The sequence below is a fragment of the Cetorhinus maximus genome, unplaced genomic scaffold (genome assembly GCF_964194155.1).
Source record: "Cetorhinus maximus unplaced genomic scaffold, sCetMax3.hap1.1 HAP1_SCAFFOLD_216, whole genome shotgun sequence".
Lineage (NCBI taxonomy): Eukaryota > Metazoa > Chordata > Chondrichthyes > Lamniformes > Cetorhinidae > Cetorhinus > Cetorhinus maximus.
The window spans coordinates 351-144,529 of NW_027596188.1; the positions used below are offsets into that span (position 1 = coordinate 351).

Consider the following 144,179-nt stretch of genomic DNA (forward strand, 5'->3'; position numbering starts at 1 on the left):
GTAAATACTCCAGAAAGAAGAGAGAAGCAGAGGGTGTGTCTTGTAAATATGCTTTAAAAGTACTTTGACAGGGAAGAGGACCAAAAGGAGGTGTTAGTGGTGGTTGATAACGAGAAAGAGGTAAAAGTGCAAGATTCTGAAATTGATTTTCCTCTAATCAAATTGGATAATGAGAGGGTACGTGAAAATTTAAATGTAATATTGAATTACCTTCCAGAAAAATGTCAAAGTGATTTGGAAAAGCTATTGCAGTCACACAAAGCTATTTGTGGAAATAAGTTGGAGAGGACAGATTTAGTTATACATTATGTGTCTGTAGAAGTTGCATCTTCGGTAAGGCAACATCCTTATAGATTAAATCCAGCAAAATTTATCACAAGTACAGAAAGAAATTTATTGTGTGCTTCAAAATGACATCATTGAGTCTAGCTGCAGTAACTGGAGTTCGCCTACTGTAATGGTACCAAAACTGGATGGAATACCAAGACTGTGTGTGGACTATCGAAAGGTGAATGTAGTGGCAAAAGCAAATTCATATCCTATACCATGTTTGGAAGATTGCATTGAGAAAGTGGGACAATCAAAGTTTTTCACAAAATTGACTTGCTATAAGGATATTGGCAAGTACCGTTATCGGAGAGCAAAGGAGATATTGGCTTTTGTGATGCCAAATGGACTATATCAGTTTAAAGTCCTGCCATGTGGTAAGAAGAGTGCACCTCTGATATTTCAAGGACTGACAAACAAAATAATTGCAGGTCTGAGCAATTGTGCTGTATGTATTGACAACTTGATAGTTTTCAGTCCTACATGGGAGGAGCATTTACAACACCTGGAAGAATTATTTACCCAATTACACAAAACTAATTTGGTGTTGAACTTGGCTAAAAGTGAATTTGCAAAAGCGTAAGTTACATATCTAGGCCATACCATTGGACATGGTCAGGTGGCTCCAAGAGATGTGAAAGTCAAGATTTCCCAGTGCCTACAACAAAATGAGAAATTTTGAGATTTCTGGGCATGAGTGGTTTTATCGGAAATTTGTACCAAATTTTAGTAGTGTGACTGCTCTACTGACTGAACTATTAAAAAAGAGCAAGAAGTTTCAAAGGACACAGGAGTGTCAGAAGGCATTTGACAGTTTGAAAACTGTATTAACTACAACACCAGTTTTGGCAGTACCCAATTATGCCAAGCAATTTAAGATGGCCATTGACACAAATGATATAAGCATTGAGGCAGTATTATTACAAGATGATGACACTGCAATTGAAAAAAAAATGATAGGGTATTTTTCACAGAAGTTGAATGTACAACAGAAAAGATATATGTAATAGTGTAAGTATATAGGTAAGTGTAGGAGATGGTATAAAATGGGTTAATAAAAACAAAGCCATCCTTTTAAATTATGATGGTTCATTTTTCAATATGGAGGGGGATGTCAGGAAGATATAATAATTTCCATAATGTTATTGGAATATATTGTATAATAGAGCAAGAGTGGGATGTGTGTGTGTGTGTGTGTGACTGAATTGAATTAGAGGCAGCAGCTAGCCTGGGTGCTTTGATGTAAGAAGAGGAGTTAGGTTTGAAATCTTATTTAGGTAAACATGGGGAAATTTTAGAATGTGAAGTGTAAAGGTAACATTTGCATTTTTAGATAAACCATAGTGGTTTGAATTCAAAGGAGGGGGGTGTAATATATACCTAGCCAGCAGAAGTAGTAAGAAATAATGCGTTTATTTATTTTTCCCAAAGATTACTGGTAGACTTGGTACTATGATATATTTTTTATTAGCAGGGAGGTAAAGTTCAAAAGACAAAGTGAAACAATGGGAATTTGCATTCAAAGAGGAAAACATGTATAAAGGAGAGAAAGCTGTTTGTAAGGGAGGCAGTTTAAGTGTGAAAAGCCTGTAGCCTGTATGTACCAAACCACTGCCTCCAGGGACTGAAGTTAAGAGAACTCACTTTGAATCCAACTGTTCAGGGTATCATTTACTTTGCCTGGGTCTTTTAAAAATCCATGCGTCTTACTGTTGCCTTAATGAAAGTGTAACTGGGAGTTAAATTAATTCTGTAATTTAGAAGTTATTATAGTAGTAATTTGTAGGCACACGTATGTGCTTACAATCTTTTCTTTTATTAATAAATATTTAATCTAGTTTTATAAAAACCTCTTAAGACTCAGTGGTCTTATTACTGAATTCAAAGCCCGCATCTCGAAACATACAAATTGAAAATTAGTTGTGACAGTTATTTCAAGTTTCTCTCTGGGATTTGAACAGCTCAGCATTTACCATCTGCTGTGTCATAACAAAAATTGGGGGTTCTTTGTGGGGTATATTTGAAACTCCTTGATTGGTTTGAAGTTGGTGAATCTTAAGGTTATGAGTACGAGAAGCATTTTGAATTCAGAAGTTGGTGTGAGATTTTTTTTTGCAGTAGTGAGACTGCAACATGGCTTTGGCAATTGTTAAGTCTTGTCTGGGAGTTGAAGTTATAACTTTGATTGGTTTACAAAAGGTAAATAAAGCTAAATTAATGGAATTGGCAGATAAGCTATAATTAGGATTGCCTGCAGGGGTGAGGAAATCAGACTTAAATGAAGGTATAGCATAGCATTTGAAACTGGAAGGAATGCCTGAGAGGCCGGGTTCTCCAAGGGGTGGTTCATTGGAATGGTCTCGACTTCAGTTGCAAATGAAAAAAATGCAGCTAGAGGCAGCAGAAAAAGGAAAAGAAAGAGTATTTCAAAGGGGACAGGCAGAAAGGCAGAAGAGAGAAAGAAAGAAAGGGAATTAGAGAGAATGAGGTTAGAAAAGGAGGAAAGAGAAAAAGAGAGAGCAGAAGAGAGAATTCCAGTTTAAAATGCAGGCAGTTAAAAAAGAGATGCCAGTAGGTGAGGAAAGACTTATTTCCAGATCAGAGCCCGATGGGGAGATGTTTAAATTTGTACAAGCTGTTCCAAAGTTTGAGAAAAGAGGTGTTAAAGCACCCTTTATTTCATATGAGAAGATAGCTAAGGAGGTGAAATGGCCACAGGAAAACTGGACATTGTTGTTACAATCCAGGTTGGCTGGTGGATAAAGGACATGAGGTTTATGCTTCACTGTCAGAAAAGGTATTGGTGAACTATGATGTGGTAAACAAGGACTATTTTGAGTGCATATGAGTTGGTTCCTTAGGCATACAGGCAGAAATTTAGGAATATGAAAAAACAGCCTGGGCAAACTTATATTGAGTTTGAGAGAGTAAAGCAAAGTAATTTTGACCAGTGGATACGGGCATTAAAGATAGAGGTGACATGTACAGCTCTTAGAGAAGTAATTATTTTGGAATAATTTAAAGATTCAATTCCTTCGGTAGTGAGAACTCATGTGGAGGAACAGTAATGTGATTAAGACCGGGTAGTCTCCTTTTGTGATCTTGATTGAGGGACAAATATGTGGAAGCAAGGAAACTGGCTGGAAAAGCATTACAAACCAAAAATAAAAAGGCATATTTTACAATTTCAGCAGCAATAAGGAAGGCTGGGATTGGGGTCTAGACGATGTTTCCAAGGTGGAAGGAGGTGGTTCTTGGTGGTGAAGTGGACATAGAGAATGAAACCAATCCCTGGATCAAGCAAGGTGCAAAAGTTTCAAATAATGTTACCAATGAGCCACTGAAGGATAAGGATGGGGTGAAGATGCCAAGCTTGAAGCCTTTGGCATAGTCATGGCAAGTGTTGGGCAAAGAAGGTTGGAATTTTTGAAACAATTAATTCCTGATCATTCAATGGCATCTGTCTTGCGAAAACCATTTGAAATATTGAAAAATCCAAATGAAGGAAAGGAAGTATGCAAGGCTTTTTAGCACAATTCACATTATTCAATCACTTAAAATAGTGACTTTGAAATATCAGAATTCAAATGTATAATTATATAACTGCAAATGAATAAATGGAATCAGCAAAACCAGTGCCTTGTTGAAGAGGGTTAAAATGATCTAACATTGTCAAAGCAATGGGGAGACCAAAATGAATAGAGAAGGACAGAGAGTTATAGCCAGAGCAGATATAATTAGTTATTTAGACCAAAGCAGTCTTGAGGCAATTTTCACTTTGACTATTTATGCAGTGAATTGGTGAAGTAAGTTGTTTACGTGTGAGAGAACCCGCCTGGTTCTCAACTCCTTACAAGGTTATTTGATAGGGAATAGGGTCAGGCTGACTAACAGTCTACATGGCTCCCAACCTAGAGATCCAAACAGGAATCTTGGCCTGGGCTCTCAAATACAAATTGAAATTTAAAAAAAATACATCTTTAAGATGTCAGCCAGATGGCCCAGTTGGTGGCACTCTCACCTCAGAGACACAAGGTTCCAGGTTTAAGTCCCACTCCAGGCTTTGGGCACAAAGATCAATGCTGACACTCCAGTGCAGTACTGAGGGAGTGCTGTAGTGTCAGAGGTGGCCTCTTTCAGATGAGAGATTAAACCAAGACTCCATTTGCCTGCTTAGGTGGATACAAAAGCTCCCATGGCACCAATCTGAAGAAGATCAGGGGAATTATCCCTGGTGTCTTGGCCGATATTTACTCCTCAATCAACACCACAAAGACAGATTATCTGGCCATTATCACATTGTTGTTTGTGGGGGTTTGCTGTGCGCAAATTAGCTGCCACCTTTCCTACATCGCAACAGAGACTACACTTCAAAATACCTCATTGGCTGTAAAGCGCTTTGAGCCTTCTGGTGGTCATGAAAAGAGCTATATAGATGCAAGTCTTTCTTTGTTTACCCACTCACACTCTTTGCTCCTCTGACGCTCACATGTTCACTCTTTCTGGTAAAAGAAATGGAGAGTAATGGTTCTATGGCTCTATCTTTCAGGTGTATGTTTCCTGTGGAGAGGCATGGATAGATCCTAACCTAGTCTCAGTGGAGCAGAAGAAACGTCTCCGCCTTAACAACTTGACATGTGATGTTGCTTTGATTCGCAGTTATTGTGCCATGCGTGACCCCAAAGGTACAATGAATGACCTAGAAATTTGAGTGCGGCACCCATTGTTCGAGCATTAAGTGACTAAGCCTCAAATGTGATGGGCAGGAGTGCTTCTCTCAACCATACATTCAAGGAAAACGGGTTGTTGCTGGGCAACTCTCCCCCGCAACCCCACCTCAATGATAGACACTGGCCCTACCCCTGAAAGTCACCAGTCACCTCCCCTGATCACTGATGCTCATTCCCCGACCACTACCATTCACAGCCCTGATGGACAGCAATTCCCCCCTTCCCCCATTTGGGCCAACGTTCTTCACTTAGTGAGCTGGTCCAGATGCTTGCACATCTAACTAGCCCTTTCTGATCAGACAGGTCAGGAGAAGTACCGCCACTTTTCTGTCAAAATTCCAGGAGGTAAGGCAGCGGGGGCAGGTGAGGGAGTGAATTTTTATGGTAGTGTGGGGCTGCCCCCTTTGTCTGCCATAACTTTAGCAGAAGAGACACGGAAACCTCCAGGGAAACAGTATTTACCCCATTTCCCCGGTATTTCAGAGGACAAGCATGAGAACCTATATGGAAATCTACTCCCCAACATGTTGTCATTCAAACGCACAGTATGAAGAAAGCAAACCCCACACTCCCAATAGTGATCAAGGCTTCTACTGGGTCTCAACTGTTAACATCAGAGGCAATATAAAATAAATACCTCTGACCTGTTGATCCTCCAAGGGACTCGGTATCAACTGGAGGTTTGTTGAAAATGAGGGTTTGGAGGCCACAATCCTTCAGCTACTTGCTGCCCTCCAGGCTCCGAAGCATCATTGCAAGATTGGTGCAAGACTGTAAGTCTGATCTAGTTACAGCTGTTGAAGTGTCAGCTATGTGGCTTAGCTCTCTTGCCTCTGGGTGAGAGGATTGCCAGTTCAGGTCCTGCTACAGAGACTTGAGCACAAATTACAGCTGACTCTCCACTGCAGTACTGAGGAAGTACTGCTCTGTCAGAGGCGCTGTCTTTCTCATGGAATATTAAACTGTATTATTTCTTAAGTGGGTGCAAAAGATCCCATGGCACCATTGCAAAGAAGAGCAAGGGAGCTATCTCCAGTATTTATCCCTCAGCCAACATCATATTATCTGGTCACTTTCACATTGCTGTTTGTGGGAGCTTGCTGTTTGTAAATTGCAGTATTTCCTACACTTCCAAAGTATTTCATTGACTGTAAAGTGCTCTGGGATATCCTGATGTCGTAACAGAGACTATTTAAAGCCATGTTTCTTTTAAAATGTAGAGCATATAGCAAGCATCCTGTTCAAATATGTGTTTATTATCATGCAGGTTTGGTCCTTGAGGTTGTAGGTAATCTCATACCTGGAGCCAAGCTGGCGTTAGCTGAATGTGTTGTGTCCATTGACTGTGAGGAAACCACTTGTGAAGCAGATAAGCAAGATCAATTTGGCACTGTAACAACTGACGAAGATCATAATGAGGACGGGACCATCTTCAATTATTTACTGTAAGGGATTGAAGCCATCTGCTCAACAGCTTGAATATAGCTGTTTTTAGCCATTTGTGATTGATGTATTGACTACTGTTTTCAATAGCACTCCAACCTGATGGGCAGATATACTGATAGAAAGAGAAGTCTAATAGCATTTATTTAGGATTTTGTAAGAATATAGACACATAAGGCGGAATTTTCCCATCCTGCCCTTGGCAGCGTTTGTGGCAGGTGGGAGTGGAGAATCAAGAGGGAGGCAAAAAATCAGAAACCTGCTGGCATAAAATCAGTTTGCAATTCTCCCAATGGTGGGTTAATGGCAGGCAGAGAATCCTGCTGAGTAGTGACGTGAACGACATTTACACCCATTACCATTATCATGAATGCTCATTAAATTGGCTTCTTGCCGGAATCACTTGCCGCCTTCCAATCTTGCATCACGCCAGCGGGAAATCACATCAGTCTGAATCCCATTTGAAAAAGAGTGGCGTGCAGTGGTCAGACCTTACTTCACTGACGACTTTGAGGTGAGTGCAACATACATAGCCTACCTGCCACAGCGCCGCACCGGTCTCATCGTGATGCCAGTGGAATGTCACGCTGCGGGGTGTAGGGTTGGTCTACTCCCGGTGGTTGCCTACATAGTCACAAGGATACCACTGTGCATCGGTACTCAGGCAAGGCTCAACATTCAGAGACCAGTATTTCAGTTGGGGGTGGGGATGGGGGTTGGTGGTGGTGGGGTAAGGATAACAAGCACATGAAGGGCAAAGGGGTAGAAGGCTTTGCAAAGGATTGTTGGGGGGAAGGGGAATGATGGAAGGCAGAGGGCCAGAAAGGCTTTGTAAGAGTGTGGAGGAGAAGGGGGGAACAATGGCAGGCAGAGGGGAGACCGAGGGGTGAAGCTGGAGCATGACAAGGGAAACTGAAACACTGACAAACAAGGAGGTGAATGGAATACTACATGTATGAATGGGAGGGGATGCATGCAGACTCTGGAATAGGAAAGGGGGTGGTGTGTGTTAGTGTGGCACAAGACGGATGGGTTGCACAAAGACTCATAAGGGGGGCTTGGTTGGGAAGGAATGCGGTATAGACTTCAGTCATGAGGGCAGTGGGGAACTGATTGAAAGTCAAAGTGCTTGGTCTGGGGCTAGCAGGTCAGAGTCAGAGAGTAGAAACACTCCATGGGCTTACGTTCAGGAGTCAGAGAGTAGAGACAGTCCTGGGGCTCTGTGGACCTCACAGTCAAGAGTAAGAGAGTTGAGACAGTCATGGGATCCAGTGGGCCATGCTGCAGGGCTATTCATGGCGCCCACATTGTATTCCTGCTCCAGGAAGGGGCAAGGACTGTGTGCTCATGTGGGATAATGCACAGCTCGGTATGCAGGGCGTTTTCACGGTCACTGTCCATGGGCTTGTCTGTCCCTGTACTGGGTTGCAGATGGGCTGGCAATGGTTATGAGAGGCATCTGCTGCCTGTATATGAGGAACACAATAAAGGCGGGGGTATGTGAAGTTTTCCTAGAAGGAGGGCGGGTAACAGTGGCTGGGGTTCCCCTCGGTAGGTGACCGTGCACACAGCCTCTAGATGGGGAGGGCAGAAGTCCACATAGGGCATGGGCACATCAACAGTGATGGGTTCAGGGGGAGGGTAGGAACATTAACCACAACAACAATGGGATCCAGTATTATCGAGAGAGGCTGGAGAATAACAGGAGGGAGCTTTACCTTCACATGGTGAGGTTATGGGCCGTGGACAGCAAGAGGAGGAGTGTTGAAGCTGGTCTCAAAGTAAAGTGGAGAACCACCATCTTGCACTCTGGGAGTTTTGGCGCAGTTATAAAGTGAAAGTAGAAGCGAATCTGAACAGGAGGGGTGTGAGGCTGTGTGGGAGGAGTATACTGCTGCACTAAGGGGCCCTTTCTGGGGGGCACCCTCTAACTTGTTGGAGCCAATTGAACTGGAGTCCGAGCTGAGAGAAAGGAGGAAGAGCTCCTTGGGAAAATAGCCATTAGAACCCATGCCTGTTTCAGTGCTGTTATTGGGAAATGTAAGAGTGTATGGCTTAACACCATAGTCGCTGCATTTCAACGTTAACTAATAGGAATGTGAAATCTGGGTATACAGGCAACCGTTAAGGAGGCACAGGTGTAGCATATATGGCATTCCATCAATGGGGGATTGTCATGTGCTTTCCAGAATTCCAGAATTGGTATTCATCGTGGCCCAAAGGGCATCCGGTCATTAATCATGAGCAACTTATTGTTAATTAGAATGCCTGATCAGAGAGTGGAGCACTGAGCAAGGTCAAGTCAAGGATGTCATTCTCCAACCACTGTAGGATTCAGATGTTAAGTCTCAGGGATGGCATCTTGGTCACCTGATCTGTTTGTTAGCTATATCGCCGTTCCTTCACTGTCGCTGGGTCAAAGTCCTGGAACTCCCTTCCTTACAGCACTGTGGGTGTATCTACACCACATGGACTTTGGTTCAAGAAGGTAGCTCACCACAACCTTCTCAAGATCAACTAGGGATGGGCAATAAATGCAGGCGCAACCAGTGAAGCCCACATCCTGTGAATGAATTAAAAAAATGTTTGGACAGCTCAGGCGGCGCACTACAGTACACTCCTAATAGCTTTTCCCGCATCATTGCTGTGTGTTCCACTCTTCACAACCTGGCATAACAAAGAGGTGATCCCTTGCCAGAGAGTGAAATGGAGAAGGATGACAGTCCCTCGAAGGATGAAGATCAGGAGGCCCGGGAACCCAAAGAAGGTGATGAGGGTCAGTTTGAATGCGATGACGCCATAGAGGAAGCAAGATGTGGGAGACACGCCCGTGACATTTTAATTGCTATCAGATTCCAGGAGGAGTAAAGTGAAGGCAATGGGAAATGGCCACATTGCTCCTGGCCTTGAATGCCATTCCATTTTATTGAAAAGGATACCCAACCAGTCACATCGAGAGAGTATTCACACTTGCACCTTCTAGCCTCATGGTTCACCAGGCCATGATCTCTAACAAGGTCAGCGGTGCACCCTGTATGTGCTCAGTCTGGGAAGTGAGAGTTGATTCAACAGCCAGAATGCTGCGAAATCTCACTTGAAGCAATCGTCACCACATTAATGAGAAACCACAGCGGCCAGTGAAATGAGGACATGGTAGGGGATTTCCTCCGCCCGTCCATCTCGTGCCCTTTGGCACTATCACTGAGGAGCCACAACTGCAGCTAATCCCTCGAGGCAGCTGAGCTGCCTTCACACAAATGTGTATCGTGAGGAAGAAGGGTTACAATAAAGATTTTAACACATCTCCCTGACATCACAGAAGGGTGCGGAAACAATCTTCAGTGAGGTTGACATCACATGAATGTGAATCTCACAGAGGGACCCTATCACTGAGTGGGAGGATGGCTAAACCTCAAAATAAGAGGATTCAAATGTACATAATCGCAATGCCTTCTGTTGACCCATTCATTCACAGAAACATCTAATGCATTTACAAAAGTGCAACGTGTTTACAGTGATCGCACACCCGTGACCCCAAAGTGATTTCAATATTTCTTAATTTTCCTAACCCTACCACTTATGCCTGGGTGCAGCCCCGACATCCGCAACAGAGATGGAGGCAGCCTGTTGACTGCTACGCCCTGATGTCTGAGATGACCTTGGTGGATGTCATCTGGTGGCCTGAGGCCTGGAGGGCCCCAGCCTGATAAGGCTCTCCTGCTTCGGGGCTGATGTACCGTCCTTGGCCTGAACAGCTGAAGTGGATGGGGGTCACAGGCAGAGGGGCTTCTGAGCGGCTGGACACCCTTGGAGTGTCCTGAGTGGAGGCTTCTGGGGTGCCCGGCTGACGCTTATCCTCCCTGTGGGTGCCCGAAGGCCCTTCTCTGACTTCTTGAGGAGAAGGTGCACCTGGGTGGAGGTCAAGGTCCTTTGTCCCCATCTCGCTTACACATTGACGGTGCCCACCGGGATGGAGTGTGAGCAGCATGATAGATTCTGTGAGACAATCAGTGGTGATATGAGTCCCCTGCTAATGGTTGTGTGAGATCCCTGAAGAGAGTAGCCCTTTGAGTACATGATGCCAGGATGAGAGCTTGGTATTGGAGGGAGCTGAAGGATGACTTACCCTAGTGGAGTGGATGAGATCATTCATCCTCTTCCTGCACTGGATGGCATTGCAGGTACAGTGGTCAGCCATGCTGACATCCTTTGCGATGGCCTCCCAGGTGAGGCTGGTATGCTTTCTGGAGCTGTCCCTGGGACAGAGCACATCCCTATGCACCCGCACTCCTCTTGTCGAGGCCTAGTGGGCGCTGTGGCTGAAGCGGGGTGCTGCCGCCTTCTTGTGGCTTGCAGCCTTCTTCCTCAGACATCTCTGTCTGTGTCCTGGAGACGCTGGGCTGGCGAGAGTGAGATGTGTGTGCTCAGGTGGCATTTAAATATGGTGCCTGGATATTCAACCCCATCAGGTAACAGCGGAGCCGACAAATCAGCTCCCGACCTGCCAGGTGATTCAGAGAGATACTCGCCTGTGCATAATTAATGAGCTTCCAAGCCAAGCGCGGAATCGGGCACGATTTCCCGCCATTCCGAGCAGCGGGATACGTGCCGTGGAACCCGCCTGCACTTAGTTTCGAAAAGGGAAATTTTCACCCAGAGGAGCAGGAATGTGTCAATAAATCTTTAATGCTTTATTGACCATAAAACATTTTGAAATGGTATGAAAGATGCAATATAAATGCAAGATCTTACTTCAGTTGAAAACCTCGGCCCATACTTATATAGAATCTTATCGCACAGTAGGAGGTCATTCTACCCGTCCTGTCTGTGTTGGCTCTAGAATCTCTCTCCTACTTTCACCTTAGCCCTGCAAATTTTTCCTTTTCAAGTATCTATTCAACTCTCTTTTGAAAGTTACTTTTGAATCTGCTTCCATCATGCTTTCAGGCAGTTTGTTCAAGATCATAATAACTCATTGTGTTAAAAAAAAAAATTCTCCTCTTCTCTCCCCTGAATTCTTTATTGGTGTTCTCTGATTACTGACTCACCTGCCAGTGGAAACAGTTCATTTTTCTTTACTCTATCAGCTTCTGCAAAGCATAAGAGCAAGTTACGGATGGCCCTGTTTTATGGGTGGGGGTGGTGGAGTTGTGGGGGTGGTTGGGGAACAAATTGGATTAAAACACAGGTCAAGATGGAAGAGAAAGGTCATGGTCTGAAGTTATTGAACTTAATGTTACATCCAGAAGGCTGGAAAGTACTTAATTGGAAGATGAGGTGCTGTTCCTCCAGTTTGCGTTGTTTTGCTTTCAGAGCGCTGACCCTTGTTCTGCTATTAACACATTCTGCTATCTTACCATTATGCCACTATCAGCACCTTCTTTAGTCTTTAACACTGCCATTAATACTGCCTTTGTCTTGTGTCCATGACATGTTTCTCAATTCTGTCCTGAGCTGCCACCTATCCCTGGCCTTCGATTTCGTCCTTCCCCCTCTTAAACAGTATAAAAGCCATCACATTTCTACCTCTCTTCAGCTCTGAAGAAGAGTCATATGGACTTGAAACTTTAACTCTCTTTCTCCCTCCACAGATGCTGCCAGAGCTGCTGAGTTTTTCCAGCATTTTCTGTTTTTATCTCTGTTTGCTATTTACTCTGTTTCACCTTCGATAATTGTACATCACCTTGTAACCGCAAGCCAAACCTCAAGCCAAACCTCAACCAAAAGCCTTTTCTTGAATCATACTGATGGGCTAGTATGATTTGTGTCTTTTTGGCCAGTCTTGGTCCCTGAGGAATCATGCAAAGATACAAAATTGATGGGCAGGAAATGACTAACTGGCCCATCAAGCCTGCCACAGGTGTAAAAAAGGGAAAAACTCAGGGCCAACAAGGGAAAGAAAACTGAAAAATTCCCCTCAGATGATCAAAACCAATACCAAAGATCATTGGTGAGGGGAGCTTTAACCACCCCCATGATGGGCAGAAGGGGGTCAGAAGGGATTAAGTTGGCAAATACCTGAAACCCTACTCCAAACCACCACCAACGTGCCTGTCCCCATTTTAACTGTGGTAGTTTTGGGGGTGTCTGAGTAACTCGCTCTGGAGGGTTGGTTCTGTCATTAAAATATGTTAATGAGGCTCTGTTCCTCTAATTTTGGGAACCATTTGAATTTAATGCTGGACAGGCCCGGTTTCCCAGGATTCAGGAAACCCAGCAGCTAAAGGGAGTAGCTGGAACCAGCAAGTAAATGCCTTCCCTCAGCCCCTCAAACAAATCTTCTACCTCGGTCAACTGACTTCCCACTATCCCCAATCCAATCTCTCCCAGTAGCCCCCAATCCCCTGCCTGATTGCTGGTCTGATTTTCCCTCCAACTAAACCGAGGATCTCTCCCAGCCCCCGCTCCATCCCATTTGGTGAACGGATTCTCCACTCTCTCACCAAACCACCATGTGTCCTGGTCCCTGGTTGTGGCTTTGTGCCATTGGCTTTCCCACCCACCAGCTGACCAATAAAAAACGAATGATAACGAGCTGCCATTAAATTCAGGAAGGCCTCTGTATGCCTGGCATTTCTAAGCTTTTCCCCCCCACCCACCCCCAACAAATACATGCCCCCATTCCCTCTCTGTCTCCCCAAAAATACATATGTATGCAGGAGAAAAAACTTGAGATATGCTGTTCACCAGTGAGTGAAGCCTTCCTCAGGTGCAACGTGACAGGATTTCTAATATGTCTCAATATTTACTGCTTCTTCCAAGGAAATGTATGATGGCACTATATAAATTAGGTTTTTGTTGAAGAACTGCAGCCATGTTTATCTGTATTTTCCAGTGATGCACATACCAGAGCCCATCGAGCTCTCGACGCTCAGCACCCTAAGGACCATTATCCATGGGAAAGAAATTTAAAGGCGTTCGATGATGATGAAGTCTCGCAGCAAGAAGATGGGAGGTCTTTCACCAACGTTGATTTATACAATAAATACAGGTTAATCACCACTTTTTTGATAATCTGATAGCTAACCAGATGGTCCATCATTTTAAAAAAGTTTCCTCCTCAGGATATCAGCGTCGTTGGCAAGGCCAATGATTATTGCCTGTCTGTGGTGGTTGGCCTTCCTTTTGAACCATATTGCAGTCCATGTGGTGAAGGTACTCACAATGTGGTCCAGGACTTAGAACCAGTAACAAGGAATGGCAATATATTTCCAAGCTGGGATGGTGTGTGACTAGGAGTGGGACTTGACGCTCCCAGCCACCTGCTGTCCTCTGCTTTCTGGGTGGTGGAGGTCGCAGGTTTGAAGGTGCTGCCAAAGAAGCCTTGGCAAGTCACACCAGCATTCGCCAGGACGATGTTAACGACTGGCCAGCTAGTCTACTCAATTAATAGGGGGATGGGCCTATCGATGGGAAAATGGGATTCTCCCCACTTGGCTCGCCGTTCAAGTCATTGCTTTCATGGCTAGGGTTGACCTAGCTCAGCAAGCAGTGGGGTGGTTACCAGTGTCCTTTGCCATTAGCCACACAGTTTTGTGTGGTTTAATTCCAGCAGTGTCAATGATTGCGTTTGGAGTTTCATTCGCTAACCTGTGCCTAACCTCTCTTAACTTGCATAACTAGAGGCCTCCTTTTCAGGGAGTGCCAATGTTTCAGGCAAACAGAAATTCTGTGGGCGTACTTTGCTCAGTAAATTGGTTCAGATATCCTTAAATATTGTAATGCATTAATTGTGTCTCCTTGAAAAATTAAACCTTTTAGTTACTTTTATTCACAATTTTAAAAGTTTACACTGTTGTTATATTAACTAAATTAACCACAGGGCCAAATATCAGTGCACATCAGGGTGCAATTGCCAGATTGTGCCCACTGGTAACTTCTAATGCTGACTGCACTTGTGTTTGTATGGCCCAAGCCCCTTTCCCATGTTGGGTCCACATCTAAACACTGTTTTACATTTTTCTTTGGAGGTCTGGGCTATGATGCAGCTGACACCCCCTCCACCACCACATCCCTCCACCCACCCCCTGCCCCCCAGCATTTAAATATCACTTCCATCATTTGACAGCCTGTCTCTCTGGACACACAAGGCGCTGATGTTCTGCTAGCCCGCTGAGGAGGAAAGCAAACCTGATATTGGGAGCTTACCCCAATCTCTCCCCTCCCAAGGAGGTCCTGGCCTCACTTGCTTTCCAGTTTTTGGTGGGATTTTTTGGGGGCAGTTTCAGTCTTGCCTCTCCGTGATGTCATTTGGGTTGTGTGCGCTGGAAGGCCCAGGATTTTTGGAAGTGTTTTTTTTTTGCATAACTGACGTAACTCACAGCTCACATTCACCCACAGGCCCCGACCTAAGCTTTTCAAAGCACAACAAATACATCAGCAGCAGTTTCAGTTCCAGAACGGGCACATCATAAACTGCAGCTGTCCTTGGCTTGTGGTGGGAGTTTCTGGGATGAACGCACGACCGGGCACAGAAATGACACTGGTAGAGAAGAAAACCGATGACATCTTCCAACGCTGGACACTGAGAGAGGACAGCAGGTAGAAAAGAATGTAAACATCCTTTATCCAAAGCCTGCCTTGTAGCTAAGCATTCTCGAATCAGAAATGAGTTAGCCTTATTATAATTCGTTCTCAGGTAGTGGTTGATGATAGCAAAACTGGCATTTATAGCACATCACGTGCTTCACTTAAGCAGGCCTTCATCTTGAACCGCTGCAGTCTCATGTGGTGGAGGTGCTCCCAGAATGCTGTTAGGGCAGGGAGGTCCGGGATTTTGACCCAGTGACAATGAAGTAAGGGCTGATATATGACGGTCATATTTGTGTGAGACCTGAACTGAATATAATACCAGAGAAGTTATATGGAGGTCTGCCCTGAGAATATTTATGAATGCAGAGCTATTAAGTAACCTATCGATTTGTGGAGTGGATTTTAATTAAGCATTGAAATCGGTGAAAGATTTGCATCAGCGTCCAAAGGGTTCTACTGCTCCTGTCCTACATCATAGCTCCAGACAGGACTGGAAATGAAAACTTGTTTGACTGCCCACCTTTCCATCTCTTTACTAAACGATCTTTTTTTTTTCTTGACCAATTTCCTAGGATTTTTACCTCAGTCAAGAAATCTGCTTTTCACAATATCTCATACAAGCTCTCCATTTCTGTCATCAGTGGTATTTTTTAGTGAAAGACTGGATAAACATGGATGAAAAAAGTCATTGAAAAAGAAATTGCTTTTTTGTCTCAATGGCCAGGATTTTACAGTCCCTTTGGCGTCGGGCGTCATGGTGGGTGCGGGTATAATATGGCGAGAAGGCCAAAAATCGGTTTTATGCCATTGTGAAACCAGTTTGCAATCGTCCGTTCCACCCGTCAATGGCAGGATGTGTTTCCCACTGCCGCATGTCAGGAACGTCATTTTTATACATTTGCATCTAATTATCAGCTCTGGTCACCAAGGCCTTCAGTCTGTCTGTGCTGCCTACAGACAGGCTGACGGAAATACTCAAGCATATGCTGGGGAGTGGGGGCAAAGGCAGCACAGACTGACTGGAGGAATTACTCTAGTACATGCCGGGGGGTGGAGGGGTGGGGGGGTAGTGAGAGAAGTGGCCACGCACTTGGAAAAGCTTGTCAAAAGTGAACATTCTTCCGCAGCTGAGGCCGTTCAGCTGCAGCTCCATTGACGTGCTTGGAATTGGGCTTCTGAAGCTTTTCTTCCCACTCAAGCAACACGAAAGCATGAAAATGCCACCAAATGCTCCAGAATTTTCTATCCCCCAGATGCAGACTGCAAATGAATGTGCATTTTGGGGGCAGCAGTGCAATTGACTGACTGGGTAAATTGTACAATCCCCTTGTGAAAGGTGGCCATGGCGCAGTCACTGGTGGAGGTGCTCACAGCCCCTTGCAATGTCTTTATTAAGGTTTGGACTAGTATCCATTATGGTTCAAGCTAACAGCGCAGCCTTGCAGTGTGGGTTAGGGGAATGCCTGCGCCTGAGCTGAGAGCACAGCATGCAGTCCGGTGGCTGAAGCTGCCGCCAATTGGTCAGGTGGAGTGGGGTGGAGGCGGTGGGGTTTTGGACAGCCAATGAGAGCACTACATGCAGACCATCCAGGTGGTTGCCAGCACTTTCCTGGATGCATGAAGGGACCTTCAGATTTAACCAAGATAGTTTCTTAGTACACCCATGCCAACCCATGCATCTCTCTCTTTGATCCAGCAGGAGGAGAACATCAGGACCATGGAGCCTGGTGATTTAGTGGTATGCCTCATGGCTTACAGAGACCAGAGAAGAAGAAGAAGAAAGCAACAGATTCGCCTGGCTCAGCAAAGGGAGGAGCACATTCCTCAAGGTGAAGGGCCAGAGCCTACTGCACCCACAGCTGAAGACCCACAGAGAGCCATTGCTTTAGGCACCTCACTAGACCCAGGGTCCATAGAGGTGCCTGTCATTCCTGCAGATGATTGACAACCAGTGTCAGTGACGACACTGCATGTCTAGGGAACAGGTTAGTTACATATGCCACTTGCTGCAGGATTTGGCGCCACTGGGGCATGGAGGGTATCCAACTGTCAGTGGCCCTGAAAGTGACCACTGCGCTCAATTTTTACTTCAGTGGCGCCTTCCAAGGCTCCAAAGGTGACCTGTGTGGGATCTTGCAAGCCTCCACTCACAAGTGCATCCAGGTGGTCATGGACACCACCTTCATGAAGGCACAGAAATTTGTGCGTTTTGCCTGGGATCAGGAAAGCCAGGAAGCAAGAGCACTGGGATTTGCACAGATAGCAGGTTTTCCATAGGTGCAGGATGCCATCGACTGCATCACAGGATGCTTGGATCTCCATGGCAACAAGCAGTCAGCCGCATCAACTGCAAGGGCTTCCACTCACTGAATGTTCAGCTGGTATGCGACCACCACAAGCACAGCCTGCAGCACTGCGTATGATTCCAAGGGAGCATCCATGACTCCTACATCCTTAGCAGGTCTCATATCCCTGACATCTTCCAGGATCCAGAGAGGCTGCAGGGTTGGCTCCTCATGGACAAGGGCTACCCACAGAAGACGTGGCTGATGACGCCCATGCGTCAGCCTCAGACTGCCGCAGAACAACAATACAATGAGGCTGATGCCACGACCTGAACTTTGGTGGAGCAAACGATAGGCATTTTGAAAATGAGGTTCCCGTGCCTTGACAGGTCTGGTGAAACACTGCAATGCAGTCCCTAGAGGGTCTCACGCATCATTGTCACTTGCTGAGTGCTCCAAAACCTGGCACTGCAAAGCGGGGAGGACCTGGCTGAGGAGGAGATGGAGGAGCTGCACATATCCTCCGATGAGGAGGATGTCGAAGGAGCTGATGGTGAGGAGGTCCCCGAAGGTGAGATTGCTGGCAATGAGGCCGTCGCACTGGTCAGACGAGGCAGGCACGCTTGGGAGGCCCTCATAGCCGCAAGATTCATGGAGGATGAAGAGGAGATGCAGTGAGGTCAGTTCTGACATCCTCACCTTGTGTCCGTGAATGTTTGACTCCTGTGTGGCTGATGGCAGCGCACATACCCTCAGTGCTCAGGCTCATGTCATGGAGATGCAGCGGAGGCCCTAATAGTGGCTAGATTCCAGAAGGATGATGATGACGCACTGGGAGGGACACTCCATAGATCTTCATACTGCCTTTGTGAATGCCTGATTCCTGTCTGGCTGAGGGCAGCTCGGTGATCAGGGTCATATCATGGAGATGCAGCCGTGAAACTTTAAATGCACCTGATCCTTTGTCAGCTTTTAGCATCCGCCCCCTTCTGGACTGAGACACCTGCCTTTATCTTGTGCAGGAACCAAGGTTTCACATCTGAGTGACATGAACGCAGCTAGTTATCATAAGGAGCCATAGGCAAGTAGACATTCTTGGAAGTTTATTTATAATAGTGAACATTAAGTAGACGTGATTAACACCCATGCCCAGGCTGTACAGCTACATCTTCTTAACCTTCCTAACCCTGCCACTACATCTTGGTGCTCCCCCAACATCCACAGCGGAGGTGGAGACAGCCTGCTGACTGCCACATCCTATCTGTGATGACCTTGGCGGGCGTCCTTTGGAGACCTGGAGGGCCCTGGTCTGCTTTCGGGGTCCTACTGTGTGGCAGTGGTACCCTCCTCAGCCTGAGGAGCTGGAGCTGATGGGTTCACAAGAAGAGAGGATTTGGATGTGATGGACACTCCCGGAGTCACCTTGGTGGATGGCCCTAAGGTGTGCCCCGCTGATCCTCCTCCCTATGTGCCGAGGGCCCCTGGCTGACTCCTTAAGGAGAAGGGCTGCACTGCACCCCTCTCACGTTGACACTGTTGGAGGCCAACCATGGTGGCAGTGATGGAGTTCAGCCTGCGCAGCAGTGCAGTACCGATGTACTGGACCAAAGTCTCCATCACAGCCGCCATCCAACCAGTGTTGACCTCGGTGCGTTGGCACGCCGGCGCTATCAACTCAGACTGAAGGTGGATGGACTCCTCCATCGTGCCTTGCAATCTGTGGAGTGCAACAGGCATCCCTTCCTGATGTTCCTGAGCTTGCCTTTGCAGTTCCAGCAACTGAGGTATGACTGAGTTCAGAGACTAAAAACAAAAGACTGCGGATGCTGGAAATCCAAAACAAAAAATAAAAAATACCTGGAAAAACTCAGCAGGTCTGGCAGCATCGGCGGAGAAGAGCACAGTTGACGTTTTGAGTCCTCATGACCCTTCAACAGAACTAAGTAAAAATAGGAGAGGGGTGAAATATAAGCTGGTTTAAGGGTGGGGGGGAGGTGGAGAAGGGGGGGAGGTGGTTGTTGGGACAAGCAAGCAGTGATAGGAGGAGATAACCAAAAGATGTCAGACAAAAGAACAAAGAGGTGTTGAAGGTGGTGATATTATCTAAAAGAATGTGCTAATTAAAGGACAAGCAAGGTACAGATAGCTCTAGTGAGGGTGGGGTGAAATAAGACTATCGTTGCTCCCAATGTGGTTTCCTCTACATTGGGGAGACCAAACGCAGACTGGGTGACCGCTTTGCAGAACACCTTCGGTCTATCCACAAGCATGACCCAGACCTCTCTGTCGCTTGCCATTTTAACACTCCACCCTGCTCTCTTGCCCACATGTCTGTCCTTGGCCTGCTGCATTGTTCCAGTGAAGCTCAACGCAAACTGGAGGATTAGCACCTCATCTATAGACTAGACACTTTACAGCCTTCTGGACTGAATACTGAGTTCAACAATTTTAGATCTTGAACTCCCTCCTCCATCCCCACCCCCTTTCCGTTTCTTCCCCCTCCTTTTTGTTTTTTCCAATAATTTATATAGATTTTTCTTTTCCCACCTATTTCCATTATTTTTAAATCTATACTTTTTATGCCCTTTTAGTCTTATTTCACCCCACCCCCACTAGAGCTATCTGTACCTTGCTTGTCCTCTTAATTAGCACATTCTTTTAGATAATATCACCACCTTCAACACCTCTTTGTTCTTTTATCTGTGACATCTTTTGGTTATCTCCTCCTATCACTGCTTGCTTGTCCCAACAACCACCCCCACACTTCTCCCCACCACCCCCCCCTCCCCACCCCTTAAATCAGCTTATATTTCACCCCTCTCCTTTTTTTACTTAGTTCTGTTGAAGGGTCATGAGGACTCGAAACGTCAACTGTGCTCTTCTTCGCTGGTTCTGCCAGACCTGCTGAGATTTTCCAGGTATTTTTTTATTTTTTGTTTTGAGTTCAGAGACTCATCATCTGACTCGGACTCAGCAGATTTCTCCAGCAGTCCTCCAAGTTGCGGAACTGCCTCGACTATTCCCACTGAACTGCTAACCACGCAACCTCCAATCCTGGCTCCCATGTTAGATGATAATGTTAATGGTTCTCTCCTCAGGTATCGTACTCCTCTCCATCTGATCTGCTGTCTTCACGCCTCTCCACATAAAACAACCCCTGACCCCTCTGTCCTTGCATCCCATCACGTCAGTCCAAAGTACAAGGCTGAAGCATTTGTAATCATTTTCACTCAGAGGTGCCGAGTGGATGATCCATCTCGGTCTCCTCCAGTGGTCCCCAGCATCACAGATGCCAAATTCAGCCAGTTGGATCCACTCCACGTGATATCAGGAAATGGCTGATGGAACAGGATACAGCAAAGACTATGGGCCCTGACAATATCCTGGCTGTTGTTCTAAAGGCTTGTGTTGTTAAACTAGCTGTGCCCCTGGCACTGTTCCGGTGCAGCTACAACATTAGCATCGATCCGGCAATGTGGAAAATTGCCAAAAAGGTGGATAAATCCAATTTGGATAATTACTGGCCCATGAGTCAATTCTTAACAACAGCAAGGTAATGGCAGGTGTTGTGAACAATACTATCAAGTGACACCTGTACAGATGGGGGAGGCAGTGGTGTAGTTGTATTGTCATTGGTATAATAATCCCTAAGACCTGGGATAATGTTCTGGGGACCTGGGTTCAAACCCCACCATGGCACAAAGTTGAGAGCTGGTCTTAGAGCATATTAACTGTAAATAAACTGTTCAATATTGGGGAAGGAAAAACCCTGCTCACTGATACCTATTTTGGCTTCCTTGAGGGTCACTTGGCTCCTGACCTTATTACAACCCTAGACTAAAGTCAATGGAACTGCTGAATTACATTGGTTCCTGTTTAACCAATGACTCGATTTTAAAATTCTCATCCTTGTTTTCAAATCTCTCCATGGTCACATGCCTCCCTACCTCTGTAATCTCCTCGAGCACAACAACCCTCTGAGATATGTGCTCTCCCCCAATTCTGACTTCTTGAGCATCCCCGATTTTAATCATTCTACTATTGGTGACCATGTGTTCAGCTTCCTAGGCTCTAAGCTCTGGAATGCACTATCTACACTCCTCTGCCTCTCTATCTCACTTTCTTCTAATATCTGCTTACGTGGTTCCATGTCAAATTCTGTCTATTAACACTCCTGTGAAGCATTGTGGGACATTTTATCACTTTAGAAATGCTATATAAGCAAGTCATTGTTGTTTTTAAGGCTTGCCCTGCAGCTAAATATTACATGTTCTATTAAGGCTTGTCCGATTCTGTGTAAATATTATCTTTTTAATTCTTTCATGGTATGTGGGTGCTACTTGCAATACCAGCATTTTTGCCCATCCTAATTGCCCTTGCTAGGTCATTTCAAAGGATAGTTGAGAGTCAGCCACATTGCTGTGGGTCTGGAATCACATGTAGGTCAGACCAGATAAGAATGGTAGATTTCCTTCCCTAAAGGGGCATCAATGAGCCAGATGGGTTTTTACAACAATCATTGATAGTTTCATGGTCACTATTACAGAGACTAGCTTTTTATATTTCAGCTTTCTTAACTGAATTCAAATTTCATCAGGTACCATGGTGGGATTTATACCCATATGCCCAGAACATTAGCCTGGGTCCAGCAACATTACCACTATACCACCATCACCCTCCTCTGGCCTGTTATCAATGCTTGTCCAGTCAGATTCTGTGTTCTGTTATTTGGAAAAATGTAAATAGCATTGAACCAAGTTTTGGTTTCCCAGGAGAGACATGGGCCAGGGTTTTATGGCCCAGCCGCGCCATGTCTCCCCCGGCAGATGTGGTGAGCCATTTAAATCTCCATTCAGTTCAGCGAGACTGTAATATCCCGTCGGTCAGGAGGGGCTGTAAAATCCTGGCCTTGTATTTCACTCTTTTATTCTGAATATCTCTCTTAGTTGAAGCATCATATAACATATAGATGAGTCCAGTGAGCATATATATTTTTGCGTTGATTGTTTTCCTTTGTAATTCATGGTTTCTGCCCACATCACATTTAAATGTATTTGAATGAATTTGAATATAATCACAGAATGGTTACAAGCAGCAGGAGGCCATTCATCCCTTTGTGTCCTTGCCAGCTCTCTGCAAGAGCAACTCGGCTAGTTCCACTCCCCTGCCCTTTCCCCTTAGCTCTGAATTTCTTTTTTCTCTTCAGATAATTATCCAATTCCCTTTTGTAGGACATGATTGTATCTTTATCTGCTTCCACCACACTTTTGGGCAGTGCATTTCAGATCCTAACCACTTGCTATGTTAAAAAAACTCTCATATCACCAAATTAAATAATCTCACTTTCCTCACCCTGCTTTTTTTCCCCACAGCCCTGTGGATTTTTCCTTTTCAAGTATATGTCTAATTCCCTATTGAAGGTGTATGACCCTCTCCATTGGATTTTGTTCCTTGGTGTCATGCGCTTTCCATCCTTTATGTGTTATATGTTAACTTTTATTGCAAAGGAGTTGGAGTGTATAAGTAAGGAAGTCTTGGTGAGACTATGCCTGGAGTACTGTGCAACTTTTGTCTCCTTGTCTTGGATTGCAGCAAAGACTCACTATACTGATTCTTGGGGTGAGAGTTTTCTTCTGTTTAGAGATTGGGTAGAATGGGCTTATGCTCACTGGAGTTTCAAAGAATGTGATCTCATTGAAAGTTATAAAATTCTTAGAGAGCTTGACAAGCTAGATCCTGAGAGGTTGTTTCCCAGGACTGTTGATTCTACAGCTCAGGATCACAGACTCAGGGTAAGGGGTTGGATATTTAGGACTAAGATGAAGAGAAATTTCTTCACTCAGAGGGCTGTGAATCTTTCATATTCTGCAGATGCTCAGTCATTGAGTATATTCAAGACTGGATCAATAGATTTTTGGACACTAAGGGAATCAAAGGATAGGGCAGGAAACTGGAGTTGATATAAAAGCTCAGCCATGATCTTACTAAATGGCAGTGCAGGCTTGAGGGCCCATATGGCCTACCCCAGCTCCTATTTCTTTTATTCTAATGTTTACTTTGAACTGCAAGGAGAGAAAGATCTGTCTTGTTAACTCGAAACGGAGCCTGTGTGAAGTAACATAACCCTGCTCTTACTACAGAGGAAAACAATTCAAATCCTGTGCATTGACTCAACAGGACATTCCATTTAATGGGTAATCCTGATCTGGTGCTCGCAGTCTCAATGCCCCAAATTAAATTGGGTGATGGCAAGAATATGACGGAAATTCAGGGATGTTCAATTATCCTTCAGGTCAGCATCATTTCAATTATTCCATTCACTATTGATTTTTTTTAAACTGTGTAATTATAATGAAACATGAACGTACATAATGTAGTGCAAAATATATTATTGTGTGCCAATCAAACAGACTCATGCCAAATGAAAAAACAATCATAGGCTTAAACTGCTCAGTGCAGTGACAGTAATGTACAGTTAAATGTTGCAATCACCTTAAGAGTGCGTTTATTCTCAAGCTTTCCACTTTGTGGTATCGCATGTGTTAGGACTGGACTCAACTCTGAAGTGGAGGGAGTAGCCTCACACTGGCCCACCTTGGGCACTATGTGAAATCCAGTGCCAGAATTGGTTTAAAATGTAGCTGAGTCTACCATAGTGAGACTTCACTCGGAGGTAATGATCTCCTGCCTGAGTTAGAAGGCTATACATTCAAGTGCTGCTCCAGAGGCTCGAGTTCACAACCTAGGCTGACACTTCATTGCCATATTGTGGGGGGTGAATATGGAAAACCTTATGACGCATTTCAAAGAAGAGCAGGGAGTTATCTTGTTGTTCAACATTTAACTCTCAACCAACATCACAACAAGCAGCTTATCTGCCCATTTTTTTCATTGGTTCATGGAACCTTGCTGTATACAAATTGGCTGCCACATGGTGTCAGCTGTGGCTCACTGGGTAGCACCCTTGTCTCTGTTGGAAGGCTGTGGGTTCCTGTCCTAATACTGAAACTTGAGCATGTAATCTAAGCTGTCCCCTCAGTGAAGTACTGAAGAAGTGTTAGTCTGTCAGAAGTGCTGTTTTCCAAATAACATGTGAAAGAGAGGCCTCATCTGCCTTCTTAGGGGGGTACATAAGTGATCCCATGGCACTACTTAAAAAGAGCAGGGGAGTTCTGGCCAATGTTCTTGCCTAGATTATGTGTTCAAGTCTCTGGAGTGGAGCTTGAAAATATGATCTCCTGACCCAGTGGCAAGAGCCAAACCCAGCAGAAGTCCATTGTATCTTCAAAGCTTCTACTTTTGTAATGGCTACAAAGATCTCCCTTTATCTGAATTTATGTTTCCTCGATGTAATATTTTTGATATCTTACCACAGAAGTATAAAGGGTACAGTTATGGAGTCGCTAATCAGAAATGGTTCTGGATGCCAGAGATAAAAGTGCTGTGTGCTTTTTATACCTCAGTATTGGATAATGAAATTACAGCAGCCAATCAAGCCTCTGTGTGCACCTTCTGCATCTGTAAAACAGAGGAACTAGATCAACCTGTAAGTGAATCAGAAGCCCCATTTCCATTGTAATTTTTTTATAAATGGGATGGAACCTTTTAAATAACTTATATTTGCAGGTATGTGAATGTTTGGAGCAGTTACTTCAGCCTAACCGATAATGAATATTGAACCAATGCCCAACCAGGCTTAGAGAAATTTGGTTTGCTTGTAATTCAGCTTTCGCTTTATTTTCTGATGTTACAGAACTAGGGCAAAAATGAAACCAAATCTAAAATGACATTCTTGGTCCTGGATGGTGTGTGAGTCTCTTTTAGCCACAAAGCACCATAGACATACCCCATATATGACCCAAAAACATTGATCCATGTGCTTCTGTATGAGGCACTAAAACCTCTGACACTGATCAATGGCACTGACCACTACAGGACACTTTGACTACAGTTTATGCCCATTGACAAAAATGAGTGAAAAGTCTAGCCCACCAAGTGTCTCCCTTGCCATAAAACCATTGGAGACAGCAGATACTTATCCCTAAATCAGAGAACCATACACCATAGAAGGTGACCATTTGGCCCATCATGTCTGTGCTGGCTCTTTGAAAGAGCTCTCCAATTATTTCCACTCTCCTGCAGTTTCCAATATATCCAGTTCCCTTTTGAATGTTGCCATTAAACCTTCTTCCACTACCCTTTCAGACGGTGCATTCCAGGTCATAACAAATCACTTCAGAAAAAAATATTCCTCATCTCCTCTCTGGTTCCTTTGCCAGTTACTTCAAATCTCTGTCCCATGGTTACCAATCATTCCAGCAGTGGAAACAGTTTCTCCTTATTTGGTCTATCAGAATTTTGAATACCTCTATTAGGTCTCCCCTTAACCTGTTTTGTAATGAGAATGATCCCAGCTTCTCTAGTCTCTTCACATAACTGAACTCTCTTATCCCTGGACTTCTCCTCCATTCCTCCATCTGCTCCAACCAAGGCACAACACTTGAATCACATATTTTATTGATGCAAGAAACCAACTAACTGGGCACAATCAGTTATGAAGTTAATGGTTGGATATGGTGAACAGTGGTCAAAGTGACAGTAGGAGGTGGGTGGCCATTCTTTCACATTTGGGGTCCTTGAATTCAGAACCAATGAAGTTTTCCCCTTATAATGATCTGTTATATTTTTCACTGGTCTTTATATACCGGTTGACCAGATATTGCTACTCTATGTGGCTCATATATGACTGCTACCATTCCCAAGTTCAGTCCAACAATAATCATTTAAAGGGCAATTGTGATTGCCACTGGCAGTCTGACCATTGCTGTAGGTCAGGAATTTCTTCAGAGCTGATCATGCTCCATCTTCATAACCTCACCAGGATAGGGTTTCCGCTGCATTTCTTGTGAGGCGTCAGCGACCAAACAGGAGCACCTCTGAGGAAAGCCCCAACCATAAGGTACCCAGCTTCATGTTGTATAGAAATCCTCCCAGAATTATTAATACTGCAATTTGGGAGGCACACCCAGAACAGTTGAAGCATTGCTGTTTAATCCATTCCACACCATCAACTAGTGTAGTCATTGGGAATAGAATGATCATATTGAGGTATCTGGTAGTGTAGGGTATAGTAGAGCTGAAATTTGAAGTGCAATAGCCTGAGGCAGCTCTCTATAAATTGCTGCAGATATATACCCACCCCTTGTGTACAGCCTTTACCCCCAAAGCTCTGCCCCAGGGCTATTAAATGATATAAGCCATATTTATTAAGTTCTCCAAAAAAATTTACAACTCTTTGGAACAAATTACAACTCTTTCTATGAAAGTTGATGTAACTAAAGAAATATTGGCCTTCAACATCTTAAACCTAGGTTTACTGAAGCTCTTTGAAGATTAAACTGGGATCTCATCTACACGACAGCTTCATCTTCCCAGAGTGGTCCATCCCAATGGTTAAAACCTCTCCATTTAGCCTCATGAACAGCAAATAACATTTTGATTTCTTTCAAAGAGAGGAAGGTGAAGAAGAAATGATATTGTGTTCTTAAGAAAGAGATGTAAAGAGGAGCCATTAGAAACAAAAGTGTGCAGCTTTGATAAAGTAATACCAAATAGACTAACAGAATTACTACCTCTCAAACAGTTGAATATTATATAACAAAATGAAAGATCTATTGCAGTTGTCTCAACTCTGAAGTATGGAACTCTCTTTCTAAACCCCACTACCTTGTTACTTCTCTGTCCCATGTCAAAAGCCTCTTCATACCTTTTCAATGATCACTCAGCTCCTCTAATTTTTTTCCTACTATTGGTTCATGCCAAAACCTATGCTGTGAAGCATCATAAGAAGTTTTAATGTATGTTGAAGCTATAGAAATAGCGGGGTGTATTTTAACCCCTCAAAATGCGTGGGTTGACATCACGTCAGTTGTTGAAATTGCAAAAATCTCAAAATTGACCCCAACCCTCCATTGCTCAATGTATTTCTGGATTTAATGGAGGTGGGACAAAGGGCAGGCAGCCAATCCACTGCCAGAGGGCAGGTTGGCAATTTGAATATTTTAATAAGGCTAGCAGCCTTTGATTCAGCCTAAAAAGTTTTCCAGGTTTAACAGTGGACCGGGTGTGCCAGGCCTTGGGAAGCCTAGCAGCTGAAGGGAGGTAAAAGCAAATTGGGAGAGAAGTCAAGTGCCTTTACAGCACTGCTTGTGGGCCAGGAGGAGCAGGAGTGCTCCCCCCGACATCCCCTTGCCCCCATGCAAGGTCACTGACATTGGGGATTTGTCCCTCCCTCGCCCCCCCCCCCCCCCAACCCCCCACCCCAACCACCCACAACATGGGTGGGTATCTGACTCCCCTCCCACCTCCTGCAACTTTCCAGTATCAGGACCGTAGATTATTGTTATTATAGACTTACAAGGAATTTACAGCATAGAAACAGGTAATTTGGCCCAACTGGCCTGTGCTGTTGTTTACGTTTCACATGAGCCTCCTCCAACCCTACTTCATCTAACCCTATCAGCATTGCCTTCTATTCCTTTCTCCTGAGTATGTTTATGTAGCTTTCCCTTAAATGCATTCATGCTATTTGACTCAACTACTCCTCGTGGCAGTGAGTTCCACAATCTAACCACTGTTTGGGTAAAGAAGCTTCTCCTGAATCGCTTATTGGACCATTTTACATTTAATGACCCCTAGTTTTGGACTCCTCTACAATTGGAAACATTTATTCCTATCAATCTCTTCATAAATTTAAAATTCTGGAAAAAAAAGAGTCCCAGCCTGTTCAGTCTTTCCTAATAATTATAGCCTCTGAAATAATTCTGGTATATCTTTTTTGTATCTCTCCAGTCCATCTATATCCTTTTTGTGATATAGAGACCAGAATGCTAAGTGTTCTAGTTGTTGTATGTAATTATGTACACATAATTTATACAGATTTTCTCATTCAATGATGCATTTGTATCTGTGGAAAATCTCATCCATGAATCTCCTGTTTTCTATTTAATTCCTGTGTTAGGGTTATTCCATCACCCATGCCAGCACAAGGCAGAGAACCGTGGTTTGTTTGGCATGCGCCAGGGCACTGAGGGGACGGAATGTTATGACAAAACTCCACCCAGGTAACCCATTTATCTGTGCAACCGGCTGCGAACAGAGCCAGATTGAAGAAACTGGGCCTTTTAAGTGCATCAGGGTTGCAAGGGTGAGCTATACTTTAATCTGGATGAATATTTAACAAAGTGAGTGAGTATTGATGCCACTGTGAATTACATTGTGCCAGCCATTGAGTTGGAAGTGGGACAGAATTTACCGCAGGACTCATAGAAAGCAATATATTTCATACCAAACAGTTTATTTACTCAGCAAATAGAGTCTATTTAGACAGATTCTCCACAAACGACAACAATGATTGAAACTGCAGCAAAGCCCTCCAATAAAAGCAGCATCGTTTTTCTAACAAAATGGAGTCAGTGGAGGATGATTCCATAACACAAATTGATTATTTCTCCATCTAAATGCAGTGAGTAGGGATAGTTAGATTACATAAATGATGTGTATAAAAATCAATCCCAGTCACTTATAGCAGTTTGGCTTCCAGGGGTGATTGATGGGGGAATTACCCAAATCATCTCCATTCTGGCTGGGATTTGTGGTATCATTATACGCAACTTAACTGCAGTAATGAGGAAGTGTTGCACTGTAGGCTCTGATAATAAGATGTGCAGTTCAGTTGGGAGTAAAAAAATTCCATGGGTTCTTAACCAGTTTAAAGTGGGATTAGTACTTGGGTGAAGGTTCAGAGTGGTCAATTCCTAACTCATGACTTCTACCTCTTGCTTACTTTCTGAAGTGTAACAACACCTTAAATTAATTTCTTACAAATCATATTACGTAGTGAGATCAGAGAAACTGGGATTCTTCTCCTCAGTGCAGACAAGGTGAAGGGGATTTCTCATTGAGTAGTTCAGAGTTCTGATGGGTTTTGACAGAGCAACTAAGTAGAAACTGTTTCCACTGGCAGGGGAGGTTGGTAACCAGAGAACACAAATTTAAGGTGATTGGCAAAAGAACCGAAATGGAAGAAGGCCATTCAGCCCCTCATGCCTGTTCTGCCATTCAATTAGATTATGGCTGATGTGTACTTTAATTCCATTTACTCACCTTGTAACCTTTGATAGCCTTGCCTCACAAAAATCTATTGTTATTAGTTCTGGAGTTTTTAATTGACTTCCACTTTCAACATCTTTTGGGAGGAGAGTTCTGGATTTCCACTATCCTTTGCGTGAAGAAGTGCTTCCTGACATCATCCCTGAATGGCCTGGTTCTAATTTTAAGGTTATCCTTCCTTGTTCTCCAACAGAAGAAATAGTTTCTCTCTATTCACCTTATCAAATCTAACCAGAGGGGAGATGAGTGGAATTTTTTAACGTAGTGAGTTGATACAAACTGGAATGCATTGCTTGAAAGGAAGCAGATTTAATAGCAACTTTCATAAGGAATATAACTTTGAAAAAGAAAATGTTGCAGCACTATGGAGACAGGGACTAATTGGATAGATCATTCAAAATACTGGCAGAGGCACAATGGGCTGAATGGCCTCCCTCTGTGCTGTACATGGTCAGAAGAGTTTCCTGTTTCTCAGGCCACTTTTGTATGAGTTGGATGAGGTTTTGTTGTTAGGCTGAAATGGGGGTTCTCCTGCTCACCACAGTATCATCAGTGGTAGTGCCCGAAAAATGGCATAAATATAACCGAGACTTCCCATGTGGGCTGCAAGTGAACCATGGGTCCCAGCTTCCATTTCAGCTCCAAACAGGATCTCTGTGGCTTGTTCACATGGAAATCCTCTTTTAAGAAGTGTTCCCAGTCCTGCTACAGAAAAAAAAACTTCAATGACAGCAACAACAACTTGCCTTTAATGTAGTAAAACATCCCAAGGAACTCCGCAGGAGTGTTATCAGACAAAATTTGACACCGAACCACATAAGGGGATATTAGAATAGGTGACCAATAGCTTGGTCAAAGAGCTAGGTTTTAAAAAATGTCTTAAAGGAGCTGAGAGAAGTAGAGAAATGGAGAGGTTTAGGGATGAAATCCCAAGCTTAAGGCCTTAACAGCTGAAAGCAGGGCTGCAAATGATAGAGTGATTAGAATTGGGTATTCAAAAGGTTAGAGGAGTGCAGATATCTCGGGGATTCAGTTTGGTAGTGGTCAGTCCAGTGTTGTGCTACCTTCTATTTAAAACGTTGCACATTGCATTTGCAAAGAGCTGGCAGACTTTACTTCTCTTGGTTGCAGGTTGACCTTTCTACCTCTGCAGCTGAAAATAGTTTGGCCTGTTGGGAAGAGAAATGGATTTCTTTGCGGAGGGAGACGTCAGTCCAGACTATCTCACGGGAAATCTCAGCTGCCAAGACCCAACTGACAGTAAGAGTCTTGGCCTACCGAAATGGCGCTGGATATAAGGATGGTCAATTGATCATTGGGACAACCTTTACCTCGGTAATAAAGCCAGGCTAAGTAAACAACATGTTCAAATGTAAAACAGAAAATGCTGGGAATAGGCAGCAAGTTTTGTCAGCCTCTCAGGAGAGGACTGGACAACCATTTTCAGTTCTGATGAAAACTATCTACTCCAGATATATGGGGTAGGAGGGTGAATGCCCATTAGGGGTAAGGGGGAGGGGCATTCTCCACTTGTCTGCTGTAAACTCAGTGAAAGAGTCACGGAAATCCTCAGAAAACGACAACTTTGAGTTCCAGTTTCCATTGGTAATTCTGTGATAAGCATTCAATTCTGTGTTGCTGCCTAATTCTCTGACGGTAGCAACTTTGGCTGTTCAATGCTCAGATTCCCAAACCATCCACATAGTGCTTGGAGTTGAGCTTTGTGTATACTTTAGTTTCCTGCACACAGGTTTAATTTTATATTTTAGTAAAGCCAAGCACTGAGACAGAAATAAAAGAGAAAAGAGAAAGCAGATTAGTTGCTAATTACTACCTTTTGACTATCGATGATGCACTACCTTTTCCTGCAGAAGAGAGGGTAGTATGCCTGTGGGTGTGTTGCAATATGTTTGGGTTATATACCTGTCACAGTTGAATAGATGGCAGGATGTGCAAGCCGTGAGATGTGAGTGTGTGGATTGCAGCAGTGCTAAGTGTGAGAGGTTGAGGTGAAGCATATGGGTACGAGGTTTGAGCTGTGGTTGAGAGAGATTGTTGGTAGGAGAGTGACAAGGCTGTGGTTATTGGAGCAGTGTGTGACTGCCATTCATTTGTAATAATTGAACATGCATTCACTGACCTGACCAATCGTGCAAGGTCATTAAGTTGCTTGGGGCATTGCTTCCATGTTCTCAATGCCAGACTGTTGGTATTGACCACCATGGCCCCTTGTTCCCGCTGCCTTCTGAACAGTTGTTTGGAGGGCCTCCCAGATCCCTGGATGGAAGAGGACCTCTCTCCTCTGGTCCCCGTCCTGCACCAGTGACTCCGCTGCAGCATCTAAAAACCTTGAGGACATGCTCTCGTTCCTGTTGAGCCATTTTACATCCTTCCTGAAACCTTTAAATTTTATCCAAGCAGTTTCAGCCTGTGCTGCAGGCCGAAAGCACCTCGCCTTTAAGAGGTGCAGTCTGGCTTTAAATAGTGCGGGTTAGCTTTAAGCTGTACTCACCACGCAAGAACTTGCAGCCCTTGATGAGCCATGTGCAGCCACTCAGCAGCATATTCAGAGCAGGACTGCATGGCATAAGCAAGAAAATGAGCAGGCAGCACAAAGTTTGCATGTTGCCTGCATCGATAAGGTATGCAGTAATCACACATCGTGATTCCTGTACCCGATTTCTGAAGCTATCCAATTTAACCCCCTTGCAGCGTTAACTAAAGTTCAAATGTTGGAAAGCAAATTACAGTGAAATGCAAGCAACTAATCGATCCTGATATCAATGGACATGTGGGGAAGGATTGGAGGAGACTTTTAGTAACCGGGAAACCTGGAAATACAAGATACTCAGAGGTGCTGTCAAAGCTCCTCATTTGAATTCCTTTTCTCTATTTCCCGCCTGGCAGCGGGACAGATTCAGAGGCCTGTGTTAGAAGCCGACAGCTGGGGGAGGAAGGAGGGAGGGAGAGATGGTGAGGTAATGATGGTGGAAGGATCACTTGGGAGTGGGGACCTGATCAGGGGGACAGAGCAGGAGGGTGGCATCAGTCTGCCGGGGGTTGAGGGTGCAAGAAAGCGTGAGGCGGGAAGGCCTTGTATCACAGGATGGAGGCAGAGCATGGTGCATTATTTTGGGGAGCAGGGAGGAAACAATCCTGGTCTTCCTGGCCCTCAAGGAGTGCTGGAATAGCACTCACCTGCTGGATCCGCGAATTCTCTCCTTTTATGTGCCAAGTTTCCCGATCCCACTGCCTTAAAATCCGATGGCTGCTAAAATCTGAGGTACACAACCTCATTAACATATTAAAATTACCGACCCGCCTCTAGAGAATGGATAACTTATTTGAGCCCAGTCCACCTGGGTTAAACCAGAACAGTGGGTTTGGGACCAGTTTCCTATTTTTAAGAATACAACTTCTCCCTACCACTTTCCCGCCACCTTCCCTGGAAGAGTAGTGCGGGTGGTGTGGTGGTTAAATTTCCCCCCATTGGGAGTAAATTAATGCCCTGCACATGGCGAGTTTGTTGGCAGGGGCAATTTACCCTGGTGGGAGAATGACAGATGGGCACCCAGCTGCCATCCCGCCTCCACCCTAATTAAGTCCATTGCGAAAAGGCCCGTGGACACCAATTGAAGCCCTGAGGCGGGCAATTAATGTCTGCTTAAGGATCTCATCCTGTAACCACTGGTGTTAACCCAGCGGCGGGCGGGGGAATGCACTATGCAAGGAGCAAGACAAGCAAAACCTGTCGGGGTTCCTTGCAGGCGGTCAGAGGAGGGGGTTCTTTGCTCAAAGGCCACCACCCCCCAACCCTCACCCTTGCTGCTAACACCCCTTCCTTCCCTCTCCCTTACAACCTTCACCTCATGATACCCTCCTGCCATCACTCACCTGTGGTGTGGGATCCAGCAATAATCCTAGGCCTCGGGTGAGTATCACACCACCAGCAGCTGCTGCCTACCAGGTGGCACTGCCATTCAATACAGCTTTCGGCCTCTGATTGATTGGCAACGCTCGGCAAGTCAGCCCCTGGGGTCTTTAATCCAGGAAAAGGTCTGACATTGTCCAGCCAAGTGCCTGGGTGGCATTTCATTCATTGGGCCTTCTTAAAAGAAGTGACTTGAGGCTCTCGCCTGCTCTTGAGCCGGTGGACAAAACCCTTGTCACCTCCACTAAATACCACCCATCGTGTGTGTAACTGGCAATGGCTAATGCAGAGATTACCATTTAACCCTTGAAATTAGTGCTGGCAATTAAATAAACAACTGACTGGCTCATTCAGTATTTTTCATATAGCCAGTGTTAATTTCTTGGGTTAAATTTTCACGTTTTGTACCCACTGTCCAACATTTTAGCACAAGTGTCAAGCTGTCAAATTTAAAGGAATTAATTCCTCCTTTCAGGAGCTGGGAGAAGAATGTCACACAAACTGTGTCAACAATAATAATTTACTTTCTCATTTCCATGCAATGCATTTTCCTTTATTTTCTCTGGTTGCCTGGATCTAGTTGCTTGCCACATGTACTCAGAGACTAGGACTCGCCAGGCCAGCTTGCAGACTGTACGTTGCAGATGGAAGCCTGATGCTGACTATAAATGAACTAACAGCATGGGCAGTCAACGAGACTTTACAGGAACACAAACCCGAAACTAAACAAGATGCACAGGGCGAGGATGGAAGACCCGAGGAGTCAAGTGGGGAGATCAAAGAAGGTATGCCGATCGTTTTATACGCACATTACCTCACCTCCCACAGCCTTGTTTGTGAGCCCTGGGATCTGATATGCCGTTACAGGTGACAACTGTTAACCATACCTGCTCTTTTGTAGCTACTGCTCATGTGTGTCCCCTTGTGAAAAGGTCCAACTAGTTAAGTTGCTGTTTGATGAGAGACCAGGATACCAGGAAGTACTCACCAATGCTGCCTCCAGTGCTGCCACCACATCTTTTACTTTCCCCCCCAAGAGGGCAAACGCTTCCTTGGTTTAACATTTCACCTGAGAGATGACACCTACGATAGCACTGCACTACTTTGGTGTGGACAGACTAGGGGTGGAACCTTCTGCCTTTCCCAGTGGCACGTTTGGTGATGGGTGGCTACTTAATCAAATGGGAGGGCGGTGGGTTGCAACCCCACCACCTCCTTGCCTCTAACGTGATTAGGTCTGTGGTGGGAATGCCCGTGGATGGCCTCCCCACCCTGCTGCCAATCAAGCCTTAAATTTCCACTTAAGTGCCTCATCCTACTATTGCTGGTATTAGCCCAGTGATGGGTGGGAGGGATCACCATGTGGAAAGCACAACAAACAAACTGTCAGGGTTACTTGCGGACTCCTGGAGGTGTCCCTTGTTCAAAGGCAATCAGTGCCTGATCGAGGGATCCGGCACTAGGAAGGGGGGCCTGTTGAGAGCCATACCCCTCCCCTCGCTGCTGACCTCCCCGACCCAGTGACCCCCACCTCATGACCGCCCCCCCCCAATCCCCTCTCCTGCCATCGCTCATCTCTGGCCTGGTATCCAGCAACAATCTTAGGCCTCGGGTGGGCGTTGTACTGGCACTAACCACTGCCTCCCTCGTGACACTGCTGTTCAGTAGAGCTGCCAGCCTCTGCTTGGCTGGCAGCTCTTGGAGGGGGCAGAACTTCTGCCTCCCGCTGCCCCCGACCCCGCGGTCATTGATCCCTGGAGAAGGCCCGCCCCTGGCCTGTCAAATCCCTGAGTGGAACAAGATGTGGTGGACCTTCCCAAATGAAGGAGACGTGGGGCTCTCGCAAGCCTTCTAGCCGGTTGCCGAGACCCCTGTCACACTCACAAGATCCTGGCCTGGATTCTGTGCTAAGTTCCTGGTGTGGGGCTTGAACCCATAACCTTCTAATTCAGATGTGAGAGTACGACCCACTGAACCACAGCTTGTACCTGTTTCAGCCAGAAGGGTCTGGCAAAAAATCAGAAAGGATGTCAAATGTAGCGCAAGTGGCTGGGGTGAGCAGCTGCTTGATTTTGGGTCCAGTTACTACTCTACTTCTGAGGACAAATAGGATGGAAATCGGGGGAATATTGCCCCCCAAGTTATCCTTTATTATACGGTCCCTCCGGTATGACTTGGTTCATTCCTGTGGTGCATGTTTTTGCTCCTAGACTGGGCTAAGTTGCCAACCCCAGAGAATGACGACTCGGAGCACAGGTTACCCCGGGTGACCCCAGAGGACGTGAAGAGTATGGACACGGAGCTCATAAGCCTCATTGTCAGGAACCCCATTGAGGTCTGGGTCTCCTGTGGAGAATCATTCGTGCCTTTGAGTGGTAAGAGCTAATACCTGATATTTTGATCATTAAAAAATGGGTGCAGTGTATCCACAGTGTAATGTTTCCATACCAACTTTTATAAGATAGGTCATTATTTTTGCAATAGAAACAGAAAATACTGAAAATATTCAGGTGGTAAGGCAGCATTGACCTGAAATGTTATGGGGAATTTTATCCTCTGATAATGTACAGATTTGGATCAAGTGGGATATTAAAATGTTAAAAATCTTAAACCCAATACCAACCTGCCCCCAACAACACAACCCCACCCCCTGCCAAGTCCCAAGCATCCAGTTTTAACGTTGGTGGCACAGGGCAGAAGGTGGGTGGACAACAACCAACCCACTTTCAGAGGCAGCTTGGTCATCTAAATGTCTTAATGGGTCTGCATGCCTCAGATTTAATTGCCATTTTAAATTTAACCTGGGCTGGCTAGGTTTCCCAGGCCTCAGGACACTGAGCAACTAAACAGAGGATAGGACTGCTGGATTGGGCAAGGCACGAGTCAGGAGTGTGATGGAATACTCTCCACTTGCCTGGATGAGTGCAGCTCCAACAACACTCAAGAAACTTGACACCGTCCAGGACAAAGCAGCCCACTTGATTGGCCTATTCATCACCTTAAACATTCATGCCGTCCTTCCCTTGTGCACATTGGCTTCACTGTACCATCTACAAGATGCCCTGCGGCAACTCACCAAGCTTCCTTTGACAGCACTTTCCAAACCCACGACCTCCACCTAGAAGGAAAAGGACATCAGACACATGGGAGCACCACCGCCTGCATGATCCCTTCAAATCACACAGCATCCTGACTTGGAAATATATCGCCACTCCTTCACTGACGCTCGGTCAAAATCCTGGAACCCTCTCCCAAACAGCACTGTGGGTGCACCTACACCACATGGTCTACAAATGAATAAAAAAAAATCATTTTAACTGCTAGATTCAGCTTAGCAGCTTCCATTCTTACCCCATCCCCAATCGAGCACTACCCCTCACACCTTCGAACCATGATCTCCCACCTTCAGCCCTACCTTTCCAATTCCCCCCTCCCTCCTCTGTGCTCCCATCTTCTAATCTTCCATTTGGCCTTTGATCTCCTCCCTTACATCTCTGTTTTCCCTCTGGCCACTAATCCTTCCCTCCCTCGTCTCTGCCCTGTAGCCCCGGCCTGATGTCAAGTGTCTTTCCCCCCTCCAACACCCCCCACCCCACCCCAACCCCCCCCGTTGGGCCTCATGGAAACCTATTCTTCCCTTCCCCCGCCTCCCACCAACTCTTCCCCATCTTGCTTCCTCCCTTGCCTCTATTGGTTTCTCTACACATGCTATCTGAACTGTTGGATGTTTCCAGCATTTTCTGTTTTCAATTCACATTTCCAATGTCTGTGGTATTTTGCTTTTGTAATTATTTTCATGCAGATTTGCACTATGTGATTATATTTAACACAGTCGCATTTGAAATTTGGATCTATTTGTGCTGCAGTGAAGCTCAGTATTGAAGTAGATTCAAGGATTTGAGCCTGAGTATCATGCGGTGCGATTTTATCATATGATCATTTGCTATATTCGTATCAAATTCCATTCCCCTCCATTCTAGTTGAAACTTAAGCCTTTTATAGTAAACATCCAGATGATGAACGATTCAGTTTCCTGGAATGGAACCTTAGTGGAAGATGTAGCAGGATCACCCAAGTCAGCCAGGTTGAAAGGCAGACGCCGGACCAAAAGCAGTGCACAGCCACTCTGGTAAGGGGTTTATGTGTCAGACTGAAAGCCCATCAGTGAAACAACAGAGGAAAATCTATTATTAAACTCACAAATATCAACTGGAGAAAAACCAAGAACTGTGAGGGAGTCCAAATCTTGTTCTAGCCAGACAGCAGTAAAAGGAATGATTGTTTCCTCAGGCACAGGAGGTTCTAACTTCCAACTAGCTAATTCTAACTAACTAATTCTAACTAACTAGCTAACTTACTAAATTTTAGCTATCAGGATCAGTGCTTTACGCTGGAGAAGCATAGATTCCGAGGTGGGGGCAGGCATGGGCCATTCAGCCCATCCAGCCTGTCCCACCATTTAATTAGACCATAGCTGGACTATACCTCAACACCATTTACCTGCCTTTACCCCATTTTCCTTGTTATCCTTACCTAACAAAAAGCTAGCGACCTCAGCATTGATAAGTTCAGCATCCCCAGCCTTTTGGGGTGAGATCTCCACCACTCTTTGATCTTTAGAAATGCTTCCTAACTTTATTCGTAAATGGCCAGGCTCCTATTTTAAAGACTATGCTCAGAATTCTTGTTCCGAATTCTCATATATTGATTGACTCCAAAATAATAGGATTGAGGATTTTAAAATGAAGCAATGAATAGATTCTGGTCGAGTGAATAGTTTTTATTTAAGTTTGTTCTCCAGATGAGAGGTTAGCATTTACTTATTTACTGTCCATCATTGGTTACCCTAAGAGCAGTAAGAGTCAACCAAGGGATCGTATGGGATTATAGTCACCTGGTAGATCGAGCAGTGGCAGCAGTTCCCTTCTCTGAAGAGTATTAGTGTCTCAGTTTTCTTTTTTTGAAAACTTGGCAACTTTAATGGTAATCTTGTTCTGGTGCCAGTCCACAAATCACCAGATTTATTAAAATCGTTTTCACAACTTGCCATGGTGGGATTTGAACTAACGACCTCAGGGTTGCTAGGCTACCATACCCAGTAGATAAGAGATGGGAGAGCCAAGGGAAGAAATGCAGAGGGGAGGGTGAGGGCATCAGCATTAAATATGAAATCATAGATGAAGAAAGTACCTGTATTGTAAGATTCTATGATTCTATAATTTTCATAGAGTTATGAGCCAGCACATGTTGGGAGTATTGGTACGCTGCCACAGAAATGCACATTTGTCTCGCATCTTTAACATGGTAAAATGTCACAGGTTGCTTTACAGGAGTAATATCCATCAAAATTTAACACCAAACCACTGAATGAGATATTAGGACAGGTGACCAAAAGCTTGTCATAGAGATAGGATTTAAACAGCATCTCAAAAGAGGAGATAGGGGTGGAGAAGAAGGGAGGTTTAGGAAAAGAATTCCAGAGCTTAGGGCCCAGGCATCTGAAGACATAGCTGCCAAAGATGGAATGACGAAAGTTAGGGATAGGCAAGAGCCCAGAATCGAAGGAATGCAGAGTTGTCAGTGGGTTATAGGGCTTGAGGAGGTTACAGAGATGGTATTGGGTGAGGGTTATAGAGGAATTTGAGTTAGGATGTGGGTAGCAGAGTTTTGGATGAGCTTAAATTTATGGAGGGACAAGGTGGGAAGCTGGCCAGGGGAACATTGGAATAGTTACACCTTGAGGTAACAAAGGCATAGCTGAGGATTTCAGCAACAAAGTAGGCAGTCTAGGTGATGGAGTAGATATGGATTGGAAAGCTCAGCTCAGGTCAGAGGGCACATGAAGTTTCTTTTCAAAAAGGAGGTGGATGATTTCTTTAGGATGCAGGACATCTGCAGCTGTATAAAGTAGGTGGGAAAGTAACAGTAATTAATGATAGCAGTTTCATTAATCTTCTGCAATTCACTTGATTGACTTCTTGTGCCAGAAATAAAAGAAAAATCAGGACTGATTTCCTACATTGGTCTAGAGCTTTCTTTTATACAAATAATAAGGCACAGTCAACTGGCCAATGCTGACTTTTATGCTCCACAAGAGCCTCCTCCCACTTTACTTCATCTGATCTTCTCAGCATATCCTTCTATTCCTTTCTCCCTCATGAGTTTATGTAGCTTCCCTTTAAACAAACCATGGTATTCGCCTCAAATATTCCATGTGGTAGCGAGTTCCACATTCGCACCACTCTCTGAGTGAAGAAGTTTCTCCTGAATTCCCTATTGGATATATCAGTGACTATCTATATTTATATTATTAAAAAGAGAGACATGTTGCTGAAGCTTTTTGTCTTGCACACGTCAGAACAAATGCAAGAATGCCAAATTTCAAACAATCACAACAATTTATACTGCAGGAGAAAGGGTGCTGATTGATTGGCAAGTCAACTCTGATTGGCCAGGGTATTGCCATGGAGATAGGCTCCCCAAGCTTCTGGTAATGTCAGCAATATTCAAGTTTTGTACTACCAAGCAACTGTATCTATATCTATGCTCCCTGGTTTTGGACTCCATGTAAGAGGGACATCTTCTCTACATTACCTTTCAGACCCCTTCAAAATCATGAAGCCCTCTATTCAGTCACCCCTCAGCCTTTTCTAGGCTTGGTTCAGTCTTGCCTATTAGTTACAATCTTTCAGTTCTGATATCACCCTGGTAAGTTTTTTTTTTACACCTTTTCCGTTGCCTCAATATCATTTTTGTCATTTGGAGAGGATTACAGTGTCGATTCACCAGAATGTTACCTGGGCTCCAAGAATTGGGTTCTGAAGATAAATGACATAAGCTAGGCTTCTATTCCCTCGAATTTAGAAAGTTAAGAGTTGATTGAGGTTTTTAGGGTTTGGAAAAGGAATTGATGGGGTAAATAGAAACAAATGCTTTCCGCTGGTGGGGGCATCTAGGGAAAAGGGATGCAACCTTAAAATCAGAGCCAGGCTATTCAGGGGAGAAATTAAGAAACACTTCTTCAGGCAAAGGATGGCAGAAACGTAGAACTCTCTTCCACAAAAGGCAGTGGATGCTAGGTCAATTAATTATTTAAAATCTCAGCTCGATATATTTTTTGCTAGACAAGAGTATAAAAGATGATGGAATCAAGGCAGGTGGCTGGATTTGAAATGCAAATTAGGAAAGGCGCAGACAGAATCACTCTTGGTTCTGCGCAATAGTGTAAAACGGGCTGCAGACCCACCCAGTTGCCATGAAAATAAATGAAAAGGGAATTTGGAGTGTGGCACAACCAGTGGCAAGCCGCTTCGCCAGGTTTCTGCCCAAGTGACATAGTTGAAAATCACTTGCGTGTTGTGGTACCAGTTGTTCTGTCCCCAACCCTGAAATTCGATAAGACCTGAAAACAGATACAGGGATCATGATACACTTCCTTCCTGTGAAGGCAGCAGGCAAACCTTTGGCTCTTTTAGGGATGGGCAATAAATACTGGCCTAGCCAGCGACGCCCACATCCCATGAATGAATTTTAAAAAAATTAAGCGACTGCCGCATGCAGCCAACACTAAGCACACAGTTGACTGGCTGCACGTCTGAGCTGAAAACTCAAAATCATGAGAGGATCGCACCACTTAAAGCTGTATGCCTGTATGACTTAGAACCAGCCTGCACCTCTTAAAGTCTGAAATGTCTGCAGAAGAATGTGTGAACAAGAGGAACACTGAATGATGGCACAACATGGCAGAGAATGTCCACCCCCAAGATTTTCTGACCTTACACTGGAGGCCTTGGTTACAGAGGAGTAGCGATATCATCTATCCACATGGGGCTAGGGGTTCCTTTGGACAACCCCCCAAGAGCCTTTGAGACTAGATAGCTGTGGCAATCAATGCCAGCAGTATAGCCCTAAGGATCTGAATGCAGTGCCACTAGAAGTTTAGTGACTTCACACGAATGGTCAAGGTCAGTAAATGCATCTTCAAATGCCATATCCTGACAACTGCCCAATTAGCCTCACGCATTACTCAATACACCACACCCTCATTATTCACCTGCCAATAATATCTGCTAATCACAAATCAAAGCTTATATTCATATGCCCAACCTCACCTTCACATGCTAAGCAGTGTTGCAGTGTCACAACTTGCACATATTTTCCAGCTATTCAACTATGACAGTCACATCACTCAAACACATCGTACCACACTCACTGGCACACTTCCCTCTCTCCTGCGGGATGAGGTGGGGTATAATTGTAGGCAACAGAAGCTAACTGGTAGCAGAACTGTGCACATTGTGCAGATGCCATGTGGAACCCAAAATGGCATGCATATTATTGTGAAATCATACTTTAAAGCAAAAGGTGGCTACACATTTGCATCACTGTGCCTTCTGTATTCTAAGACTGTTGAAATGGAGACAACCTGTCTGAAAAGCTGTGTCAGGAATAATTGGCTTGAAAGAGATGTAAGGGGGACATCTCCTATCCCAATTACAAAGTGTTCAGATAATCACCTGGGTACTGAACTGGGTGGAGACAAACCATTAGACATAATCATTTGGACAATGGGACCCTGACTGAGAGAGGAATTCTCAGCCATGATCTAATCAAGTTACAACTGGAATACACTAGCCATGACCATACTTGGGTCGCTGGGAAGCTGGAGAGAGAAAGTCACGTGACAAGCCAACCCTTTGTGTGTTTTAAGCAATTGCTTTCTCTGCAGAACAAGACATGCAATTGAGACATTGAAGGATCAAGACCTTGAGTGGGTTACTTCCCTCTCTACATCCAGCTGGCAAGATTTGAACCCTATCTGTTGATTTTGCCTACCAAGTGCCACAGACAGAGATTTTAAAAGGAACTCAACCCAGTGCTGTTGCCTCCAGAAAAACATAAATTATTCATCTACATCTTTAAACTGCCTTGATGCCAAAAGCAGCGGGGCCGCCAAATTCAGTGTGAAGTCCACCGAGCCACAAACCTTCAAGATCCATAAACCACTTTAAAAAACTGGATTTCTAAATTGGTTAACCTATTCTCCCCACTCTGTGTTCTATTTGTGCATGGGTAAACTTCGAGTGTACGTGTGTGTGAGAAAGTCAGAATGTTTTTATTGTTTTTACTTAGGCCAGGTTAATTATAATAAAAACTATCCTCTTTTCTTTTTAAAACCTCAAGAAAATCCGTCTGTCTGTGTCTTTTATGGCCACAGTGCGTAACAGCTTAACACTCATGGAATTGGCAAGTAAGTCTGTTTTTTTTTAAAAACCTGTTGCAGTCAAATAAGGAGAGGGGAAAGAGGGGAGCTATTCTACCTCTCCTCAACTAATTGTAACAATATTATTAAAAATGTGGGTGCTATACGAGTGAATTTTTCAGGCCTTGAGCTTACAATGGTAACCTGTACTACATCTTGCACAGGCCTCTCTGCGAAAGGATCCATTGTTCACTTTGCAGTCTGCTAGCATGTAGCCATGTCCAGAGAAAGTGGAGCCCAGTGTTGAGAACGTGAGGAAGTATCTGTTGTGCACTCAAACCATAACAGGGCCAATGATCAGCTTTTTCTCACGTGTTTTTGTGCAGCTCAAAATTCAGCCATTAACGTTTTATCCCTGAGTGAAAATTTGCAAATCCCCCTCGTAATCAGGTACTGTAATATAAAGCCACAGCACAAAGTGTAACAGCACATTACAAATGTTTCACTATAGCTAAAACAAGTGGCTGATTTCTAGGGAGTCATATTCCAGGCCACTACTAAAGTAATTAATTAATTACAGGTTAGGAATATGCTTACTTTTGAAATGTATTGAAGCCTTCAGCTTATTGTGTCATTTAACCCAATGCTCTTTTCCTGTTAGCATTAATTTAAGCAAAGTAGCCTGGAAGGAACCAACACCAAATGTTCCTTATAATTGTAAAATATATTGCGGTAAGTTCCTTGTTGTTTGAGTATGTCCAAACTGTAAATGATTTCATTGTCTTCTGTGGGTCCTTTCATGACTGAAGAGTCTGATGTGAGATCAGCATGGATGTCCACAGGTTTTACGATAAAGGTTTGGGTCTGTTCAATAAGATGAGTGAAAAACCAATTAATGATTTCCTTGGAACGATAGACAATTTTGAGGAATGAGATCCCCAAGGTACTGGCAAAAACCCTAGAAATTATCCAAATTTTGTGTAATGAAAGTGGAACACGGCTCATCCGGTCACATAAACCAGTTGCCCCAGTTACAAATGAAGTGCAACTCCTAAAACACTGGATGCAAAAACCTAGACAAGCCCACAAAGTGAAAACAGAATTTTACTTTCACACTCACCGTGGGCTGGATTATATGCTGAGAGTGGGCTTCTTGCACCCCAGCGTAAATTTCGGGGCTGAGCTCGCCTCCGCTTGGCGGGCTCACCCCGCCTTAATTTTTCAGGCGATGGCCCTTAATTAGTATGACGAGAGACTTCCGTCCATCTCCAGGAGGAAGTCCTGCCTCATAGAGCTGCTGGGTAATCAGAGGCCAGCAACTCTGCCACACCAGGATTGGTGGCCACTGCTTGTATTGCAGGGGGCCTGGTTGGGGCAAGAGGATCAATGGTTGCCCCCAAACCCAGTTAAGCCCTGGATCCCACTGGGCTCAGGTTGACAGGCCCTAGTGGGGCGGGGGGCATGTTAGACAGAGCACTGCTCTGGGAAGGTGGAGGCCAGGAGGCAATATGGGGGAGAGCCTTCGATTAATACAGGGGCCTCATAAAGGAGGCAGCCTCCCGTTTCACTGAGCAGCAACTTGCAGGGTTAAACCTGCTGAGTGCCACATTGGGCACAGGCCTCTCCAGCTGCCCATTAAATCAGAACAGCAGCAGAATCAGGCCCTTAACTTGGGCATCAATTGGACCACAGGCTGGTGGCCCACCCACTGCCTCCCCTCCCCACCTGATAAACCATAGGGGTCAGCACAGCACCCTAAATTGCAGGTCTACCTGTCTGTTTTTCTGCCTGTGGTTGGCCTGTAAAATTGAGTCCTGTGAGGCAGACAGGCTGTCCCTTTTCAAACCATTCTCTTAGTATCAAGGAACATGGGACCGGATCTTCCGAGCAGTAGCAATGATCGTCAGGTAGCTGCACACGAAAATTATCCCAACTCGATGCTGCTGTGCATTTTTTCTGGGGCCTTCCCAGTCCAGCTTTCACAGAAATGTGCACTGCAATGGGGAACTCCAACGCAGTGGGGTAGAGTTGCGGCGCAACAGGACAGCCGCCTCTCTACCGCACTAGTTGGCGTAGGGTAAGTTTAAAGGTCCAGTTTGAATGCTAGCGAATGGATGAGTGAAGGGTTGAGTGGACGAGTAGGTGAGTATGTGAGTGAGTGAATGTTTAGGTGGGTAAGTGGGTAGGGTGGATGGGTGAGGTGGGTAAGTGGATAAGTGGGTAGGTGGCTGAGTTGGGCAGGCGGGTGAGTTGGGTAGGTGGGTGAGGCAAGTTAGGTGTGTATGTGGGTGAGATGGTAAGTGGATGAGTTGGGTCAGTGGATTAGGTGGGTGTGTGGGCAGTCGGGTTGGGGTGTAGTCAGGTCAGGTCAGGGGATACTCAGGTGTTCAGTGGGAAGTCAGCTCAGGTCAGGAGGGTAGTCAGGGGGAGGGGTGTTGGAGGGTAGTCAGGTCAGAGGATGGCAGTCGGGTCATGTTGGGTTTAGGTGAGTGGTCAGGAGGGTTGTCAGGATGGTATTTGGGCTGGGTTGGGAGGGTAGCCTGGTTGGGTTGGTGAGTATTTGGGTGATCAGAATGGTGGTTGGGTCAGGAGAGTAGTTGGGTTGCGTTGGGGGTTAGTTGAGTTGGGTTGGAGGTTTGTCAGGTTGGGTCAGGGGTAGCCGGGTTGGGCTGGTGAGTATTTGGGTGGTAAGAAGGGTGGTTGGGTTAAGGAGGTAGTTGGATTGAGTTGGGAGGGTCCTCTGGTTGGGTTGGTGGGTATTTGGGTGGTCAGAAGAATGTTTGGGTCAGGAGGGTAGTCAGGTCAGGTCGGAGGCTAGTTAGGTCGGGAGGGAGGTATTCGGGTAGGTAGTCAGGTCAGTTCGGGGGTAATTGGGTTGGGCCGGGCTGGGGTAGTTTGTTGGTGTTTATTGGGTCAGGGTGTAATTGGGTTGGGTCAGTAGGTAGTCAGGTCAGGGAGGTAGTCAGTTGGGGGGTTAGCCGGGTCAAGGGGTGAGTTGCATCGGGGGTGAGTCGGATCGGGGGTTGTCAGGCTGGAGGGGTGGTAGTTGGGTATCAGAGGGTAGTCGGGGTCAATGGATGAGTCAGGGTCAGGGGATGTAATGGGGGGTCAGTTCTGGTTAGACTAGGTTCCTTTCTGTCTAACATTTGTTGGGTAAGTACTGTGGAACTGTCTCAAGTATTTGAATCTAAATTCAGAGTCTGAGACATTTGCAAAGGATCCTGGGGAGCATGGGAATTGTCCATCAGAAGTTTAAGCTTCCAGGGCAATTTCCATGGAGGTCACCCACAGGGTCCCGACGCGCATCTTCAGTCATAAGTCCGGCCTCCGACAATCAGGAGACCGAAAGATTTGGCCCATGGTTGCCTCTCCATTTGGATATATTCCGTTAGTTCCTCCAAATAATTAAGCAACAACGTGTATTTATATTGCCTTTAATGCTGTATGACATTCCAGACTTGTAAAAGTGAATTTTCAGTGCTTAAGAGGATTTTTGGCATTAATTACAATTGATCACACCATCAAAAGGATACGTAGACTCAAATGGACAAGCCATAACTTTCAGTGGTATGTTTAGCCTATACCTTCAGTGTTAGTACAGGAGCTTCACACCATTCAATACATTTGAACAGTGAGTCAGGCAGTGAGATGCCACTTTCATGCAACTTTCAGAGGACTGTCATCTTGGATTACAACTTCTGGACTTTCTGTTAAACTGCACATCTCCACACTTCAAAGCACAGCCTCCAATGATGGGGCAAATGAAGAGGCCAGAGACTATTTGCATAATTAGCACTATCTATTGAGCAATTAGCCTCCTACCTACCAATTTAATTAGCTATGTATTTGAAACTATATGATCGCTATGTATTTTAAAGCACATTCCAATTCTTCCCAGGGGCAACATAAAGGCCCAGATTTTGCAACAGTAATGATGGTGAATCAGTCAGCATTTGCTGCCATTATTCATTGCTGCAATGGACTGAAACTTCAGGAGTCTGCACAAGTGCAGAATAATGTGGAGATCCAAAAGTTGCTGTCAGTGACTCAACTCCTCCAAAGGGTGTGCTTTATGAACCCCCAGACTGCAATCCCCAAGTAATCAGTGAATTGATGAAAACATCCGCTTTCACGCTGTTAGTCTCACTGTAAAAACTTTTGAAAAAGCTACATTTTGTTGAATGAGATGTAACAGGGTTTTTAATGGCACATTAATGTCATAATTATTGCTGCAACATTCACTGGCCCTGAAAAGCTAATTTTATATTTGTGCAAAGTCAAATTGCTCCACTGTGGTAAAGAAAAATCTATGTATTTTTAAAATAATTTCTATTTTTAAAGTTGGCTTAGAATTTTTTTAGCTTAACATGTAATCATAACCATTTATTGCACCGTTTTAAACAGTAAGTTAAAAGTGAAGGCATTCAGTACTTTTTAGTTTCCTGCTTAGTTGTTGGTGAGAATACTTCAATGTGCTTGGCTGTTCACACTTCTTGCTGACATCACTATGGTCACAAATCTGGAAATCCCCTTGACATGGCGCCAGATTTAAATTGATGTTGGGAAAAATGGAAATCCAACTCTAGACCTTTGTGTGCTGCTTTCTTCGAGGTCAGCGATGAGCACGGTTGTATCACTGCTGACTGTAAAATCTGGGCTAATAAAAAACTAATTTAATCAGCGTTCTTTTGTATCAAGATCAGTCAGTGATATCTGAACACCAGAAATACCACAAGGCACCTTTAGAGGGCCCCATGTACCTGTGTACTTTCAGTTGTCAAGAGATAATCACAACTGAGTTCAGTACATGAATGCGACCAATTTTTAAAGGGTCTGCAACGTAGAACTTCTACATGGAGCAGCATAGAAACAGGCCATTCGGCCCAACAGATCCAAGCTGGTGTTTACGCTCCACATGGGCCACCTCCTCCAACCCACCCTACCAACATATCCTTCTATTTCTTCCTCCCTAATGTACTGACCTAGCTTCCCCTTAAATACACAAATTGTTATTCGCTTCAGTGACTCTATGTGGTAGTGAGTTCCACATTCCAACCAGCCCAAAGGGGAACATGTAAGGGCCTAAATTTGGTATTTAAGTCAACAGCACTTGCAACTTATTACTCATCCCTAGCAACATATTACTCATCCCTAGCCTCCCCTAGTTGGTAGTGGGAGTCAGGGGCCATTGAAGTCAGGCTGTTTCAGAAGGCCCCTTTTCCTTGATGGTCTTGATCAGGATCGGGCAGCTTTCATGGTGTTTCTTTTGGTGCTGCTCACAAATGACTAGACCCTTTGAGGGTGGAGCGGTGGAGACCAGAAAGAATTTGGACTTACGCCCACATGTGTGACGTTGTTCATGTGCCCATGGCCCCCATCCAATGGGGCCGCCAGGTGTCCTGAACTACTTTGATTCGAATTGAGTCGATGAGCTATCCAACAATACCAAATGAATGCCAGTCGCGACTTGTTGAACCAGGGTGGATGGTAGGGGGGCAGATGATCCAGCTGCTCCACAGGCAGATCAAGCCAGAAATAGGCAATAAAAGAAGGTGGGAAACGTGTGCCAAAGAGTCCCACCCAGCATCCAGGCTCCACACAAAGGAAAAAAATCACCTCGGAAAGGTTGCAGTTTGCTCTTTAAGAACCTCTGGTAAAGCTGTTGAGTGCCAGGTAGTAAATGAAGCGTGTGCCTTGCTTTGAGTGTCAGCAGTGGCTCAGTGGATAGCTGTCTTGCCTCGGAGTCAGAACGGGGCGGATTTGTTGCACTCTGGAGACTTGAGCACAAAAATCTAGCTGACATTTGAATGCTGAGCAAATGCTGCACTGTTGGAGGTGCTGTCTTTAGGATGAGATGATAAACCAAGGCCCTATCTGCCCTCTTGTGGTGGACATAGAAGATCCTTGGCACTATTTTGAAGTAAAAGATGAGGAATTCTCCCCAGAACATGGGTAATATTTATCCCTCAATCAATATCAGTTAAAATAGATTATCAGGATCATTACCACATTCTTGTTTTTGTGTGCTTCCTCTACCCAAATTGTTTACCACTGTTCCCTACATTACAACAGTGATTTTTAAAAATTCATTCACAGGATGTGGGCTTCGCTAGCTGGGCCAGCATTTATTGGCCATACCTAATTACCCTTCAGGAGGTGGTGGTGAGCTGCCCTCTTGAACTGCTGCAGCCCATGTGGTGTAGGTACACCAACAGTGCTGTTAGGAAGGGAGTTCAAGGATTTTGACCCAACGACAATGAAGGAACGGCGATATATTTCCAAACCAGGGTGGTGTGTGTCTTGGAGGGGAACCTCCAAGTGGTGGTGTTCCCATCAATCTGCTGCTCTTGTTCTTCTAAGTAGTAGTAATCATGGGTTTGGAAGGAGCTGTCGAAGGAGCCTTGGTGAATTCCTGCAGTGCATCTTGTAGATGGTACACACTGCTGCTACTGTGCGTCAGTGGTGGAGGGAGTGAATGTTTCTGGATGTGGTGCCAATCAAGTGGACTGCTTTGTCCTGGACGGTGTCCAGCATCTTCAGTGTTGGGGAGCTGCACTAATGGAGGCAAGTGGGGAGAATTCCATCACACTCCTGACTTGTGCCTTGTAGATGGTGGACAGGCTTTGGGGAGTCAGGAGGTGAGTTACTCATCACAGGATTCCTAGCCTTTGATCTGCACTTGTAGCCACAGTATTTATATGGTGAGCCCAGTTCAGCTTCTGGTCAATGGTAACCCCCAGGATGTTGATAGTAGGGGTTTCAGTGATGGTAATGCCATTGAACATTAAGGGGCGATGGTCAGATTCTCTCTTGTTGGAGATGGTCATTGCCTGGCACTTGTGTGGCGTGAATGTTACTTGCCACTTGTCAGCCCAAGCCTGGATATTGTCCAAGTTTTGCTGTATTTGGACATGGACTGCTTCAGCATCTGAGGAGTCATGAATGGTGCTGAACATTGTGCAATCATCAGCAAACATCCCCACTTCTGACCTTACGATGGAAGGAAGGACATTGATGAAGCAGCTGAAGATGGTTGGTCTGAGGACACTACCTTGAGGAACTCCTGCAGTGATGTCCTGGAGCTGAGATAACTGACCTGCAAAAACCACAACCATTTTCCTTTGTGCTCCATATGACTCCAACCAATGGAGAGTTTTCCCCCGATTCCCATTGACTCCAGTTTTGCTAGGGCTCCTTGATGCCACACTCGGCCAAATGCGGCTCTGATGGCAAGCGCAGTCACTCTCACCTCTCCTCAGTAGTTTAGCTCATTTGTCCATGTTTGAACCAAGGTTGTAATGAGGCCATTAGCTGAGTGGCCTGGCGGGCATCAGTGAGCAGGTTATTGCTGAGCAAGTGCCGCTTGATAGCACTGTTGTTGACCCATCCCATTACTTTACTGATGATCGAGAGTTCTGGAGCACAAGTTCTGAGCAAGTTCTGGAGCACAAGTCTTCAATACTATTGCCAGAATATTGTCAGGGCCCATGGCCTTTGTACTATCTAGTGCCTTCAGCTGTTCCTTGATATAATGTGGAGTGAATTGAATTCGCTGGAGACTGGCTGGGGACCCACGGAGGAGGCCGAGATGGATCATCGACTTGGCACTTCTGGCTGAAGATTGTAGCAAATGCTTCAGCCTTATCTTTTGCACTGATGTGCTGAGCTCCTCCATCATTGAGGATGGGGGTATTTGTGGAGCTTCCTCCTCCAGTGAGTTGTTTAATTGTCCACCACCATTCACGACTGGATGTGGCAGGACTGCAGAGTTTAGATCTGATCCGCCGGTTGTGGGATCATTTAGCTCTGTCTATCATTTGCTGCTTATGCTGTTTGGAATGCAAGTAGTCCTGTGTTATAGCTTCACCAGGTCGACATCTCATTTTTAGTATGCCTGGTGCTGCTCCTGGCATGCCCTCCTGCACTCTTCATTGAACCAGGGTTGATCCCCTGGCTTGATGGTAATGGTAAAGTGGGGGATATGCCAGGCCATGAGGTTACAGATTGTGTTCGAGTACAATTCTGCTGCTGCTGATGGCCCACAGTGCCTCATGGATGCCCAGTCTTGAGTTGCTAGATCTGTTCAAAGTCTATCCCATTTAGCATGGTGGTAGTGCCCCACAACACGATGGAGGGTATCCTCAATGTGAAGGCAGGACTTTGTCTCCACAACAACTGTGCGGTGATCACTCCAACTGATACTGTCATGTCATGGACAGATGCATCTGGGGTAGGCAGTTTGGTGGGGATGAGGTCAAGTATGTTTTTCTGTCTTGTTGGCTCCTTCACTACCTATCACAGACCCAGTCTAGCAGGTATGTCATTTAGGACTCAGCCAGCTTGGTCAGTAGTGGCGCTGATGATAGACATTGAAGTCCCCACCCAGAGTACATTCTGCGCCTTTGTCACCCTCAGTGCTTCCCCCAAGTGTTGTTCAACATGGAGGAGCACTGATTCATCAGCTGAGAGAGGGCAGTACGTGATAATCAGCAGGAGGTTTCCTTGCCCATATTTGACCTCATGCCATGAGACTTCATGGGGTCCAGAGTCAATGCTGAGGACTCCCAGGACAACTCCTTCCCAATTGTATACAACTGTGCTGCCACCTCTGCTGGGTCTGTCCTGCCTTTGGGACAGGACATACCCAGGGATGGTGATGGTGGTGTCTGGGACATTATCTGTAAGATACGATTCCATGAGGATGACTATCAGGCTGTTGATTGACTAGTCTGTGAGACAGATCTCCCAATTTTGACAGCAGCCCCCAGATGTTAGTAAGGAGGACTTTGCAGGGTTGACAGGGCGAGTTTGCCGTTGTTGTTTCTGGTGCCTAGGTCGATGCCGGGTGGTCTGTCTGGTTTCATTCCTTTTTTGAAACTTTGTAGCAGTTTGATACAACTGCGTAGCTTGCTAGGCCATTTCAGAGGGCATTTAAGAATCAACCACATTGCTGTGGTTCTGGAGTCACACGTAAGCTAGATCAGGTAAGGACATCAGATTTCCTTCCCTGAGGTACAGTGATCATAATTCAAAAGTAGCTCATTGGCTGCAAACGCTTTCGGGCATCCTCAGGTTGTGAAAGGCCTATTTTTTCGTTCTTTCATACAACTGATGTGTACCTTCAAAGAGCTTCCCACTTGTATTGGGAGGGAGCTGGGCGCCCATTCAAAACTACTAAAAGTGGGTCTTGAGAATTTGAGGCACATTTGTTATTTCCCTGCTCGCACGCTCTGACACCCCGCCCCACCCCACCCCGCCCCCTCTGCTCGCCTCACAAGCAGCTCAGCTGGGTGGCCATTTAAAAAAGGCCCAAATTGATCTCGACTTTTCAGGTCACCGTTTGTTGGAGCTGCTGGTCCACTACTGTAGTCAAACTTAAACAACAGCTACCGATTATTCTGATCTTTTAAAAGATGTCAGGGTGGTTGTTACAAGCGTACATGCCATTTCAGCGCAGTGTGCAGAGTTAGGGCAGAATTTTAGACCGGCAGGATTTTGCGGGTCCTGCCGAAGTTAATGGACTTTTGAATGGCTTGCTACATTTTACAGCCCCACCCCCGCTGCGATGGGGCTGTAAAATTCTGCCTTAGTCTCAAAATACAAGCAACTCAGAAGGGAACAGACTGGTGTCTGAAAGTGTCAGGAGATGAGCTGCAGATTACATGACGCTCACACAACACTTACTTATTAATTCGCTTTGTTTTTTTTTCCAAGGGTTTTCTTAAAGAGCAGCAACTCATGTCAGTGCCAACACGTTTAAGGTTTGTGAATTATTTCAGCTTAGTGATAAGGGATGTTGCATTTTTTTCAATTCTAGTTGTTCAAAGCAAAATGCAAGCATTGCTGAAAGCAGTTGTACTCCTGCACTTTTTTGATTGATCCTACTACAAGGACCTTCACCAGTAGCTGAGTCAATAAGAAATAGGAGCAGACTATATGGCTCTTCAAACCAACCATTCAATAAGATCCTACTGCTCTCCAACCTCAACTGCACTTTCCTGCCTGATCCCAAATCCATTGAATTCCCAAGAGTTCAAAAATCTATTGACCTCAGTCTTGAATATACTCAATGACTCCGGGAGAGAAGATTCCAAAGATTTACAACCCTCTGAGTCCTCCTCATCTCAATCCTAAATTGCGGTTGCTTTATCCTGAGACAATCACCCCTAGTTCTAGGTTCTCCAGCCAAGGTAAACAGTGTCTCAGCATCTACCCTGTCAAGCCCTCTAGAATCTTACATGTTTCAATGAGATCACGTTTCATTCTTTGAAACTCCAGAGCATATACACTCATTGCACCTAATCTCTCTTCAAGTACAAGCCTCTCATCCAAGAGGTGAACTTTCACAGCACCACATCCAAGGCAAGGTACAGAGACCAAAATTGTACACAGTAATGTGAGCTGCACTTGGAATTGCTTTCTTTAATTGGGCTGTTTTAAGGCTGAGACATTGATCTTCTACCTCTTGGACATTTGGAACTTGCAATATCTTGCTGCTAGGTGGATGTTCATCACCGATCAAACAAATCGATGATCTGTCCAGAAGGACCCTGCATGGATCGAGTGATGCAGACATCACTTAGATCAGGCTTGTCCAACGTCTGGCCCATGGACCATATGCGGCCCATAAAGCCCCCCAATGTGGCCCTCAGAGGTAGATTCCAAAATGCTGTTAAGTGCAATGGGAGATTCTTCAAGAAATTGCTGCTCCAATCACAGGCTGGTCCTCTCCCACATTTGCTGCTGATAGGCTCATCATGAGCCTATCAGCAACAAATGTGGGAGAGAAGCAGCCTGTGATTGGAAGAACAGTAACACTGGTGGCAGCGAGTGAAATTCAGAAACAGAGGTATTGGGGACAGAGAGAGAGAGAGACTGCCATGTGCCAGGTTGGATTAGGAGAGACTTGCTTCAGGCCAGGTGGGGTGGGGATATTCACTCTGGGCTGGGTGGGGGAAGGAGAGACTCGCCTTAGGTCAGGTGGGTGGGGGAGGGACTCACTCTGGGCTGGGTCGGGGAGGGAGAGACGCTGCGTGGGGAAAGGGCTGACTCCCTCCGTGCCAGGCTGGGTAGGGAAAGGAGAGGCTTGCTGCATGCTCGGCTGGGTAGGGGAAGGAGAGACTCGCTGCTGGGCTAGAAGATGCTGGATGTGATGGTGTGGGCGGGGGTGTGGGGTGGTGGTGGATGGTATGTAGTGTGGATGAAAAGACTCGATGCCTGGAGTGTGTGAGAGAGAGAGAGAGTGTGATTGAGTGAGTGTGTGTGAGAGTGAGTGAGTGTGTGTGGGAGTGGGTGAGTGTGTGTGGGAGTGGGTGAATGTGTGCAGGTGTGGGAGAGAGTGAGTGTGTGTGTGTGTGTGTGTGTGTTTGGGGGAGAGCAAATGTGTGTGTGTTTGGAGAAGAGCGAGTGAATCAGTGTGGGAGAGTGGGGGAGAGAGTGAGTGAGTATGGGAAGTGTGTGTGTGTCTAACTAATTTGCAGTCACAGGATTCCCACTCATTCTCACCCACACACACCAACACACAATTACACCCACTCAAACAGTGGGTGAGGGTGAGTGAACATCAAGAGAATGGGAGTGAGCCAGACAAAAGAGACTCTGTCCCTGTCACACTCTAATGGTGATCTTTATTAATTACTCTTTCTGAAGGGGCAAGTGGGGGACCATTTCAGTGATAATGACCATAACTCAGTAATATTTAAGGTAGTTAAAGGAAAAGGACAAAGGTGGACCAGAAATAAAGGTTCGAAATTAGGGGAAGGCCAATTTTAATATGATAAGACAGGATCTGGTCAAAGTGGACTGGGAGCAGCTGCTTGTAGGAAAATCTACATCAGAGCAGTGGGAGTCATTCAAAAAGGAAATAGTGAGAGTTCAGGGCCAACATGTTCCCATAAAAGTGAAGGGTGGGACCAACAAGTCCAGGGAACCCTGGATGTTGATCAACATACAGGATTGGATAAAGTAAAAAAGGAAGGATTATGGTAGATACCGAGGGCTCAAAGCAGCGGAAGCTCTAGAGAAGTATAGAAAGTGCAGGGGTTACTTAAAAAATAAATTAGGAGAGCGAAGAGGGGCATGAAAAAACACTGGTGGGTAAAATAAAGAAAAATCCAAAGGCATTTTATAATTATACTAGGGGGCAAGAGGATAACCAGGGAAAGAATAGGGCCCATTAGGGACCAAAGTGGCAACCTGTGCGAGGAGCCGGAAGATGTAGGTGAGGTTTTAAATGAGTACTTTACATCTGTGTCCACTATAGGGAACAATGTAGGTATATAAATCAGAGAGGGGGGACTGTGATATATTTGAACAAATTAGCATTGAGAATAGGAGGTATTTGCGACTTTAGCAGGCTGAAAAGTGGATAAATCCCCAGGCCCAGACAAGATGTATCCCAGGCTGCTGTGGAAGGCAAGGGAGGAGATTGCAGGGGCCCTGACATTAATTTTTAAATCCTCTCAGGCCACAGGAGAGGTGCCAGAGGACTGGAGGACGGCTAATGTGGTACCTTTATTCAAGAAGGGTGGTAGGGATAAACCAGGGAACGATAGGCCAGTGAGTCTAACATCAGTGGTAGGGAAACATTTGGAAAAAGTTCTGAGGGATAGAATTAATCTCCTCTTGGAGAGGCAAGGATTAATCAAGGATAGTCAGCATGGCTTTGTCAGGGGGGAGGTCATGTCTAACAAATTTGATTGAATTTTTCGAGGAGGTGACTAGATATATAGATGAGGGTAGTGCAGTTGATGTAGTCTACATGGACTTCAGTAAGCCTTTTAACAAGGTCTCACATGGGAGACTGGTCAAGAAGGTAAGAGCCCATGGGATCCAGGGCAATTAGGCAAATTGGATTCAAAATTGGCTTAGTGGCAGGAGGCAAAGGGTGATGGTCGAAGGTTGTTTTTGTGACTGGAAGCCTGTGTCCAGTGGCGTATCACAGGGTTCGGTGCTGGATCCCTTGCTGTTTGTAGTGTGCATTAATTATCTGGACATGAATGTAGGAGGTGTGATCAGTAAATTCGCAGATAATGCGAAAATTGGTGGTGTGGTAAATAGCGAGGAGGAAAGCCTTGGACTACAGGATGATACAAACAGGCTGGTTAAATGGGCAGAACAGTGGCAAGTGGAACTTAATCCTGAAAAGTGTGAGGTGATGCATTCTGGGAGGACTAACAAGGCAACAGGGTACACAATGAATGGTAGGACCCTAGGAAGCACAGAGGATCAGAGGTACCTTGGTGTGCATGTCCATAGATCCTTGAAGGCAACAGGACAGGTAGATAAGGCAGTTAAGAAGGCATATGGGATACTTGTCTTCATTAGTCGAGGCCTTGAATATAAGAGCAGGGAGGTTATGATGGAGCTGTATAAAGTGTTAGTTAGGCCACATCTGGAGTATTGTGTGCAGTTCTGATCACCACACTGTAGGAAGGATGTGATTGCACTGAAGAGGGTGCAGAGGAGATTCACCAGGATGTTGCCTCGGTTGGAGCATTTCAGCTATGAAGAGAGACTAGATAGGCTGGTGTTGTTTTCCTTGGAGCAGAGAAGGCTGGGGGAGACCTGATTGAGGTGTACAACATTATGAGGGGCATAGATAGGGTACATAGGAAGAAACTTTTCCCCTTCGGGGAGGGGTCAATAACCAGGGGGCATAGATTTAAGGTAAGGGGTAGGAGGTTTAGAGGAAATTTGAGGAAAAATGTTTTCACCCAGAGGATGGGAGGTATCTGGAACTCACTGCCAGAAAGAGTGATAGAGGCGGGAGCCCTCACAACATTTAAGAAGTATTTAGGTGAACACTTGAAACTCCATAGCATACAAGAATATGGGTCAAGTGTTGGAAAATGGGATTAGATTAGATAGGGGCTTGATGACTGGCATGGACACGATGGGCCAAAGGGCCTCTTCCTGTGCTGTAAAACTCTGTGACTCTATAATAATTATTAATTTATTGCTTTGACATTGCTTTTTTTTTGCTCAGCAAGTTGCTCCTTTTGTCCATGCAACTTTATTTTGAAATTCACATTTAATGTTGTGCAAACCTTATCTTTCTGAAATTTGCACATCGGCTGTTTGAGTGAGAAGAAAGTGGAAATGTGCTCCCCCCATCCTCCCCGAGCGAAAAGGTTGGACAAGCCTGACTTAGATCTTTGACCTGAACAATGACATAATCCAGGAGGTGCCAATGCATTGATCTATGGTGCCTCCATGTGATTTTGTATTTGTCCTTCTGGTGGAAAAGGATGTTTGCTATCATGAGGCCATGCTGGGCACACTTTGTCAGCAGGACACCATTTGCATTGACTTTTCCCTTTCCAATGGTCCACTGCAGATATCAGAGTTACGGCCAATCCTGACACTAAAGCCCCCCAGAAGAATGATTATTTTTCTTCTTTTGGGATGGTAGCGAAGACTTCATCAAGGTCAGAGTAGAACTTTTCCTTTACATCTTCATTGGAGTCAAGGATGGGGGCATAAGTGCTGATGGCGGTGGGATATTGATTATGGCTGAGTTGCAGGGGAAGTGTCATGAGACCTTTATTTATACAACTGGGGGAGTTCCTGCAGTGCAACCAAGATTACATTCTGGATGGCGAAACCAACTCCATAGACACAAGCTGCTGTCAGCTTTTCCTTTCAACTAGAAGGTGCATCCCCTGCTCGTTTCTGCAGTTGTCCCTTGCAGGAAAGCTGTTCTCACTGCGATGTCGATTTAGAGTCTTGCTAGCTTGCATGATACGATTGCAGTTTTATTTTACGGACAGTCATTCTTGAGATTATCCATTATTACAGAGAAGGTAGAGATGGTAGAATGACTCCCCCTTTTACCACCTCTAGACAAACATCAATAAGATGTGTTTTTAAAGAAGAAGTGTTTTAAACCCTTGAACATAAGAACGTAAGAACAAGGAGCAGGAATAGGCAATTCAGCCCCTTGAGCCTGCCCCGCCATTCATTACGATCATGACTGATCTCATTTTGGTCTCAACTCCAATTTCCCGCCCTCTCCCCATAACCTTTCAATTCATTACTAATTAAAAGTCTGTCTATCTCCCCCTTAAATCTATTCAGCGTCCTAGCATCCACTGCACTCTGAGGTAGTGAATTCCACAGATTCATGACCCTTTGAGAAAAATAATTCCTCCTCATCTCTGATTTAAATCTACCACCCCTTAGTCTAAAACTATGGCCTCTCATTCTAGAATGCCCCGCAAGGGGAAACAGCCACTCCACGTCTACTTTATCTATCCCCTTTAGCATCTTATATACCTCGATTAGATCTCCCCTCATCCTTCTAAACTCTAGCGAGTATAGGGCTAAACTGCTCAATCTCTCCTCATAACACAAGCCCCGCATCTCTGGAATCAATCTAGTGAACCTCCTCTGAACCGCCTCCAGTGCAACTACATCCTTCCTCAAGTAAGGGGACCAAAACTGTGCATAGTATTCCAGGTGTGGTCTCACCAATGCCTTGTACAGTTGCAACAACACTTCCCTATTTTTATACTCTATTCCTTTAGCAATAAATGCCAAAATTCCATTTGCCTTCCTTATTACCTGCTGTACCTGCATACCAGCTTTCAGCGATTCATGCACGAGGACACCCAGGTCCCTCTGCACTGAAGCATTCTGAAGTTTCTCTCCATTTAAATAATAAGTCGCCTTTTTATTCTTCCGACTAAAATTGATAACCTCACACTTATCCACGTTAAACTCCATCTGCCAAATTTTGGCCCATTCACCTAACCTGTCCATATCCATTTGTAAATTTCTTATTTCTTCATTGCAACTTACTTTCCCACCTATTTTGGTGTCATCTGCAAATTTAGCTATAGTACCTTCTATCCCTGAATCCAGGTCATTAATATAGATTGTAAATAGTTGGGGCCAAAGGACCAAACCCTGTGGCACCCCACTAGTTACAACTTGCCATCCAGAAAAAGACCCATTTATCCTGATGCTCTGCTTTCTGTTGGTTAGCCAATCTTCTATCCAAGCTAATATATTACCCCTAACTCCGTGTGATCTGAGTGCTGTGACTTTCAAGAAAAGACACATGGCAGGTTTTTTCATTAGTTTAAAAACGGAAAGAATAAATGTTTATTTCTCAACCTGCAAATGCAACCACTCAAATGCACAAACAGCACCCACTCACATGTTCACACAAGATACACACATACAAGAAAAGATGACTACAAAAGAGGTAGCGTGCATTTAGATGTTTAAAAAGCCCAAAAAAATCACTATTACTCTTGTTCTTTGAGATGAAAGCTGGAAATGTTGCAGGCCCAAGGATTCTCTTTTGATCCACTGAAGAAAATGGAGATTGAAAGTTTCTGGTGATGGATTCACAGTGGCTTACTCCTTGCAACAGCAGGTTTTCTGACTTTGCTCCAGTTGAAATGAAATTGAGCTCTGTAGTGAAGACCTGGCTTGGTTCTGCAAATGAGCAGATAAAAGAATAGCCCCACTTCTTTGCCTGCTGGTGGATTCTAGACAGGGTACTTTCTTTTCTGGGCAGGATTTTTTTCCTCTGTAATCTCTTTGTCTCCCAGACTGACTGGCTTGCTGCTCTCAAGATGTGTGTTAATAAATGTTTCTTATCATAAGCTGGTTTCTGTCAGGTGACCACAGTACCAATATTCCCATTGTCCTTATAAATGGCCCCTGATGACGTTAGCATTGACACACAATGGGCACCTGAATCGTAGCCATTTGCATCTTCTTTTATAGAGTTGTTTTCCTTCACACTCCTTCTGTGGAATTTCACTCTGCAACCATTAAGCCTGGGTGGCCATTGTACATCAGTTTCTGTAGGCATTTAGACAATAGTAACGGTTAACTCCGCGGGAGAGATCTGTTGCATTTTTAACGTCTTCTCAGGAGTGTTCCGAAAGATCACTTACCTTTCAATGCCCTGTCCAGACAAGCAGGCTACTTCCAGTCTTGGATAATTTCGTGTATATTTGTAGAGATGGGCTGGAATTTTCAGGCCCTGTCATGGCAGGACCTGCCACAGGAGATTTGATGGACCAGCCAATAGTCCATTGACCTTCAGCAGGACCGGATGATCCCGGCAGCGGGCAGGGCCAGAAAATCCCACCCAAGGAGGGGAAGCCACCTGACCCCTTGACTCCACCTTGTTATATTGCAGATTATCAACTCTCCATGGTATTTTTTTTAAGTTATGTCTATTTTTCCATAAATCCATGAGCATAACTACATGAGTGTGACAACGTGAGTGTTCTAACATTCCAAGTTGCAAGATTTAGAGTTTGCTTTCTTTGACCACAAAGATGGTGATCCCACTGTGTATGGTTCCTAGCCAGGAGAAGGTGAGGCAGCCTATTTTTAGGGCAACCTTTCTAGCCTCCTGCCCATTTGGGACGAGCATAGGGTATCCTGAAGAGGACTGCTCTATCACACATGCTGCTGTCCAACACAGGTGTCCCACAACCTTCATGCATCTGTCGCCCATGTGCAGATTCTTGTCTAGGGATCCCCAGGTTCACAACCCAGTCCCTGCCATCAATCCTCCATCGCCATGGAACTTTCCTGATGGACCCTGGTAGAAGCCTGCATGTGACTTCATTTAACATGGAGACCTTGGGGCGCCGTCATTGTCCACACGACCTTGACGGGTTGGTGGTCAGATTTTGGTGACATGTCAAACCATGATGACTGGGACTACCTTGCCGTTATAGCCTTCGTTCACCTTTGCAGTTGGTGAGACTTCCTTCGTCTGTACTGCCATTGAGGAAACTTTCACACACCCAACTCAATACCAGAACAGTGGGATCAAATAAAGTCAGTTGTACTAGACTCCCATGCCCAGACCATTGGGTTTGAGCATTATCGTCACCAGGACTAGTTTGACAAAAATGATGCTCAAATATATGATCTCCTGGAACAAAAATGAGCAGCCTTCATTACATGGCAGAAGGTCGCAATTCAAGAAGGCAACTTTCCATCAGCTCAAGGATGATGCCCAAAGATAAATCCAGAAGATAAAGGACACGTGGCAGGAAGAGAAAGCCCAAGAAATCCAACAATATGCTGATCACCATTACATTCAAAACTTTTTTGCAGCCACCAGAGCCATTTATAGACCCAGATCAAATGGACAAAATCCTGTTCCTTCAGGCGATGGTGTTTCTCTTCTTAAGAGTGACGGTGCCTTCCGTCAATGCTGGAAAGAACAATTCCTCAGCCTTGGGTCCACAATGGCATCTGATATTTGTCAGGCTATCCCCCAGTACCTCTTATAGAATCCATTGGTGAATCGGCATCGATGGGAGAGCTGCAACAAGCAATCAAAATAGACGAAAACAATGAAGCCTGCAGGCCTGATGGTGTTCCAGCTGAGGTCTTCAAAACTGGTGGACTTTTGCTTACATCACGATTCCATGCTCTCATTTTACGGATTTGGGAGGAAAAAGAACTCCCCCCGAATGTGACAATTGTAACTACCTTCATGATGTTAGCTAAGTGATGCTGTGGAAACCATTGAGGTATTTTCCTTTAGATCATGGCAAGGAAAGTCCTGACACACATCCTCCTGAATCATGTACTTCCTGTGGCTGAGGAAATCTTCTCAGATAAGGCATAATTTTACAGCCTGTCGTGGTGGGGGGGAGGCCGTAAAACGCAGCGAGCCGTTCAAAAGTCCATTGATTTTGGCAGGACCATAAAATCCTGCCGGCATAAACTCCTGCCCACAGTGTGGTTTTAGACCTTCCAGAAGAACCTCTGACATGGTCTTTGTTGCCAGACAAATTCAAGAAAAATGTAGAGAACAAGACACCTATCTCTTCATTGCCTTCATTGACCTGACCAAAGCATTTGACTCAGTAAATCTCGAGGCTCTGTGGGATTATACTCCGAAGATTTGGATGTCCAAGAAACTTTATCACAATCCTGCAATTGCTTCATGATGATATGACTGCAGCTGTCTTGAGCGGGAGATCTGAAACAGTCTTCAAAATCCAGAGGGGGGTCAAGCAAGGCTGTAGGATAGCCACCTAGATTTACAATCTACCTGACGGTGGCTATTCACCTCATCAAAGACCAATTGTCCTCTAGTGTCAGTGTTAATTACTGTTTAGATGGAAAACTGGTCATCTTGTGCCAAAACTAAACTGACCACTATAGATAAGCATGATCTACAGTTTGCAGATGACTGCAGTGTCGTTGCTCACTCTGCACCAGATTTGCAAACCACTCTTGATCTCTTCAATTCTGTATACAAAAAGCTTGGGAAGAATCGTCCTCTCCAGCCACATGAAGACCCATGGCAGAAACTCACAACCTTGAGTAGACATCATCCTCATATCAAGGAACAGCTGATGACACAGTAATCAGGGTGTGCTTTCATCTTGGCCCCCTCTCCCATGTTATAAAAAATACGCTGACCTTGTAACAGAACACAAGTATTTTTACTGTATTTATTTATAATTCTTGCCCTATTTAATACAAAGCTTGTCGCTGAGCAGCAATTCTTTTAAGATGTAGAGATGCCTTCAACAAGTACATGCGTAAGTTATGTTCAATATTCATCCTGGTTTGGTTATGCTTAAGTTGGTGGACTGTTGCTGTGAGGTTGCTAGACTGTCACTGGGAAATTGATAGACTGTTATTGTCACAGTGAGGCTAATAGGCTGTCACAGCAAGGTTGGTGGACTGTCACTGTGAGGCTGGTAGACTGTCGTAGAGGTTGCTAGTCTGTCTGCAGGAGGTTGGTAGACTGTCAGTGAGGTTGGTAGACTGTCAGTGAGGTTGGTAGAGTGTCACTGGGAGGCTGGTGGACTGTCACTGGGTGGTTAGTAGACTGCCACTGTGAGGCTGGTAGACTGTCATTGAAATTGTGATAATATCAATGTGGTTGCTAGACTCTCACTGTGAGGCTGGTAGACTGTTACCATGGTTGGTAGATTGTCAATGTGAGGTTGGTAGACTGTCACTTTGAGGTTCCTAGACTGTCACTGGGAGATTGATAGACTGTCACTGGGAGATTGATAGACTGTCACTATGAGGTTGGTAGACTGTCACTGTGAGGTTGCTGGACTGTCACTGGGAGATTGATAGACTGTCACTGTGAGGTTGGTAGACTGTCACTGTGAGGTTGGTAGACTGTCACTGGGAGATTGATAGTCTGTCACTGGGAGATTGATAGACTGTCACTGGGAAATTGATAGACTGTCACTGTGAAGTTAGTAGATTGTTGCTGCGAGGTTGGCAGACGGTCACTGTGAGGCTGGTAGACTGTCACTATGGGGCTGGTAGACTGTCACTGAAAGGTTGCTAGACTGTCACTGTGAGGCTAATAGGCTGTCACTGCAAGGTTGGTGGACTGTCACTGTGGGGCTGGTAGCCTGTTGCAGAGGTTGCTAGACTGTCTGCAGGAGGTTGGTAGACTGTCAGTGAGGTTGGTAGAGTGTCACTGGGAGGCTAGTGGACTGTCACTGGGTGGTTAGTAGACTGTCACTGTGAGGCTGGTAGACTGTTACCATGGTTGGTAGATTGTCAATGTGAGGTTGGTAGACTGTCACTTTGAGGTTCCTAGACTGTCACTGGGAGATTGATCGACTATCACTGTGAGGTTAGTAGACTGTCACTGTGAGGTTTCTAGACTGTCACTGGGAGATTGATAGACTGTCATTATGAGGCTGGCAGACTGTCACTGTGAGGTTGCTGGACTGTCACTGGGATATTGATAGACTGTCACTGGGAAATTGATAGACTGTCACTGTGAAGTTAGTAGATTGTTGCTGCGAGGTTGGCAGACTGTCACTGTGAGGCTGGTAGACTGTCACTATGGGGCTGGTAGACTGTCACTGAAAGGTTGCTAGACTGTCACTGTGAGGCTAATAGGCTGTCACTGCAAGGTTGGTGGACTGTCACTGTGGGGCTGGTAGCCTGTCGCAGAGGTTGCTAGACTGTCTGCAGGAGGTTGGTAGACTGTCAGTGAGGTTGGTAGAGTGTCACTGGGAGGCTGGTGGACTGTCACTGGGTGGTTAGTAGACTGTCACTGTGAGGCTGGTAGACTGTTACCATGGTTGGTAGATTGTCAATGTGAGGTTGCTAGGCTGTCACTTTGAGGTTCCTAGACTGTCACTGGGAGATTGATCGACTATCACTGTGAGGTTAGTAGACTGTCACTGTGAGGTTTCTAGACTGTCACTGGGAGATTGATAGACTGTCATTATGAGGCTGGCAGACTGTCACTGTGAGGTTGCTGGACTGTCACTGGGAGATTGATAGACTGTCACTATGAGGTTGGTAGACTGTCACTGGGATATTGATAGACTGTCACTGGGAAATTGATAGACTGTCACTGTGAAGTTAGTAGATTATTGCTGCGAGGTTGGCAGACTGTCACTGGGATATTGATAGACTGTCACTGTGAAGTTAGTAGATTATTGCTGTGAGGTTGGCAGACTGTCACTGTGAGGCTGGTAGACTGTCACTATGGGGCTGGTAGACTGTCACTGAAAGGTTGCTAGACTGTCACTGTGAGGCTAATAGGCTGTCACTGCAAGATTGGTGGACTGTCACTGTGGGGCTGGTAGCCTGTTGCAGAGGTTGCTAGACTGTCTGCAGGAGGTTGGTAGACTGTCAGTGAGGTTGGTAGAGTGTCACTGGGAGATTGATAGACTGTCAAAGGGAAATTGATAGACTGTCACTGTGAAGTTAGTAGATTGTTGCTGCGAGGTTGGCAGACTGTCACTGTGAGGCTGGTAGACTGTCACTATGGGGCTGGTAGACTGTCACTGAAAGGTTGCTAGACTGTCACTGTGAGGTTGGTAGATTGTCAATGTGAGGTTGGTAGATTGTCACTGTGAGTTTGATAGATTGTCACTGTGAGGTTGGTAGATTGTCACTGTGAGGTTGATAGACTGTCACTGTGAGGTTGGTAGATTGTCACTGTGAGGTTGCTAGACTGTCACTGTGAGGTTGGTAGACTGTCACTGTGAGGTTGATAGATTGTCACTGTGAGGTTGGTAGATTGTCACTGTGAGGTTGATAGATTGTCACTGTGAGGTTGGTAGATTGTCACTGTGAGGTTGATAGATTGTCACTGTGAGGTTGGTAGACTGTCACTGTGAGGTTGATAGATTGTCACTGTGAGGTTGGTAGATTGTCAGTGTGGTTGGTAAACTGTCACTGACGCTATTAGAGCTGATGACAATGGCGTTAACGGCCATACCAGCTCTCTCTTATCCTCTTGTCCATTAATAATGAGCTGAGCGAAATGTGGCTGCTGAGACTGGACGCTGTCTCCTTGACAACGTGATGCTGGTCCACTGATCATGAGCCTCCAAGGCCAAGCAATGATTTCTGCTTCCTCATGTACTGTGTAGTGAATTTGTGGTGGTATCGATCAGTGGCTTCGGATGTTAGGTATAATTTGGTGCCCTGGATACTGTAAACTTTGGGATTGACAGTAAATTTACTTCAAGTTGTTTGTGTGGTGGAGTCAGGGACCATGGACCCCTATTGAGAACCCCTGCTCTACAGGACTCACACACATGCATACTCTTACACACACACTCAAACATGAACTCACACACACATTCATTCAGTCTATCAAACATAGACACACGCACATGTATGCATCATACACAGTCAGTCATATACTGTAACACACTCACTCTCACATAAAATGTCATTCTTTCACACATATCTCCACACTCACACAGTCTGGCCCAGGTTTTCACCCCCAGGTCCAGTCCACAGAGATGGGAGAATTCCTGGCTCCTTGAACCCAACCTCCAAAAATTGTCTGCCCTAACTTCAAATTTTCGGTTCAGGTGGACAGACTAGAACAGGAGACAGGGCGGGTGACCCCAGGAGTAGTGAGGGGGTCAGAGGTAGGCCAAGCATGGGTTGGGCGACTTGGGTGCAGATAAAAAGCAGGCCCTCAGAATGGCCCATTTGGGAGGTAGGTTATCAATACTGAAGTCCCTCTTTCTCAGAGGAGACGTCACTGACTTGTCAGGTGAGTGTCCAAACTGTAAATGTTGTCCCACTGTTTGTCGACTCTGGAACCAATGGCCTATCATGGGCTTTCCCTATGGGAGAAATTTGCTTCCTAAACAAAGTGTACTCTACTGAACCACTGAATGCATGGAGCGTATTCACAAGACACAGCCAAGGAGATGGCATTGTCTGCCACCACTACTTGTAACAGATGTTATGTAGTCATGCAGTTAGCTGCCAAGACTCAGTGGGTGGATGAATGATGAATAGTGCCATGCTCATTATACCATCCACTTGCCCTCTTGCCACCAGGATGCGTCCACACTGTTGACCCTTGACCAGGTCCCTTAGAGCTGCACACTTGTCACGGCAGAGCAGAGTGACTAAGAGGTGGTAAATCAGTAAGGCTGTCAGTGGTCGAAGAGCACACCATGCTAAGTTGGAGTCACAGCTGCAAATACATGACTCCAAGCATTTGCACAGAACCATTTTCTCCATCAAATCTTAACAGTAATCATTGATGATCTGGTCAAAATGGTTAGCGGATGCAAGCACACAAAAATGAATCAGAGCATTGTAATCTGAATGGCTCATGGCTCTTTTCACCTTACATTTTGAATTATGGAATATCACAGGCAGAGACGTGGGGGAAGGGAAGGGTCCAGCTGCCCCACGATTTTCTGACCAGGACCTTCACGTTTTGATGGAAGAGGTCCAGAAGAGGAGACCAGTCCTCTACGCTGGTGGCCGCAATGCCCCGTGCAGCAACCAAGAAAGGCCTGAAATCAAATTGCAGCTGCAGTGAGCACAGCAGGAGGCCATCAGTGCTCATGGATTCAGTGCAAGAAAAGGTTCAATGACTTGCTGCGTTCCGGCAAGGTGAGTAGCTTGGCTCATCCACACAGAGGTCCAAGGGAAGTGTCATATCTGCATGCTGCAGTTAAGGTGCAAAACATGGCACATATCTTTGCTTCAGTATTGAGGCTTGAATGTGTAAGCAGCTCATGTAGGTGCACACAGAGAGAAGAGATGTGAATGAGCACCGTGATGCACAGGTGCAGTGAAGAGTAATATCTCTCCATGCAATATATATCACGTTAGCATGAGATCATGTTGTCGTTGCAATCGAAAAGGGTGAATAATGCCATGGAGATGGCCTGGACTGGGGTTGGATCAGGTTGGCTGAGACGCATTCAGCCGTGGAAAAGATGGTCATGGAGATTGCCAGGGTGCCTGATGGTGTTTGTTAGCAGGTGATGAAAGATGGTTTTGAAATCACCTTGGCACATGGTGGTAATGGTGGAGGTCATGATGTCAGTTCACGGACAGGCTCTCCATCGTGGCAAAAATCTGGGCTTGTATTGTATTCTCTCACATTCTCAAACACTCACTCGCACACTCTATCACACTCGCACACATACTGTAATGTACTTTCTCAGGCTTCCTCAATATAAGTAGACGCCGAGTTTTCTACTTTGTGCTTTTTGTGCCAGCACTAACAATCTGAGAAATATACCCCCCGGGGCAGAAGAGTGGTTTCGCATCAACTTCTCTATTATTGCAGCCAGGTCCTCAGGAGATCTGCTAACATCAAAACCTCCTTCGAATCAGCAGTTTCTCTGCCAAGTAAGCATTAATCTTAAGACATCTCCAGTGTATGAGTAATTTATAAATGGCTCTATTGGTATAACCTGCAAAGCGTAATCAGTAGAATGGTAACCAGCATGGCTCTCTTTTAATTTCAGAATCGAACAAAAGACTGAGACTGCAGAGAAAACAGTGGTTGCAGAAGCAAAAAGTTCTATTTGATCTTGATAAAATGAAGCACAAAATGCGTCACCTTCAAGGTAACAGAGCAGAGAAAGGTATTGCGCACAGTAAGGTTCAGCCCTGTTACATTCAAAAACATTTTTAAAATTAAATTATGGGATGTGGGCTTCGCTGGCTGGGCCAGCATTTATTGCCCAACCCTGGTTGCCCTTGAAAAGGTGGTGAGCTGTCTTCTTGAACCCCTGCAGTCTATGTGGCGTAGGTACACCCACAGTGCTGTTAGGAAGGGAGTTCAAGGATTCTGACCAAGTGACAGTGAAGGAACAGTGATATATTTCCAAGGCAGGATGGTGAGTGACTTGGAGGGGCACTTCCAGGTGGTGATGTTCCCATCTATCTGCTGCCCTTGTCCTCGTCACCTGTGTCCCATTCACTGATGCGGTTGGCTGGGCTGGCAATTAAATGGAGGGATCCCCATTTTTCAGATGTGAAATGGATACTTCGGCACCCAGCATGGCAGATGCGTTCATTAAGTGAACAAAATTGTTCATGACAGTGAAAGTGTCCACAGTTGGTACCTGAAATAAGAGTTAGGCACTTTGCCTATGCAGGTGGCAGGACCTTATGCCTCTTTCAGGTCCCCTATGCAAAATCAGGCCACCCTGATCATAGCCGCTCCCCTGACACTTTCCCACTTTTGAGCTTTTCTCTTCGTTTGAAACCAGGGCGAATAGATCACCTGAGAAATAATCAGAGGGTGAAGTTCCACCATTGCTTTTTACAGGGAGACGAGTGGGATCCATGGGGCCAGCCAGCATGGTGCCCACAAAGAGTCCGATTCAGCCGGTAGTGGTAGCAGGGGGATGGACGGAGCCTTCACCAGAGGAGGTGAAACTCATGGAAGATGTACAAAACATGGAGGTAGGTGGCATTTCATTGCTTCTCTTTATATCCAAGACATGAAGGATTGAGCGAATGCATTAGGTCCCAGTTTGACTTGGATGGTATCAACCTTACCTCTGAATCAGAGGGTTACAGGTTCAAGCCACACTGATTCAAGCATGTAATCTAGACTTACACTCCAAAGGGATGCTGTGTTGCCAGAAGTGTGTTGTTCGTAAGATGAGATATTAAAGTGGACCTGTTGGCATGTCTGATTCCATGAAGTTGGAGGAGGGCTGGGAATCCTCATGATGCCCTGGGCAACATTATTCCCTCTACAAACGTCGCAAAGAAAAAGACAAGCTGATTGTCCAATTTATTGCAGTTTGTGGAATCTTGCTATGCGTTTAGCTACATTACGATAACAGTATTCCAAACTGTGTGAGGCAGTTAGAGTTATTTTTCTGGGATTTTAGAAGCTAGTTTAGTGAAGGCAAACCTTTTTTTCCCCTCACCATTAAATAAAGTGCACTTATGAGAGGTGATAAAACCTTAAATACACAAAAAGTTATGAGGATTACAAAAGAGAGATAAAGTTCAGCCAGAAATCTTCCCACCGTCAGTATGATGTGCAAATTCCCTTATTTTTGATGATTGGTTACTGAGCAGTTGAGAACATAGCCCATTAATTTTCAAGGACGAGGGCTCAGATGTCGTCCATACTAATGGAATGATAGTCTCCTCTCCCTGAAGTGACTGTGAAGATCCTAAATTAAGTGGGTCTGAACAGCCAGAAAGTGCAGATAATTCAATACAACTGTGAGTAAATTGGCAGGCTCATACAGAGAGGCCATAAAGGGAAAGGAAAATGGAAAATGTCACATTGGTGCAGTACTAAGTGCTTTCCTAAGTATGCGATTGGACCCATTGTTGAGGCAGTGGAGAGGAAACATTATATCTGAGCTCCACTCTACTTGATCTCAAGTGCTCGATGACAACAATGGAATGCATAAAGGTAGCAAATTGTTTAATTTCCCGCCATCCTGATAACTCTTGCACTCATTGCAGCCAAACCCCCTAATCATGACAATGTTAGGCAAATCAGTTTTTTCTGGTATTTGTCCAGCATAGTTTTTATTTTTAAATACAGGAGCAAGCTACACGGAACTACTGGTAGCAATAATCCTCTGTCCACCATTTTAACATAGCCAATGACCCATTTATTTTAAGTGACAAACAAAGGAAGTCACAAGAACATGGTTGCCCACCAATGGTCATTTCTATACTATGTTGCATGTCCTGAGCTCATCAAAATTGCCATACAATTGTGCATTCTCTCTTGTCACTATGCCGTGGCGAAGAGGAGAATCCAGTCCACCTGTGTCTAAAGTTTTTGGTTTAGACATTGCGACGGGATGTTGCCTGCTCTTTCTCAGCCGCTGCATACATGCACGCTTTATGTGGTGCTGACTCTCCTATTAACCTATTAGTACCTGTATCCCTTAGATGCACCTATCAGAAGTCCAAGCTGTGCTGACGAAAGAGCGCCCTTCAATTCACAGCAAGTTGGTCTCTAGAAAAAGGCCTCTGTACAGTCAACCAAATGTCAAGAGGGTTCTGGCATATCTGAATGGTGATTTCCCAGACCAAGGATCCTATGCCTGGGGCAAAACTATTCAAGAGGTAAGCAGATGGTGAAAGAGCCTCTTTGCTTTCCATTGGAAACTGTGTCCACTCAGCTACTGCTGTTACCGATCAAGCAGTACCAAATGCAGCACAAAAGTCAATATATTTTCCCCTCCCAATGCCAACATAAATATCTCCTGTCCTTATTACAAGATACTAGGGAGAAAATTAACTGGTCTTGAAGCAGTATCTATGTGATTGGAGCACAGCACGCAGATGTGAGTTCACAAGATCAGCTTATTTAAATCATTGGTACATGTTGCCTGTGCAGGTTGGTTGAGACGGGGAGTGAATATGTCTTTGTTCATGATTTGTTACCTCTGTACTTGACAATTATAAACTACTCCTGGCTTGGTCTTCTATATTCTACCCTGTGCAAACTTGAGGTCACCCAAAACTCTGCTGCCCATGTCTTAATTCACACTAAGTCCCATTTGCTTACCACCCCTGTGCTCTCTGGCTGACATTGGTTCCTGGTCAAGCAATGTCTTGACTTCAAGAATTCTCATCCTTGTTTTCAAATTGCTCCATGTCCTTTTCTCCAACTCCACAACTCTCCAAGATGTCTGCGCTGATCTAAGCCTGGTCTCCTGAGCATCCCTGATTTTAATGGCTCTACCACTGGTGGCTCTGTCTTTAGCTGCTTAGGCTGTAAACACTGGAAATCCCTCCCTAAACCTCTCCACTTCTCTTCCTTGATTTCCTCCTTTAAGACAATCCTTAAAACCTACCTATTTGACCAATTTCTTTGCCATTTGGCCCAATGGCCTGAATTTTACCTTTGGCGGTTGTGCGCGATCGGTGGGCCTGGGAGTGGTTGGGAAACAGGCCCCTGACCACAATTAACGGCCAGCCAGAATGAAACGCGCTCTAAAAAGCTCAGCGCTGCTGGGGTGGGGTCAGGAAGAGGGCGGGCGATGATATCACCGTGGGCGCAGGTGAGTGCTGCGAGAGAGCTCCCTGAAGGCAGACAGCTGCCTCAGGAAGCTGCAGACCTGCAAATGATTAAATAAAGGTTTGAAAAGCTGCAAAAAAAATGTCCGTGAATCACAATCAAGCACCTGAAAATATACCTAATAAAATATAACATTTTATATTAAAAAAACATTAAAAATTTTTTATATTTCAAAACAGAAATTTCATCCCGCCCTTGGATGAGGTTTGATGAAAAATGTAAAGGCCGTATGGCCGATTCGCCCGTCCAGGCGATAGGCCGCAAAAAATTCGGAGATAATTGCACCATAGGGCTAAAGAGGTGCTAAACACTTCAAATCAATTACACAAATCCATTGCCTTTAAGAGCTTGTTGTATGGCATATCCTTTGTCCTCATTCAAAATGAACTTTGAAGACAAAATGGGCAATCCTGCAATACAGGGGAATTTCATCTGGTGTTAATTTTAATATTCTTGAATGTATTCTGGGGTTGTAATCATGCCTGGGCATGAAGTCCTTAGAAACACTCTAGCACTTAAGGTATAGCCCACTGGATAATCAATAACAACAACTGCCATTTATGTGGTACCTTTAACATGATAACATGTTCCAAGGTGCTTCATAGGAATGTAAGGAAACAAAATTTGACAACCGCCAAAATATTAGGATAGGCGACCAAAAGCTTGGTCAAGAACCTAGTTTTTTGGGAGCATCTTAAAGGATGAGGTCGCGATGGAGAGGTGAAGTTTAGGGAAAGGACTCTGGAGCTTGGGGCCTAGACAGCTGAAGGCACAGCCGCCAATGGTAGATGAAGAAAGCAAGGATTTTACAACAGGTCAGAATTGGGGGAACATAGAGTACTCAGAGGGTTGTAGAGCTCTAGCAGTTTACAGAGGTAGCCAGAGATGAGGCTATTGAAGGATCTGAACACAAAGATGAGAATTTCCAATTTGAGGCATTGCTAGACTGGGAAGCAATGTAACTCAACGAGCACATACCAATATGTAAACTGGGCTTGGTGTTTGCTAAATTAAAAGCAGCAAAGTTTTGGATGTTTAAATTTAAGAATTGGGTGTGAATAAAGATTGCTCATCTAGTTCTCCTGCAACCATTTTGTGCTTGTACAACTGATACAACTGACTGATCTCTCTAACTCCCTCCCTATCACCCTACTTCTGCTGTAGATTTCTTTCCTCGTTGAATTTGATGTTGAGTGCAGGTACATTTCAATGTGGACATACATGAAAACGAAAGGAAAGATCATCAGTCCAGTTAGTCCTCACCAAACTACAGCTTGCTCTTAAACAGCAGAATTTGTCTCAATTCAGGCCTTTCCTATACAGTATTTGGAAGCAACTATGTCTATAAACTTGCAGCACTCAGCTCCTGTGGTTCTCTCTGTTTACTCATGGGTAGTACCCATAAAGTGATAGTGGAAAATTTTCATCTTTTTCAAACAGCTACAACAACGTATATTTATGTAATGCCTTTAATGTAATGAAACGTCCCAAGGTGCTTCACAGGAACATTGTAAAACAAAATATGAAGCCAAGTCACATAAGGAGATATTAGGTCAGATAACCGAAAACTTGTTCAAAGAGGGAGGTTTTAAGGAGTATCTTAAAGGAGTAAAATGAAGCAGAGAGGCAAAGAGGTGTATGGAGAGATTTTCAGTGCTTAGATGGGCTGGCTGTAATGGTGGAGTGAGTAAAATCGACGATACTCAAGAGGCCAGGGTTAGTTGGAAGAGTTGTGGGGCTGGAGAAGATTAGAGAAATAGGGACAGACAAGGCAGCATTTGAAAACAAGCATGAGAATTTTAAAATTAGGATGTTGCTTGAGCCAACACAGGGGTGATAGGTAAACAGGACTTGATGGGAGTTAGGATATTTGCAGCAGAATTCATACTGATAAACAGGGTGGCAAGGAGACAATAGATATCCTACTGCCCAAGGTCGGCATGATTTTATTTATGAGTGAGCCTTGGAATGGACGGGCAACTCTTCAGCTTGGAATGGGTGGGACTCTCACCGACAAGTTTCAACCTGGATCCTACACCAGTTGTAGGGCCCTCAACATGAATTTTGTGCTGCAGAGGGCAGAGCCTTCGCTAACTCTGCCCACTATTTGGCTGAGTGGTGAGTGGCCTAGCCAATGGGGTTTAACCACTTTAGCTACTGCAGGCTGTTCCTTAACCATGAAAGAGCTACCGATTTGTGTGGGGACTGGAAAAACATAAATGGCGCGCCTGGCATCTGGAAAGTTGTCCACCCTGCTGCCAGTCTTCTTGTGAACCTGTTCCCCACCACAGGATAGCTGGTCCGCACCACACTGCATCCCCCCCCCCCCAAGCAATTGGCAGTAGGTCGCCGTTCATATTGGCAGTAGTTCCCCACCATGCACTACCCATGGGTGGACGGTGTCTCGTCTTTGTGCAATCTATCTGAATTTTGGCCCTGTGGTGTCTAGAGCTAGGGCAACAAAGGATTGTTCTTGTAAATAGAATAAAGGGGCGGAATTTAATGTAGGTGACAGGGGGCCTCACCCACTGACTGGAGAGCTGACGACAAGCACACTTCACCCCTTTTCGGGAAGGCCCAGCATATTAAGTGCAAATCAGGCAATTAACTGGGCAGCAGCAGGCCTTCCCTGGGATCAAGGACCCCAGGGGTGGAAGTTCCGCTAATCAGAGGCCAGCAGCTCTTTGCTGCTTGGCAGCGCCACTGGGGAGGCGGTGGCTGCTGTCGGTAATGCACCCACCCAAGGCCCAGGATCACCGAGAGACCCAGGCCACAGGTGAATGATGGTAGGATGGGAATTGTGGGGTGGCGACCACAGGGGAGGGTGTCGGCAGCGAGGGCAGGGGGTGTGGGTTCTTACCAGCCCCCACCTTTCCTATGCCACTTCCCTCGATCAGGCGCTGAGTGCAAGGGACCCCCACTGGCAGCCCACAAGCAACACCACCAGGATTTGGTTTTAGGCTTCCCATATGGCAAGTCCCCCGTCCCCCCAGCTGGCTAAATGCCAGTGGTGGTGGGATAAGGCCCTTAAGTGGGCGTTAATTGCCCACTTAAGGTTCTCAATTGGCACCGGCATGGGAAGTCCATCATGAGCATTTCCACCACAGACTTAATCAGGGCAGAGACAGAAAGGTGGCAGGGTCTCCAACTGCCATCCTCACAACCAATTAAATTCTTCCTCAACATTAAACTTGTTTTGGAGGAGGGCATTAAATTCTGTCCATAGAATCTTACAGCTAAGATGGAGGACATTCACCCATCATTCCTGTGCAAGCTCTTTTAGAACTAATTTACCTTTATTTAATTATTAATTAGCTGGTGGCCCAGTGAGAAATACCAGAACCCCAGGTGAAGCTCAGAGCATGGATTCAGGTTGCAGTTACACTGTACGGGACAGCTTTACGACTACGTATTGTCAACTTACAGCCTTGCACACCAAGGAGTGCCTATAGAAATTCAGAACCAACTATGTTGGCAGCATATGCCTGAATTTCCAATGCGTTCTGCCAGTGGGTGAGGCTCCATGCCCACAACTTCCATTCCATAAGTTATCTACATAACTGAAGTGCTTGGGTGCAAAGATAACCCTCTCTGCACTGACACTACAGTAGTGTGATTCTAGCCTAACACACAACAAAATTGATTACTTTCATCCCTCCACTTTCAATAGTTTAACAATAGCTCATCAGTATATGATTTTAAATAATACAATTTTCAATTGCATTTTGATGTGATCTATTACTGTTTCGGATCTGCTCTGGGTCACTCTCTGCATCAGCTGTGGCTCGGTGGATAGCACTCTTGCTGCTGAGTCAAGGTCATAAATCCAAACGCCACTCCAGAAACTTGAGCATAAAATCTAGGTTGGCAATCCAGTGCAGTATTGAGGATGTGCTACACTGTTAGAGGTACCCTTCAGATGAGAGAATCCCAGGTGCCTTTTCAGGTGGATCCAAAAAATCCCATAGCACTATATGAAGAAGAACAAGGGAGTTCTACACTCTTTCAAGCAGCACCTAAACCGATGATCTGAACCTTCATTGTGAAAATGTACACTTATATAGCGCCTTTCATGATTATAGGATGTCCCACAGTGCTTAACAGGCAATTAAGTACTTTTTTGAACTGTAGTCATGTTCTAATGTAGGAAATACAGGGGTGGGGATAATTTCTGCACAGCAATCTCCCACAAACAGCAATGTGATAATAACCAGATAATTTGTTTTTTGTGTGGTTGATTGGGGGATATTGGCTTTGTCACCAGGGGGAACTCCTATTTCTTCGAAATATTACCACGGGATCATTTATGCCCACTTGAGAAGGCAGTCAGAACCACAGTTTAATATCTCATCTGAAGGACAGCATCTCTGGCAGTGCAGCATTCCTCCAGTACTGCACTGGGAGTGTCAGACTACATTTTTGTATTCAAGTCCTGGAGTAGGACTTGAACCCACACCCTAAGGGCTATCCAATGAGACATGGCTGTAAAATGAAAAATTCTTTAGTTCTTGACTATTTTCCTGTGGAAATTTCTCATGGAGAAATATAAAAATATGGAAAATAAAACAGAGGGAGTTTCCTTCTGGTTTTTGTTTATCACTGTTGATATATTTCTCCATGGTTTGAGTGTTATAAAAATTGCTCTCTTTCCCTGCTCTAGCTGCTAGAAAACTGTACAGCTCGACTTAAGCTGCGAAGTGCAGCTAAGATCCTCTTCAGCCCTGACGGAGAGCAGATCACCTCGTGGGAAAGAATAGAGCGAGACATGTTGGTGAGCGTCTCTCTGGGTGAGCCTTTCATGACTAGCACAGGTTGGTACTGTCTTCTTGACCTCCTGAGTGAATACCAGAGTTCAGATAAAAAAAAGTGCTGACATACATCATGTCCCTTCGATTAATGGGCGTTATCAGCCTGGGCAGGGAGTATGAAGCCTGTTTTATATTGTCTGGTGCACTAATTAACAGCCTATGCACACACATTCAAACTTGAAGGGTTTAGTGAATCAGACAAATGACATGGCCCGACATGTAATTACTATTTTTTTCTTACAATGTACTTTTATTTTAACTGATCCATGTTTATAAAAGAGTGAAACCAATGGAAATGAAAATTGAGACTGTTTCTACAATGAGTGGCCGATTTGCAATGCCAGTTCAAACCAGGTGGGGTGGCAAATTTAAAACCTACCCCAGTTTTCAGAGTTTAAGGGGCAGTTCCATGGTCCTAATAGGTGTGATGATCACACTTGGTGGCTATTTGTGGGCACACTCCCAGTGCAGTACTGAGGGAGTGCTGCACTGTTGGAGGTGCCATCCTTCAGATGAGACATTAAACTGAGGCCCACCACCCCTGCCTTCTTAGTTGGGCATTAAATACCCCATGGCACTTTTTCAAAGAAAAGCAGAGGAGTTATCCTTGGTGTTTATCCCTCAGTCAGCATCATTAAAGACAGATTAACTGGTTATTATCACATTGCTGTCTGTGGGAGCTTCCTGCGCACAAATTGGCTGTCATATTTCCTGCAATGCAACAGTGACTACACTTCAGAAGTTTTCTATTAGCTGTAAAGGGCTTTTGGATGACCTGTGATCATAAAAGGTGCTACAGAAGTTTTTTGTTAAATGGTATCTTTCATGAATTTTCATGATAAATGATTAAATCATCTGTTTTAGGCATCGACTGAAGGATCAGTATTCGCTAGAACTCCCCTGCTCTTTTTCAAATAGTGCCATGGGATCTTCTGCATGCACCTGAGATAGCAGACAGGGTCACAGTCTAACATCTCGTCTTAGGGGCAGCACATCCAACAGTACCACACTCCCTCAGTAATTGTTCAAAGGATGTTAAAACCTTGGCTATGCCCTCACAATTTATCATTTTCTGTGAATTTCATGTCCCACAGAATCAGCCCTTAATCTCAGAATTAGCCCTCAGTTTTTGGTGCTTTTACCTTTCAACATTATACAGAAAAGCCATTTTGTTTTTAATTATTTTCAACTTTCTTGTTCATACCTCTCCTCTTCCCTCCCTCCACTTCTCCTCTCATCTCCTGTTTCTTCTATTCCCCTCCACCCCCTTTCACCGTTTCCTCTCCTCTTTCCCCTCATCTCCTTTCCTCTCTGCTTCTGTCTCCTCTCCTCTCCTTCAGTCCCTCTCCCCTCTCCTCTCCCCCCTCCTCTCCTTTCATCTCCTCTCCTTGTTCTCTTCTCTTCTTCTTTTCTCCTCTCCTCCACTCCCCTTTCCCCTTCACCCCCTCTCCATTCCTCTGCCCTCTTCTCTCTCCTCACCTATCCTCTCCTGTCCCCTCCCCACTCCCCCTCCAAACTGTGAAAGAGTGTGCATTACAAATTAACTAGACCCTCACAACAGTTATATTCAGCCTGATTCTCTAATCACAAGGGTAGAGTCTGAAGTGCAACAATTATTATTGCTTTAACATTATTATCTTCAAAAATGGCACAAGGTTCCTTTACTTCATCCCATATAATTGACTCTTCACTATTATGCAAAGCTGATAAAAACAGAGTTTCTAAAGACCAATTGTTTCCAATGGGTGAAGACTCAATGATCAGTGGGCCATTTAATGTGATTGATAAAAGAACCTGAGGCAACATTAAGAAAAGCTTTCTTACACAATGAGTGATGGGGATTTTGAACGCACTGCATTGATATAGATTGAATTGTAATCATCAAAGGGATTTGGATGAATACTTGAAGGAGAAAAAAATCTTACAGACATGGAGGAAAGGCTGGGCTCTGCGACTCACTGAATTGCTTTTCGAAAGAGCCGGCCGAACTTGATGGGCTGAATGGTCTCTTTCTGTTCTGTACTATTCTATGATTCTATGATAATGCTAAAAGGGCGCATTTTAAAGTCCATGCACAACTTAGCTTTGCTATTCAACTCCTTAAAACAAGTAGGAAAAAATAGACCTATATTGTGAACAATTGGCTGCACTTCATTCCTATTCTCTTAGGAGGTAGTAACCACTTGGAGGTCAAAGGTCGAATTTCTGCTGAGGTAAGATGACTAAAACAATTATCGAAAGCACATTTTGATACGGTACCTGACTGGTGTGAATGATTATGAAGATAGTTTTGCCACAAATCTGTGTAGTCCTTGCACATTAAACTGCCTTCATGCACATAGCATAATTCAGCCCAAGAGTCAAAGATGGTAAGCACTATGGAAGTAATTGTGCTGGTGTTGGGAGCTGTTATCACCATGGTAATGTAGTGTCTGTTCAACATGCATTGTACGCAGATGTGATCTGTTGTTTAAAAGGATAATAAATGAGATCTCAATCTGAACAGAACAAAGGAGGAATATCTATCAGTCTAAGTTTATAAATGTGCAATGTTAAACACAGAGGAATAAGTACTATATAAATTCCTGTGCCCTTTGGCAAGTTTCCTAAATTATAATATCATTCAAGCAAATACCTTTGGGCAGTGTTGAAATAGGAGTAAAATCTATATCACCTATATGGGTTTCTCCTTGTTTGCTATTTACCCTTACATTTTAAATTTATTCTCTTCACTGGCTACAGTACAGAAAACAAATAAAGTTCATAGATCTCGCCTCAGTTTCTCTCACTGATAGTCTAGTGTCAGGAGCATATTATCTGATGTCCAGTCTAAGATTGTCAGTTATGTTAAAGTGAAAGCCCAGCACTCTAATACAACTGCAGCACATGGGGTAGATACTCATCTGATAGGCAGCTCATCCTCCTGTCTTCTTAAAGCTTCTTCACTGTCCACAAGGTTCGTCAGGAGTGTAATGGAACACTCAGCATTCACCTAGATGGGTGATGCTGCAAGTACACTAAAGAACCTCAATGCCAATCAGAGAAGAACAGTCTACTTAACTGACACCCTGGTCATCAGACTTAATATCCAATCCCTCCATTAGTAGGGTACTGTGGACAATTTACAGGATGCACCAAACAACTCACATAGGTTACTTCAAAAGTATCTCCCTCTTCTGTGACCTCTTCCATGGAGGACAGCAAGAGCAACAATGTTGTAGGAAGACTAACACCTCCAAATTTACATGTCAAAGTCACACACCATCCTGACTTGGAACTATATCACTCTTCCTTCATTGTTGCTGAACCAAAATCTTGGAATTCCTGAACTGAAACTGTGTGAGAGCACCATCACTACAAAGACTGCTTTGGTTCAAGAAGGCGGCCCACTACCACCTTCTCAGGACAACTAAGGATGGGCAATAAATGAGGCTTTGGCAGCGTTGCCTAAATCTGTAACCTGTAAATCTGTAATCAAGACAATCTGGGCTCTATATAATAACAACCTACATTTATACAGTGCCTTTAACATAGTAAAACAACTCGAGGCATGTCATAGGAAGGTTATCAAACATAGTTTGAAACCGAGCCACCTAAGGAGGTTTTAAGACAGATGACTGAAAGGTTGGTCAAAGAAGCAGCTTAAAGAAATAGAGAGAGGTAGAGAAGTGTAATGGTTTAGGGAGGAAGTTTCAGAGCTTAAAATCTGGATAACTGGACATCTATTTTGGGGAATGACAAATGTCGGTCATTTATCTGGGTTTTTGCTATCGCCAAATTCATTTCCCACTGTTTGCGTGGTTAATTATTCCATTATATCTCCAGTGGTGAAAGGGCATACGGACAAGACTTACTGAAACTATCTGCATTGCATCAATGTGGTTCATCTCGTGTTACTTCCTGTTAAAATGAAATTGACACGCATGTTCTAATATTTCTCAAAAAAATTCACATCCATCTTTGAGCATCTTTTAAAGTTTCTGTTTCACAAACCATCAGTGAGCTACAATTTAGAACATGCAGAAGGGTTGAAAAGGTATTATTGTTTTTACCTTTTCACTTTTGTTGGTTCCTTACCTTTAAAGATGCAGGCTTCTGTTACCCTGCCACCATTGTCTCTGTGGTACCTTACGCAAGTGGACTTGCTTCATTGTACCGGTTTAGTCAGTGAGAGTCAGCAGGTTAAATGAACACCACAATCAAACCGGGTCCTGTCCTTACTCAGCATCCATCGACAAACCCTTTTTAGCAGATGCCATCTGATACTGATCAGGAGCATTATTATTCTTTCCTGTCCGTAACCCAAGGCTTTAAGAGCAGTTTTATCATAAGAGATGGCATACTGGAATAGACCCTGGCCTTTCCTTGCTGGCATCTGGATCCAAACCAAGACAGGCTGATAGGGTCTGAAGTGAACTGAATTCTTTGTGAGCATTTTACAAAGTATGGATTTCCTACATTAACTCCTCTTCCAGCAATACGCCAATTTTAAAATCCTTATCCTTGTTTTCAGATCCTTTCATGGCCTCACCGCTCCCAAACCTTGTAATCTCCTGCAGGCCTACAACCCCCTGAGATATATGTGTTCCTCCAATTCTGGCTTCTTTCACATTGGAGGCTCTGAAATTCTCTCATTTAACCTCTCTGCTTCTCCACATCTCTCTCCTCTAAGACGCTCCTCAAAATCTACCACTTTCTAATGTCACCTGGTGTGACTATGTGTCAAATTTTGTCTGAAAATGCTCCTGTGAAATGCCTTGCAATGCACTATGTTAAAAGCATTATGCCGCAGACAGAATTTGTGGGCAGAGTATTGCCGTTGGCATGCGAGGGCGGGCCTGACGTGCCAACATGTAAAATGACGCGTGATGATGTCGGGCGTGCGTCCCGATGTCATCGTGCGTCATTTCGATATTTTGTTCGGCGGGCAGGCGCTGGAGGTGGCTGCGCGCCTGCTGAACTGTCAACGGCCTATTAAGGCCATTAAAAAAGCAATTAAAGTTGTGACCACGCTGCCTGTCCAACCTTAAAGTTGGCGGGTAGGCGAAGGGCCCAAGCGGATGAGGTTTCCTGAAGCTTGTATAAAATAGTTAATTAAATTTTGCCAAATTCACAAACATGTCCCAGCTCATGTGACACTGTCACATGATGGGACATGCTTAAATAATTTTTTCTTTCCTTTATTATCAGATTAATCTCCCTGAAGCAGCTCTGCACCTCAGGGAAATTGCTGCGCTCTTTCGCGTGCGTACTCGAAAGAGCGTAGGCCCCGACTTTCCCTCCTCCCCCCACCCACACAGGTAGCGCTGAGCGCTACGGAACACATATTACGCTGGGCAGGCCTTAATTGGCCCACCCACGTAAAATGGCGACGTGCAGCCGCCCGCGGGGCGGCGATCGGCTTTGCGCCCGTCCCCGCCCAGCCCACCCGACACAGGTAAGATTCAGTCCTGTGTGTTTTACCATCGTCTGTGATCAAAATGTTTGTATGTGAGGCGTGTGTGTTTTCTCACCCTCAGAGTGGTTATCCCAATTTATACAATTCTAGCAGCAAGCTTTTTTTTTGTGAGTTTTAAAATAAGGAATGTTATTTATTCTCCCAGACTTGCCCCGGAGGTTTAAAAATGCAACATCTCACACACACACTATCACTCAAACAAAGATGAGATACAGATGCAGAAAAAATACTACAGTTACAATTTGGAATTATTTCAGTCTCTTTCATAGCAGGCCTGTATTTTCTTAGATGAGTTGATGCTTTGGCTGGAGTGAAGATGTTGAAAAGTAGAGGATTCTCAGTGAGTTGCGAGGTTTCTGTAGTTGAATTGCCAGGAGGTTGTTTCTCAGGTGAACTTGAAGGCAGAGTCCTTCTTCCACTTACTGGGCACAATTTTACACCGGTGAGATTTTACAGTCCGGCCGAAGTCAATGGAGTTTTGAATGGCTTGCCGCATTTTATGGCCCCGCCCCCGCCTCAACGGGGGCCGTAAAATTCTGCCCACTGTTTATTACCATGGCTGTTTATTTGACTGGAACTGGCTTGGTGGCTTTCTGCTGGAGTTTCTGCCTCTGTGGTGCTGATTCTTGCCATTTTGAAAGCATGGAACAAACATGGCTGTCTCATCCATGTACTTGTTCCAAGTCCAAAGTCCTTTTCCAAATAAGATGGTGTGTTAGGCCAATAAACATCCTGTGTTGCGGCTTTTCACACTTTGAGAGTTTGAGAACAGCCAAGGTTGATGGGATCCATTTCACATTCATCTGGTACCCATTGAGTTTTGATTCCCCTGGTGAAACATGGAGACAGGTTGTCTGCGAACCCTGTAGATTTTGGTCCATTTTAATCAGTCATTGGCCGCAGACTCTATTGTCTACAGTTCAAAGGCCAAAAGTCACATGGTGTGTTGCAGCCATCTTAACAGATTTTGTGTTCACTTTTTTAAAATACAGCTTTAAAAATTATAACATCTTCAAGCCTGTACTGGGCATGACAATTATATAAATGTATGTTGTTATTGATGAGCTAAAAAGGACATTGTCACTTAGGGAGGCCATGGAATAGCCAGTGCAAGCTATGAGAAGCATCACAGTGGCATGGTGCTCCACTTAGTTTGGCGATGAGGTGCATTGTTAAGACAGTGAAGAGATACACATTCTGCATGAGTCCACGCTGTGCCAGATCTGAGAGTGTTGATTCTTATACTTATCCTAAGGTATTAGACTTCAAAAGTGTCCTGGACTTAATCTTCCATCGCCACTGTTTAATCACAGAGAGAATGCTCTAAAACACTTCAGAAAGGAACAAACATAAAATAGGATTTCCCTCCATGATAAACTCCTCATAACCAAAACAGAAAGTTCCACAGCAACAGGATAACACTGATCCTATCCTCACTCAAGATCCTTGATACACAATCAAATGACGGAAAAGCGAGATAGCAAGCAGCACTCACTGCATTTCTGTAAAAAGGAGAGAATTGAGACCAGCAACAACGTTTGGCAATGAAGACGTTTGATTGAAAGCAGTCACCAATACATTGGAAGATGTCGCTAACAAAGTCAGATTGGCTGACTATAAACTTTCCCTCATCGAGAAGAATGTGCAGAAAAGAATTAAGATGACTCAAAGTGACTAAGTTGAAAACAGAAATGCTACAGTCAATCCATCTCAAACTTACCAAACAGACCGCAGTATAAAACACCAGGAAGAGATATATTTTTTCAGTTGGGTTGATTTTGAAGCTGAGATGAAAGATCAGAAACAGACCTATCATTTATCACAGAATAATGTGAATCAATGATTTTCAATTGCTGTATTGCATTTTCTATGTATCTAAGGTAAGGAAAGGACACTTTCTGTCATTAGAAATAAAGGCCGACTGAGTCACAATGGCTAGAAAATCATGGTGTTTTGGAGCTGTTAATGGAATATCAGCATTTCACTGTAAATTAACTCTCGTCTACAAAGAGCTTCAACAATTGAGCTACTGGTACGTGGAAATGCAAGTGCAAAATGCGTGGATAAATCTATGGGAAGTAGATCAAGACATCCCAAATTAAGTAACAAACTACCTGGCTATTCTTTGACAGGGCAGTTTGAGAACAATGTAGGCTAACAATTGATCTAGAATATCTTCTGTCCTCCACACTGAAAAATAAGCATTTTAAAGAAAACAATCGACATGTACAGAGCACCTTCCATGGGCAGAATTTTGCCGTTGGCGAGCAGGGGGCGGGGCCCGCTCACCGACGTGTAAAATGACACGGGATGATGTTGGGCAGAACCCCTGACGTCATCCCGCCCCATTTAAATCTTCAGGAAGGCGGGGGCACAGCAAAATCAGTTGTGGGAGTAGGGCCAATTGAGGCCATTGACAGGATCATTAAAACAATTAAAGGACCTGTCCGTCCAACCTTAAGGTTGGTGGGCAGGCCAGGAGCCCCGGCGGGGAATAGAAAAAACACGAAACCTCATCCACCGGCGGGAAGAGGTTTCATGTAGGGATTTAAAAAGTTTAATAAATATTTAGTGTAGTGACATTGTCACATGAGGGGGACATGTTAAGCAATTTTTTTTTTCTATTTTTAATGTTTTTAGAACTGTCAGCGATCTCCCTGAGGCAGCACTTAGCCTCAGGGAGATGTGTGCTCTTCTGTACGCATGCGCGAAAGAGCACACCCTCGCTTTTGGGGAATCCCCCCCCCACCCGCCCGCACAGGAAGCGCATAGCGTTTCCCGCCGGACGTCACACTGGGCGAGCCTTAATTGGCCCTCCCACGCAAACTGGCGGTGGGGCCCGCTTCTCCGGCAGGGATCGGCTCCCCACCCGCCGGAGATTGGGTCGGGCCCGCCCGCCCGGAAGGCAGAAAACTCTGCCCCATGTCTTCAGGATATCCCAAAGCATTTTATAACTAATTAAGTTATTTTGAAGTGTAGTCACTGTTGTAATGTAAGAAACACTGCAGCCAATTTGCACATTGCAAGCTCCCAAAAACAGCCATATTATAATGACCAGATAACGTGTTTTAGTGATGTTGGTCGAGAGATAAACATTGGCCTGAATGCTGGGGAGAACTCCTCAACTCTTCTGTAAAATAGGGTACATCATTTGAGAAGGTGACATGGAGATTTGGCATACGTTCCCTTGAAAAGATAGCACTCCCTCAGTACTGCCCTTGGAGTGTCAGCCCAAATTATCTGCTCAAGTCCTGGTCAGGACTTGACGGAGCAGAGAAAGAAAGTGTGTTTTACCTCTGTGTAACCTTTACTCTTTATCTTCTGCTTGACCTGGTGTGTGTATTCAGGCATTAGCTATTGATAATTAATGAAAGGGTTCTAAAAAAAAGGCTACTGGAGCCTCAGCTAAAACTGTGTTGAACAGTTGCTGGTCAGTATACCTCGGTGTATTCAGTAGAGGACAAATTAGTGCTGTGTATTATATCTTCCTCATCAGCTTTTCTGTGCAGCGTATTTGTCTCCAAGAACTAGAGATTATCGGATTGAAATTTCTTGCCAATATTGTTACTGTAGGAATAAGTAGCACTGATGTATAAAACGTGTTTCACTTAGCACATATTAAATATGTTGTGCTTAGCATGTACCATTAAACATGTAGCACTGAACATGTCGCACTTAATGTGTAACATTGAATAAGTAACAATGAATATGTAGTACTGAACATATTGCATGCTCATATCAAAGTCTCACCTCCAATATTTAAATAGAACCCATGGGTTAATGCCTCCATTAAAATAAAGGAGAGAGAAACTTGATACAAGTGCATTCAGCAATAATATAATTATTGGCAACTGCAGTGCCTGTCTCAATCTGTTTTAATTTTGGCTGTTCCAGTAAAAGACCTTACTTTGCTCATTCTGCTGATTTTTTTTTCCCCCCCTCTAAATCCCTTCTCTTCTTTCCTGAGGGCTTTGACTCCCACAAGTTTCCAATTTCAAAATGTGGGCTAACCTCCAATGCCTCATCTGAGGGGGGTGTGAGTGTTCTAGTAGGAGCCTGCCTTAGTCCATCTACAGCTGACATCTACCTCCATGCATTTGTTAGCTAAAGACCTGATTATTCTAATACTCTGCTGACCAGCCTTCCACTCTCCATAAACATCAGATCATTCAAAAGTCTGCTGCCCGTATCCTAACTTGCACTAATTTCCTTTCAGCCGTCACTTCGCTGCTGACTGGCCTCTTTTGGCTCCTCCTCCATAAACACCACGATTTTAAAATTCTCATCCTCGTATTCAAATCCCTCCATTGCCTTGCCCTCCCATGCCAAACTTGTGAATTTGTTCATTCAAATCTGGTCTCTTGTCCATCATCATTCCCTTTGTACCTTTAGCTGTCTAACCCTAAACTCTGGAATTTCCTCCCCAAACCTTTTCACTTCTTCAGCCATCTCCTTCCTCCTTTAAAATGCACGTTAAAATCTGCTTCTTTGATCAAGCTTTAGATAACCTGTTTCCTTATACAGCTGAACATCAATATTTGTTTTCTGATAATGCTCTTCTGAAGTGCCTTGGGACTTTTTACTGTTCTATAAATGAAATATAAATGCAAGTTGTTGTTGTAGCAAATGAAGGAGGGCAACAAACCTTGCTTGGCGCAAGAGATACTTTAGGTGTAATCCCTGATAGATCCTGTAGATTAATGGCAGAATATTGGGTGAGTTCCATTACAGCTGTATAATATTCCACTCTCCCGACCCCTGATTTTTCCTGTGTGCGCTGCGCCCAAATGATCCATTACTCTTGGAACAGTGAGGAATACTTGGTTCCAAGTATCAGCAGACTCTGTGATCATGAAGGAGATGACAACTGAGTCTGATCTTCATAAAAGCATAGAATCCTACAGGACAGGGGGAGGCCATTTGGCCCATTGTGCCTTTGCTAGCTCTTTGAGAGAGCTAGTCAATTAGCCCTACTATTGTACTATCCTCTCCACAAGTATTTATCCAATTACCTTCTGAAAATGACGATTGAATCCGCTTCCACCACCCTTTCAGGCAGTGCATTCCAGATCGTAACTACTTGCTGTCCAAAAAAAAAATTCACCTCATCTCCCCTCTGGCTATTTGCCAATAAATTAAATACATGTCCTTTCATTACCCACCCTCCCACCAGTGGAAACAGTTTCTTTGTTTGCACTCTACCAAAACCCATCATAATTTGAATACCATTGTTAAATCCCCCATTAACCTTCTCCGCCTTAAAGCCAGCCCAAGTTTCTTTAGATGCCATGAAGTCCAATTGTGTCCTCTCCTACGTGTGCCTTTCAGCAGGTAGGAAGGGAGACCTTACCCCCTTCCCACGGTCAGCTCTAGAACAGTCAGCCACTCTGGGGAGAATGCTTCCTGAGCAGCATTGAAACTATGTGATTACAGTGCTATCATTTGAACATCCAAACCTGACAGAGGCACAGTTACTGCTTGACTGCACACCTAATCAACATCTTTCCCTAATAAAGTCAGGCATAACACATTCATGCACACACACTGACTGATGCAGTCACATATAATGATACTATCAGCTGCGACTGGCCTTATCTTCTCCCAAAGGTGACCCGTCGACTTTCGTCTGCTGCCTGTCGAAATGTGTGGGGGTCAGTAAGGCTGTACAAGTGTTACTCTTGAAACATTTCTGCCAGACAGAGGTTTGTCCCAGGGAGCCTCTCGTGAGTTTACAGTTCATGTTTTGAGTCCTCACTGTTCCTTATTTCCTGCATTGAAAAGGAATTTTGGAGCCAACTGTTATCGGAAAGAAAAATCTGCTTGTGGAATTGAATCGCCATGAGCATTTTGGAGGATTTTCTTTTTTAACTGCTACTTGCAGAGTCCAGAAAACACTCCAATGAATCAAACGTGTAGCTGCTGCAATGTGTTCCCAATTTAAAAGAAGATCTATCAGGTTCTTACTAGACTGGAGGAATGTGTGTGTCCATCCCACACTAATAACACGATAAGCCTCCCATTCATCGTTTTGTTATTCTCTGGCATATTCTCTCTGTTTTTGTGAAAGATTACAAATGAGAAAGCACACTCACAGAAGTGTATCATTATTAAAATGCTGGCCCACAGTTTTGAATCAGTTTACTAATACTTTCTGGTATATTAGTATTTGGTGTGCAACTAATTCTGGAATTAGCTGTCAGCCATAGCTCAGTGGATAGCACTTTTGCCTCTGAGTCAGGAGGTTCTGGGTTTAAGCCCTGGTCCAAGGGTGTGAGGATCAAACCTCCCTCTGGAAGTAGGTCGGAAGTATTGTATTTTCCATGAGATGTTAAACTGAGGTCCCATCTACCTGCTCAGGTGAATGTAAAAAGACACCATGGTGATTTCTTGGTTCTGCTGAAAGTTTATGAACTGATATGCTAACTCTGTTCCCCTCTCCACAAGTGCTGCCAGACCTGCTAAATATTTCCAACGTATTCTGTTTTTATTTCAGATTCCCCGCATCTGCACTAATTTGCTTTTGGAGTTCTCCTGGCCAATATTTATCCCTCAAACGACACATTAGCTGGTCACTGTTGTTTGTGGGATCTGGCTGGGTGCAAATTGGGTGTCCCATTTTCTACTAAGTAGCTACACTTCAAATTGGCTGTAAAACACTTTGGCACATCCTGAGGTGGTGAAAGATGCTGGATGAATGCAAGCTCTTTCTTTCTTCTTACTTAATGCTGCAAATCCATTTTATGAATCAGGTCACAGAAAAAAGGTCTTGTAAAAATATGGGATGCCCAATGCTCCTATGGCTGAGCTCATTTCTGAGGGAGACTTCCCAATAAACCAGTCATGCTCCTTAAGTTAATGAAAGTTTTACAAATGCTTATGTAAATAGAGGGAGAATTTAACCTTTTCACTATAGTTGTTTTGTAAGTAACATTAATCTCTTAAATTTTGAAGTTCAGGTGGTATTATTGCTCAGCTGATGAACTGCTGTTGAAGGCCTATTTAGTTCTCCAGCTGAACACATGATGGATGTTAGTGAGTTTATTCACTCCATTGCTGAGTGGAGGTGTCCATTTGCAACATCCTGAGATGGCCAATCAGACTGGACAATCTGCTGGGTCCACCCAATCAAATGGGTCTAAACCTAGAACTTTAGGAGCAAAATAATCCAAATTTCACAACTGTATGTAAAATAAGAAATGGTTCAGGGAGAACTCCTGTGTCGCTTGTTAAAATCTTGTGCGTCCATCTGAGACAGCAGATGGGATCTTGTTTCAGTCCTTTCCTTTGTATTGCACTGAAGTGTCAACTTTAGATTATATGCTCAGGTCCTGCTCAGGGTCAAAGTATTACCACTGACCCAAAGCTACCACACTCCAGTTCACTGTACTATCGCCACTCTCCAGCTCACCATTATCATCACTCTCCAGCTCACTGTATTATGGCCACTCTCCAGCTCACTGTACTATCGCCACTCTGCAGCTCACTGTATTAGCACCGCTCTCCAGCTCACTGTATTATCGTCACTCTCCAGCTCACTGTATTATGGCCACTCTGCAGCTCACTGTATTAGCACCGCTCTCCAGCTCACTGTATTATCTCCTCTGTCCAGCTCGCTATATTATCATCACTCTCCAGCTCACTGTATTCTTGAATTATTTCTCTCTAATATCTTGGGCCGAATTCTCCGAGGATTGGCAATCACCATTGGAATGCCTCTCTGCACCAATTTTTTTGTGCAGTGTCGAATCTCCACATTTCTCGCCCGGATGCAGAGCCTACCTGTTCTCGGCGTCCTTCCTCGTAGTGCAGGGTGGTCAGGGGAAGCCAGGCCACACCCCTTTTTACAGCATTTGCTGCATATTTTGGAAAGGCTTTATTCTCCAACACAGTGAAAAGCTTTGGTACATTTAAATAGCTTTCATTGTGTTAGTGAATGAGTATGAGTGAGGTAAGTGGTTAGGGTCGAAGGGTGGTAGGGATCCAGCTGAGTAGGGTGGGTATGGTGGCATGGTGTTAGGGTGTTAGGTGGCAGGATTATCGGGTGGTAGGTGGCGGGGTGTCAGGATGGGTATTATGGCTGTGTAGTAGGGTGCCAGGTGGTAGGGTGGGTAGGGTGGCTGGGTCATGGCTGGCAGGGTTGTTAGGGTGGCAGTGTGGTAGGTGGCAGGGTGGTGGGGTGGAAGGTGACAGGGGTGGTAGGGTGGCATGATGCTAGGGTGATAAGGTTGGGTCCGGTCAGGTCGGGATGGGGGAGGAGTCAGATGGTCGCGGGGGGTGAAGTAGGAGTGTCAGGGGGAAGTCGGAGGGGATTCAGAGGGTCAGGGAGGAGTTGGAGTGTCAGGGAAGGAGTCGGAAGGTTGGGGGGAGAATCAGCGTGTCGGGAGGGGCCGGAGCATTGAAGGGAGTTGGGGGGGGGTTGGTATTGGTCAATGGGGACTGGAGAGTTGTGGGGTGCGGGGGTCAGTTGTGTAGTTATCCAGGAGTTAGACATGGTTTTTTTCCTGTCTAACGTTTCCTGTGTAACTATTCTTGAAATTGAGTCAGGACCCTCCGAAGTCTCTGACTCTAACTCAGAATTGAAGACTTTTTCAGAGGCTTCTGGAACAAATGTGCAAGATTAAAAGTAGGTAAGTACAATTTCTACATTCTCCTTCAACGCTTCTCCACTTTCATCTAGAGTGCACTCATCGGTTGGGATTTTCCAGCCCCATCGTGGTGGGACCCACCACAGGTGATTTGGTGGCCCAGCCAAAAGTCCTTTGACTTTCAGCGGGACTGGATGATCCCAGCAGCAGGCAGGGCTGGAAAATCCCAGCTATCCACTTTCATTCTTACCTTCCTAATCATAGCCAGAGTATTTTTTGCAATGCTTACTCTTCTCACTGGCACTGTTACCCTTGGTGTCACCTTATTTTTTTTATTTGCTCATAGGGGTGTGGACATCACTGGCTAGCATTTATTACCCAGCCATAATTGCCCTTGTTCAGAGAGCATTTTTAAGAGTGAGTCTGGAGTCACATGTAGGCCAGGTAAGGATGGCCGATTTCCTTCCTTAAAGGGCATACGACAATGCTCGTCATAAGACTTTTAATTCCAGATATTTATTGAATTCAAATTCCACCATCTACTGTGGTGGGATTCGAACCCAGGCCCCCAGACCATTAACCTAGGTCTCTGGGTTACCAGGTCCAGTGACAATACCACTATGCCACCACCTCCCCTACATGCCTCAGAGACATCATCCAAAAACAGCTTTCACAAGTACATTGGTGGCACCTAGCTCTATCTCACAAAATTCACAGATCACTTATCCAACATTCAGTGGTGGATGAGCAGAAATTTCCTCAAACTAAATATTGGGAAAACCAAAGCCATTGACTTCGATCCCCACTACAAACTCCATTCCCTGGCTAATGACTTAATCTCATTCCCATTCTCAGGCACCTGTCTGAGGTAGAACCAGAGTGTTTGCGACCCTGGCATCATATTTGATTTCAAAATAAGATTCTGACCACATACTCACACATCACGACAACCACATATTAACCACCATGACAATGCCCCAGTAAGCTCTGCCTGGGCTTATCTGCAGCTGAAACCCTCATCCATTCCTTTATTATCTCTAGACTTGACTATCCCAACAAAATCCTGGTTGGCCTCCTACATTTTACCCTCTGTAACCTTAAGGTCATCCAAATCTCTGCTGCCTGTGTCCTCACTTGCACTAAATGCTATTCACCCATCACCTCTGTGCTTACTGTCCTTACACTGGCTCCTGCTCAAACAATGTCTTGATTTTCAAATTCTCTTCCTTGTTTTTAATTCCCTCCATGGCCACATCCTATCCATGGAGCCATACAAACTTCCAAGATATCTGCACTCCTCTAATTCTGGCCTCTTGATCATCTCTGATTTAATTGCTCCACCATTGGTGGCCATGCCTTCAGCTGCCTGGCTGGAATTCACTCCCTACGACTTCATCTCTTTACCTCTCGTTCCTTCTTTATGATGCTTCTTCATCGTTGGCATAGTGGTTGGTATCACAAGCGAGTCTGGGGATCAAATCCCTGACGGGGAGAAGTTACTGTCTGAAATTACTCCTATTGGAAAAGGGAGAGGTTTTTATTGTATTTTACTAACTTGCTTGAGCTTTGTGATGAGATAACAGACAGTGTTGAATAGTGTAATGTGGGTGATGTGGTGTACAGGGACTTCCAAAAGGCATTTGAAAAATTGTCACATAATAGGCTTGTCAGCAAAGTTAGAGCTTATGGAATATAGGGGATGGTGGGAGCCTGGACAGAAAATTGGCTGAATAACATGCAGGAAACAGAGCAATGATGAGTGGTTGTTTTTCAGAGTGGATGAAGATTTATAGTGGGTTTCCCAGGAGCTGGTGTTAGGTCCCATGCTTTTCTTGAAGTATATTAATGACCAGCAAGACTTGGGTGTACAGGGTATAATTTCAAAATATACAGATGACACAAAACTTGGAAATATTGTGAACTGTGAGAAGGATAATGTTAAACTTCAAAAGGACATAGACAGGTTGGTGGAATGGACAGGCAAGTAGTATATAAAACTTAATGCAGAGAAGTGTGAAGTGATTCATTTTGGTAGGAACTACAAGGAGAGGCCGGACAAAATAAAGGGTATAATTCTAAAGGGAGTGCAGGAGCAGAGGGGCCTGGGGGATATATGTGCACAAATCATTGAAGGATGCAGGGCAGGTTGAGAAACATACAGGACCCTGGGCTTTATAAATAGGCACATAAAGTACAAAAGCAAGGAAGTGATAGTAAATCTTTATAACTCTGGTTCGGGCTCAACAGGAGTATTGTAACCAGTTCTGGGCTTGCTTTAGGATGTGAAGGCATTAGAGAACATGCAGAAACGATTCATGAGTATGGTTCCAGAGATGAAGAACTTCAGTTGCATGGATAGGTTGGAGAAGCTGGAGCTGTACTCCTTGGAGAAGAGAAGATTAAAATGTTCAAAATCATGGGAGGTCTGGACAGAATAGATAGGGAGAAACGGTTCCTATTGGTGGGAGGATCCAGAACCAGAGAAAACACCGAAGTGATTAGTGAAAGAAGCAATAGTGACATGAGGTAAAATCTTTTATGCAGCACGTGGTTAGGATCTGGAACGCTCTGGCTGAGAGCACAGTTGAAGCAGATTTAATCGAGGCCTACAAAAGGGAATTGGATACTTATGTGAAAAGAAAAAGAAAAAGAAATTTCAGGGCTACAGGGAGAATGCCAGGGTGTGGGATTAGACTGAGTTGCTCTTGCAGAGAGCTGGCATGAACACAATGGGTTGAATGGCCCTTTTCTGTGCTGTAACCATGCTAACATGGTTTTTAATGAACGAGAAGTCCTGTTTGATAAAATTATTAATATTTTTTAAGGATGTAACTAGAAGGGCAGATAACAAGGAACTAGCAGCTGTAGTACGTACTCTCAAAGGTTAATACACAACATGAGGGCTCATGGAATTTAAAAAAAATTCTTTCAAGGGTGACACTGGCTAGGCCAGCATTTATTTCCCATCCCTAATTGCCCTTGAGAAGATGGTGGTGAGCTGCCTTCTTGAACCCGCTGCAGTCCATGTGATGTAGGTACATCCATAGTGCTGTTAGGAAAGGAGGTACAGGATTTTGACGCAGCGACAGTAAAGGAACAGCGATAAGTTCCAAGTCAGGATGGTGTGTGGCTTGGAGGGGAACTTGCAGATGGTGGTGTTACCACGCGAGTGCTTCCCTTGTTCTTCTAGGTGGTAGGGGTTGTGGGTTTGGAAGATGCTGTTGAAGGAGCCTTGGTGAGTTGCTGTAGTGCATCTTGTAGATGGTACACACTGCTGCTACTGTGCATTGGTGGAGGAGGGAGTGAACGTTGAAATTAGTGGATGGAGTGCCAATCAAGTGGGCTGCTTTGTCCTGGATGGTGTTGAGCTTCTTGAGAGTTGTTGGTGCTGAACTCATCCAGGCAAGTGGAGAGAATATTCCATCACACTCCTGACCTGTGCCTTATAGGTGGTGGACAGGGTTTTGGGAGTCAGACATGAGTTACTCTCCATAGAATTCCCAGCCTCTGACCTGCTCTTGTATTTATATGGATAGCCAGTTCAGTTTCTGGTCAATGGTTACCCTCAGGAAGTTGATAATGGGGGATTCAGCAATTGTAATGCTATTGAATGTCATGGGGAGATGGTTGGATTCTCTCTTGTTGGTCATTGTCTGGCACTTGTGTGGCACAAATGTTACTTTCCACTTGTTAGCCCAAACCTGAATGTTGTCCAGGTCTTTATACATATGGGCATGAAGTGCTTCAGTATCTGAGGAGTCGCAAATGGAGCTGAACATTGTGCAATCATCAGCGAACATCGCAATTTCTGACCTGATGATGGAAGGAAAATTACTGATGCAGCAGCTGAAGATGGTTGGGCCTAGGACTGCATGAATTCCAGTGGTTCAAGAAGGCAGCTCACCACCACCTTCTCAAGCGGCAATTAGGGACAGGTGATTAATGCTGGATGCTGGCCTAGTCAGCGATGCCACATCCCATAAATGAATAATAATAAAAAAACTACACTACCCTGAGGAACTTCTGCAGTGATGTCCTGGGACTGAGAATATTGACCTCCAACACCACAATCCTCTTCCTTTGTGCAAGGTATGGCTCCAACCAGTGGGGAGTTTCCCCCCTGATTCCTATTGACTCCAATTTTTCTAGGGCTCCTTGATGCCACACCTGGTCAAATGCTGCCTTGATATCAAGGGCAGTCACTCTCACCTCACCTTTTGAGTTCAGATCTTTTGTTCATGTTTGGACTAAGGCTGCAATGAGGTCAGGAGCTGAGTGGCCCTGGCAGAACCAAAACTGAGCATCAGTGAGCAGGTTATTGCAAAGCAAGAGCCACTTGATAGCACTGCTGACAACACTTTCTATCACTTTACTGATGATCGAGAGTAGACTGATGGGGTGATAGTTGGCCCGGTTGGATTTGTCCTGCTTTTCGTGGTCACGATATATCTGGGCAGTTTTCCACATTGCTGGGTAGATGCCAGTGTTGTGGCTGTACTGGAACAGCTTGGCTAGGGATGCAGCTAGTTCTGGAGCACAAGTTTTCAATACTATTGCAGGAACGTTGTCAGGGTCCATAGCCATTTCTTGATATCACATGGAATGAATCGAATTGGCTGAAGACTGGCCTTTGTGATGCTGGGGACCACAGGGGGAGGCTGAGATGGATCATCCACTTGGCACTTCTGGCTGAAAATTGTTGCAAATGCTTTTGCATTTTCTTGCATGCCTTTATTGCAAGGGGATTGGAGTACCAGAATAAAGAAGTCTTGCTACAATTGTACAGGGCTTTGATAAAACCACACTTGGAATACTGTGTGCAATTTTGGTCTTCATATTTAAGAAAGGATATACTTGCATTGTAGGCAATATAGAACAAAGGTTTACTAGGTTGATCCCTGGTATGACAGGGTTGTACGATGATGAGAGGCAGTGTAAATTGGGTCTATTTAGAAAAATGAGAGGTGATCTCATTGAAACATTCATGATTATGAAGGGGTTTGACAGGATAGTTACTGAGAAGTTGCTTCCCCTGTCTGAGGAATCTATAACAAGGGGAAACTTTCAGGATAAGGGGTCAATCATTTAGGACTGAGATGAAGAGAAATTTCTTCACTCAAAGGGTTGTAAATCTTTGGAATTCTCCACCCCAGAGGGTTGTGGATGTGCCAGCAATGAATACATTTAAATCTCAGATTTTTGGTCTTTCAGGGAATCGAGGGATATGGGGAGCGGGCAGGGAAGTGGAGTTGAAATTATGATCATGTTGAACGGTGGAGCAGGCTCAATGAGCCGTATGGTCTGCACCTGCTCCTATTTCTTATGTTCTTATATTCTATGATTCTATGATTCCATAAAACCTACCTCTTTTCTTTGACCAAGCAATTGACCATCTGCCCAAATATCATCTTATGTGCCTCGGTGTCTAACTTTGCTTCATAAAGCTTCCGTGAAGTGCCTTGGGATGCTTAATTATGTTAATGGCGCTCTATCGATACAAATTGTTGTTGTTGTTGTTAAAGAAACCCCATCACGCAGTGGTAAGGTTCTGAAAAGTTACCAGCGACTCTGGAAAAGTATCTCTTTAGCCAACCTAAAGTCCCACAGTTGAAAATTGAATGTTGCTGCCCTGTAATTCTAGAAAGCAGTGTGGCCACTGGCACACGGCCCAGCCTAGCTCAGATAAGATCAGCTGTTCTTTTCCTTTTGCCTAGAATTATAAGCAAAGACAAAAGGACTTTAAGAAGTTTGAAAAACAAGCTTTTCATTAGACTTGTTCCTCACACAATATTTGATCAAAACATATTCTTGCTGGATGTGACAGAAAGCATGGGCTTCATTTATACCGCCCTTTGAAGAAAATTAAAATCGCGGGCCTTGGTATTATTCCATTTGCTACACAAACAATTGTGCGTTCCTGAATCAAACAAGCATTCCTTGAAGGGCCACTCAAAAGATGCATTTCACTGACAAAATTGGAAAGGGCTGCTTGACCTGCAGGAGGTCCCCCATATTGTCAGATCATATGGAGGAGTTTCATTGTCGAGAGATGTCTGCTGGTCTTCAGAAAAACATAAAGGAATTTGAGTGAACTCTGTAAAGGCCACACGGAAGGAAAGAAAAAACAAATTCCCCACAATTAAAGATAACATTTTGTTAAAGACATTTTCAATTACATTGCTTCTATATATTGCTCAGTCCAAAGCATCCACTTGTCTTTAACATTGCGCCTGTCCGCGGAAATATTGCTGTAGGTTGTTTTCCCTCTTAGCTTGTCCTTGCAATTTGAAGCTGTCTCTAGCCAGCTGCTCTCAGGGCAAGCCCAAGGATTGCCCCACCCTTAACCACCATCATACAAGAATCATCAGTACCAGAGTATTACCATGATCACTCCCACAACTGGCTCGATTTAAAATGCAAGAAGATACTTTCATTCCTAGATTTTAAAATCCTCAATCTTGTTTTCAAATCCCTCCATGGCTTTGCCCCTCCCTGTCTCTGTAACCTCTTCCAGCCCTACAATCAGCTGAGATTCCTGCACTCCTCCAATTCCAACATCTTATACATTCGCAGTTTTAATCCCTCCACCATTAGTGGCTGAGCCTTCGCCTGTCTAGGCCCTAAATTCTGGAATTCTCTTTCTAAACCTCTCTACCTCTGCGACTCTCTCTCATTCCTTAAGTCACTCCTTAAAAGACACCTCTTTTTGGTCACCTGTCTTAATATCTCCTTAAGTGGCTTGGCATTGCACTTTGTTTGATAATGCTCCAGTGAAGCACTTTAGCATTTTTTTACTACATTTAAGGTGCTATATAAATGCAAGTTGTTATTGTTTATATGATGTATAGGAGATTTTCAGTTGTCACTTCATTAAACCTATATTTTGTTCAACAGAATGCTGTTAATCTGAATTTAAATGGCCAATTGTTTGAAATGTGAATCTTGCGTCACAGTTTTAGCCTTATTGTCGACTACTGCGATGTAAATATCACGTCAAGTAGGCTCATCAGCTGTTGGCTGGCACTTTCGTTGTCTACACATCTGATATATTGGGAAGTGGGCACTCATCATAGCAGCGGAAGGCAATTAGTTTCTAACAGGGAATAGTAGCATTGACTGACTGCCAGTTTCTTTCTCATTCCGACAGCAAGCCGCCAAAGGGTGGAGGTCAGAGCCAATTACGCACGAGTCCGAAAAGAACAGGGACAAGATGCCACCAACATTGTCATTACTTCTAGAATAAATCCCAAACCACAGGTATGGAATTCCCTGAAGTGTTAGTGCTCTCTGCAAAGAGAAATATTGATTGGCAATCAGGTTTGATTTTCCAATTATTTCTCAGTAATAAGAATGACGAAACTTTCTAAAGTTATTTTATGCATCAGCTAATGTTCTAAAGCAGGCATCATGCCACTTACATACGTCAATTAGGGGCTTAACGTATGTTGAAGGACCCCAGCACATTTGTTTCACAACAGTTCAGAACACCCCCAGGACATTTTGCAGATTTAGATAACATCATTTTCTACGTTAACGCTGAGCTTTTGGGGCAAGATGATGGCATAGTGGTAATGTCACTGGACTGGCAATCAAGAAACCCAAGCTAATGTTCTGGGCACATGGGTTCAAATCCTGCCATGGTAGCTGCTGGAATTTAAATCCAAATTAATAAAAATAAAAAATCTATAATTGAAAACTAGTAACAGTGCCCATGAAACTATCATCAATTGTTGTAAAAACCAATCTGGTTCACTGATGCCCTTTAGGGAAGGAAATCTGCCATCCTTACCTGGTCTGGCCGACATGTGACTCCAGGCCCACAGCAATGTGGTTGACTCTTAACTGGCTTCTGAAATAGCTGAACAAGCCACTCAGTTCAAGGGGCAATTAGGGATGGACAACAAATGCTGGCCTTGCCATGTGAAGCCCACATCCCATGAAGGAATAAAAAAAAAACAAGTTCAGTGTTACTGGTGTAAAGTGCAAATGTTTCACGAGTACACTAAACTTGTAGAATAAATCCAGAGCAGGGGAGCTCTCCTCAATTATTATCCATCAGCTAACATCACTAAAAACAGATGATCTATTTGTTATCACATTGCTGTTTGTGGCACAGCTGTGTGTAAATTGACCATTACATTTCCATTACAGCAGTTCCTGGCTGGAATTCTAATTGGATACATGCACAGGGAGGATTCCTGATGGCTAAAAACTTAAACATTTAGTGATTAAGAAGGGTAGAATCTCCTCTCCAGTTATTTTAATTGAGGCCAGACAGAATCTAAAAGACTGCAGCACTCCCTCAGTACCGCCCTGGAATTACGTGTCTGAATTATGTGCTCCAGGGCTGAATTTTCACTTTGGGAGCAAGAAACAGGAGTTGGGACTGTTTCTGGGTCCCGCAACCTCCCTCTCCCGAGGCAAACAGTCACTGACCTGGGAGTTTCAAGGCAGCCCCCCCGCCTTTAATTGGCATGGAGACAAGTTTCCTGTTTTAATTAAGGGCGGCAGCCAGGTTTTCAAAGCTGAAGGGCCAATCCGAGGCCTCCCAGCTCGAGAGAAGCCGCAGGCTGCAATAAAAGTTAAGTCATTGAGAGGGCGCTTCAAGATGCACATGCACTCTCGGCCACTTTTCTAAAAGTTTAAATAAAATGCAGAAAAAGTACTAGGCCACCAGTTTAAAGGGTGGCCTTTGGCTGCACTGCCACCCTGGCAGGAAGGCTGGGCCCGCAGATGTGCCTGGAGCATTGGTCCCCTGGCCTACTGCTGGGCGCCTGCCTCCAGGCAGTTAAACTGCTTCCCCCTTCACGCCCCACCTCCCCCACACCACCTTTCCCAACCCCGTTGCTTCGGAAAACCGAAAGCCAATTGGAAGCTCCTAGTTAACTCCTAGTTAAGAAGGCTTTTAATTAACCTAATTGACCACCTGCCTCATGGCTGGAGCTGTGAACGAGGTCAGGGAACCAGCCGGCCAGCCCCAGTAGCTTCGGGCCTTGCCCAGCTCTGTTCCCAAAATCAGCAGGATCCGTAAACTTGTCTCCATTTGGGGCTTCAACCCAGAATCTTCTGACTCAGTGGCGAGAATGTTACTCACTGAGCCACGGTTGACACTCAGAAGAACTGGAGAGACTCCAGCAAAATGGCGGCACTCTGGGCTGGTTTTTCCAGGTTTTTCTGCGGCTAGTCAGCCAAAATTACCATGGGTACCCTGGAGAAATTACATGGAAATTAATGTAAGAGAGTGTTACTTTTGTCATCACTTTACACTTCTCAGCCAGTGTTTTTGTTTGAACAGGTTGAGGCTCCCAGTTCTTTCCTGGCCCTTCTCCCAGCCAGAGATATTAATGAATGAACTGGACAGGTAAGTAGCAAATCACAATCAATCTTCTACCCTAATGATGTCCTAATGTAATTGTTAGTGCTTTTATCTGTCATGGATCTGGCATAATGCTTACATTTCTCATCGAGATATAATTGAGGGGCTGGAAAAATCCCTGTTTATTGTCTGAATCTGTTATTTGAAATTCCATAGTGCCGTATTAGCACAGGACATATTTACGTTGTAAGTTTGTGTAAATGGTGTGAAACTCTGTACAGATTCAAATCCCCATGGAAACAACACGCTTCAGTATGAAATGCAATTGTTAAGTAACAGTGATGCGCCTTGTCCAGTTAATAAAATTCAAGCAACTTCCCATGATTTGCAATCTTATTTTTGTGGGGAATACTGATACACTCCTGACATTGTTGTGAATATTTGGTTCACTCCCAGTGATCACCAATTGAAACACTCCTAGGGATCCGCTGTAAATATTGAAGCACTCCCAGGATCTTCCATAAATATTGACACACTCCAGAGTTATCCTCTTATTTTCAGAGCTTCTCGGTTAGGATCGAGGGACCCCCAAATAGTCACCTGTGGCCTTTAAGAATTCTTCTGGTGCCCATGTCACTGGGTGGAAGGGAGGTGAGAGCTGAAAGAATGATCTTCACGGGCTTGCATTCTTCATGGTCTTGTCTCTTCTGTTGTCTGGAGCCATGTTTGAGCAGATTCCACTTGCCTTAAGGCCCCTGGGCTCAGTTTGTTAACCAGTAGTCTAGTGGGTGCAGCCTCAGTGTAGCCCATTTTGCCACAATTTAGGTGCTGGCCAGGCATCTTAGGTTCAACTCCCATTTGCCATTGTCAAGACTACATTTTTGTTTAGACATAAAAGGAAAGCCCGTGATAGTTTTGGTGCTGGATGTGAAAGTACCTTCAATGTAACCATTTTCCCACCGGCAGCTCTATTTTCTGTTTTCTTTTCATTACAGTGGGAATGGATTTCAAGGTCAAACAGATGAAATTCCGAAAACCTGCAACTTCCCGATAAGAGACTGGAATTACCGAATTGCAATGGATTCCTGTTCTTAACCCTTTCAATGTCCCAGCAACGGACCAATATCGAAGTGCCACAGCAATGGATTCGGAGGCTCCAGAGACAAGTCGAATGATGAGCCATTTGCCAATGACATTGCTACACAACTGTATCTGCTGCTCTTCTCTTTGATTGGTTGAGCAGAGATTTTGATGGTGAAGCAGAAACTTCAAAGATTCCCACTAGCTGTACGAGAAACGGAACTACAAAGCGTGCGAATTTTCCTAAAATTAGATAACAAATGAAAAGGAATCTGTTGAACGAAAGAAGATCAACATTAACTGATCCAACGTGGTTGATAAAGCAAATTGTTAGTGTTTATAAAATTAGCAGCTATAACACAAAACTGAACACAACTATACCCAGCAGCCAAACATGCCCATCACTGCTACCCGGTCATTTCCAGCTACGGCACCATAAAGAAAGGCTTGCATTTACATAGCACTGTTGAAATATGCCTTTAAGGGATAGCAGCATGCTATTGTAGTATAAGGGTGATCGGCAGAGCAAGGTTTAATGTGGGACTGGAGAGCAGTACTGCCCACGATATGATGTAGAGAGTCACATGATAGTAGACAGCATGGAGAAGAGTCTGGAAAAAGCCGGCTTGGAGACAGCACCCATGCAAGTCAGTGCCTTGGATTGTATATATTATGGGTTCCCAATGAACAGTTTATGTTCAACCATACAAGTTCCCTGGCCTCTTAGTGAGACACTGAGCACCCTTATACTACAATGGCATGCTTCTATCCCTTAAAGGCATATTACAACAAGCACCTTCCAATACTACAGGATATCCCAAAGTGCTTTACAGCCAATGAAGCACCTGTGAAGTGTATCAGTTTTGTAATTTAAGAAACACAACAGCTAATTTGTATGCAGCAAGCTCCAACAAACAGCAATCTGATAATGGCCAGACGCTATCAGTGATCTTGATTGGGGGTAAATCTGAGCCAGGAGATCAGGGGGTGAACTTTTTCTATGGCGGACGGGCTGTTTGGGAGCGGGCGCGGAGCCAATTAAGGCCCGCCCAGCATGACGCATGGCCGGTAGTGCTCAGCGCTACCTGTGCAGGCTGGGGGAGGAGGGAGAGTCGGGGCCTGCACTCTTTCGCAGAAGAGCACAGCGATCTCCCTGAGGCACAGAGCTGTTGATAATAAAAGCTTTTTATAAATAAAGTAAAAAATTAGTGCCACATGAGGGGACATGTTTAAATAATTTTTAAATTTATTCACAGTGTCACATGAGCTGGGACATGTTTGTGAATTTAGCAAAATTTATTGAATTATTTTATAAAACCTTCAGGAAACCTCATCCCACCCGTGGATGAGGTTTCCTGAAAAGCGCAAAGGCCACTTGGGTTCTTCGTCTGCCCGCCAACCTTAAGGTTGGATGGACAGCGTTGTTAATAAGGTAAATTACTTCTTTAATGGCCATAACAGGCCGTTGATAGTTCAGCAGGTGTGCAGCCAACTCTGGCGCGTGCCCGCCAAACGAAATATCGAAATGACGCCCGACGTCATTTCGCGTCACTTTACATGTCGGCGTGTCAGGGCCGCCCCCGCACGCTGACGGCAAAATTCTGCTCCATGGATAACTCCCCTGCTCTTATTTGAGACAGTACCATGGGATCTTTTATATTCACCTTAGAGGGCAGGCAGAGGCTTCAGTTTACTATCTCATCCATCTCCAATGGAACTTCTAACAGGGCGGCACTCCCGCAGTACCTTACTGGACTGTCAGCTTTGATTTTTGTGCTCAAGTCTTAACATGGGACTTGAATCCATATCTTTCTGACTCAGAGGGAAGAACTATTGAACCACTGCAGACACCGCCAAATTATAGAATCATCTAGTACAGGAGGAGGGCAGTTGACTCATTGTCCCTTTGAAAGAGCTTTACAATTAGTTCCACTCCCCCTGCTCTTTTCCATAGTCCTACAAATGTTTCCCCCCTCAAGTAAGTATCAATTCCCTTTTGAAATTTATTATTGAATCGACTTCCATCACCCTTTCAGGCAGTGAATTTCAGAACTCTCTGCATAAAAAAAATGCTCTTCATCTTTCCTCTGCTTCATTTGCCAATTATCTTAAATCTGTATCCTCTGGTTACAGACTGACCTGCCAGTGGAAACAGTTTCTTCCCTCAACCTTCTCTGTTCAAAGGAGAAAGATTCCAGCCTCTCTACTCCGTATGAGGCAGTGCCTTCAATTTTCAGATTATGGACCCATGTCCTGAACTACCCCCGCTCCAAGGGAAATAGTTTCGCTCTACCCTATTAAGACCTTTATGTTTCTTAAATAATTTAGTTAAATCACCCCTTGATTTTCTATGTGCAAGGGAAAGCATGCTTAATTTATGCAGCCTGTTGTCATAATTTAACCCTTTTAACCCCAGCACCATTCTGATAAATGGCTATTGCACCCAATCGGAAGCCAACATATCCTTCCTGAGATGCAGTTCCCAACACTGAACCCAGTGTTCCAGATGTAGGCCAGGATTTTTAGGATGGCAGGGATTCCTGTCCTACCATCCAAAGATTTGACGGGCGGTGGGGGGAGCACATCCCTGCCTGCCCCGCAGCCATTTCACACTCCAATGAGCATTATTTGGCTGCTGGTGGGACTTCCGCCCCTCACTTGGGAGGAAGTCCTGCCTTAGAGAGCTGCTGACCAATCTGATTGGCTGGCAGCTCTCGGGTCCCTGCAGCGCCAGAAGCTCCAGTCGAGATGACTGGGGCCGTAAGCAGTCCCCAGAGCCAAGCCCGGGGATTCCAGGAAAAAGTAAGTTTTGGAGCTCAGGGCGGGGAGGGTGGACAGTGGGGGATCGGGATGTTGGGGAAGAGGCCGGGTTGTGGGGGTGTGGGAGGGAGCTCCAGTGGTTACCGGACATTAAATTGGGGGAGGGGGGGCCACGGGAAGGAGGTCCGGCAGTTACCAGGCCTTAAGTGGGGTGGGGGGGGGGTGCCCAAAGTTAAAAGGGGACTTCAAATGGAGCAGCCCCTGCTCTTAACACCTGAGGCCTAAACCCAATTATTTTCAGGCTTCTCTCATACCTGGGACCTCCTCCCACCAGCCTAAAAACTGAGACTGGGTGGGAAACAGCCCTTAAGTGGTCAATAATTGGCCAGTTAAGGACCTCAATTGGGCAAGGGAAGGTGGCCCGTCCAAGGCTGTGCCCACCCCAGCGTAAAATTGCTGAGGATGGGATGGGTGGGAACCCAGCAGGAAGCCCAACTGTGTTATTTCACACCGGCAGGGGAAAATAAAATTCAGGCCTTGGTCCAACCGGAGTTTTATACAACTGTAACATAGCTTTCATCCCGTGTAAGAGTTGGTAAGGAATTGGACATGGACAATGGCTTTGTATAAGCTGAAGTTTATCAATGGTGTTGGCTAATGGAGTTTTAGATCACTCGAACCTGGAGGTGACAGTGCCATGCATCAGAGTGTCAGAAACATTGTGGTAACAGGGTGGAAGCATGCAACATTGTGGAGCTGAATATGGTGGTCTTTGTGATGGAGAGTACTCAGGATCAGAAACACAGTTGGAGGTTGAGAGGAGGGTGAGATTGCAAGCAGCCTTAAACAGGCTGAGACCACAAGGGAGATGAAGCCAGTGGTGAGAGAGCAGAGGCTGTGGCAGAGGCCAAAGATAGTGGCTTCAGTCTTCCTGATGTTTAGCCAGAGGTAGTTAAGACTTAGCCAAGCCTGGATTTTGTTACCTCTAGACTCAAGTATTCCAATGCTCTCCTGGTCAGCCTCCAACCGTTCACTCTCCATGAATTTGAACTCATCCCAAACTCTGATGCCCCTAGCCTAACTTGCCCCTTGTCCTGTTCACCCATTATCCCTGTGTTTCTATTTGTTTTCAAATTCCTCCATGGCCTCATGCCTTCTGATCTCTGTAATCTCCTCCGGCACCACATCTCGCTGAAACCATTGATTCCTTCAATTCTGGTCATTTGTGCACCCCCATTGGTGGTCATGCCTTCAGCTACCTAGGCCCTAAGCTCTGTACATCCCCTTATAAACATTTTGTCTCTATCTCACTCTACTTCTTTAAGATGGCCTTTAAAATCTACCTCCTTGAACAAGGATTTGGTCATCTGTCCAAATATCTCTTTATGTGTCTGGGGTGTCAAATTTTGTCTGGTTATATTTGTGTGAAATGCCTCAGGATGTTTTACTAAGTTAAAGGTGGTAGATAACTCAAGTTAAAAGCAAAAAACTGCGGATGCTGTAAATCCAAAACAAAAATAAAAATACCTGGAAAAATTCAGCAGGTCTGGCAGCATCTGCAGAGAGGAGCACAGTTAATGTTTTGAGTCCGTATGACTCTTCAACAGAACTAAGTAAAAATAGAAGAGAGGTGAAATATAAGCTGGTTTAAGGGGGGGTGGGACAAGTAGAGCTGGATAGAGGGCCAGTGATAGGTGGAGATAACCAAAAGATGTCACAGACAAAAGGACAAAGAGATGTTGAAGGTGGTGATATTATCTAAGGAATGTGCTAATTAAGGGTAGAAAGCAGGACAAGCAAGGTACAGATAGCCTTAGTGGGGGTGGGGTGGGGTGAAGGAATCGAAAAAGACTAAAAGGTAGAGATAAAACAATGGATGGAAATACATTTAAAAATAATGGAAATAGGTGGGAAAAGAAAAATCTATATAAATTATTGGAAAAAAAGGTAAAAAAAGGGGGGGATTGGAAAGGGGGTGGGGATAGAGGAGAGAGCTCATGACTAAAATTGTTGAACTCAATATTCAGTTCAGAAGGCTGTTAAATGCCTAGTCGGAAGATGAGGTGCTGTTCCTCCAGTTTGCGTTGAGCTTCACTGGAACAATGCAGCAGGCCAAGGATGGACATGTGGGCATGAGAGCAGGGTGGAGTGTTGAAATGGCAAGCGACAGGGAGGTCTGGGTCATGCTTGTGGACAGACCGAAGGTGTTCTGCAAAGCGGTCACCCAGTCTGCATTTGGTCTCTCCAATGTAGTGGAAACTGCATTGGGAGCAGCGAATGCAGTAGACTAAATTGAGGGAAGTGCAAGTGAAATGCAGCTAGAAATATAAAAACAGATTGTAAGATTTTCCACAGGTGTTTAAAAAAGAAACCAGTAAGTAAAGTGAGTGTTGGTTCTGTAGAGAGTGAGAATGGGGAATTAATAATGGAAAATAAGGAAATGGCGGATGAATTGATCAGATACTTTGCATCTGGCTTTACTGTAGAGGATACAAATAACATCCCAGAAATAATTGTGGGTGAGGAGGTGAAAGGAAGGAAGGAGGTTAAAACAATTACAATCACTAGGGAAAGGGTACTGAGAAAATTATTAGAACTGAAAGGTGACAAGTCCCCAGGTCCTGATGACTTCATTCTGGGGTCTTAAAAGAAGTGACTTCTGAGATAGTGGGCAGAATTTTGCCCTTGGTGGGCGGGTGGGCCCCACCGGCTCGGCGGCGGGCGGGCAGCCGACCCCTGTCGCCGAAACAGGGCTCGCCGCCATTTTGAGTGGGCGGGCCAATTAAGACCCGCCCAGCGGCCTGCCCAACTATGCACTTCCTGTGTGGGGTGGGGGGCGAGGGGAGAGGGATGCCCCAACTGCCAGAGTGTGCTCTTTCGCGCATGCTCAGGAAAGAGCACATTGCTCCCTGAGACTAAGTGCTGTCTCAGGGAGATTAGTGACAGTACACAAAAGTTAAAAAATAGAAAAGTAAAATAATTATTAACATGTCCCCCTCATGTGACAATGTCACACGAGATGGGACATGTTAATAAAAATGACAAACTTTATTACACTTTTTAATAACGGAAATTACACCTCATCCCGCCAATGGATAAGGTTTCATGCATTATCAGAAGCCCGCTGGGGCTCCTGGCCTGCCCACCATCAGATTGGAAAATGGCGAATGTGAGTCCTCTATTCAAGAAAGGAAGGAGACAAAAGTAGGGAACTACAGGCCAGTTAACTTAACATCGGTCATAGGGAAATTGCTGGAATCTAGGGCAGAACATTTCGCTCATCGGGTGAGCGTGTGGCCGACCCAAATGAGCATAAAATGACGTGTGATGACGTTGGGCGAGCGTCCCAATGTCATCGTGCACTCGCACGATATTTTGGTCGGCAGCACGCCCGCCGACAATTAAGCGGCCTATTAAGGCCATTAAAGTCATAATTAAAATGAATTTTTCACTGCCCAGCCAACCTTATGGTTGGCGGGCAGGCGAATCAGCCAGGCGGCCTTCGGATTTTTTGCGAAACCTCATCCATGGATGGGATGACGTTTCGATAAGTGATTTAAAAAAAATTTCAAAGTAATTTCTAACATGTCCCTGCTCATGTGACAGAGTCACATGAGGGAACATGTTTTTAACATTTTTAAATTCTTGACTTTTTATTTTAAAAACCTTCAGCTCCCTGAGGCAGTTTTGTGCCTCAGGAAGCTTTTACTGCATGTACCCGCGCGCATGCACGAACTTCCGCACTCTCCCTCCTCTCCCACCTACCCTGGCAGCACTGCAGTGCGCGATTCACACTGACTGGCCATTAATTGGCCATGGTCCGAGCTCGATCGCGGGCGCCGATCTATTTCGCGGCTGCTCCCGCTCACCGCTGCCAAGCCCACCCAGCAACCGGAAAATCCTGACCCTAGTATTAAGGAGGCTATAGAGGGGCACTTAGAAAATCTCAGTGCAATCAAGCAAAGTCAACATGATTTTGTGGAATGGAAATTATGTTTGACAAATTTATTGGAGTTCTTTGAGGAAGTAACAAACAATGTGGATAAAGGGGAACCTGTAAATGTGCTGTACTTAGATTTCCAGAAAGCGTTTGACAAGGTGCTACATCAAGGATTACTACACAAAATAAGAGCTCATGGTGTAGGGGATAACATATTAGCATGGATAGAGGATTAGTTAGCTAACAGGAAGCAGAAAGTAGGGATAAATGGGTCTTTTTCGGGTTGGTAAGATGTAATGAGTGGAGTGCCACAGGGCTAAGTGTTGGGGATCAACAATTTACAATTTATATCAATGACTTAGATGAAGGGACCAAATGTATGGTTGCTAAATTTGCTGATGACACAAAGATAGCTAGGAAAGTACAAGTTGTGAAGAGGCTAGAGGAAGTCTGCAAAGGGATATACACAGGTTAAGTAAGTGGGCAAAAATTTGGCAGATGGAGTCTCATGTGGGAAAATGTGAGCCTGTCCACTTTGGCAGGAGGAATAGAAAAGCAGTGTATTATTTAAATCGAGAGAGATTGCAGAACTCTGAACTACAGAGAGATCTGGGTGTCCTGGTACATGAGTCAGGAAAAGTAAAAGCAGGTACAGCAAGCGATTAGGAAGGCAAATGGAACGTTGTCATTTATTGCAAAGGGAATGGAATATAAATGTTTTGCTAAAATTGTACGGGGCATTGCTGAGAACCACATTTAGAGTACTGGGTACAGTTTAAGAAAGGATATAAATGTGTTAGAAGCAGTCCAGAGAAGGTTCACTCAACTGATACATTGGATGGACGAGTTATCTTATGAGGAAAGGTTGACAGGCTGGGCCTGTATCCATTGGAATTTAGAAGATTGAGGGGTGATCTTATTGAAACATATAAGATCCTGAGGGGACTTGGCAGGGTGGATGCTGAAAGGATGTTTCCCCTTGTGGGAGAGGTTAGAAGTAGGGGACACAGTTTAAAAGTAAGGGGTCTCCCATTTAAGATGGAGTTGAGGAGAAATTTTTTCCCTCCGAGGAGTTGTGTATCTTTGGAACTCTCTTCCCCAGAGAGCAGTGGAAGCAGGGTCAATGAATATTTTTAAGGCAGAGGTGGATAGATTCTTGACTAACAAGGGAGTCAAAGGTTATTGGGGGTAGACGAAATGTGGAGTTGAGGCCACAATCAGATCAACCATGATCTTGTTGAATGGTGGAGCAGGCTCAAGGGGCAGAATAGCATACTCCTGCTCCTAATTCATATGTTCACATGTTTTACTGTCTGTTGGGCTCAGTGTTAAAATGGGCCCCACGTTCTGAATGTTAAAAGGCCGAGCAGCCATCTCCCATGACTTGCATGAAGTTACATAAAAAATATAAAAGTGCCTCTGGACCTTTGACAATCCCATAGCCATCAGTCAGGAATTAAACTGCAAACTTCAAAGCTTAATGGCATGTTTACATTTCACTTCATAAAAACTAGCCCCCAGGAGGTTGTGTGTACCTTAATTACACTCTAACTTAATTATAGGTTTGTACTGGAAAGTAAAAATCTAAATGTGTTTATTTTAGATCGAGTCATCTGTGCTTAAATATAAATAGAAAGCTTTTAAGGAGCTTTTGCAATCGAGTTTGTTTAACTAGACAGGACTGCTGCCACACCAGGTGATGTCATATGATGAGGACTGCAGAGCGACAGGTCACATTACAAAGCGTGCAGTTGGAAAAGGAATCTTTGCAGACACGTTTAACCTTTTCAGTATCTAAAACCATGGACAGCTTTGAAATTCAGGAAAATCTTCACTCCATGTATGATTCTGAACTTTCGGCAAACGGACCATTGAAAAGTGAAGGCTAATGCCATGAAAAATTCTTTACCTCATAGCACCTCTACCAAGCTAAACATAGTCGGGCCAGCAAAGCTGCTGCTGATCTCAGGAGTTTAATCAGCGCTTTGATCCCACCTTGATTAAAAACTTGCTGACGGAACAGAATTGGGTTACATGCAGCGCTGTTACAGTGCACTGCAGAATGCTGGCTACAAATTATTACTACTGAACATACAAAGGCATTGAGATGAGAGAACGTTAACTTAGACTGAAGCAGATAAAGAAAGAAAAAAATGCTGGCCTTGTTATCTTATGGTTAGGTTCTAAAAAGTAACAGTAACCCTTGCCAAGCTAAGCGTTATTCCCTGTGTTGCTTTAGCACTGACGGGGGATAATGATTGTTGCTTCAAGTTCGATGCATTTCTCTGTATCACCTTCTGAAATTATTGTTATGCGGTCAGTGTTTCTTTTTTATTCTGGCATTGATCTGATCCATTCACAATTAACAGCAAACAGAGAATGTATAGAAATCACATGAGCCATCATTGTACTTTATGAGCTTCTACTGAATAAATGAAAGGATTACTCATTGTTGACGTGAATCTTGATCATCCTGCCTTTTAATTTTATATTGCATAGTGCAATCTAATAAAAGAAAGAAGTTGAATTTAACTAGTGCCTTCCACATCCCAAAATGTTTCATTTTTGAAATGTAGTCGTTGTTGCAATGTAGTAAATATAGAAGCCAATTTGTGCACAGCAAACTCCCCCAAAAAGAAAAGTGATAATGCAGAGATGACCTGTTTGGTGACCGTTCTGATGAAGAGTGATCACAACCTGAAACGTTGGATGGGATTTTCGGTTCTGTCCGTGGCCGGGATTTTCTGATCCTGCTGAATGGACTTTTGGCTGCTTGTCCAAATTTTCCATTCCGGCCCGCGACGGGAACGGTCGTGGGCAGGACCGGAAAATCCCAGCTGTTCACTTTGTTCCACACAAGAGTTAAAAGTATTTTGTAGTACAGAACTTGAGTATTGCTGAAAAAAGGGGCATGCTGTCGAAATCTTTTCATTCATCAGGACAGAGTTGCAAAGTACCAAAATTCAGAGGGAACAATAATTTATACTGCATGCACTTTCCTGCAAAGTGGGCGAGGGGTGGGTGAGAGTGGTCCTCTCTGTTCCAGTATCATATTGGCCTTGAGATTGCATTTGCACTGTAGCTGTTAAAGCAAGAACTTTTGTTTCTAAAGTGCTTTTCCTGGTCTCAGGATGCCCCAAAATGCTTTATGCCCAATGAGGAGCCCTAATGAAATAATAACATAAAATGCTAGAAATACTTAGCAGGTCAGGCAGCATCTGTGAGGAGAGAAACAGAGGTAACATTTTGGTTGATGGTCTTTCATCAGAACTTGAAAACATTAGAGGTGTAACAGGTTTTAAACAAGTACAGAGATTGGGAATGGCAGGAGGGGAGGAAAGAACAAAAGGGTAGGTCTGTGATAGGGAGCAAGGCAGAGCAGTTAAATGGTAAGAGAGATGATCGTGTAAGGCAAAATGAGATGGTAATTGGACAAGTAAAAGAACAAAAGATGGGTCTAGAGGAGCCATCCTCTAGATGTAAATGACAACAGCAGAATCATTACCAGCATCTGCTCTCTGAAAAAATGGGAGAAGTCTTTATAATCTGTACAATTGTAGCGTAGGTATTGTAATGTAGGATGCAGGCAACCAATTTGCATGCAGCAAGCTCCCACAAACAGAAATGAGATCAATGGCCAGATCATCTGTTGAGGAATAAATATTGGCCGAGGAACCAGGGAGAATCCCCCCTCTCCCCCCCCACAACCCCACTCTTATCTAAAATAGTAGCTGCGGGAATTATTACATCTTTGTGAAAGGAATGGCAGAGTCTTGGTTTAATGTCTTATCTGAAAGGTGCCTGCTGTGTTTAAAGCAAAGCCACCTCACATCAATGACAATAGCTGTCGTGTGAATTCAGCTTTGAATGTTGCTGCATAATTTTCACGTACCTTACCAGGAGAAATATCTGATAGGCAAAGTTGAAAAATCTTTCTACCACTTTCTGAGCTAACAGGGCATTAAAGATATTGCTGTTGTGTCAACCTACCAAAAGGCAGAAGGTAGCGCCTCCATTGGTTTCAATGCAGTTTAAACCCTCTGGCTAGGATAATTCCTCATTGCTACTTTTGCTCCGATGATGTTAGTTCAGCAGAAACTTCCAGCAAAACAACTCTGAGAGTGGATACAACTCCAAGGAATTTCTTGGACTGTGTTTCATATTGTTTGAATGAGCACTGGGCAAGATCCAGGTTCTCTTGGGTCAATATTTTAAAAGCTGGGGCACCCCTCCCCATCTTAATTTCTCAGTGTTTTTCTCCCCTTGTTCCCTCTTCTGCCCTAATTTTCAAAGACACTAAGAGGTGAAATGGGCGTACGCCAATGGCATAAGCCAGACTCCTAGCAAATCAACAGCCCTGTTTTACACCATGCCAATATCATTTGATGTGGTGTCATTGTCAAATAGGTTGCCGATTCGCACGAGCCTATTTCATATGACTGGCATAGACCAACTTCACTCTCTTTGACTCTTTGTTAGATAAGGAACTTGCCTTCTGTTACCTTGAGCAAGTGATGGTTATTGAAACCCTGGACTGCGTTAGCAGACCAAAGCCCAACCTTGGCCTGGTGCATGTCTCCAAACTACTCTTCCAATAAGGGGTCCCGGAATGGTAGTCGAGAATGGGGCACATTCTCGATTTCCCTTACTGCCTCAGTTGACTCAACACTGGATTAAGCCAAGGACCTTTCTTATTAGCTTAACTACTCATTGCTTTAACCAACAGAGCCAATAGGGAGCTCCCGCATACATCTTTAAACATATTTTTGATGACTTCAAAATCAACAGAAGATGATTAATCTCCTCAGCTTGGAATTTGGGCATAAATTAATAAAGGGTTAGAAAATTTATAAGGAGTCATTTGCAGCATAATGTTTTTATAATGCTCTAGCTGTACCAGGGAAATTAATTATTGACTGTTTGCTAAACTAGCTGTTAATCTTTATGATGAAGAATTGAAGCAGCTATAAAATACTTGATGCACAACAGAACTAGTTAGGTTACTATGTGCAATCTACAGCCAGGTAAATTAAAGCTATTATCTTCTAAAGGCTTTGTATTAATGGAGATGAGTAACCTGCTGTGTTCTCTCACCTCTTAGACGCACTGGGTCTGTCTCAGTTCCCAGTAGGCGTGACTGAACAGTGGAAAATTGCCCTCAGATTCTAGCACTAATTGCCTCTTATTTGATTCTTGCTGAGAGAGGATATAATGAGAGTGTTGGGAATGTCTCAGTAACAAGGATATGCATTCATGTATTGTTCAGCTAACATGCATAAACAGCTCAAGTATTGCTGTCATGGTGTATGACATCCTTGAGATCCTATTTCTATTTATGATATATGTATCCCATACAGTAATTCTGCAGATATAAGCTAGAATATAACCTTAAGTAGTCGCACCTCATTAGAGCAAACTGCATCATTAAAGAGGAGGGTGGTAGAAAACCAAAATTAATGACCTAAATAGACAAATCCACAAACTTGAATCATTTCATTTGCTTCAGATTCTGGATATCTTGCTCATTTGATGCATGTGTGTAGGGGCTATTGTGTGTGTGTGTTTGTATGTGTGTGCGAGTGAGTGTGTGTGTGAAGAGGAACTTTGTAGATCTATGCATGCGAGCACTGTCATACGTTTTAGATCCCAATGGGTACAACAGGGAACTGGCTAAGATGGATCTGAGTGAAAAGTGTGAAAATGATAGCAATGCATCAGAGATATAGTGATCAGTTTCATCTATTTCCCCCGATTTTTGGTGAATGTAAATCTGATTTTCCCATCTTCTGACTGGTTTTGTTTGGAGGAAGAGGGAGGGGAGCACAATGGATTGTTAGTAATTTCATGGCATAGTATGTACATGTTTTCCTTGCCCGTAATGAAGGTGGCATCTGCTTGTATACATCTCTGGCAGGGCCAGGTTTTCCTCAGGGCTGTCGTTTGCAGTGGAAGGATGCTTCCATGTTACCTGGCAGGTCTTGAGAGAAAAATGACATTATCTTTTGAAAACAAAATTTTTGTCATGCCCTTCAATTAATAGCTTTAAGTATAAACTGATGCATGAAGATAGCCCAACATTAACAGTGCTCATTGATAGTGTGTGGAGCTACCGCTGGTGAGTCAGCCAAAAGGAAAGGAAGCTCCACAAAGAGAAAGAAACCAAAATGACAAGGAAGGAGTTAAAAGGATATGCAGCTGAGGTTCAAGATTAAATAATACGTACTAGTTGCTCAAGATTCACTCACCCAGTTCATAGCATCATCAGGGACATAGGAATTGCTAGATGAAAAGACCGTGGGCTAGCTAGTTGATATTCCAACACTGGTATATGTTGAAAAAGTGAGATGCAATAAGATGGGAGAGCAGTGTTTGTAGCATTAACACCAGGACAGGCCAATTGGACCACATGATCTGTTTTGGAGTTTCAAAATTCTATTTTACCTTCTAGCATCCTGCTAGTCACATAATACAACGATAATGGAGTTGTTGACTAATCACAGTGATCAATCTCAATCAATTAGTCCACACTGTAATTCCTGCCGCCGACACTGTGGCCACCAGTGCATGCCCATCTGCTCCTGAAGCCTTTCCAGTCGGTGCCAGGAGTTTGGAATATGCGTGATCGGCATCAATTTCACTGCAGCAAGTAACAGACAGGGAAGAAAGGCATAATTTTCCAGCAACTTTCCATCCCAGTTCTCAATTTGTGATCAATCTCAATGAGGTTTTAAGCTAGATGCAGTGTAGGGAGTTCCTACGCAGCCCTGGAAGCTTACTTGGTAGATAATGGGACTCTCAATCCCAGGGTCATCATTTCGTGTCCCAAATTGGATAATGATTTTTTTCTTAAAAATGTTGTTCCAAATACTTTCCTATTGATTTTTTTACACCAAAAAGTGTCCTTTAATTAAATATTGCAATCAATTCTACACATTGGAAGTTGAGAATCTCATTTACTGAAATTTCCTGATTGTTTATCTTTTATCATTTACTAAAATGTCAGAAGCATGTTTTACAGAGGGAATAGTTGATAAATCATAGTGGATACAAGAACTTGCAATTGGTTACGGACAGCACAGGCCTAAAAATGGATAACTTGAACTTTATTGTTAGTCTGTGTGAAGAAAACTTCTTTGCTTTCATGCCCGCAGCTATCACTGACACTGAGGCTGCATCTGCACATGCTCCCACTAGTGTTGCAGCACAAATAAACACAGCCATTAGTGTATAACAGAACCGGGCGTGAGGTGAGGAAAACCCTCAGTGGTGGAGAGCTTTGGGAACAATAGGTTCAAATTCATCTGTTCCTCCAAAGGACACTACACTCCCCACACTTTATGCCTCAAATTACTCAGGATATTGTGTCACAAAATGTGATCTTCTGAAAGAAAGCAATCTAATTTGTATTTGAATGATTCAGTATTAACTGCTTCCATCATTTCCCTTTGGACGCTGCTGTATATATTGACCACTCGATTACTGAAATATTGTTTCCGCGGGTCAGTTTTGAGTTTACCATCACAACCCCCACTGCCCCATGAACCCTCCTTCCCCCCTTCAAATGCAGGCTGTGTCCTCTGGTTCTACTGTTCTTGACAAGTTGAAAGAACTTGCTTTGGCTGACATTGTGTAGTCCCCATTGAATTATAAAAAGCAAACATTTATCACCCCTCAACTTTCTCTTTTCAGACACTTCTGATTCCGTTCCTACTTTGTAAATGCTTCGTACAATCTATTATTCTACATATTGAAGAACTCCTTACCCTTGCTTCACTCTGCCAAGTTTATGTCATGGTGAGAATGGCACTGATTCCCTTCCAGAGTAAACTTGACAATGTTTACCCTGAGCTGTGCCCCTTCCAATCTTCTACCTGTGCAAAACCTGCCCCTTCATCAGTAGGTTTCATGCTGGTGTGATTTCAGATGTGCTGGATTACATGCAGCACCAGAGATCAAGCTGTTTTCACTGTCCCTTGATCACTGGCATCTGTCAAAACATAATGGCATGATGTTCTCAGGTCTCTTAAGGGAGCTGACTAAACTGAGGTCATGAATCGTTGACCTCTCTACTCTCCTGTCACATTGCCTTCAGGTTTTTGCTGAATGAGGCAGTTCGCAAGATATCACCAAGCTCCAAAAGTGAATGAATTCAATTAAACATGTAATTTCATAAAATTTACCTCCTTGTTTAATCCAGTTTATGCCACATGCTCTACAGTTGGAACAGCATTAATTTGCAACAACAGCAATTTGCATTTATATAACTGCTTTAATGTCCTAAGCAGTGCTTTACAGGAGTGTATTCAGACAAAAAAGTTGACTGCAAGCCAACAAAGGAGGCGTGAGGACATGTGGCCAGAAGCTTGGTCACGGAGGGAAATTTTAAGGAGTGTTCTAAAGTAGAACAGAGAGCTAAAGAATAGGGAAGGAACTCCAGAGCCACCAATAGTCGGGGGAAGGAATTGGGGATGTGCACAAGGCCAGGATTGGAGGAGTGCAAAGATCTTGGAAGATTATAGCGCTGGAGGAGTTTAAAAAGCTAGGGAGAGGAGACATATCTTAATGTGCTGAAGTCTGCCTAGCAGATTCAGAAATATAGTTTGCTAACAAACTGCACTTTTAAAGTATGTCCCAAGACAAGCTGAGGGAGAGGACGGTTGCAGGGGTAGTAAGAAAACAAAGACTGAGCAGAATTGAGGAGAAGACTTAGGAAATATGTTCAAAGGTGTGATAGAGGAGGTTTTTGAAGGCAAGGGGAGATGTAAGGGTGGAGAGATTTAGAGAGAGAACTTCCAAAGACATGAGTTTGATGGCTAAAGGTTTTTTCACTTTGAGTGTGGTTGAAGAAGGGGAAAACTGCAGTCAGCTAATCAGAAAACAGGAAGGGACAAAAATATAGGGTTGAAGCTATAGAGGGGTTTGTGAACTAGGATAAAAATTTTGAAATCACCATGTTGTTTGGGAGAAAGAAAAGAGAAATAAAGACTTGCATTTATAAAGCATATTTCAATACCTCAGGATGTCCCAAAGTGCTTTAAAGCCAATGAAATGCTTTTGAAGTGTGGTCAGTGTTGTCATATAGGGAACAGATAAAATGTAGATGGATATGTTGTACTGGGTTTGAATTTTTGCACAATGGTTCTTGAAAATCTGGTGAAGAGAACATTGGAGAAGTAAAGCCTGGAGGTGATAAGGGCACAAGAGGGTTTCTGTGGCAATAGGGTGAGCTTGTGGCATAGGTGACCAATGTGAGGAACATGGCAAAAGGTGGTCCTGGTGAGGGGTAGGGTTGCCACTCAGAGGAGTGGTTAAAATGGGATAAATGTAAATTTTATTAAGTTCTAGACCACCAATAAGGAGCTTGTATCTTGTCCATTATATAACGGATAATTGCGGATTTAAAACGGTAGTCAGTGCATTTACCCTTATCAGTTATCAGCTGGCTATAAGCAAAGGTCTATTGGTGGGTCATGGTATTGCATCATTCACTGTGTAATGTTGCACTCTTCACTGAAAGGCCCAAGGCCGGATTTTGGCGGAGGAGGTGGGATTTGGAAGGCGGGTTCATTTCCAGCTCAAGAGCTCCGCCCCCGACATGAACCAATAACTCTATGTAATTTTCATGGAGGCGGAAACTTAATTGGACAGGGTTCAGGTCTGCTGACCAATTAGTGCCCAAGGAGGTGGAAACAGAGGCAGGTCATCTCCAGAGCGGGTCACAGAATCACGGAATCACACAGAGCAGAAGAGGCCCTTCGGCCCATCGAGTCTGCACCGACACGTGAGAAACACCTGACCTACCTACCTAATCCCATTTACCAGCACTTGGCCCATAGCCTTGAATGTTATGACATGCCAAGTGCTCATCCAGGTACTTTTTAAAGGATGCGAGGCAACCCGTCTCCACCACCCTCTCAGGCAGCGCATTCCAGACCATCACCACCCTCTTGGTAAAAAAGTTTCTCCTCACAAACCCCCTAAACCTCCTGCCCTCACCTTGAACTTGTGTCCCCTTGTGACTAATACTTTTAAACAAACATTGTCTGCCCTTTGACATAGAGCAGTTTAATTGTTTGCAAGTGTCACAAAGGTAAGACTTGGATAATTTTAACTGCCTTTCACTTTGTACATGTGAAATCAAATACTGTAAGATTATATTCTTTTATTGATGAAAAATAATTTTTAACAACCTTTGCAAAGTCTCTCCATTTGCTTCATCTTGCTTAGTGAGAGCAATTTTTAATAGTTTTTCCATCTAAGTTGAATGTTGGAATACTGACTTTGTTTATTTTGCTTGGCCTGAGATTTGTGTGCAGGGTTTTTTTTTTATAACTCTTTCATGGGATGTGGGCATTGCTGGCAAGGACAGCATTTATTACCCGTCCTTAATTGCCCTTGAGAAGGTGGTGATGAGTCGCCTTCTTATACTGCAGCAGTCCATCTGGTGTGGATACACCCACAGTGCTGCTGGGAAGGGAGTTCCAGAATTTTGACCTATGACAGTGAAGGAAAGGCGAAACAGTTCCATGTCAGGATGATGTGTGGCTTGGAGGGGAACTTCCTAGGTGGTGATGTTCTCATGCATCTGCTGCCCTTGTCCTTCTAGGTGGTAGAGGTTGGAAGTTTGGAAGGTGCTGACAACAGAGTCTTGGTGAGTTGCTGCAGTGCATCTTGTGGATGGTACGCACTGCTGCCACTGTGCTTTGGTGGTGGAGAGTGTGAATGTATAAGGTGGTGGGTGAGGTGCCGATCGAGCAAGCTGCTTAGTCTTGGATGGTGTCGCGTTTCTTGAGTTGTTGGAGCTGCACTCGTCCAGGCAAGCGGAGCGTATTTCATCACACTCCTGACTTGTGACTTGGATGGTGGGCAGGCTTTGGGGAGTTAGGACATGAGCTGCTCGCCTCAGAATTTCCAGTCTCGGACCTGAGAAATCATACTGAAGTCCACGGCTGACCCTGGAAATGATCCAGCCTCGAAGAAATTCAAGGCCACAGTTACTTTGACTGCTATTGGCAGGGTAGTGTGATCAATGGTGCCAGATCTGAGGTCTGCAATGATGAGGACACAGATGTCTGTGACCATATGCTGAGAGAGAATTATACAACACAGAAGGAAGCTGTTTGGTTCATCTTGCCTGTGCCAACTCTTTGAAAGAGCTATCCAATTAGTCCCACTCCTCCTGCTCTTTCCCCATAGCCCTACACATATTTCTCCTTCAAGTTTATATCCAATTCCCTTTTGAAGATTATTGAATATGCTTCCACTGCCCTTTCAGCCAGCGCATTCCAGATCATAATTTGCTTCATAAAATAATCTCCCTGCGGCTCTTTCGCCAATTATATTAAATCTGTGATCATGTTTACTCACCCTTCTGCTGGTGGAAACAATTTTTCCCCTAATTACACTATCAAAGCCCCCAAACTGAGACCACCTTTAACATCAGCTGCCAGTTGAGGTTCTCATAGGCCAGGCATCTTCTTGATTGGCATGGCACAATCCCTAGAAATGCACTTACCTAAAGATGGGCTGCAAGTTCCCATTTGTATTCTACCCTGTGTCTCATCTGTTAAATCACAGATTTTACAGTCACTCCTCATCGCTCCCAACTTCACATCAATTACAATTGAAGCTGTTGCAAATATCTCCAAAATTACAATATATTTGCATCACTGAGTTTTATTCGTTTATGGGATGTGAGCAAGGCCAGCATTTACTGTCCATCCCTAATTGCCAATAAGAAGGAGGTGCTGAGCTGCCTTCTTGAACCACTGCAGTCCATTGGGCCTAGTTACTCCCGCAGTGCTAAATGGAGTTCTGGGATTTTCACCCAACACCACTGAAAGAATGGATATATTGTTCCAAGCCAGGATGGTGAGTGACTTGGAGGGGAGCTTGCAGGTGGTGGTGTTCCCATGCATCTACTGCCCTTGTCCTTCTAGGTGATAGAGGCCAGGGGTTTGGAAGGTGCTGTCAAAGGAGGCTTGGTGAGTTGCTGCAGTGGATCTTCTAAATAATACACACGGTTACCACTGTGCATCAGTAGTGGAGGGAGTGAGTGTTAAAGGTGGTGGATGGGGTAGTGATCAAATGAGCTGCTTTGTCCTGGATGGTGTCAAACTTCTTGAATGTTGGTGGAATTGCATCCATCCAGGCAAGTGGAGAGTAATTCATTACAACTCCTGATATGTGCCTTGTGGATGGTTGACAGGCTTTGCGGAGTCTAGAGGTAGCTGCAGAATTCTCAGCCTCTGACATGCTCTTGTAGCCACAGTATTTATATGATTGGTGCAGTTCAGTTTCTAGTTAATGGTAACCCCCAGGTTGTTAGTGGGGGATTTGTGATCGTAATGCCATTGAATGTCAAGACACAAGAATCTTGTACTAATGAAAACAATTATTCAGTTAACAATTCAGTTATAGGAGCAGTTCCTGAGTTGGTCTTAGTTTTATTAACCACAAATATTTATTACTGATCCATTGATACCATACATTGCTGTTAGTGGGAGCTTGCTGTGATTAAGATCACTTCTGCGTTTCCTACATGACGACCGTGATTACACGTCAAAAGTACATCATTGGTTATAAAGTGCTTTGGAATGTCCTGAAGTCGTGAAGGGCTTTGTATAAATTTTAGATTTCCAGCATCTGCAATATTTTGCTTTTGTGCTACGTAAATGCATTTGCTCTAACTACCTACTCACGTACCCACTCACTATCACCCCCACCTACCCTGACTGGCCCCTGGCCTAGGTACAGGCCTAATTTTTATGCTGTGCAGCATTAAAATCTTTTAAAATTGTACTGCAAACAGGGAATGGGACAGATGGACCATAATGTGAAGTGGTTTACCCCAAGGCAACTTCACAATAAGCAGACAGTATAAATGGAGCTATAAGCTTAATAAACAAAAAAAAAAAATCTCGTTTCAGGGTCCTTTAACTTCCACTCCATTTGAAGTTGGGCTACCAAACTGTGAGGACTCTGTGTGTATTGATTTCCACACTGTCGGCTAAGATAAATTGATGGCCTCACAGTGGAAATTACTCTTGGCCGTTTACTGCTCCCCGAGTAAAAGTGATCAGTTTGATTGATAAACAAGGACCCAGTTAAAACAGGTCCAATGAACATCTGTTTGCCCACAGTTCCCTATAAAAAGCATGTGCTCTGGAATAAGAAAATCTATGGTGCTTTAAAGTATATCTTTCAAAAAAAATCATTGGAGAGGCATTCAGCAACAGAGTTTGAAAATTTGAATTCAGCTTTTTTTAAAATCTGGAAATTAAAAGCTGGTATCAGTAAAAATAACCATGAAGCTAATAGCTTCTGGTTAAAAACCCAACTGGTATCACTGAAGAAGTGTCATACAGACTCAAAACGTCAACTCTGTTTCTCTCTTCACGGATGCTGTCAGGCCTGCTGAGTTTTTCCAGCATTTTCTGTTTTTGTTTTGGTATCGCTATTGTCCTTTAGTGAAGGAAATCTGCCATCCCTACCCGGTCTGGACCCTCTATGTATCTCTTGTCCCACAGCCAACATGCTTGACTCTTAACTGCCCCTCTGAAGTAGCCTTGCAAAGCCTCTCAATTGTGACGAAGTCAGGGTGACTAGGGATGGGGAATAAATACTGGCCTTCTCAGTTCCCAGTGATGTTTACTTCCTGAGGAAAAAAAATTTTTTAAAAACTCGAAAATGCAGGGCAGGTTATTTATGTGGAGTGGTGAGATATCACTAATTTGGCAGCTCCCTGAATGGACAGCACATGGAGGACAGGCAGAGGTAAAGAAATCACAACAGTGACCCGTTACTTCGAATCCTCCCAACTCTCATAAATGCATTTTAGAGAAATTTAGGTATGCGTACAGAGAAAGGAACAGATGGATATGCAGATAAAATGAGATGAGGCAGAATGGAAGGAGGGTCGTGTGGAGCACAAACACAGCCAGTTGGCCGAATGGCCTGCTTCTGTACTGTAAATGCGACACATGCTCGTGGTAAAGCCTTGTCCACAATCTACAGGGCTTCCTGCTCCATGGGACTAGGGATCTGAACAATAGCTGTCTCTCTTCCTGTCCTCGCCCATTGCTGGGTATTGCGTTGTGATCTGTGCTCCGGAAAGATTGGGGCAGCTTATTAATCTACAACTCCATCAGAGGCTTCCCTGATCTGTGCGTGACGAATGTGAAATGCGGCAGAGAAGGTCCCCAGGATGGGGAGATGTCACAGAGCAGAGGGAGCAATATGCTGTGTGGAGCCACTGTGAGGGCAACAACAGACGCTGGTGATACAAATAAAACTGGAAGGAGGGGAGGCATTAATTTCCATTGCTCAGTACACTATAGGTGGTGAGGGGGATAGGGGTGACTGGATGTGAAGGGTGAGGGGAAATGCTGCAGCAAAGTGTGCAGAGATGGAGAAGTCACAAGGAGTAATCCATACCTTGCCTAAGCAGCTCAGTTCAGTAAACTTTTCTTGGGCAGTGACAAGCAATTTGTTTAACAACTGGTATTCCAGGGCACTTCACAGCAGCATTATCAAACAAAATTTGATATCGAGTCACATTAAGAGATATGAAATTATGACAGGTGGCCATAAGAGGTAGGTTTTAAGGAGCGCCTTAAAGGAGAAGAGAAAGGTGGAGAGGACACAAAGGGAATCAAGGGATGTTGGGATTGTTTGGGAAAGTAGAGTTGAGGAAGAAGTTCAGCCAGTATTGGATAAGCAGAAATTTTCTCCAACTAAATATTGGAAAGACTGAACCGCCGACCTTGATGAAGGAAGAAAGGGAGCAAGCCTCCCATCTTCTACCCTCTGTAAACTTTTGCTCATCCAAACTTCTGCTGCCAGTGTCCTAACTTGCACCAAGTCCCATTTATGGATCACCCCTGTACTTGCCGACCAACATTGTCATTGTTACTGATTGGCAGAATAGGCTTGAGGGGCCTTATGGCCTCGTCTTGCTCGTATTTATTATGATTTCCCCCCAGCAACCTCCTCCCATCACTGATCTGCTAGGATTGATCCTAGGGACCCCAGGCTATGACTTCCTAGCTCCTGAATTCCTGCTCCCTCCAGGCGGTGATTCCTGCCAAGTTCATGTGGGAACCAAGGCCTCAGATAAGGTCATGAAGGCCTCAGAAGTTAAAATCTCTTCAGGCTTCATCATGCGAGCTTGTTGCCTGCCCAGACCAACCTTGAGCAGAATGATTCTACCCAGCCACTGCCCCAAGTTAAAACCCAGTCACTTCATCGGATGGACTGCCCTGCTCATGATTAGGCACCTGATGGTAAACTGGATCCATGGGTGCTTTTTCACAGAGCAACTGGTGGAACTATAGGCAGGAGGTTCAACACTGTTTCCCATGCTTTGGTTTTGTGTACCATGGAACCTAAGCTCTGGAATTCCCTCCCTAAACCTGTCTGACTCCCCTTCTTTAAGATGCTCCTTAAAACACATCTCTTTGACCAAGCTTTTGGCCATCTGCCTAATATCTCCCAACGTAGCTCGGTGTTAAATTTTGTTTAATATCGCTCCTGTAAAGCAGCTTGGGACTTGCTATTATGTTAAAGGAGCTTTATAAATATAAGTTGTTGCTCTTGTGGTTGTAATCTATGCAACCTGCCCTCATAATTTAGCCCCTTTAACTCTGCTCTCATTCTGATACCCTTGAGTGCTTGTGATGGTCTCGCAGACAGACAAGGCAATATTCTGGAGCGTGACTTATCGGCAGTTAGCAATGGAGTGCATACCACCACATAATATACAAGCTGTCAGCACAGCTGCTTTACGTCTCTGGTTCTTTATGTTATCAAGGAGAAGTCAGAAGCCATATTTCCAAACAAGAACACTTTATTTTATGAGCACTTTTACTGTCTTGGGTCGAGCTCTGTTACCATCTTTCACAATGACTGATACTGCATACGGATTTATGTGCAGGTAATGCTCAGCCTGTGTACCAGATAGGAATCTGTGGGAAAGATTATTCCTGTTCTTGCTCCTGATGTTATTGGATTGTTGGGCACTGGAAATTGGGCAGGAAGGGGCATAAAACATGAATGTGACCTATACCTTTGCCCCATTCTTTTACTTAAATGGATGGAAAATCGAGTGGGCTCCATTGCAAGTGTGTGGGGTGGAATCTTACGGCCCTGTCATGGTGGGGGCAGGACCGTAAAATTCCACCCTATGGCCTTTTCTGCCCAATTTCCCTGTATTCGCTCTCCCCTAACCAGGCTCTTAGCCTCCTATTTGATCCTTTGCCGAATTTCCAACCCCCTGTCCTATCTGTTACCAAGACAGCCTATTTCCAACTTTGTCATATAGCCCAGCTCTGCCCCTGGCTGAAATCAGCTGTTGCTGAAGCCCTCATCTATGCCTTTGTTACTCTAGTCTCAAATATTCCAATGCTGTCCTACCCAGACTCCCACCTTGTACCCGCCGGAAACTTGAGCTCCTCTAAAATTCGGCTGCCTGTATCCTAACTCAAATCCCTCCATGACCTCACCCACTCCTATCCCTGTATCCTCCTCAAGCCCTATAACTCTGCAAACAAAATCTGTGTACCTCCAATTCTAGCCTCTTGCACATCCATGCATTTCATCATTCCATCATTCCCTTCATCTCCTTGGGAACTAAGTTCTGGAATTAGCTTCCATAACTTGCCTCTCTACCTTGCTTTCCTCCTTTAAGGTATTCCTCAAAATCTACCTCTTGGACCAGATTTTAGGTCATCAATCCTAATATCTCCTGTTAACATCTAGTAGTTGAGACGAATAGTGTAGATGCATTTAAGGTGAAGCTAGATACCCACATAAGTGGAAAGGAATAGAGGGATGTGCTGATAGGGTGAGGTGAAGAAGAGTGGGAGGCGGCTTATGTGGAGCATAAACACCAACATACACCAGTTGGGCGGCTTGGCCTGTTCCAGTGTGTAAATTCTATCCATCCCTGAAAGGGACAATCTTGGCTACACGCCTTCTGCCGTCCATCCTTTCAAATTCACTACTCATCAAGGTAGCTCCCCAAAGATCCCATAGCACGAATTGAAAATCAAGAGAGCTAGCCTCGATGTTCTGGCCAATATTTATTTTCTTGACCACTATCATTAAACCAATGGATGATTTGGTCATTAGCACATTGCTCTTTGTGGGAGCTTGCTGTGCACAAATTGGCTCCCATGTTCCATATGTTACAAAAGTGATTAAATGCAATTGAAAAGTGCTTTGCAATGTCCTGAGGTCTTGAACTGTGTTGCATAAACTCACGTCTTTCTTCAAATACCATCAATAACTATTTAAAGGCTTCTGCTTTGCCAGATATTCCACGCTTCCAAGCTCGCTCAGTGAGTAAACTTCCGGGGATCAGTTTTCACCTCTGGTGCCTGGCATTAGTTGGGCAGTGATGGCCTCAAGTTAGGGGTTGGCAGCCTTACCGGCCGGTTAATACCATGAAAGAGGCAGATTTTAAATGAGGCTTCGCAACTGGGCATCCAAAGGCTGTTTTTAACATATAAATTAGAATCCTGATTGCTATTAAGGGCTGGAGAAGCTGGTATTTTTCTCCTTAGAGCAGAGAAGGTTAAGGGGAGACCTAATGGAACTATTCAAAATTATGAAACATTTTGATGGAGTAAGTTGGGAGAAACTGTTTCCTCTGTCAATTGGGTTTGGACAGGGTTAATAAAATTGGGATAAAAACAAAAAGCTAAAAGCTACTGCGGATGCTGGAAATCCAAAACAAAAACAGAATTACCTGGAAAAACTCAGCAGGTCTGGCAGCATCGGCGGAGAAGAAATCAGTTAATGTTTCGAGCCTTCATGGCCCTTCGGCAGAACTGAAGCATAGTTAGGAGAAGGGAGAAATATAAACTGGTTTAAGGTGGGGGGTGGTGGGGGGTGGGGGGGGGGGGGGAAGAGAGACGTTGAGGGTGTGGTGATTGTGGAGATAAGCAGTGATAGGAGCAGATAATCAAAAGATGTCACGGACAAAAGGGTCAAAGAGGTGTTGAAGGTGGTGATATTTGTCTAAGAAAAGTGCTAATTAAGAATGGAAGACAGGATATTCAAAGTACAGCTCTAGTGGGGGTGGGGTGGACAGACTAACAAGGTTTTAGTTTTAGATTTCAAAATAATGGAAATAGGTGGGGAAAGAAGAATCTATATAAATTATTGAACAAAAAAGGGGGGGGGGGGCGGGGGAGAAATGGGGTGGGGATGGGGGGAGGGGGAGTTTAAGATCTAAAGTTGTTGAATTCAATATTCAGCCCGGAAGGCTGTAAAGTGCCTAGTCGGAAGATGAGGTGCTGTTCCTCCAGTTTGCATTGGGCTTCACTGGAACAATGCAGCAAGCCAAGGACAGACATGTGGGCAAGAGAACAGGATGGAGTGTTAAAATGGCAAGCGACAGGGGGGTTTGGGTCTTTCTTGCAGACAGACCGCAGGTGTTCCGCAAAACAGTCGCCCAGTTTGCGTTTGGTCTCTCCAATGTAGAGGAGACCGCATTGGGAGCAACGAATGCAGTAGACTAAGTTAGGGGAAATGCAAGTGAAATGCTGCTTCACTTGAAAGGAGTGTTTGGGCCCTTGGACGGTGAGGAGAGAGGAAATGAAGGGGCAGGTGTTGCATCTTCTGCGTGGGCATGGGGAGGTGCCATAAGTGGGGGTTGAGGAGTAGGGGGCGATGGAGGAGTGGACCAGGGTGTCTGCCGAAGGGCCATGAAGGCTCGAAACGTTAACTGATTTCTTCTCCGCCGATGCTGCCAGACCTGCTGAGTTTTTCCAGGTAATTCTGTTTTTGTTGTTAATAAAATTGGGAATAGAACTAGAGGGAAAATGAGGAGACACTGTTCAAATGGAGGATTGTTATGATCTGGAATGGACTACATGAAAGGTGTTGGAATGGGATTCCATAGGAGCTTTCAAAAGGCAATGGGACATGTGCATGAAAAGGACTAATTTGAAGGACTATGGGAGAAAGCTGGTGGGTGTGACTAAAATAGACACCTCGTTCAAAGAGCCAGTGCAGGCACAAGGTGCCAAATGGCCTTTGTGCTCTCTGATTGCAACCGGTCTGAACACATGCTGTGTACACTCTGGCGAGCTCCACTGTAATGGAGCCAAGGCATCTGGAAGGAGGGGATTTCCTTAAATCATTTGGGCCTTTGCTGCGACATGATCCACTGCCCAAGGCACCACTCTTGTTGCCAGCTGGGCAGTCCATTTGACACCACTATCTTGAAGGCCAGATGTTAATGCCTCAAAATACCGACTGCCTCTTTGCCGTGCCAGCACATAGCAACAGGAGGAGGCCATTCAGCCCATCAGGCCTGTTCCCTCATACAATTAGGTCATGTCCGATCCTTGTCTTAACTGCATCTACCCAACTTGGTTCTGGAACTTTTCATACCATTACCAACAAAAATCTGTCGAGAAGCAAATTGTAGCAGATGCTGGAAATCTGAAATAAAAACAGAAAATGCTGAAAATATTCAGTAGGTCTGTCAGCGTCAGTGGAGCGAGGGAAACAGAGTTAATGTTTCAGGTCAATGAACTTCCAATAGAGTGACCTGAAACAGAAAATCTCTTTCTCCAAAAATCTATCTATCCCAGTTCTGAAATTTCCCCACCCCTAATAGTTTTTCCTTGGGGAAAGTTACAGATTTCCATTACCTTTTTGTCAAGAATTACCTTCTGATGTCACCCCTAGCTCTAATTTTAGGTTATTTCTTCTTGTGCTGGACCCCTTCCTACCAGAGGAAAAATTTCTCTCTATCTGCCCCATCAACTCCTTTGATCAATTTAAACACCTAAGTTAGACAAAATGTCCACACTCTGCCAAATGTTTTGGAAACTTTCACGGTAAACAGTTGGCTACACCTCGGTGAATGGCACTCTCACATCTGAGTCAGAAGGCTATCAGTTCATGGCCTCAGTCCCGAAACCTTAGCACATATTTCAAGCTGACACTTCAGTGCAGTACTGGCAGAGTGCTGCACTGTCAGAGGTGCCATCTTCTGAATGAGACATTAAACCGAGGCCCCATCTGCCCCCTCAAGTGGATGTAAAAGACCCTCATGGCACTATTTTGAAGATGAGCAGGGCAGTTCTCCCAGTGTCCTTTACCAACGTCACTAAAAACAGATTATGTTATTGTGATCACATTGCTGTTTGTGGGACCTTGCTGTGCACAAGTTAACTGCTGCGTTTCCCTGCATCTTTCATAAAAGCTGTTGAATATATGCAAGTTCTTTCTTTCTTGTAAGCTGTAGATGATTGACTAAAACATAGATATCTGGCAGTCTCTGTCTTGTCCTTTTGTATTTTCATGCTATAATTTCTCAACTGCAATATGACCCAACAAGTCATTTGTCTTGTGCTTGAAACAGGAGCCATCAGATAGTTATCAACATCATTAATGTGCAAATGGATTCCACATTTTGACATTGAGAGGGCAGCTGCCTCATGTGGTCTCGATGCCTTCTCTTGCTGTTTGGTTTACTATTGTCTCACAGATCTCAAGATCACAAGCTAATGATGGCTCAGGAAGGCCATTTGATTCATCCATCCAAACCCTTCCTCTAGGACAGGCAAATTATTCAATGTCATGTTTCAGTTCATCCACTGAACAACAAACAGATTTGTATTCTCTTTTGAAGCAACCTTTTGCTTCAATGTGGGATGTTTATAAGCTTCATTATGTTCTTTCGCATATCTTCAGGTGTGTTCATTACCCCTGAGACTGGTGTAATTCTTTATATGAAGTAAGTATTGACACTACTGTGCCAGCCAATGAGCTGGAGGTGGGCCGGGCAGGCCTTATAGCAGTCTGATAAAAACAAAAAGCTAAAAGCTACTGCGGATGCTGGAAATCCAAAACAAAATAAAAACGGAATTACCTGGAAAAACTCAGCAAGTCTGGCAGCATCGGCGGAGAAGAAATCAGTCAACGTTTCGAGCCCTCATGGCCCTTCAGCAGAAGGGTATATAGCAGTCTATTTTACACCAGAGTCTATTTAACAGAGTGCCTGGGCGGAATCTTCCCAGCCCCGTGGAGGTAGATTAGGAGGTAGGGCTGGGAGCAAATCCTGAAAGTCACACATGGGGTTGAGTCCCCAACACCTTCACACCTCGGGTGATCTTGCCCAGCAGCGATAGGTCGCCAGTTAGTGTCAGTGAAAGACCCCTTTAGGATCAAACTTCTGATGCTACCAGAATTCTCCCAGCATTGGACAGACCTTCACTCCTCCACCTCACCCTGCTGATTCGGGTGGTTAGCAGCAACAAGGAAACAGCCTCTTAGAGAGCCATCGGTCCCTTATCTCAGTGGATCCAGCATTAAGCCACATGATTACAGAGGGAGAGGTTTTCCCCACCACACCAATGGGACTAAGAGCTGAGGACCTTCTTTATGTTCAAATCACAGGGCAGGGTGCCAAGGGTGCCTCCATTTTGCAATGCCCTCGTGGTTCCCTATCTGCCTCATCAGCGCCTACCTGTCATGGTGGGGCTGCCATCCATCGGGCCTTCTAATTGGACTTACCACCTTGGGAACCTGCCCACCATTCTTAACCGGACAGCAAATATGAAGGTAGCCGCATAATTGGCCGGGAGAATCCACCTGTCAGCGCGCATCTGAAGCATGTGGGGTCAGGACCCGGGAATGGTTCCAACGCCTGAAATATTTCAAAGTATTTCAGAGGATACCAGCACCCAAGCATCATCTCACACCCCCCACCACCCCCACCCCCCCCACCCCCACCAAAACCTCTCTTATGAGTTGCAGTAACACAACATTTGATCAAAACTACAGCAAAGTCTCCCGACAAAAGCAGGAATATTTTTCCAGAGGCTAGCTGCCTTATACAAACCAATTGCAGTCCCTTTTAGCAGTGTTTTCTGGTAGTAGTGGGGGGGGTGGAAATTACCTAATCAATAGATGGTTTGCTGTAAAATAGACTCTGTTATGAAACCTGCCTTAAATCCTGTCCTGCTTCCATTTTATTGTCTGACAATGTGGTATCAATGCTTATTTAGATTAATAATGGCAGAAGTTACCAGAAAGTGTGTGGAGACGTAAGATTTTTAATATGAAGTTATGTAATTGTTTTGCCTGCGTACACTGGAGGGTGCTACTCGAGGAAGCTAAACTTTTGACCAGCTTCTCCGGCGTAACCGATCACCCTGCTAGAATGAGCACCACACTAGAAGAAATAAAAAGTTTAAAGTTACTGTAAGGTCCTCTGAAACGTTTGACCAGACACAATGAGAAATTGGTTAAGTAGTAATCGGAGGGTTAACTCTTACACCTCATTCTCTAGCGTCGTTTTATTCATTGCACCAAACAATGATGCACAATACAGCTGCGAAATGTTCAAGGAACTCCTGGAATTCAGTTAATTAAGCACATCAGTTTCTTAATGTGATCAATTTTAATTAAACGGAATTTTAATTGAGATCCTACTGGTCTGTAGAGAGCAGTTGCTTGTTCTGTAAAGCATGTGCTGTAAGTGCGACTGGTTTCACTTCAGATTTGCAGGCACCTAATTAAAATGGATAGATTCTGAAGCCTTTGTACTCAAGTGGTTTTCATTTCATGACTATTAATGATTTTAATGAACTGAACTAATTCAGCAGTTTCCATTTCCCTGTGTTAAGCCACTGATCTTCACAACTTTAGTCCTATAATGAGTTTCCATTTCCTAATAGTGGCAATTGATCGGATTGAACGATTTGTGTTGCAGCCCAGAAAACACATCCTGGGTCAGTAAGTGAAAGCTGTTCTTTACTTTGTGTCTGAGCTGCAGGTTATTAAATTTTACTAGTGCCACAGATTTATCATCTGCAAATTCCTTCTATTATAGGAGTCTGTAAATTTGTTTCCCTGTTTCACCAATCACCCGGCTGTACTTTATTATTTATCATTGATGTTCGTTGTGCAGGGTATAGTGTGTTCTAAAAAAACTAAGTAAGCCTGCTTCAGGAACAAGCCAGATCCTTTCTTTCTCTCTTTCTCCATTTCTATCCCTATCTCTCTCTCTCTATTTATCTAAATCAATAATCAGGAGTATGATAGAATAGTTCCCCCATACACAATGGATACAGTGGCACCAGCGTGTACCATCCACAAGATGCGCTGCAGCAGCTCACAAAGGTTCCTTTGACAGCACCTGTAAAACCGGCAACCTCTACCACGAAAAAGGACAAGGGCAGTAGGTGCATGGGAACACCACCACCTGTAAGTTCCTTTCCAAGCCACTCACCATCCTGACTTGGAACTGTATCACCGTTCCTTCACCTGTTGCTGGGTCAAAATCCTGGGACTCCCTCTGAAACAGCACTGTGGGTGTTCCTACACCAGACAGACTGCAGCGGTTCAAGAAGATGGCACACTGTGCCTTCCCAAAGGCAAAAAGGGATGGGAAATAAATACTGGCCTTGCCAGTGAGTCCCATGGATGAATTAAATATATAATTATCTGCGTCGGGAAGCTAGTTAAACTGATCCAGACCAAACACAAACTAAAGCAAAATATTGCAGATGCTGAAAATCTGAAATAATAACAGAAAATATTGGAAATACTCAGCAGGTCAGACAGCATCTGTGGAAAGAGAGCAGAGCTAATATTTCAGGTGGATGACCTTTCACCAGACAAAACTCAAGTTACTTTGAGAAAGAAAAATAAAGAAACCTTTGCCTTTCAAGATCCAGGACCTTCCAAAAGGTTTTATAGCTAATGAAGTACAGTCACTGGGGTGAAGTAGAGAATGCAGCAGGCTATTTGCACAAAGCATGGTCCCACAAACATTAGCCTGTCTTAGTGATATTGACTGAGTGCTAAATGTTATCCAGGATCTCAGGGAGAATGTCCCAGCTCTTCATTGAAATAGAGCACGGGGATCCTCCTGAAAGGGCAGACGGGGCTTCAGTTAAATATCTTCCCTGAAAGCCAGCACCTCTGACAATGCGGCACTCCCTGATCAGTGCAACCAAGTGTGAGGGTAGTGCGGTGACGGGTGGTTTCAGCAGCGCCCAGCCCGCCAACCAGAATGGTGGGAACTGGCGCCCGATTCTATGCTTTACCTCATTAATTATGCAAAGGCACGTATCGGTCCGAATCACCTGCCGGGTTGGGAGTTGATCCGTGCGGCCGCCATCAACTGGCGGGTTCACAGGTCCAGACGCCATTTTCAAAGGCCAGTCCAACACACAATCTCACTCTCTCCAGCCCACCAGAGATGTCTGGCAGCCGGAAGAGGAAGGCCGAGAGCCTGAAGAGCGAAGCAGCGCCCCGCTTCACGCACCAGGTCCTCCAGGCCTTGATCAGAGGAGTGCAGGCACACGGGCATGCACTCAATCCCAGGAATGGCTGCAGGAAGCACAGCAACCTCGTCTCTCTGGCCTGGGAGAGCGTCACAGAGCAGGTTAGTGCAGCTATCTTCATCCAGAGCAAACCTGACATAATGATGGGCCTTCCTGTAATGGGCATCTGTGACCTCCTTTATGCATCAATGTGTTGTAGTTTGAGAGATGCCGCACAGGTTGCCTGTTGATCCTTGAAAAGAGCCAGAGACCAAGAAATTGAGTGCAGCAGTCACCATCAAAGCCACTGGCAGGGGATATCCTCTAACTCCAAGTGGCATCAGGCCTTTACGATGAATGTGACATATGTGATGTACCAGAGCTTGGGACAAGTGCAGACGTGCACAGCATCGCCTCTCATTCATTTGTGAAAAGGAGACTCTTGGACGATAAACCCTAGGTCTGACGAGTCACCCCTGTTGTCTGGGTCTCTCCTGCTGACTCTCCTGTTCATGTTGTGGCTCCACTTGACCATGTCCCTCCTGCTGGAGCTGTGCCAGAGTCGATTCTCCCTCCTTCGCCTCCTCCATTGCATTAGGACCCTGGCAAAGGTAGCATTGAGCCCTGGATCCATATCTGCTTTTGCCTCCCCTCTGAAGGGAAACATTGAAGACATTAATGATTCAAGGGGCAAGAAAGCAAAGCTCAGGGAATGACACATTTGGAGACTCTAAGGGTCCATAGCTTTTCCTGCCCTAGTTGCATGGTGGCTGATGCTGTTTTGTCCCTGAGACACTAGCACACACATCGAGGTGACCAAGGTGGCACCACAGGTGTAACATCTTGAGCCCTGCGTAGGTTGCTGAAGTTTAATTGAGATGAGTGATCCAACCTAGCTCTGTGCTCCAATCTCTGATGTGGGCATATTAATGACCAATCAGTTGCTCATGGTCAATGAGTGGATGCTCTTTGGCTCATTAGGAGTTTCACATCTGGTGAACACGTCATGGGCCTTCATTGATGGAATACCATATATGATACAGCTGTGCCTCCTTCACTATCGCTGCATTCCCAAATTCTACATTCCTATGTGTTACTCTTGAGATGCAGCAACTGTGAAGTGAAGCCACTGAGTTCTGAGTAGCCCTTTAACAGTGTTAGTGAAGCCATTGGCTTTCAGTGGCTTCCTCCATTCTTTCTAAGCAGATTCCTGTTCACTCCCGCAGCAACAAGAGGTTAGTGGTTGTCCTTCCCTCTTACTGCCATTCCACCCCTCCCCATTGCCTCCTTTGTGTTCACCCTTCCCTTTCACTGCCATTTCACAGCCCTCCCTCCCCATTGCCCCCATAATGTTCGTCAACCTGACCCTGGCCTCACAGCCCACTCGGTTGAAGTGCTAGTCTCTGTAAGCGGAGGCCTGCGTGAGCACCACAGCGCAGTGGTATTCCTCGGGACAATGAAAACAAAGAGAAGGAGCGGTCCAACCCTGCAGCCCCAACAGAGTGACGTTCATCGCAACAAGACCGGCGCAGCGCTATGGCAGCTATGTTCCACTCACCTTGGAGTTACCAGTGAACTGAGGTCCTACTTGTGCATGCCACCCTTTTTCAAATGGGTTTGAGGCCAACGTGATTTCCTGCTGGTGCGGCGGAAGACCGGAAGGCGCGGCAAACTTCTGGCGAGCAACTGCTTTAATGAGCTTTTGTGACATGCTAATAAATGCAAATGGCGTTTGCGCCACTAGTCGGCGGGATAACCGGCCCCCCCATGAACACACCATCGGGAGAATTGCAACTTGGTTTTACGATGGGGGATTTGTGACTTTTTGCCTGCCGCTGGATTCTCTGCTCCCGCCTGCCACAAAACCCGCCGCGGGCAGGATGGGAAAATTCTGGCCTATGAATCCACAACCTCCTGACACAGGGGCAAGAATGCTACCCATTGAGATAGCATTGAAGCCTCATGACTGAAACCATGCAAAAACATCGTATGATAGATGTCTTCAGGTGAATTGCAGCACTCACATTCTGTTAGCTTTTAGAAATGCGCATCATTTTAAAGCATCAATGAATGTTTCCACTCCAGTCAACCTCTCCATGTTCTTCCCTCACACTTTTTTTTTCACTGCTGCACAGTTTGGAATATTTTGAACAAACTCCTTGAAACCCCAGACTTGGTCACGTAGGGCACTTTGAGATGCCCTGAGGTAGTGAAAGGCACGATTGTAAATGCCAGTCTTCCTTTCTGCCTTCTTTCACACACGCACTCATTTCTGATCCTGGTTTTATTGTATCCCCATCGCCAGGGCTAATTTCATTTTTCAGCTTGAATTTTTTTTTTTTTGATCTCGTATAATATACGTTCGAATCCGGCTTTAAAGTACATTTCTTAAATAATGAACATATATTTTCTTTATAATGATAGTGAATAGATTAAAGTATATAATGCCATATTAATATAGCCATATTTTCAATATCATTAACATAGGCCTGAGTTTTCCAGCGCCATTGGCGCAGGCGTCATGGCGGGTGGGGGGGGCTGTGGAGGGGTGGGACAATTAGACGAGAAGGCCAAAAATCGGTTTTACGCCGTCATGGAATTAGTTTGCGATCATCGGCTCCACTCATCTATGGTGGGCCGCCGCAGGTTGGGAACGTCCTTTTAATACATTTGCATCTAATTATACTCCCTGCTCACCGGAATCAGCCCCCCCCATCAAATCGACTGCCTACGTCGACATGGCTTCAGAACAGCGCACTTCGTGACTGCCTTTAAAAGGCGCCCACCTGGCGAGCTGAACTTCGAGGGGAACTCAGAGGTGAGTGCACACAACCTTGCGCAGCACTCGTTAGCATCGCCCATAGGACATCAAGGAAGAGGCCCTGCACATTCACGGAGGCCACAGGCAAGTTGTTTTCTCCTGGCTGCTTTCAGTGTGGTGCCAAGGCAAGGGTTCCACACTGGAGCGGGTGTTGGCAGCACAGACAGACTGAAGTAAATACTCAAGCACATTTCCGGGGGGGTTTGGTGGGGGACAAGGCAGCACAGGCAGACTGAAGGAAATACTCAAACACATGCTTGGGGCCTGGGGGGGAGGTGGAGGTGGTGAGGGAAGGGGCCACGCACTTGGAAAATCTTGTCACAAGAGTAAACATTCTTCCGCAGCTGAGAATGTTCAGCTGCAGCTGCACTGACACGCTGGTGGTCGGGCCTCGGAAACTTTTCTGTCCACTCAAGCAATGAAAAAGCATGAAAGTGCCACCAAATGCTCCAGAACTTTCCACCCCTTGGGCACAGACTACAAATTAATGTGCATTTTAGGGGGCAGCAGAGCAATTGGCTGACTGGACAAGTTGTACAATCCCCTTGTGAAAGGTGGCCATGGCGCAGTCGCTGGTGGAGGTGCTCACAGCCCCTTGCAATGTCTTTATTAATGTTTGGACCAGTATCCATTATAGTTGAAGCTAACGGAGCAACTTGCAGTGTGGGTTAGGAGAATGCCTGAGCTGAGAGCACAGCATGGAGTCCAGTGGCTGAAGCTGCCGCCAATTGGTTAAGTGGAGTGGGGCAGAGGTGGGTGGGGTTTTGGACAGCGAATGAGAGCACTACATACTGACCTTCCAAGGGATGGCCAGCATTCTCCTGCATGAGTGAAGGGGCCTTCAGATTTAACCAAGATAGTTTCTTAGTACACCCATGCCAACCCACGAATCTCCCTCTTTGATCCTGCAGGAGGAGAACATCAGGACCCTGGAGCCTGGTGATTTAGCGGTATGCCGCATGGCTTACAGAGATCAGAGAAGAAGAAGAGAGTGGCAGAGGCGCCTGGCTCAGCAAAGGGAACAGCATGTCCCTCAAGATGAAGGTGTGGCAGGGCCTGCTGTGCATGCAGTTGAAGATCCACAGTGAGCCATCGCTCATAGGCACCTCACTAGACCCAGGGTCTATAGACAGTGCCTGTCATTCCTGCAGATGACCGAGAACCAGTGTCGCTGAAGACTGTGCATATCTAGGAAACTGGTCTGTCACATCTGCCAGATACTAACAGGATTTGGCGCCACGTGAACATGGATGGCATCCGCTGCCAGTGGCCATGAAAGTGACAGCGGCGCTCAATTTTTATGCCAGTGGCTCCTTCCAGGGCTCCACAGGTGATCTGTATGGGATCTAGCTAGCCTCCACACAACTGTATCCAGTAAGTCACGGACGCCATCTTTGTGAAGACTCAGATCTTTGTGCATTTCGCCCGGGATCAGGAAAGCCAGGAAGAACAATAGGATTTGCAGATCTCTGGTTTTCCACAGGTGCAGGGAGCATTGGCTGCACTCACATGGCGCTTAGATCTCCATGGAAACAAGCAGTCAACTACATCAACCGCAAGGGCTTCCACTCACTGAACGTTCAGCTGGTGTGTGACCACCATAAACACATCCTGCAGGTCTGCACACGATTCCCAGGGAGTGCCCATGACTCCTACACCCTTAGCAGATCCCTAAAATTTTCCAGGGTCCAGAGAGGCTGCAAAGTTGGCCCTTGGGGATAAGAGCTCCCACTGATGATGTGGCTGATGACGCCCATGTGTCAGCCTCAGACTACAGCAGAACGACAGTACAACGAGGCTGACGCCGCAACCTGGGCTTTGGTGGAGCAAACTACAGGCATTTTGAAAACGAGGTTCCGGTGTCATGAGAGGTCCAGTGGAGCACTGCAATACGGTCCCCAGAGGGTGTCACGGATCATCGTCGCTTGCTGCACACTAAACAACCTGGTGCTGTAAAGGGGGGAGGAACTGGCTGAGGAGGAGATGGGGGAGCTGCACAACTCCTCTGATGAGGAGGACGTCGAAGCGGGCGATGGTGATGAAGTCCTCCAAGGCAAGGATGCCGGCGATGAGGCCATTTTACTGGCCAGATGAGGCAAGTGCACTCGGGAGGCCCTAATAGCCGCAAGATTCATGGAGGATGATGATGAGATGCAGTGAGGACAGTCCTGACATCCTCAACTTGCATCTGTGAACATTTGACTCCTGTATGGCTGATGGCAGCGCACATACTCTCAGTGCTCAGGCTGATGTCATGGAGACACAGTGGGGGCCTTAATAGTCGCTAGATTCCAGGAGGATGATGATGACATGCAGTGAGGACACACCATAGATCTTCACATAGCATCTGTGAATGTCTGACTCCTGTCAGGCTGAGGGCAGCTCGCTTGGGCTCTGTGATCAGGGTCATATCATGGAGATGCAGCCGGGAAACTTTAAATGCACCTGATCATTTGTCAGCCTTCAGCACCTGACCTCTTCAGGAGCGCACAGTCACCGGATGCAGATGCTGAAGAGATGTGGGGTCAGCCCCACCTCAAAGGTGCTGAGAGCACACAGAGAGAATGACGGAACTCTGTGACGCCTACCCATGACATTCTGGCAGCAATGGCAAGCACCGTCGAGGTGTAGGCATCACTAATGTGTCCAGTGAGTGTGAAGCTGGACCATCACTTTGGTCTGAAGGTTACACACTGCACAGGGAAGAGGCCCTGGACTGAGACACCTGCCTTTATCTTGTGCAGGAACCAAGGTTTCACATCTGAGTGACACAAACACTGCTCAACAGAACAAGGAGCCACAGGCATTCTTAGGAGTTTATTGACAATATTGAACATTATGTACAAGTGATTAACACCCATGCCCAGGCTGAGCAATTACATCTTCTTAACCTTCCTAACCCTGCCGCTATGTCATGATGCTCCCCCTATATCCACAGCGCAGGTGGAGGCCGCCGGCTGACTGCGACGCCCTGGCTATGATGATCTCGGCAGGCGTCCTCTGAAGGTCCAAGAGCTGGAGGGCCCCAGCCTGCTTTTAGGATCCTGCTGTGTGGCAGTGGCACCCTCCCCGGCCTGTGGAGCTGGAACTGCTGGGGTCACAGTGTGGGCCGGACATTCCCGGAGTCACCTGGGTGGATGGTCTCGGGTTGTGCACCTGCTGATCCACCTCCCTATGGTGCCTGAGGGCCCCTGGCTGACTCCTTGAGGAGGAGGGGAAACTGGAGTGAGATCAGGCTACCCCACACCCCTGCCGCCCACACGCTGTTAGAGGCCAACTATGGCATCAGTGATGGAGTTCAGCCCACGCAGCGGTGCAGGACCAATGTCCTAGACCAAAGTCTCTATGGCAGCTGCCATCCTACTGATGTTGACCTCAGTTCATTGGCATGCTGGCGCTATGAACTCAGACTGAAGGTGGACGGACTCCTCCATCATACCTTGCAATCTGAGGAGTGCAGCAGACATCCACTCCTGATGTTCCCGAGCTTGCCGTTGCAGCTCCAGCAACTATGACTGAGTCTAAAGGCTCATCATCTGACTCGGACTCAGCAAATTCTGGTCTCCAGCATTCCTCTGAATGCTGGAAACCTGGGAAGTCCCTGTCCCCACTTGCTGTGGATCAGACAGTGTGATGTGCTCATCATATTATGACCCAGAGACTACTCTATAACTAGATCCCACCGAGGTGTATGTTCCTGTACTAGTGGAGGGTGTGGGTGAGCGCTGTGACGGGTCTTCAATTATGGTGTCATCAGATTCTTTTTCCAAGGTGCCTTTGGGGCTTGAGTCAAGGGCCTGGCTCGTGGACTCCCTCGGCTGCTTCCCATATGTGTCTGCAAAAGCAAGGAGAGACAATTAGTGCATGGCCGGGGCCTGCGGAACAGGGGAACTGACTCACAGCCTGATTGTCTGATGGATGTTGCACTGCTGGATCCTCACTTGGTTGAGCACCGCCAACCTCACCATCAGCACAGGACCGGTGCAGATTGTTGCTGGCCAGCTGCATGACTCTATTTTCAAAATCTGTGAGGGCCTTGATGTCAGGCATTTCTCCACCAGTCTGTGACATCTCCCTTTTGTTGTTTGCCAGCTTGTCCTGCATGAAGACAGATGGAGAGGGTGTAAGCAGGAAGCCTGGCAGGCCAGAGGAGAAGGATGCCTGGTATGTGTGGGTGGTGAGTAGTGCCATGGATGGGATGAGAAACAATCCGCAGAGCAGGTGAAGGTGTATGTGGGAGAGTGAATGGTGATGTCCCTTGAGCTGGCAGTGAGTGAGATCCTTGTGGATGTGTGATGGGTTTGTGAGTGTGTGAGTTGAGAGTGATGAGAAGAGTGACTTACCCTGGCGGAACGGAAGAGATCACCCATCCTCTTTCGGCACTAGGTGGCTGTCCTCTTTTGCAGGGTGTTGGCGCTGACCACCACGGCCACCACCTCCCATGTTGAATTGGTGACCTTGCTTGCTGGTCTTCATCCAGAGCTGGGGTAGAGGACCTCGCGGTGGGCCACCACTGCATCCAGTAGGTGCCCGAGGGAGGCATCGCTAAATCTGTGGGCAGCATGTTTCCTCCCTTTGACTTTGCAGCAACCTCTGATGCCTTAGAGAGTGCTGGCTCTGTGCAAGGGTACACTTTAAATATGGTGCCCTACTTCCGAAGGCCTGAGGTGATAGTGGGGTTGGTGAATCAGAGGCTGCCCCGCCAGTGACCCATCGTGTTTCCCAGGAATGCATTATTAGTGAGGCGGGGCGCACCGGGAATGGGACGATACTGCGTGAAAAACCACCTTTGCGACAAGTGGGTAAAATGTTCTTTTCCCTGTCCGCTACTGCACTTTGTGCAAATCTGGACTATCCCGCCTGTAGAGCTAAAAATAATCCAAAAACAATGTACTGCAAGTGCTGGCAGAAAATGTCGGAAATACTCAACAGGTCAGGCAGCATCTGTGGAGAGCGAAACAGATAATATTTCAAGTAACTGACTGCTCATCAGAATAAGGATAAAAATAATTATTGTCTGAGCTGTCACAAATGTTTAATTATACTTTATTGTGAGGCTTTGAAATTTTTTCTACAATGGAGTATTAAGGGTTTAGTAAACTACCTGTTTCCATCACTAACTTTGTGCTCAATATTTTACCTGTGCACCCATTTATTGTCAACAAAGCCTTACTTCCTGTTGTGTCAACTTCTTTCCATTATAAATTGCTATCTTCACGTTTCGGTCTGAATCTTGTGCTCTTGCTGGTGGCGAGCTTGGAGGTGGGAAGGGTGCATAATTAGGCAGGATGATGGCTTACCGGAACCCTGCCACTTTCTTGCCGCCACACAAATTAAGTTTTGGGTGGGAAGGCCCATGGTCGGCCTTCCTACCCCGCTGACAAAGGAGGCCCTTTAGTGGCCAATTAAGGCCTCATCCTGCCGCCGCTGGTATTAATCCAGTAGGCCTATTGCATGCACAACAGGTAAACCTGTGTTGGCAGCCTGTCACCTCTGGTGGGGATACCCTCGATCAAAGGCACTCAGTGCCTGATCGACAGACTCAATATTGGGAATATTGTCCTTGCTGATGACCCCCCCCTACTCCCCTCTCCCCACAACCCCCAGCCCATGCCCCCACAAACCACCCCCCCTCCCCCTGCCAACTCCCAACATTACCTGGGTCACACCTTTCAGCAGCAGCCATGCCCTCTCCCGGTGGCATTGTTGAGCTCATTGGCTGGTAGCTCTTGGGCAAGACTTCTGCTCCCAGGGTCTTGATTCCAGGAGATGGTCTATCAGTGATATAAATGGTAACTTATGCATTGATGCTGGAGATGTGGGCAGGTTTCTCAATGAGCACTTTGTCTCTTTCTTCACTAAGAAGAGGGATGATACAGACATTCTAGTTAAGGAGGAGTGTGAAGTATTAGATGCAATAAGCAAAATGGGAGAGGAAGTACTAGAGGGACTGGCATCCTTGAAGGTGGATAAATCACCAGGGCTGGATGGATTGTATCCCAGGTTGTTAAAGGAAACCAGAGAGGAAATAACGGATGCTCTCAGGATCATTTTTCCAATCCTCACTAGATACAGGTGAGGTACCAGAGGATTGGAGGTCTGCAATCGTTGGACCATTATTTAAAAAGGGTGCAAGGGATAGGCCAGAAAATTATAGGTCAGTCAGTCTGACTTCAGTGGTGGACAAATTATTGGAATCAATTCTGAGAGACATGATAAACTGTCACCTAGGAAGGCACAGATTGATCAGGGATAGTCAGCATAGTTTTGTCAAGGGAATGTAGTGTCTTACTAATTTAATAGAATTTTTGAAGAAGTAACAAGGAGGATTAATGAGTGTAGTGTAGTGGATGTTGTCTACATGGATTTTAGTAAGGCATTTGACAAGGTCCCACATGGCAGACTGGTCTGAGATCCCATGGGATACAGGGAAAGGTGGCAAGTTGGATCCAAAATTGGTTCAGTGACAGGAAACAAAGGGTAATGGTCGATGGATGTTTTTGTGAATGGAAAATGTTTTCCAGCAGTGTTCCACTGGGCTCAGTGATGGGGCCCTTGCTGTTTGAAGTATATATTAATGATTTGGACTTAAATGTGGGAAGTATGATTGGGAAATTTGCAGATGACACAAAAATTGGCCACGTAGTTGATAGTGAAGAGGATAGCTGTTGTCTCCAGAATGATATCAATGGTTTGGTTGAGTGGGCGGGAAAGTGGCAATTGGAATTCAATCTGGAAAAGTGAGCTAATGCATTTGGGAAGGCAAACAACGCAAGGGAATACTTAATAAACAGGATGATATTGAGGAAGTGAAAGACCTTGGAATGCATATCCACAGGTCCCCAAAGGTGGCAGGGCAGGTGGACAAGGTGGTAAAGAAAGCATATGGAAGCTTTCCTTTATTGGACAACATATTGAAAAAAAAGCAGGGATGTAATGTTGGAACTGTATAAATCACTGCTAAGGCCACAGCTGGAATTTTGTATACAGTTCTAGTACCATATTGCAGGAAGGATATATTTGCTCTGGAGAGGGCACAGAGGAGATTTACAAGAGTGTTGCCAGGGCTGGAAAGTTGCCGCCATGAGGAAAGATTGGCTAGGCTAGGGTTGTTTTCCTAAGAACAGAGGAGGCTGAGGGGTGACCTAATTGAGCTGTACAAAATTATGAGGGGCCTTAGATAGGGTACACAGGAAAGACCTGTTTCCTCTAGCTGAGAGGTCAACCACCAAGTAGCATAGACTTAAGGTGACTGGTAGAAGGATTAGAGTGGAGATGAGGAAAAACTTCTTCACCCAGAGGGTAGTGGGTCTCTGGAATTCTTTGCCTAAATTGGTGTTTAAGGCTGAAACATTCAACTCATTTAAAAAGTACCTGGATCTTCACCTGAAGTGTTGTAACCTACAAGGCTACGGACCAGGTGCTGGAAAGTAGGATTAAAAATGAGCGGCTAGTTTCTTTTCTCCTCTTTTTTTTGACTGGCACAGACATGATGGGCTGAATGGCCTCTTTCTGCACCATAACCTTTCTATGGTTCTATGGTTCTATGGGAAGGGCCGCCACTGATCTCACCAGTGCCTCATCGACATGTGGTTTGGTGGGCCTTCCCGAAAAGAAGCAGCACAGCTCTCTGGCCAGATCTCCATCCGGTAGGTGATACCCCCAATTTCTCAACAAGATTCTGCCCTTAGAATGGGAAATACCTATGTAAACATGTCACATTGTAATTGCACCCTCCTGGCAGTGGTGATGCCACAGCACCATAGTTTGCTGCCTCCCAGTTCCTCAACCTGTACTACAGGGAAACTCCTATGCTCCACCTAACCCTAATCCTCTGCTTCCCAAATTGCTGCAAGTTCTCTGATTAATCATGACCGCCTTCCTTAGTCCAATATTGATCTTGCCCTCAAAGCCCCCCCACCACCCCTCACCCACCCACCACGCCAACTGAAAATTTGTGGTGTGCAACTAACTTTCATTTCAAACAATTGAATCATGGACCAGAAAGCTTTTATCTAATTACTTGTAATTCTCCTCTCATTTTTTTTTTGTCAATGTACTACCTGAAAGGGTGGTGGAAGCAGATTCAATAGGAATCTTCAAAAGGAATTGGATAATTATTTGAAGGGGAAAAAATTGCAATGGGAATGGGACTAATTGGATAGCTCTTTCATAGAGCCAGCACAGCCTGATGGGCCAAATGGCTGCCTTCTGTGCTGCATCATTCTAGGATTCTATATCAGTTTTGGGGGAGCAAGAGGAATGAGGCACTGTGAGTTAATTACTTTCCCTATACCAAAAGTAATGATATTTAATGTGACTAAGGTATAGATGGTAGACCAAACATAACACACTGAGATGTCTCACCTTTCTGTCTTCCCCTATGCACCAAAATTGCCAGGAGACAAAACTTGCTGTCAGCTTCTCTCATGGATGCACATTGTGGATGATGTGATCTTCAAGGGCATCTTGGCACTGCGTCTACCATCCAGAGTAATGAAGATGCGACTCATGTGGGAAGGGATGATTTCTGCAGCATCCCCAAGAGGGGGTGGAAATGTGAGTGGAAATATTTCAGAACAAAGATAATTATTGAGTAAGGATGAGAATGTGATCATAAAGCTTAAGCACCAAAACCCAGCTCTGTGATGAGAGCAAGAAGATTTACCAGCCTGTCTGGCAAAGCCAGGCATCAGGATTACTGATTTATTTTGCAGGAATGATGACAATAACTGAAAGACTCCACGCGCAAGGGCAGAGAATTGCTGGAGAACACAATGTTGCTGGAAAGAAGAATTTGGACATATTAACTATGAACTCATTCTTCAACAGATGTAGGAGCCTGTCTGGGTGAAGTGAAAAGGACTTATGTGCAAAGAGACCTCGGAGGACTATAAACTCATCCAACTTAAACATTACTGCCATTGTAAATATAAAACGGAGACTGCTAAAATGAAAACAGGTTGCTCTGGGAAGTAATAGATGAAGTAACTCTGTGATTGTAGGTGCAAGTAAGCCTGAAAATGGCTGTAAGCTTCATTAGCCAATTCACACATTATGAGGTTCGTCGATTCCTGCTATTAAAACAGAAGCATTAAGCTCTCGTTTTAAATGAAATTTATTAAAAGAAAGAACTTACATTAAGATATCACCTTTTGCAATTCCGCAAAATTCCACAAAAAACAGTCAATGAAATATCTTTTGTGAAGTTTAGTTGCTGTTTTAATGTAGGAAATGTGACAGCCAATTTGTGCACAGCAAGCACCCACAAACAGCAAAGTGATAATAACCAAGAACATCTGCTTTATTTGGAGATATTGGTTGAGAGATAAATATTTTCCAGGAAACTAGGGATTACTCCCCCCTCTTCTTTGAAATAATGCTGCACATCTATCTGAGAGTGCAGAACTGGGCCTCAGTTTAACACCTAATCTGATGCCTAGATTTTGTACTCAGGTCTTTGAATCCTTCTGATGCCAAGAGCAAAGAGCTACCAACTGAGCCACGGCTGACACAATGTCCAAGTTAATTATTGAAGCAGAGACCAGGGCCTGAGTTTTCACTCCCAAGTTGGGAAGTGCAGTCAGGACAATTCCCAGATCTGCAAACTCGACCTGGGAGAAGGTGCCCCAGAGTTCAGATTTTCGGGTGGGAGGTAGCAGGTGAAAAAGGGAGTTATGGCAGGTGACCCTGGAAAGAGTTTAGAGGCTGCCGGTTGCAGAGGCGAGTTAGGTGAAAGGCTGGCCTTGGTGCTTCGGCACTTTGTCGAAGATATGATAAAAGGAACGAAATAAAAAACAGCCCTCCAGCCCTCACCCCTCAACCACACCCCCCAACACACACTCTCCATACCCTAACCATGCCAACCAATGGTCCCTCCCCCATCTCCATGACCTCTCATATCCTCCATGCCAACCTATGTTCCTCTACCCCCCGCTTTATAGCCCCAATGCCAACTTAGTGCCAACTCAATCCAACTTATGCCCTTCCACCCACCACCCTTTGCCCTTACACCTACAGTGCCAACTCAACCAATACCCACCATAGGCAGACCTTTGGTGGCATGCTGAGATTAAGTAAAGTTCTTAAGTGTCTGTTGATTAATTCACAGGCCAGAATCATCCCAGATTTGCACTAAGTGTGGGAGCAGGCGGAAAAAGAATGTTTTACATGCCAGCCGCAATGGTGGACTTTCATGCCGTATCATCCACTTCCCGT

At 44.9% G+C, this 144,179-nt stretch overlaps 1 protein-coding gene across 1 annotated transcript; it reads left to right on the forward strand.

The window, feature by feature from the left end:
- The first annotated feature begins 4,908 nt into the window (after positions 1-4,908).
- LOC144673052 (doublecortin domain-containing protein 1-like) lies at positions 4,909-99,112 on the forward strand. Its single transcript, XM_078535050.1, has 16 exons — positions 4,909-5,012; positions 6,325-6,502; positions 13,336-13,491; positions 14,841-15,041; positions 23,495-23,609; positions 24,693-24,863; positions 28,338-28,523; positions 30,620-30,823; positions 34,000-34,204; positions 35,630-35,794; positions 67,353-67,454; positions 68,162-68,298; positions 69,766-69,942; positions 75,561-75,711; positions 96,899-97,008; positions 99,047-99,112. The coding sequence occupies exons 1-16, from the start codon at positions 4,997-4,999 to the stop codon at positions 99,101-99,103; spliced, it is 2,331 nt and encodes a 776-aa protein (XP_078391176.1). The 5' UTR covers positions 4,909-4,996; the 3' UTR covers positions 99,104-99,112.
- Positions 99,113-144,179: the final 45,067 nt, after the last annotated feature.

Bases quoted from the DNA above. Each gene is read 5' to 3' on its own strand.
- LOC144673052 (XM_078535050.1), top strand. The intron at 24,864-28,337 runs GTAAGTGAATCA...TTCCTGTGTTAG, and splicing joins CAGAGGAACTAGATCAACCT to GGTTATTCCATCACCCATGC. The intron at 28,524-30,619 runs GTGAGCTATACT...TCTTGGTTGCAG, and splicing joins AGTGCATCAGGGTTGCAAGG to GTTGACCTTTCTACCTCTGC.